This window comes from Labeo rohita, chromosome 25 (assembly GCF_022985175.1).
Source record: "Labeo rohita strain BAU-BD-2019 chromosome 25, IGBB_LRoh.1.0, whole genome shotgun sequence".
NCBI classification, from domain to species: domain Eukaryota; kingdom Metazoa; phylum Chordata; class Actinopteri; order Cypriniformes; family Cyprinidae; genus Labeo; species Labeo rohita.
Window position 1 is genome coordinate 5,993,051 of NC_066893.1, and position 124,432 is coordinate 6,117,482.

Here is a 124,432-nt window from a genome sequence, read left to right on the forward strand (position 1 = left end):
ATGAAGTTTCAAGGCCTCTGTGAGCGTATATAAAGCACACACCCCTAGAGGGCGCTGTTCCTTATTTGTGTTGGCTGATTTTAAGTCAGTGTGTGGTGTGGAGGCCATGAGGGACTTTGGGATTCTCCAATTGCAGGCAGGCAGACTGGCTGGCACCCCAAATGTAGCTTCTTCATCCTGGAGACAGCTGTTGTCTCTGTGACGACACTAGCGGCCAATGAGGTTTTGGTCCGATCTGGGGGTGGTGGGCCGGAGAGGAGGCTTATGGGTTTGAACACGATCAACTGCTGCAGAATCGGAGGGGGCAGTTGGCCGTGGACAGTAAACACCATTCCAAACCCTGCCGCACACTGGAGCACAGCTTCGCCCGCCGCAAATATACATCTTGACACTTCCTCCTTTGAGAATACACTCTATATTTTATCTATTCTCATCTTGTCAACGGGTGGTCTGGGAAGTTCCTGTCAACTCCTTACACTCAAATGGCATACTTCTGCTATATTTGTCATATACTTTGATGGAACTTCACATTGACTGACTAATAATACCAGTGAGGGGTGATATTAATACAGATGGATATTTTCCATGTGAAAATCTATACATCTTCAGAAGCTACTTTTTTATAAATAAGTTTGAAATGATGCACACATGAGATCATATACACATCTACATTAAGCCCTTTCATGGTGGGAGCCATTTTGAGATCACATGACCAGACATACCTTAGACATAAGGAATAGTTCACCCATTTTTTTTTTTTTTCCAGAAATCTACTCCCTCTCAGACCATCCGAGATGTAGATGAGTTTGTTTCTACTGGAATAGATTTAGAAAAATGTAGCATGACATTGCTTGCTCACCAATGGATCCTCTGAAGTGAATGGGTGCCGTTAGAATGAGAGTCCAAACAGCTGATAAAGACATCACAAAAATCCACAAGTAATCCACACCACTCCAGTCCATCAGTTAACATCTTGTGAAGAGAAAAGTTGCATGTTTGTAAGAAAGAAATACATCATTAAGATGTTTTAACTTTAAACCCTGCTGAAAAAAAAAAAAAAAAAAAAAAAACAGCTAAAACCAGCCTAGTCTGGTCAGGCTAGTTTTAGCTGGTCGTTCCAGATGGTCTCCCAGCCTGATCAGCCTGGAAGTGGCCAAAACCCCTCTAAAACCAGCCTGTTGACCAGATATGACCAGCTAAGACCAGCTTGGATGACCAGCTAAAACCAGCCAACTGGCCTAGGCTGGTTTTAGCTGTTTTATTTATTTATTTATTTATTTCAGCAGGGAACCATTGTTTCCATCCAAAACTACAAGTCCATAATGATTGAAACACGCTAAAAATTGCTATCAATGCTAAAAACTTGCTAACAACATGCTAATCATGCTAAAAGCATGGTACCAACATGTTATTTCACTCTAAAATATGGTAGCAACATGCTAGCAGCATGGTCATGCTAAGAACATGCTAGCAACATGGAAATCATGCTAGAAACACAGTAGCAGCACGGTAACCATGCTAAAAACATGCTAACAACATGTTAATCATGCTAAAATGCAACATTCCAACAGCATTTAACATGCTAACAACATACTAATCAAGCTAAAAACTTGCTAACAAAATGGTGATCTTGTTAAAAATGGTGTGTTCAAGTCATGTTGGATACACTGTATTTACAAGCTGAATGCACATGAACGCAGCCACAAAGTCGTTATCACGAGTGGGAAACTGGACATTTTCTTTAAGCCCTGAGTTTCAGGGTTGAGCGCTTGTCAGTGAAAAAACATGTCAGATGCAATGGACGCAGCCAAAGACTAAACATGAAGCATCTGTATTGACTGTCAATTTGTTGAAATGAATAAAATTTTTAATTTTTTTGTAATGTACAATAAAACTATATAAGTTACGTATACCTATATGTATGCATATATTTAACAATATTATATTATTGTATAATTACCATAGAATATATAATGATCACCTTCATAAACTGAATACAAACGGGGAAAAAAAACACAATGATACACATTCTTTGTTCATCATTTTGTAGATGTAGAGTTAAAAAAAAAAATATAGTTCACCATCTTGTTCCGACCAAAGTGACTTGAATGCACCTCAAGTTCTCAACTCGTCAGTATGAACATCCCAGGAGGACTTGAATGCAGCAAAATATGTTAGAAGCATACTACCGTTAGCAATCGTTCTAGAAATGTTAACAGGATGCTAATCATGTTAAAAACATGGAAACAACATGCTTACAGCATGCTAGCAATATTCTAATCATGCTAGAAACATAGAGATCATGCTAAAACATGCTAGCAAAATGGTAGCAACATGCTAACAGCATGATAATCGTGCTAAAAAATATGTTAGCAACATGTTAATAATGTTAGCAACATACTAAAAAAAATGCTAATCATGTTACTAACATGTTAATAATATACTAGTAATATGCAAGCAACATTCTAATCATGCTAAAACATTGAACATGTTAATCATGTTAAAAATATGTTAGCAACATACTACTGTTAGCAATCACACTAGAAACATGCTAACAGCAAGTTAATCATGGTAACAACATGCTAATCATGTTAAAACATGGTAGCAACATGCTAATCACCTAAAAAAAGTAACAGCTTGATTAGAATGTTGCTCCCTGTTGAAAAACCCAGCACATGCTGGTTTGGTAGGTTTTGATGCTGGGATGCTGGTTTTAGCTGGTTTATGCTGGCTCTTTGCTGGTCCATAGCTGGTTTAAGCTGGTCCTGGGCCAGCACATGACCAGCAAAGGACCAGCATAAACCAGCTAAAACCAGCATCCCAGCATCAAAACCTACCAAACCAGCATGTGCTGTGTTTTTCAACAGGGAGCAACATTCTAATCATGTTAAAACATGCTATCGACATGTTAATAACTTACTAATCATGTTAACAACATGCTAACAACATGATAACAACATGCCAATCACGTTAAAAACATGTTAGCAACATGCTAAGCATGCTATTAACATGGTAACAACTTGTTAGAAATATATTAAAGGGGTGATATTATGCTTTTTCACTTTTTGAATTTTAGTCAGTGTGTGGTGTGTATTTTTGGGCATAAAAAAAATCTACGAAGTTTCAAATCTCAAAGTCTACTCCAAAAGGATATACTTTGTTTTTAAAAAAATCCCTTTTCAAGAACTACAACGAACGGCTCCTTTGGACTACAGCGTTTGTTTTCCACATGCAATGATGTCACAAGACGGCCTGTTGGAATATCATTAAAATAAAAAACACCCACGGAATTTCAAATTGTTGGAGGGAGGGTAGGGACGAGGTGGGGGATTAGCCTAACTTTAGCAATGCAGCAGAGAGAGCCGCTTCAACAAGCCGCAGTGCGGCGGGTATAAACACAAGCATTGACTAGAGTAACACGCAGATGTGTGCAGTGTGTGGTAAGAGATTTATTCATCATACAGTGTAGATAACTTCACTTATAACGCGAGTGTTTTTTAAAATGCATAAACTTGCACTAGAATAGACTAGGCTAATCAGTGATGATGTTCTTTGATAATGTTAGGCTGCTTTTAGTCTTATGCTGGAGCTGGCTTGGGGCAATGAAACTAGGTATGTAAATCATTAAATACATTAGCACGATAATATCATGTATTGGCGATCTTGCAGGCTGAGGAGAGGACCCAACACTACTGTAGCATATTATTTACTCACCCTCCATGCGGTGTATATGACTTCCTTCCTTCAGACAATATTATTAAAATTTATCCTGGCACTCCCAAGCTCAATAAAGGCCTCCTGTAGTGAATCAATGTGTTTTTGTAAGAAAATATATCCATAAATCACTTTAATCCAGCTTGCGCTAACAGTTGTACACAGAACTTGCTTCTTGGCCAAGGGGCGTGGCAGTACTGAAACACCGTCTAAGCTGTTCACCAATCGCAACACATTTTGTTTTTCGGAAGGCTGACCTTCATTAAACCCGGAACTAATCGAGCCTTATGTACCATGCTGGGGGAGATGTATTGTAATATTGTAAATTATGTTTAAAATAATGCGTTTTTTGAACCACCAAGCATGAAAGCATGTTCTAGTACACCTCCAAAACAAAATCAAGACTTTGTAAAAGAGCATAATAGAATTCCTTTAATCATGCGAACAACATGATTAACATGTAAAAAAAAACCATACTAATCATGGTAGCAACATGCTAGCAATTAAGGATGTCCCCGAATCCAAATACCGTAACCCCTAAAGGGATTAAATACGAGATGGGAGGGGGAAACATATTTCAATGCTTTCTCTCACAATTAAATTGTTGGGTAATGATACTGTATATATTGCGGACATCAGGGAGCAGCTATTAATACTCAGGGTGCTGAAAATGTGCTCGCTTTTTACTTTCACTTTTGAGATTCACAATCATGTGTACTCTGTTTACAAGGGAGCGGTGATACTTTACCACACATTTTACAAGATTAGATGTTTGTCAGTAGTGCTCAGGATCTGCAAATCATTTGCTGTCATCCTATCAGTCATCTCTCCTTACTCTGTTTATGTGGTAAGTGACATTTTATGTACTGTAACAGGCTACCGCTAGGAAGCTGCTAATCATGTCCTTTTAGTGGCTCCCTAGAACACATTATTCGTTTTCCGTGCTTTTCCGAGTACGGATTCACTATTTATCAAATCTATCTGAACTTTAAAACTTATAACTGCTTCAAACTAGCTTTCGCAAGCCAACTTCAAAGTTTGTTCTCAAACTTTACTCATCTTCACTGTAAAATTTAATGTTGAGTGTGTTCAAACCTTTGAATAGCAAAATGTCAAAAATCCTGTGATAATTAAATATATACAGTATATACAGTAACTGAAAGTAACTGAAACAATGAAAATTAATCAACTGGCTGTAGTGAGTGAACTGTGTAAATATGCGTGCATGTTTATGTGTTAATGAGGACACAAATGTGTATAATCTGACATGGGTATTACACTGGTATAACAACATAATGTGTTTAATAATGACGTTTCCACATTTGGGGATCCATGGCTATAAAACGTTTAAACCCCATTAACATAAACCATTAATTATAAACAATCCAACAGCAGTTCCAACAACGTTCTGAGAAATCCAGAGCTTGATCCAGAGAGCAGATCGAATGTGTGATCACCCAAGCAGCAGGTCCTGAGCTGCACCTGCCTAAACGACGAGGGCAGCGCTCTCCCGCACTCACGGCCTGATGCAGTCCACAGACGCCACTGGCTCACGCTGGCTCTCACTGCGCTCATTGTGTCATGGTCAGGAGTCCACACTGTTCTCTCTGATTCCCGTGACTATAAGAGCAGCTGCTCGAGGATTACTGCCTCAAAAACTTCATAAATCTCATCACTGCAGACTTCACTGCAGTTGATCCACACACAAAAAAAGAACGATATTTGTAATGATCATCCTCTGATATGTTCAATACCAATGCAGCATTCAACAGTTTACTGGGAAGTGATCTTTACATTTCATATAGACTGGTTATATAGTAGATAATGATTTATTAGCCATCTGTCATGATTAATGTTGAAAAAATAAAAAAATATATTTATTTAATAATTTTCATATAAATTAAGCACATAAAGTTGACAAATGGCACCTTAAGAAATTATGCAATTAAAGATATATACACTGTATATTTTGTATATAGTCTGTATATTATATTATATTATATTATATTATATAATTATTATTACTAATGTAATTATTATACCACCAACATTAACAAACAGAATTAAATTATTAATAATAAATATAAAATTAATTAAAATATATACAATTAAATTAAATAATTAAGTAAGGACACACTCCAGCTCAAAGCTAGTAAAAAAAATATGCAATTTAAGAAACAAGAAGTAAATTGAATCTGAATTAAAGTTCTGTATGTGAATGGTTTATTGGTTATAGTTGTAATTTATTAAACCACCTCAATAATATATATTTTGTACATATGTTTTATCATTTTGTTTTCTGTATATTATTATTATTATTATTATTATTATTATTATTATTATTATCATTATTATTATTATTATTATTATTATTTTATCACCAGCATTAACAAACAGAATAAATAATATATATTTTGTAAAAAAAAAAAAAAAAAAAATATATATATATATATATATATATATATATATATATATATATATATATATATTAATTTTGTCATTCATGTAATTGAATATAATTTCAATGTAAATGTTTAATATATATAAACTTATTATGGACATATTAACATGAGATTTAATTAACAATAATAACATAATAATAAAATAATTTTTGACAATGATTTTCTTTTCTTTTTTTATACTGTTCTCTTACAGTAAAACAGTAAAATTGAAAAAAATATTATTAGAATTACTACAAATATTATTATTAAGAACTGTTTTCTATTTGGATATATTTTTGTCTGCTCAATATATTATTAAATATTATGTAAAATTAGTATTGCATTATTATATTATAAATTATTACTAGCAATTGTCCTACTTTATATTTTTGTGGAAACAAGTATACTTTTTACGTCCCTTTATATATTACGATTAATTAATTATTAACAGCATTAATTACTTATTTATTTATAATTTCTTTATGATTTATGAACATAATTAAATATAATTTCAATCTAAATGTTTAATATATATATTATTTAACATTATGTAAAATAATATGTTTAACAATAATAACAAAAATAATTTGTGAAAATATTTTTTTACTGCTCTCTTACAGTAAAAACAGTAAAACTGAGAAATATTACTACAATTTAACAACAGCTATTTATTTGAATACAAATTTTGCTGCTCAATAAATTATGATATTTTTTAGATTATTATTACATTATTATAAATATTATTATTATCAATGTTGAAAACAGTTGTGCTGCTTTTTTATTTATTTATTTTAGGAGTCTTAAAATCTGTTTATTTTTTATTTTTACCTTTTAAATGTCTTTACTGTCATTATTTTGTCATTAATCTATTAATTTCTCTAAAAAACAGTATAATGTGTTTACATATATAACAGAATTATATGTACAGTATATAATTCAGTCATATCTGTTGATATATGTCTATATGAATAATAGGGAGGAAAAAATGTAACTGAATTTTGTATTGTATTTTTGCCACTTTCAATTGAAATAATCATGTAAATATCTAAACAGCATAAATATAAACCACAGCACATGTATAAATGTTTATGAAGTTTAATTTGTTATCCTTGTAAAGACAACAAGTGAAAAATCCCCTCATTGACGAGTCACTTATCAGAGGCTTCTTTCACAGACCCTAAAAGAGCATGATTGGGGTCGTTTGCGGGCAGGGGGAGGAGGGCTCAAGCGTGGGAACACATGCTAATGTTAGAATCAGGTGTAGCGCTGCTTTAATGAGCTGAGCATGGACAGGCCTGCTGCTGTCAGGACAGAGAAATGGACTGAGCATGTGACAGGAAAGAGAGAGCATGACATCTGTCCCCCGTACACCTCTGAGGAAGTGACCTGCCACCTCTCACACACCCGCAGGACAAGCTCCTTTTTGTGGAGGTCGTCTTTAACACACTATTTTGACAGCAGGAGAGGCAATGATGATCTGTGAGGACGACCGAGGGCTTTTGATCTCCGCTAGCTTTGTTTAAAGGCTGAGGAAGGCAAGTGGAAATGTGAAGGCTGCTGATCTGCTAGCGGCTCTGCCAAAGTAGCTGTATGACATAAAAAGTGTGCAGATCTGTGAACAATGTTTTGTGCTTTTACAGAAAAAGACTGCAACAGTAAAAACTTGATAATTGCTCAACTGTAAGTTACTTTACCATATACAGTCAAGCATGTCAGTGGTCTAACATGTAGGTATAATAAAGTACTGTCAAATGTACATTTTTTGTAAGCAAAAACTATAAATTACCGTATAATTTTGGTAAACACATTCCCATAAGTCGCTACCTGACACACATAGTAACATTTCAAAAATTACATCAATTATAATTATTTTATTATCTTTTTGTATTTGTGTTTTGTTTTGTTTGTTGCAATTTCTTACACCAAATGTATTAGTAGTAGTAGTAGTATGATTATTATTTTGTTTACTTACTTACAACAAATGTAATAATAATAATAATAATAATTTGGTTGGGTTTGATTGTGTGTTGCCACTTCTTACAATGTACAATGTATATTATATTATATTATATTATATTATATTATATTATATTATATTATATTATATTATATTAATAATCATTATTAATTTTTTGTTTTGTTTTGTTTGTTGCCGTTTCGTACACATATGTATTTTATTAATATTATTATTATTTTTGTTGTTGTTGTTGTTTTGTTTGTTTCAGTTTATTACACCAAATGTAATAATAATAATAACAATAATAATAGTAATAATTTTGCTTTGTTTGTTTGTTTCAGTTTATTACACACTAATGTATTATTATTATTATTATTATTATTATTATTATTATTATTATTATTATTATTGTTGTTGTTGTTGTTGTTTGTTTCAGTTTATTACACCACTAATGTATTATTATTATTATTTTTACTAACAATTTTGTTTCTATTTTTGTTTGTTGCAGATTTAATAATAATATAATAATAATAATAATAATTTTTAATAATAATAATTTTGTTTTGTTTTGATTGTTTGTTGATGTTTCTTACACAACTACTACTACTTATTATTATTATTATTATTATTATTATTATTATTATTAACAACAATGATTTTGTTTAGTTTGTCTTTCACTGTTTCTTTCACCACTAATGTATTATTATGTAAAATATTATTATTATTATTATTATTATTATTATTATTATTGTTGTTGTTGTTGTTGTTGTTCTTCTTTTTTTAACAAATAATCAATAGCAATAGCAAAAATGATGAATTGCTTCATATGAAAAACGTTCATGCATTTAAAATTGTTTTTGTTTTTTTGTTTTTTTCTGATATCAGGACAATTTCTATTTGTTTTGTTTTTGTTCTTCTCATATTAGGACAAAAATTATCTAAATAATTGTAATTTTCGCTATATGATTTGCAGGTCAAAGTTCAATTGACAAACTTTTTGTACGGAGCAAAAGACTACCTTTATTTATTAATATTAATATCCACTTCATTCGCACTTGTTTTAAATTCTGCATTCCTGCCTTATTTACAGTGATAATTAGTACTAATAAATGTAACTGTTTATTGAAGATGAGTTTAATCTATTATCTAATTGTAGTTTTACTGTATGAAAACAAGGCTATTGAAGCTCGCTTTACTGTGGTAAAAATAATGTAACACACAACCTCGTACCAAATTGCTTTAGTAAACAAAAATAATCAAGTATAGACCTAAACAGTGTACTTTCTCACCGAGGTAAAATTTTCCCTCTGATAAAGTTGGATTTGGGATTTGAGAAACCCACCCGGCCTAAACTGCTACACTTGTATCCTTTCATCTTGTAGAAACATATTTGTTGATATTCCTGAGGGCAAATCCCAGATCCATTTGCAGGAGGTCACGGCGTCCTGCTGTATGTGTTTCTGATGATTTGTGCAATTAGCTCACTGTCAGTGTTGACAGGCCTATGACAGACTCTGTCACTATACGGCCCGTACGGAGCTTTTCAAGAGCACTGCGCTACAGGAGCACTTTAGCCGCCCCATCTGGTCCGTCTCCAACATCACAGAGAGTGTTTGCCTAAATTGTTAGTCCATTAAGGGAGCAGAAGAGAGAAATTTGAAACTAACGATGCAGGATGAACTGGACTATGAAACACTGGAGCCCACCAGGCAATATTTACAGATGATAAACAGAAAATTATGTATTTGATTAGCTGTATTAGCCATACAGAGCATTAAATTTGCTCTGCCCCAGACCATGGAATCTGTGGATAAGAGTGAATAAATGTCCTTGATTAGGAAAAAAATAAAACAGTTTTTAAAAATCTAGTTGAATCTCGTTCTTCGAAATGTAATCTTTGTATTTAAGTCATTTCATTTATTGACTCTAATAATATAGAAAATGTCATGTGGTGTAACCGCATGTTACAAATAGGATTTATATAATTAATTAATTATTTTTTTTTAATTATTGTTACTTTTTTTATTAATTTGTTATTTTTATTAGTTTTAATGCATTATTAATTATTATAATATAATATAGTAAAGTTAAAATAATTTTTTTATTTTTAATTTATTTCTATAATTTTAGCAGAGTCACACCACATGACATTTGAAATATTACAACATAAATTATAATTAAATCTTGAAGCCTTTTACCTAAGAAATAATATAAAAATAATGTATTTCTATCATTTTAGCAGAGTCACACCACATGGCATTTGAAATATAAAAACATAAATTATAATTATACACCATCGTTTGATTATAATTTATGTTACCTAAGAAATAATATAAAAATAATTTATTTCTATAATTTTAGGTGAGTCGCACCGCATGACATTTGAAATATTAATCAAATAATTTCAATCTTGTAATAACTTTGTTGTTGTTGTTGTTGTTGTTTTCATATAATAAGACATAATTGTTTAATCTGTGGATGAAAACTTAGGATGAAAATATTAAAATTATATACATGTCCAGTGTTATTTTAGTTATTTAGTTATTTATATACAATAAAAGTATGTATTAATATTTCAAAGTAGCTTTTCAATTTTCTTAAATTTTCAGTTTTTAGTTTTAGTATTTTTTTTTTGTTTGTTTTTGCATTTGTTATTTTTTTGTAAATAGTAATTAATATATATATATATATATATATTGTTCTATTTAAATATAATAATATAAATAATAAAATATAAAAATATAAAATGTATATAATAATATATCTAATTTTATTTCAGTAATTTGTATATTCAAATTCAACTTGTTTGTCACATGAACTTTTACAATTTTATTTCAGTTTCATCAAAGTAGGATGGAAAATATAGAAATGATGAACATGTTCAGTGTCATTTTCAAATATTTATATACTATAACGGTAACTATAAAAATTTTAAAGTAGCCTTTATTCTTCTTTTTTTATTTTTTTGTCTTTTTTAGTACAATTTAAATAATATAATAGAATTTAACTATAATAATATAACAATAAACAATATAAAATTTGTATATTTAAATTCAGCTTTTTTGTAAAATAAACTTCTTTTTATTATATTTTTATATGATATTTATATTTCATTTCATTTCAGTTAAATTTCAATTACAATTTTGGTTTAAATAACATTATAATAATTTTTTTTTTTTTTTTTTTTTTTTTTTTTTTTTTTTCCTTTAAAAGCACTGAATTTGTACAGTCAATAATGAAATGTTCTTTCTAAACTCATAACCCTCTGTACTCACAGCCAAACTGATCTCGGGTCAGTGTAAAGGTTTAAGTCACAGATCAAGTAAATCTTTGATGCTCAGCACATTTAAGCATGTAATGCATGTATCATGCAGAGATGCTAAACAGACTGTAGTGTTGGCTTTGGACCATCTACACCAGTCTGGAGTCTCCAGTCTCACCTTAACCAGCATGACCAGATCTGAAGCCCTAAACCAGAACAAAACGGCAGCTTTCATGTATTTCACAGCAGTTTTAAAACTGGCTTTACAGTTATGCACTTCACAATGCTATTCCTAAACATCAAAGAAAATATCGGAGGGTGCAAACAGAGCCTTAATTCATCTGTACAAAATCTATATGTGATGCAATACCTTAATATACTAGCTATTAAAGACTTTAATTGGAGTTTTAATTTTAGGCAGCGAAAACTCTTTAAGAAATTCATGACAGCTGAAATAATACAGTCTGGATTCAGATCTAACAGGGTCATTAACACATTCACATTACTAATAAACAGGATTAAACCATAATGAATTTCAGCTTGTTTCTAAGCGGACCATGGTCTTAAAGGGACAGGCACCCACATATTACAATTTGTCATCATTTACACACCCTCGGGTCATTTCAAACCTCTGTGGAGCACAAAAGGAGATGTTTTGCAGAATGTCAACACAGCTCTTTTCCTGTGTTGTGAATGGGGACTGGCTGTCAAGCCCCAAAAATAACAAAAAAGCACCATAGTATATTTTGGATATGTAAACTGTATGTGAGTTTGCACTTGTGTGTCAAGACATGTATTGCCAGGTTTGTTATAAATAACAAGACACAAAAGAACTATTATATTTGATTTTACTGACGTCAAACCTGGCCAAATGAGTCTAAATGCGCCATGTTTGAATAATTGCCAATGTGAATGAGCTTTTTTTGTAAATAATGAGTGATATTTCAGACAAATTTGGAATATAAAAACTGAATGAAGTACTTTCAAGATACTTTTTGTCTTATTTGTTCCCATTAACTTCCACTGTATGAAACAGAGCAGCCAAGACATTCTGCTAAACATCTCCATTACATATGATTGTTTGAACTGCTCCTTCAACTTCTTTTCATGTGTTTAGGAAATAAGTTTTTTTGCTTGTTTATTTGTTTTGTTTTGTTTTGTTTTGTTTTTTTGTTTTTTTGCCCCGAAATTAGAATTTTTAGAATTTAGAACTTACCTCTCTAAAATAATTTCTTGCTAAAAAAAAAAAAAAAAAAAAGATATGTAAAATTGTTTAAAGAGACCAGTCTTTTGATTTTTTTGGTCAAAGCAAAAATAATCAATTTTTCACATTTCCTGCCCAGTAAGTTTCACAGTGCCAAAACTGTGCATGTACCCTCAGATTATGTTTGTGACTAGACCAATTCTAATCTAAATACACTAAAGCAGTGGTTCTCAACTCCAGTCTTCAGGGCATACTGCTCTGTAAATTTTGAATGTCTCCCTCATTTAACACACCTGATTCAGATTATCAGTTGGGAGAAGGATCCATAAACTGAACTGTGTGTGTCAGATTCAGCAACATACAAAATGTGCAGAGCAGTGGGCCCCGAGGACTGGAGTTGAGCACCACCGTACTAAAGCATTGTGGAGATTTACCCTTATACAGTAATGGCTGTATTTTGCTGTGTTTTTTGTCAAATTTGTTTATGAGTTATTCAAAAATGGTTTGACTAATCAACTTGAATTTCATAACCTTCCATCAGCATGGTCTGAAGATGATCCGTACCAGTTTTGGTGAAAACCAGATAAACAGTGTTTAAAAAGTATTGTTTTGGAAAATTCAAAATACAGTATGTATTTTGGTGTGTGAGTTTGCACTTGTGTGTCAAGACATGTATTGCCAGGTTTGTTATAAATAACAAGACACAAAAGTACATCATGCGCAGTATGTTTGAATAATTGCCAATGTGAATGAGCTTTTTTTGTAAATGAGTGATATTTCAGACAAAGTTGGAATACAAAAACTTGTTGAATGAAGTACTTTCAAGACTTTTTGTCTTATTTGTTCCCATTAACTGTTCCCATTATTTATTCCCATTATGAGCAACATACAAAATGTGCAGAGCAGTGGGCCCCGAGGACTGGAGTTGAGAACCACTGTACTAAAGCGTTGTGGAGATTTACCCTTATACAGTAATGGCTGTATTTTGGTGTGTTTTTCGTCAAATTTGTTTATGAGTTATTCAAAAATGGTTTGACTAATCAACTTGAAATTCATAACCTTTTGTCAGCATGGTCTGAAGATGATCCGTACCAATTTTGGTGAAAACCGGATAAACAATGTAGAAGAAATTCAAAAAAGTATTTTTTTTTTCTTGGAAAATTGTAAATATAGTATGTATTCTGATGTGTTTTTGTTTTTGCGTTGTTCGAAAATGGTTTGATTAATCAACTTGAATTCCATAACCTTTTGTCAGCATGGTTTTAAGAAGCTCTGTGCCAATTTTGGTGAAAACTGAACAAACAGTATAGAAGGAATTTGAAAAAGTTGTTTTTACTTATTTATTTATTTATTTATTTTAGAAAATTCAAAATACAACATGTATTTTGTGCAAATTGTGCATAATTAAAAAATGGTTTGAATACTCAACTTGAATTTCAGAACCTCTTGTTAGCATGGTATGATGATGATCTGTGCCAATTTTGGTGAAAATTGGACAAACCACTTAGAGAAAATTCGAAAAAGTTTTTTCTTGGAAAATTCAAAATACAGTACGTATTTTGGTGTGTTTTTGGTCAAATGTGTTTGTGCATCATTCGAAAATGGTTTGACTAATCAATTTGAAATCCATAACTTTTTGTCAGCATGGTATGAAAATGATCTGTGCCAATTTTGGTGAAAATTGGACAAACCACAAAAAAAGTATTTTCTTGGAAAATTCAAAATACAGTATGTATTTTGTTGTGTTTTTTTTTTGCTAACTTTGTGCATTATTCAAAAATGGTTTGACTACTCGACTTGAAATCCATAACTTTTTGTCAGCATGGTCTTAAGACAATCTGTGCCAATTTTGGTGAAAATTGGACTGACAATTTAGAAGGTGTTTACTTTTTTATTTTTCCTTGGAAAATTCAAAATACAGTACATATTTTGGTGTGTTTTTGGTCAAATTTGTTTGACTAATCAACTTGAATTTCATAACCTTTTTTCAGCATGGTCTGAAGATGATCTGAGCCAAATTTGGTAAACAGTGTAGAAGGAATTCAAAAAAGTATTTATTTTTTTTCCTTGGAAAATTCAAAATACAGTTTTAAACAGTTTAAAAGGAGTTCGGAAATGCTGTTTTTTTCTTGGAAAATTCAAAATGCAAAAAAACTACAACAAAAAATGACACAAATAAATGATATATATATATATATATATATATATATATATATATGTGTGTGTGCGTGTGTGTGTATATATATATATATATATATATATCAGTGGCGGCTACTGGTCTGTCAAATAGGGGAAGCTCATTTTCGGCCTACATCGTAAAATTGTCTATTTATTTATTCACAAGAATGTGCCTTATTGTCATAAGTCACAATGCAAACAATCGTAAAAAAAAAAGCTTTAGTTTTATTATGCAAAATATGATGTATTTTTTCTTTTAGTCAGATGCTACTATATAGTATAAATATTTTGCAATTTAAATAAGGTTATTATGGAGATTTATTTATTTATTTATTTCTAAAGTATTTTAATAGAAATATAAGGTTTCATTATGTTATGTTAAAATTTTTCAAGATTACTATATATATATATATATATATATATATATATATATATATATTTATATTAATTTATAGTCATCCTCCATGTTAATATTTAATGTAGTAATCTATATATATATATTGATTACTACATTAAATATTAACATGAATGAACGATCTAAAAAAAATATTAAACTCTGTAAAAGTGAAACAAGGAATGTGGTGTATAATTGTGTGAAATGTATGATGAAAATCAAGCAATTTCGCCAAGCAAATATAAAGAAATAGGTTGCAGCAGTTTTATTTCGACTGAACTTGAGAAATCCGCGATGGGACTGAGCGCGAATAGCTTCAGCGATTCCTTATAGTACAAAATCGCTGTCAGTCAAAAGGAGATGCAATCTTTCGACAGACCCTCCAATCATCACGCAGAAGCTCGGAGTCCAGGCCAGCCCACTCCTCATTTGCTCCTCATTCACCCCCAGAGACGCTGAGCGTCCGTGGGCGGGACATAATCGCAGCGTTTATCCAATGACCGTCTAGTTTCAAAGCACTGAAAAAAAACGTTCAAAGCAGCCGCATTGAAGTCAATGGACGCTGGGCTTCAACGGGGAAATGCACTGTGACGCTACGGGAATGTACGAGAAGAAAGTCAAGTCAGCCGACCTGCTATATCTAACTGATTCTGAACGAACTCGTCTTTGAGATGAACGTGTTCTAACGCATTTTTAGTCAATAAAATGTTAATACAATAGTACATAATTTGACCATTAATTTTGTGACATTATAGGGGAAGCTGAGCTTCCCTTGCAGTCTTAAAGAAATCGCCACTGATATATATTATGTTGACATTGCATTTAAGGCACCATGCTGACAAACTTTGATATGGATGAGATCATTTTTCCATACTTTTCAAAACAAATGACTTGATAACTCATTGTTTTTATGTGTTCTTGCAAGTTTAATATCTGGAGAAATCACCTCCAGTTCAGCATTTCTTCAACTTCCTTGTCTGAGGGTCATTTGTCAGCATTAACATGGATCATGTCAAGAATCAGACATTAGGGTTAGGACACAGCAGTTGAGTAAATAGTGTCTGGAATCATCACGGCGTATCCATTTCCACACCTAAATCACGGAACGACTAGGTTTACCCAAAGGTAAACAGAAAAGCCAAAGAGGAAGGAGAATATGTGTGCTCACAATTCAATAAACAATCAACATTTTGAGAATTAAAAGCTCTACCAATAGTAAGAGTTTGGGGCGGGACTATCTGTTTGGTTGACCAATGGCAGACAAAGGGAATGTTCATGAAATCTGTTTGGTCAAATATTGTTTTTTGCCATTAAAATAATAATCGTCATGACTCGAATTAACATAAAATGAAACATTTGTATCAGCAAGTCTTTTTAGGTTCTCAAAACACAAATCTCTAATCAAAATACACAATTTTTCTTGATACAGGTGTTTGTTTTCTGACCTTGGACTTGGAGCTTGTTGATACCAGTGTATTTACTAGCAGAAGATTAGACTGATTATGAAGTGTCTGGTTCCCGTCCGGGCGTCTGACCCTCCAGCCCTGATTCCACCCTCACCGGCTTTCTCAGCTGCTGATATGTGTGTTATGTGAGTATGACTTGACCGTTCTTATTTTGGTACATCACTATCAATCAAACTTCTGGATGGAAAGACCGACTTGACCCCAATGCCCTGAGAAACCTGAGGCGAGGTGAACAGGAATCTCCCCGTTTTTTAAAGCCAACTGAGAGTCTTGAAATAAACCGGAATGGACTGGTTAGGAAAGGTTCTAAAGAAACTGAACGTTTTAGTAAAAGTGTACTGGGGTGATTTCTACAACTACAGGCGCATTTGTCCTTGCAGACTTCTACAAAATAAAAAACACAATTGTCGTACTCTCACTAAATGTAGGTTCTGTATTGGCATTGATGGTTCCACGAAGAACCTTTAACCAGGGTTGCCAGATGTTCAGAACAAAACATTCAGGGGGTAAAATATACAGTGTTTGGCAGGGTTCCCCTGGTAAAATTAATATTTCAAGGGCTAAATATCACAATATTGGGGTTGCCTCAACCCGCGGACATGAAAAACAACCCATGTCAACAGTGTTAAAGTAGCCCAATTCCGCTGGAAAACCACAGACTTGGCAACATTGCTTTTAACATTTTATGAAGAGTTTTAAATAGACAAAAGGTGGATACATGTTAAAATGTCCATCACACAAAGTTAAAATTGTTCATCTAAGAACTGTTTACTTTAATGTTTTTTTTTTTGTTTTGTTTTTTTCACATTTCCGCATTTCCACAACGTCTAAAATTATTTGTTGTATTTAATATCATTCTCTGGTTGAAACGACAGTGATGGAAATAATTTTGGAAGTCTATTTTCTTTTTTTTTGTGTGTGTAATTTTAGATGACAGCTTGACTGTAAATGATGCACAATAAACACGTTGCGCATATGGATAGTGATATCAATTTTCACTTCCTTTTTTTCTCATATCATGTCTCACATTTCATATAAAACATCTTTATTAACAATGTCATCTTCGTCTTCGAAGTTGTCGTTGAGGGGAAAAAAGGTTTATTTAAACAATTGTTCACTGTGGTGGAAATGACACCAGAATTTTTTAATTTAATTTAATTTAATTTAATTCAACTTAATATTTTTTGCTTAATATATATTCAAATTGTTTAGGATTATTTTAGATTTTAAAGGTATAAATATTAAATAATATTAAATAAATATTAAATAAAGATAACATAATAAAATAAAGAAATTGCATGACATAAAATGAAATAATAAATAAAATAAAATAATTGCATGACATAAAATGAAATAAAAAATAAAAAAAAAATAAAATTAAAAATAAATTATATTAAATTAAATCAAAAATAAGAAATTAAATTAAAATATTGAAAGCATGACAGCAAAAAGTTTCCAATTCTATAATTAAATTAAATTAAATTATTATTTTTTTACTTAATATATATTAAAATTGTTTATGATTATTTTAGATTATCATAGTTTTAAACATATTATAATTACATTTTTTAGTATGGAATCTGTGCATATATTGATTTTGAAGCTATAGATATTGAAAGCATGACAGCAGAAAGCTTCCAATTCTATAATTAAATTAAATAATTAAATTAAATAATTAAATTAAATTAAATTAAATTAAATTAAATTAAATTACTTTTTAAATAACATTTTTTTTTATAACATACATTATAATTATTTTGTTTTTAATATGGAATTTGTGTATATATTGATTTTAAAGGTATAAATATTAAAAAGCATGACAGCAAAAAGTTTCCAATTCTATAATTAAATAATTAAATTAAATTAAATTAAATTAAATTAAATTAAATTAAATTAAATTAAATTAAATTAAATTTTTTAATATTTTTTTTTTATAGCATGCATTATAATTATTTTTTTTTTAGTATGGAATTCGTGCATATATTAATTTTGAAGCTATAGATATTGAAAGCATGACAGCAGAAAGCTTCCAATTCTATAATTAAATTAAATAATTAAATTAAATAAAATAAAATTAAATTAAATTAAATTACTTTTTAAATAACATTTTTTTTATAACATACATTATAATTATTTTGTTTTTAGTATGGAATTTGTGTATATATTAATTTTAAAGGTATAGATTTTGAAAGCATGACAGCAAAAAGTTTTGAATTCTATAATTAAATTAAATTAAATTAAATTTTAATCTTTTTAATTAAAATAAACATGAAAGTGCCCACTTTTTGGTGGATTCATCACTTGCATATTCAATTTCATAGACAATTGCAATCGAGTTTGCGGAAATATTCACAGATGCTTGGGTTTCTGTCTCACTCTGAGCAAAAGCTGAATCATGTTGCTCACACATTGGTCCAGATTATCACCATACCAGAATCTCAAGCACAAGCAATAAGGGTTTGGGCTTCATCACAGCATAACACACTCCTGGGACTATTTATAATGTGTCTTGTGCCACAGAAGGTAGCATTTTTTTCACACTTTCCTTGCAAGTGATGAAAATGTCCTGCTTAAAATGGAGTAGCCAGACGGAGCGTTTAAATGGTGTTTTCATCAGGTTCCACTGCGTTTTCACCTCTCGGGTCCTCGCTGTTGATAGCTAAGAGGATCTTTAGCTTTCTTGTTTGGAGCTAGACTGACTCAGATTGATGTCTTGGAGAAAGTCACTGGTTAATTAGAGAGAAAGCTGTGTAATGTCACGGTTCACGCTGTCCCGAGGGAACGCAGTGAGCGAAGGGGTTTAAAGTTGAAGGAGGGACGGAGCATGAATATGATCATGACATTGTCCCGTTCATACTTTATAATCCTTTTAGACTTCAACTGCTCAACAAAGTTTCAGTGAACGTTTGTGTAATGCCCAGACTGAATAGCCTTTGTAAACACTTCAATCGATGCGACTGAGCTTCATCCAAGTTAAATTTTGATCCGAATGAAAGAGGTGGTGTAGATCTGGAATAATCACATCCATTTTTTCTCAATCGAATTTTACAATACCTTGCACGTGTAACATTAATATACGTTTTACGTATTACGCCAGTGTGTTTATATGCAGACTTGTGAGTGGAGACTGAATACTTACTTAAAAATCTATAGGTAAATCATATTTTACAGTAGATATAGCAAAAACAAAAACTGTGGCTTTCTCAGGTTCTGTTTGTAATTCACATATAAATGAATATAAGAACTGAAGTGCAAAGTTTGGGGTTTATATAAACCCTATTGGATTTATTTAGATTTATAAGTTAGTACATGTATTGTGAAGTGGATTTTTGACTTAAATGTTAGATATATTAATTTATGAGGTTTTACAGATGGAAATAAAAAAAGCAGCCAAAATAAAAAAAAAGGTGTTTGTTTACAATGTTGTGGCATTAATTCCATATTTGCATATTTAACTTTCATCAGTTTGGTTGATATGCACAGATTATTTGCTTTACAACAAAAATTATGTATTCATTTCCCAACTCTGATGTCAGAATCATTATATGAAAAAAAAAAAAAAAATAATAATAATAATAAATAAAAAAAAAAAAATAATGAAAAATGCACGTAAAATAGAATGAAATAAAATTTAATTCAGTTATATGAAATAAAACATGAATAAAATAAATAAATATAAAATTTAATTAAATTATTACATTAAATATAAAATAAAATACAAAATATTTAATTAAAAAATAAATTAAATGAAATAAAAAAATAGCATGAAATACAACAAACTGAAATTACATAAAATATAAAAAAAAACATAAAGTAAAAAAAAAAAAAACATAAAATAAAAAAATAAAGAAATATGAAATAAAATTCCATAAAGAATGGAATAAAATAAAATAAAATGAAATTAATTACATTGAAATAATAAATAAAATAAAAAATGAAATTAAATAAAAAGTAAAAATAAAATAAAATAAAATAATTAAATGAAAAATAAAGAAAATAACAAAATATAATGAGGTAAAATAAAATGAAATAAAATGTAATTAAGTTATATGATTAAAAAGGAATAAAATAAATAAATACAAAATGAAATTAAATATAAAATAAAATACAAAATATTTAATAACAAATAAATGAAATAAAATAAAATAAAAAATAGAATGAAATACAATAAAATGAAATTACAGAAAATAAAGCATGAAGTAAAAAATCCATAAAAAAAATAAAATAAAAAAAAAAAAAAATGAAATGAAATAAAATAAAATGAAAATACATGAAATAATATATTAAATAAAAATAAATAATATCAAATAAAATTTAAATGATGTGAAATGAAATGAAACAAATTAAATTAAATTAAATAAGAATGAAATAGAATAAAATGAAATGAAGTTACATGAAATAAAAAATGAAATAAAAAAGAAATAACATAAATACAAATTTAAATGAAATTAAAAAATAAAATAAAAAAAATAAAATAAAATACAAAATAGAATGAAATAAAAAATAAAATAAATTTAAATTACATTAAATAAAAAACAATGAAATAAAAACAAATAAAAATGAAATAATTAAATAAAAAAGGTTCCAAAAGAGTTTTTGCAGCAATGCCACAGAAGAATCATTTTTGGTTCCCCAAAGAACATTTTAGTAATCAACTCTTGCTTCAAATAATTTTTTTTATTATGAAACTTTTGTCCAATGGAAAGGTTCCATTGATGTAAAATATTCTTCATGGAATCATCAACACCAATAAAGAAACATTTTTTAACTTTTTTTAAAAAACTATTTTTAAGAATCTAAGGTGTTCTGGGTGGTTGCCAGTTTGTTTCCACACTCACCAAAAAATTAACTAATTAATTAATTTAAAAAAAAACAAAAAGATCATTTAACTTAATTAAATAAAAGCAAACTTTTCCACGCAATTAGTTCAGGTTCATACAACAAGACTAATACAAGTTCAGTTAAACAATTAATGTTTAGTTGGCTTGGTTAATTAAATTAAGTAAATACTTTTCCATGCAGTTAGTTCAGATCCATACAACAACACTAAATCAACCTCTTGTTGTATGGAACTGAAATAATTGTGTGGAAAAGTATGTACTTTATTAAATTAAGTTCACTGGACAAGCTATTTCTTGAATATTTAACAAAAACACATGTTGGCATGTTAACAATAATTAGAAGACTGATCTCAGAACTGCCATTAGCACAGTTACCGCTCACTGCATGAATCATAAAGTCAACGAATACATGAAAGTAAAGTAAAGGATGATATGCCTTTAAATACACTAACATTTAATGATGATTTGAAGGAGCACAACAAATGCCCAGTGCTGAAGCCCACCTTAAAGCTCTCATCCCCAGTCGGGGGCCACGATTGAGGCCCAGCTCCTGTCTGCAGACTCCTGGTAACTGAAACTACAGCCCAGTTGGACAACACAGCATGATAATTGGAGAATTACAGCTGTTAGTCACACGAAATACATTGCAGTTGTAGGTCGGGGACCTGGAGGTCGAGGCACAGGAAGCTGAAGTGTAATTTAGAGGCAGCCAGTGCCAATTTCATACCCACAACCCCCTCCGTGAAGTCCACCTGTTAACTAGAGCCTTGTCAGGGCAAAGACTAAACATAATCAATGAATAATTAATAACAATTCATTTTTGCTATGGTGGCATGTCTCTCGTCATTTCTATTAAGATGAATGAGTAAGGCTTGTCTGATGTCTGCTATGAAACCGACGTTTAATGTGCCATAAAAGCTGAGCACTTTAGCCACCGAGAATCTGATCTTAGTCGACGTCTGTTTAGAAGATGTTTAGTTGCTGTTGGCCAGACACGCTCGAAGAATCAAAGTATATTACAGTGTTATGGATTATATTCTAGCCATTTTATGCAATAATGATTTTTTTTTCCGCCATCAAAGCTCAGAGAATCTGAGAACGACAGAAACACAATGCAAGGCTTTCAAAGGATCTTTTTATACAGAAAACGTATTGTTCCTGCATCTTAAAAATACATATGTGTTTTATATGTGTAGTATTTATTTATTTATTTATTCATTCATTCATTCATTTGTTTAATTGTTTTTATTATTTTGCTATTATTTTAGTTTGTTTTATTGATAATACTAGGATAATATTTGTAAACAAAAAAAATTATTGTGAAAAAAATGTTTAATATTAACACACTGAAGTGTGTTAGATATGTAATAGATATGTGAGTTGTAAAAAATATTATTGTGATAATATGATTTGGTTAAATATAAATCCATTGTTTATTAAAATAATAAATAATAGCAATTGTTGAGTTGCATTTTATTATTTTTAATTTTATTTTATTCTACCATTTTTTTTTTCTTATTTATTTTAGCATTGTGAAACTATTTTAATCCATTAATCAATCAATAAAACTACAACAAAATCCACAAAATATAGCAGCTGTTAAATACCATTTTATTACTTTTTTTATTATTTTATTCTACCATTTTTTCTTAATTATTTTAGCATTATGAAACAATTTTAATCCATTAGTCAATCAATAAACTACAGCAAAATCCACAAAATATAGAAGTTGTTGAACTGCATTTTATTATTTTTAATTTTATTTTATTCTACCATTTTTTTCTTATTTTAGCATTGTGAAACAATTTTAATCCATTAATCAATCAATAAAACTACAACAAAATCCACAAAATATAGCAGCTGTTAAATTGCATTTTATTACTTTTTATTATTATTTTATTCTACCATTTTTTCTTATTTATTTTAGCATTATGAAACTATTTTAATTTTAACAATTTTTAATTTTATTTTATTCTACCAATTTTTCTTAATTATTTTAGCATTATGAAACAATTTTAATCCATTAATCAATCAATAAACTACAGCAAAATCCACAAAATATAGAAGTTGTTGAATTGCATTTTATTATTATTAATTTATCTATTTTTTTTTATCTTATTTTATTCTAACATTTTGTTTTATTTATTGTAGCATTATGAGACAATTTCAAAGAATCAATGACTCAATAAAATTTCACCAAAATGCGTAAAACATAGCAGTTGTTAAATTGCATTTTATTATTTTTAATTTTATTTTATTCTACCATTTTATCTTATTTATTTTATCATTATGAAGCAATTTTAATCAATTAATGAATCAATAGAATTACAACAGAATGCATAACATATAGCAGTTGTTGAATTGTATTTTATTATTTTTATTTTAATTTATTCAACCATTTATATTATTTATTTTATCATTATTTAACAATTTCAATCAATCAATAAAAACACAACAAAATGCATAAAATACAGCAGCTGTTAAATTGCATTTTTTATTCTATAATTTTATCTTATTTATTTTAGCATTATGAAACTATTTTAGTCAATCAATCAATAAAATTTAAACAAAATGCATAAAATATAGCAGTTTCTAATTGCATTTTATTATTTGTAATTTTATTTTATTCTTTCATTTTTATTTATTTTATCATTACGAAACCATTTCGATCAATCAATAAATTAATAAATAAATGCAGAATCAAATTAACAGTAGTTTAACTTGATAACGTGATAATATTTTTCAACATCTTTAAAGACGTGATTAATTGCACTAAATGAACACATTAAACTGACAGGCCTAGTTGTGCAGTACTTCTTTTGTGTATTTCTGGTTTGTATATGTTTTGCAGATGGCCAGTCAGAGTTCAGGCCACCTGTTTGGCTTTCCTGTTTCAGAGTAACCTGTCCAGGAAGGTCATTGTGCTTTCCAGTGAACAACAAAGCACAATAGTGCTCAGGTCAAGGGTGAGGAGAAGATCTTTAGACATACAGCTCGATGACATCAATACAGTTCAGTTTCAGAAGATCATCAATACATAAATCATAAATAACAGGGTCATCTGTGTATTATAACAGTAAAGACAAACAAAACAGCAAAAACTAACATAAACAAATCAGTGCTCGGGGAAAATCCCAGTGCTCATATGGAAAGTTCATCTGAAGGCACTTCAGTAAAGTCCCCTCATTCATCCTCCCCTCTAAAGACCCCCTGCAGGGGCAGGGCAGGGTGGGGACAGTCCAGCGTGATTAACACCCAGGCGGGAACAGCATGTTGGAACATGTCTCTTCCTGGGACCCCTCCCTTTGACTGAAACGCTGATCCAGGATCAGATTCTTGTCTACTTGCTAAATCATGTGACTCAGAACACTGAGCTGAGATCAGGGAGGAAGGGAGAGTTGTGACAAGCGCTTCTCAAGTCAGTGCTGCAGCGATTGGGAAGAGGCTGGAAGTGTTGGTCCCACAGAACCGAACCTGTCGAAGCTACTGAGGGCGCCCTAATTAGGGTCAAAGATTTGTTTGCAGAGGAACGCAATGTGGTGGACTAATTCAGGGCAAACTCATGAGAAAGCAATGAATCGGAAGCTGTGAGAGTTGAAGTGGGACAAAACCAGTATATCTGGAGAACTGCAAAGCTGATGCAACAGCAAAACATATCATGGATGATCAGATTTTGCTCAAATGTGTGGAGATCATGTTTGAAGATCTAATGTAGATTTATTTTAAGCATCTCAGATTTTTTTATTCAAACCCTGCATCATCAAAACTTATAGATGATGAATTTAACTTAAAATGCATGAACCATATGTGACCCTGGATCACAAAACCAGTCTTAAGTAGCACAAGTATATTTATAGCAATAGTCAACAATACATTGTATGGGTCAAAATGATTGATTTTTCTTTTATGCCAAAAATCATTAGGATATTAAGTAAAGATTATGTTCCATGAAGATATTTTGGAAATTTCCTATCGTAAATATATCAAAACTTTATGTTTGATTAGTAATATGCATTGTTAAGGACTTCATTTGGACAACTTTAAAGGTAATTTTCTCAGTATTTTGATTTTTTGCACCCACAGATTTCAGATTTTCAAATAGTTGTAACTCAGCCACATATTGTCCTGTCCTAACAAACCATACATCAATTGAAAGCTTATTTATTCAACTTTCTTGTGATGTATAAATCTCAGTTTAAAAAACTTGACCCTTATGACTAGTTTTGTGGTCCAGGGTCACATATTTAATTTGAAGCTTGGAAAAGTGTAAATAGTCCTTAAGCTTGATTTTTGCTTGATTTAAGTTTGATCATTTAAATCCTGCACTCTTAGAAATAAAGTTTAAATGGACAGAATGTTTAACATCTGAAGAACCTTTGTGTTTCACAAAAGGTTCTTTGTGGCAAAAGAAGGTTCTTCAGATTATAAAAAGGTAAGAAAGAGATGGTTCTTTACAGCAGTGGTTCTCAACTCCAGTCCTCGAGACCCACTGCTCTGCACATTTTGTATGTCTCCCTCATTTACCACACCTGATTCAGATCATCAGCTCGTTAGGAGAAAAATCCATGAACTGAACTGAGTGTGTCAGATTCAGAAACATACAAAATGTGCAGAGCAGTGGGCCCCGAGGACTGGAGTTGAGAACCACTGTTTTAAAGAACCTTTGACTAAATGATTCTTTGTGGAACCAAAAATGGTTCTTCTATGGCATCGCTGTGAAGAACCTTTTAAAGCACTTATATTTTTAAGAGTGTATATGATTTCTTTTTGAAAGTGGTTTTGACTGATTTCGTCGGGCATTAAAGGATAAGTTCATTTCCAATATAAAAATTTCCTGTTAATTTATTCACCCCCATGTCATCCAAGATGTTCATGTCTTTCTTTCTTAAGTTGAAAAGAGGTTTTTGAGGAAAATATTCCAGGATTTTTCTCCATATAGTGAACTTTAATGGGGACCATTGGGTTGAAGGTCCAAATTGCAGTTTCAGTGCAGCTTCAAAGGGCTCTAAACAATCCCAGCTGAGCAATAAGGGTCTTATCTAGTGAAACGATCTGTTATTTTCTAAAAATAAATAAAAATGTCTATATTTTTTAACCAAAAATGCCCGTCTTCCACTAGCTCAACTTCATGCATTATGTAATCAGGTTGGAAAGGTCATACACGGTTAGTTCTTCGTCTGTGTACTTCGGTTCAAAAAGGTAGGGTAGGTTGAAAAACTCATTTTCATTTTCACATTCATTTTCTCCTCCAACTTCAAAATCGTACAAAATCATTGTTTTACATTTTTTTGTAAATGGTGTTTGACTTTCTTTGCGCGTGACCTTACAAACGTGATTATGCGATGCGTGAAGTCGAGCTAGTGCGAGATGAACATTTGTGGCTAAAAAGTATATACATTTCATTACTGTTTTTTTTTTTTCTTTTTTTTCTTTTTTTTTTAGATAACTACTGATTGTTTCACTAGATAAGACCTTTATTCCTCAAGTGGGATCGTGTGTAGAGCCCTTTGAAGCTGCATTGAAACTGCAATTTAGACCTTTAACCCATTGGCCACCACTGATGTCCACTATATGGAGAAAAATCTTGGAATGTTTTCCTCAAAAAACTCAAAGAAAGAAAGACATGAACATCTTGGATGGCATCATTTTGTGAGAAATAAACCCAAATCAAGCCTCAGTCAAATTTTACCCTCCCCCATTGCACTCAAAACTCATTTGCACTCATTCAGATATTCAAAACTTGTCAGCTCAGGGTGTTTTGAGCCTGGTTTTACTTCAGTGATGTTAAATATGAATTTAATTCAGTTCAACAAACATGTTATTAGAGTTTGGGTGATTACAATATAATAAAGAACAATATTTGAACTCTTTGTAATTTGGTCCAGAGTTGGGGCTTTCTGAAGTCTTCACAAGTGTTGGCGGTATTTAAAATCAAAATGCCATTGCCTCTTATATTGTGACAAAGATTGAATATATCTTTAGCATCACATCACTTGCTCACCAATGGATCCTCTGCAGTGAATGGGTGCTGTCAGAATGAGAGTCCAAAAAGCTGATAAAAACATCACAATAATCCACAAGCATTCCACACCACTCCAGTCCATCAATCAACATTTTGTGAAGCAAAAAGCTGCATGTTTATAAGAAAGAAATCTACCATTAAGATATTTTTTAGCTTCAAACCATTGCTTCCAGCTAAAACACAAGTTCCTCATTCATAATCTTGCTTACTTCAGTGAAAAGGTAATCTCAGCTGAATCAGAAGAGAAATATGCACAGATCAAGCACCTTTTTCAACACCAGAAAACAGTCCAAAACAGTTCTAAACAAATATGTTGGTGGATTTTGATGTTAGAGAACAACAGGAGATGGACTTTTCACTAGAGGAAGCGTTATTATGGATAATATTTTGACCAGAAGAGACGTTTAAAGTTAAAATATATATATATGGATAAAACACAAAAATATATATATGGATAAAACACAAGGTATCTACTAATGGACTGGAGTGTTGTGGATTATTGTGATGTTTTTATCAGCTGTTTGGACTCTATTTCTGACGGCACCCATTCACTGCTGAGGATTCATTGGTGAACAAGTGATATAATGCTACATTTCTCTAAATCTGATAAAGAAACAAACTCATCCACATCTTGGATGGCCTAAGGGTGAGTACATATTCACCTAATTTTCATTTTCATATTTCTTACAGTTTTTCTCAGTCGCTTTGGTGCATTTCTCACAACACTATTTACATTTGCACAACAGTTAATGCATTTCTCAAAACAATTAGTACAAACTGCAAAACCTAGTTGATAACCTGCAAAAGCGTGTCACTTGCTCAAAATGGATAGCTCATTCCTCAAAAGCAAGTATTCATGTCAGTGAAAGTGTCAGTGTCATCAAGATGAAAAGTCCTGACACCATTGTTTATGAACAAGATAGTCAAATGGCTTTGTTATGTTTTTTATTATGACAGTTTACTCTGTAAATTTTTTCCTATGCAAAAAGTCAGATTTTGGTGACACTTCCTGAAAATGCTCAAGACAGCACTATATACTATTTGCACAGCCATTTGAAAACTACAGTAAAGCTAGACATTACTGTATTTAGTGAGGTATCTGAGTACAAGACACTGAATATGTATGTTTCACATTTTTACTTCATATGCTCTTTGCAATTCTAATTTATTCAAAGCATTGTGCAAACGAATAAATACACCCTTATTTACAACAAACATAAACTCCCTTTGGGTAGAGCTGTGCACAATTGTAAACAATATTGCAGTACATATTGGAACTGAACCTACAACATACATAGGTCTGTAAATCATTCATGCACATTTGCAGAAATTGTTCAATTTAGAAGACATTTTCAGGAAAAAAAAAATTAAAATTTTTTATAAAATTTGCTTGACAGATTTTGACAACTAGTTCAACATTTTTGTATGTAATGACTCAAGCAATGAAATGAGGACTATTAGTTTTATATGGAATGACTATTCAGCATTCACAAGTTTAGTTAATTTTGACTGACATGACATAAGCAAATGATAATGTTATAAAACAGCAGAGAGTTGTATGAAAGCAATTGATGCATGTCCAAAAGCATTTGCAATTTGTTGGAAGGAATGAGAAACTGCTACTATGATGTGCACAAATGACTAAATGTTGTGGAGGTTAAAGTAAATGTTGTGCAAATGTAAATAGTGTTGTGAGAAATGCACCAAAGCGACTGAGAAAAACTGTAAAAACATCACTATAATAGTGTAATCTAGTTATATTTTAATATAAACGTAATAAAACACATTGCATTCAAAGTCACTTTTGTATTTTACGTCATTCAAAGATGTAATATTGAGCTTTAAAAGAATCCCCTAAAACCTGGAAAATCCAAACTGATGAGATGAGAGCAATTCTGAATTTGTATACAATCAAAAGAGGAAAAAAAATCTCCACTAATGACAGTTTTTCCCACAGACCTTGAATGTCAAAACATGTCACATCTGGATATTTGGTTGTGATTTTCAAATGGATTACAGCAACACAACTGTATCCCAAAGTCCAGACCAACCAATTTACAACCCCGTCTGCCACCCAGACTAAATACACCTGGATGTGGCGCGATTATTCACACTCGCTCACATTCCAGCGTACATGGGGCACAAGCGCTTTACCACGCTCTTTAGGAGCACCAAGCATACAGATATACAGGTTGATATTAAATCTGATACCCACTGCTGTTTATCCTGCCAGACAGGGCAATCCAAAGCTGTAAAACACATTGAGGTTTAACTACACGCCATTGTTATCCGGTATGAGACTGTGAGAAAGGCAAGGTTCAGCCTGTTTAGTCCTGAGCTCGAGAACGGGTCATGTTTCAACTTAATTAACTCTCTGTAATGGCAACGATCACAGTAAATCTGTGATATAATGAAGCTGACAATTTGAGCGTAATACGTATTTTAACAAATTCAGGAAATAATTAATGTAACATTTAGAATAAGAGCCTCTTTTCTTAAACAGAAAAAAAATGTACATAACTTATTTTTCTTAAATTTCTTTTTACAGTATTGCATATATTAATAGCACAGCATTATATTTTAGACATTTTAACATCATTATATTTTTTAATGTTGTATACAACATATGTAAAGATAACTTACTGTATACTTACGATAGAACAATAGATAGATAGATAGAATGATAGAACGATAGATAGATAGATAGATAGATAGATAGATAGATAGATAGATAGATAAACAGATAGATAGAATAGAAAGACAGACAGATAGATAGATAGATAGATAAATAGATAGATAGACAGACAGACAGATAGATAGATAGATAGATAGATAGATAGATAGATAGATAGATAGACAGACAGATAGATAGATAGATAGATAGATAGATAGACAGACAGACAGATAGAACAATAGATAGATAGGTAGACAGAATGACAGAATGAATGATAGATAGATAGATAGATAGATAGATAGATAGATAGATAGATAGATAGATAGATAGATAGACAGACAGACAGACAGACAGACAGATAGAACAATAGATAGATAGGTAGACAGAATGACAGAATGAATGATAGATAGATAGATAGATAGATAGATAGATAGATAGATAGATAGATAGATAGACAGACAGACAGAGATAGATAGATAGATAGATAGATAGATAGATAGATAGATAGACAGACAGACAGACAGACAGACAGACAGATAGAACAATAGATAGATAGGTAGACAGAATGACAGAATGAATGATAGATAGATAGATAGATAGATAGATAGATAGATAGACAGACAGACAGACAGACAGACAGATAGAACAATAGATAGATAGGTAGACAGAATGACAGAATGAATGATAGATAGATAGATAGATAGATAGATAGATAGATAGATAGATAGATAGATAGATAGACAGACAGACAGACAGACAGATAGAACAATAGATAGATAGGTAGACAGAATGACAGAATGAATGATAGATAGATAGATAGATAGATAGATAGATAGATAGATAGATAGACAGACAGACAGACAGACAGACAGATAGAACAATAGATAGATAGGTAGACAGAATGACAGAATGAATGATAGATAGATAGATAGATAGATAGATAGATAGATAGATAGATAGATAGATAGATAGATAGATAGATAGACAGACAGACAGACAGATAGATAGATAGATAGATAGATAGATAGATAGATAGATAGAATAGAAAGACAGACAGATAGATAGACAGATAGATAGATAGATACTGAAAACATTTCAATATTTTAATTTACAAATTTTAAAATTATGTATTTTAAGCAAAAATTATAAATGTAAAAAATGTATATATATATATATATATATATATATATATATATATATATATAATCAAACAAAAATGGACCACAAGACATTCTACACAAGCATCAGACCATAGGAATTTTCCCAAGACATGCATGTGAATTTACTGCTGTGAGAGATAATGTAAATTCAGATAGTATGCCACTGATCTTTCTGCCTTCAAGAGCTGACTGTAGGAGCGGCCGGGCAGGAGGTGATCGCATGTTAATGGGCCGTGTGAATGCAGCGTGGAAGATGGGATTGGGCATGGCAAGAACCCTTGCAGAACGTCCACTGTCAACACCTCCCAAAGCCTTTCCATGCCACCCCACAAGAGCGGTTAACTCTTTAAGCCATCGAGACTCATTGTGCCAAGCATTGTCAACTAGATCAGAGGACTCATGCTGTTTTCATTCCCGCATTCACACATTGGATTTTACACTTTTAAATTTAGCTGAAGTGTCAAAGACAAAAGCTTGTTAATGAAACAAAAAATGAATAAAGAATTCAAATTAATTTGTTTTATACACACCCTCATGTTGTTCCAAAACTATATGCAGAATTTATTTTTTTTCTTTCTTTTTCTTTTTTAAATGTAACTTTTTAATAAACTAAAAGAACCATATAAGTACTCATTTTATAAAATAATAATTAATTAACAAACAAATAATGAAAATAAAATTGTACTTGTGTTCCACAGAAACAGCAATGATCAAATCATTCTCATTTACAAATGAACTATTTCATTAAACTAGATCAAACTTTGGGTCTCTGTCTAAACAAATATGAGCACAGCCGTATCTCTTCCGCGGCATCAAAGCTTTTCTCTTTGTGTCCGGCCCTACTGGGACAGGGGTTGGTGGAGGGCCATGACCACAGCCCCTCGACATCTCTCATCGTTTGGACCCGATCGCCACTTCGTTGACATTCCTCCCTCTCCAGGCAGAACGCGTTCCCATTTTCCAAGCTCAATGCCAGCGGCGCGGACCCCCCACCCTGAGGCTGGCATTGTGCCCGCATTAAGTGCAGAACAGGCTGGACGGCGCCACTGGCGCTTAAAGAAACATTTAATGTTTCACAAGGCTGTAGGAGTCAGGATTACACTCCGCAGTACTTTAAAGCCTGCGGTGCGGGAAACAATCAGCACGCTGCTTTTTTGCCTCGGTACATGAGGGCACGGTTTGTTACGAGACCCGGCACTGGGGAACGGATCCAGATCTGGAGGGCTACACCTGCACCTGGCATGGGAATGAAATGACCAATAAAAAAACAAGAACTTAAAAATGTTCCCAGTGCCGCCAGACATTTGATCTAACCGAATGCGGCCCATTGCGTTTACATTTTCAAACCGCTTCAAAAATGATAATAAAACCTTGTTTGGGAAGGAGAGAGGCTTTGAAAGTCTGGACTGGGTCGGAGAATCCCTCTGAGACACCCAGCTTGGCATTCAATGATAAATGACAGGAGTGCTACGGATTCTTTGGTTAAGTTTTGAGTTTTCCTTTAGGCTTTATAGGATTTTGGTCAATTTGGACAGGCCCCCTTTCTAAACGACCCTGTTATAGCTTCCCAAAGGGTACATTTCAACATTTTTTGATAATTATTGACCTAGAGATTCCAGAGAATTGTACTGTCGCATTTTTCCAGATTGAGGGAAAAACCTAAGACTAGTTTGCAAAAGTAGGTTCATTTAACAAACGATTTGATTGACAGCAGTGGTTCTAGAGGCAAAGTTGCACAGAATGAAGAGTTCTATCATATGATATGAATATCATGGGTGTGCGCAAAAAAAGGTGCAATATACAATTGTTTACGCCCTTGAAAATGCAAAATTGCACCCCAGTGACCAATTTGTTTAAAATTTCTCATAGACCTTTAAGGCCATGAGTCAAACAGGCCCACCAAGTTTCAAAATTCACTGGCCAATGGTGGCCATGTTTTACTGAGATACGCAAATGTCCTTATAGACACTTGTGGAACTTTGGACCACGATTGTGCACAGCGATTTTCATGTTGATAGAACAAATGGTTGAGTAGTTATAGCCATTTTATAAGAATTTTCCCTTTTATACCGCCACCAAGTGGCCAAGCTCCGCAATTTTTTTCTGTGACTTTGGGTTGAGCTCTTACATAGGTGTTCTGAGTTTGGTGAAGATATCTCATTCCGTTCAGGAGTTATAGGCATTTTAAGTGGTTTCGTCCCTTTCAAACGTTTCGGCATTCCTTAGCGAAGGTGAGTCGAGAGTTTAACTTTTTTTGATAATTATTGATATTCACTCTCCAGAGAATCTCTCTGCACTGGTTTGGTTCAGATCACCAAAATTGTTTATACCCGAAAATTTTGACATAAGATACTTGAGCTTACAGCTGATGTTTTTTAAGTTATGAGTGGTTTTGTACTTTTGATAGCTGTAGCGCCCCCATCAGACCGATTAGGGCGAGCCTTGGTGACGCTGTAGGTTTGGTCTGCACAATCACGTTTGCTTTGAGATTGCTGATCCTTGGCCATTCTAACAATTACAACAGGGCTTCAGCGCTACATGCTTGAACCCCTAAAAATGCTCCTGGTGCCACCAGGCATTTGATCTAACCCATGGGTAGGCAAGTTTGTTACTAGAGAGCTGCTGTCCCGCAGAGTTTAGCTCCAACCCTGAAAAAACCTCACCTGCCTATAGCCTTAGTAGTCCTAAAGACAACAATTACCTTGTTCAGAGCTAAGCTCTGCAGGACAGACGCTCTCTAGGACCAAATTTGCCTTCCCCTGATCTAATCCAATGTGGTCCATTGTGTTTACATGTTCAAACTGCTTCAGAAATGACAATAAAACTTATTTGGAAAGGAGGGGGGCTTAGAAAGTCTGGATTGGGTCAGGAAGCCCCTTAGATGAGACACCCAGCATGGCATTCAATGAGAAATGATGGGAGCGTTACAGAATCCAAATGGCGCTGTCAGAAATGCACAGTAGTTTTGCTAAAGCACTCAAAATCCCCTAAAACTTCGTCCACCCATTGCATGTCCTACTCACGACATTAATCACCTCATTCCCATTCTCGTTTTGTCTGTACACTTTTGTTTTGAAAAAAGAAAAGCTCCTATTTCACCTCTTGGAACCTCAGGGGTGCCTCCAGAGTTCAGCTCCGCGTTTTAATGTGCAACTTGGTTTCAGACACTTCTGCTCCGTTTGACCGAGGCCAGTTGGGGAGATTTGGCAGACAGCACAAGTGCTGATAGGACAAGGTCCATAATGTTGCACACGCACGCCAACGTTTTTAGTAATGGCAGCACTGACAAAAAGAGAATTATGAGGGGATGGCGTAGCTGAGAGGTTGCCAGAGGGGAACTAGCATTTTGGACATGGGGGATATTAGATGTCAGCATACCAAATGGACTGAATTCAAGCTACAGTGTAATATATGACCTATACATTTAAAGGGACACTTTATTCAAGAATGACTATTCTGTCATTGTTTACTCACATTCATGCCATTCCAAACCCAAGATTTATTTAAAAATGTCCTGGCTCTTTCCAGCTTTATAATGGCAATGAATGGGCACAGCTCCAGGAGGTTAATAAAAGCCTCCTGAATTGAAACAATGTGTTTATTTTTCATGAAGTCACAACATTTCTAGAGTAATTGCATACCAACTTTGAATTAGATGAGTAAAGTTTGAGAACAAATTTTAAGTTGGCTTGAGAAAGCCTAGCCTGAAAGTTTGAAGCAGTTGTAAAACTATGAAAGTTGCTGTTGCTGTCATGATTTCACACATTGCTTACATGATTTAACATGTTGTTAGCATGTTTTAGCATGATTACCTTGTTGCTTGCATTTTTATAGGCTGATTACAATGTTGTTATCATGATTAGCATGTTGTTAACATGTTACTAGCTTGTTATTAGCATGATTAACAAGTTAATAGCATGATTCCAGTATGATTAGCAAGTTACTAACATGTTGTTAGCATAATTAGCAAGTTACTAGCATGTTTATAGCCTGATTACAATGTTGCTAGCATGTTTCTAGCATGATTAATATGTTACTAGCATGTTGATAGCATGTTTACAACCTGGTTAGCATGTTACTAGCATGTCGCTAGCATGATTAGCATGTTGCTAGCATGTTTTCAACATGATTAGCATGTTACTAGGTTGTTGCTAGCATGCTTAACATGTTGTTAGCATGATTGGCAAGTTATTAGCATGTCGCTAGCATGATTAGCCAGTTACTACAATGATTAGCAAGTTACTAGCTTGATAAGCATGTTACCAGCATGTTGTTAACATGATCAGCATGTTACTATAATGTTGCTAGCATGCCTGATTAGCATGTCACTAGCATGTTTCTAGCATGATTAGCATATTACTAGCATGTTGTTAGCCTGATTAGCAAGTTACCAGCATGTTTGTAACATGGTTAGCAAGTTACTAGCATGTCGCTAGCATGATTACCATGTTGCTAGCATGTTTTTGGCATGATTAACATGTTACTAGCATGTTTTCAACATGATTAGCATGCTACTAGCTTGTTGCTAGCATGTTGCTAGCATGCTTAACATGTTGCTAGCATGATTGGCAAGTTACTAGCATGTCGTTAGCATGATTAGCCAGTTACTACCATGATTAGTAAGTTACTAGCTTTATAAGAATGTTACCAGCATGTTATTAACATGATCAGCACGTTACTATAATGTTGCTAGCATGATTAACAGTTACTAGGATGTTGCTAGAATGATTATCAAGTTGCAAGCATGTTGTTAGCCTGATTAGCATGTCACTAGCATGTTTCTAGCATGATTAGCATATTACTAGCATGTTGTTAGCCTTATTAGCAAGTTACCAACATGTTTCTAACATGGTTAGCAAGTTACTAGCATGTCGCTAGCATGATTAGCATGTTACTAGCATGTTTTCAACATGATTAGCATGCTACTAGCTTGTTGCTAGGTTGTTGCTAGCATGCTTAACATTTTGCTAGCATGATTGGCAAGTTATTAGCATGTCGCTAGCATGATTAGCCAGTTACTACCATGATTAGCAAGTTACTAGCTTGATAAGCATGTTACCAGCATGTTGTTAACATGATCAGCACGTTACTATAATGTTGCTAGCATGATTAACAAGTTACTAGGATGTTGCTAGAATGATTATCGAGTTGCAAGCATGTTGTTAGCCTGATTAGCATGTCACTAGCATGTTTCTAGCATGATTAGCATATTACTAGCATGTTGTTAGCCTGATTAGCAAGTTACCAGCATGTTTCTAACATGATTAGCAAGTTAGTAACATGTTTCTAGCATGATTAGCATGTTAATAGCATGTTGCTAACATGATTAGCAAGTTACTAGCATGTTGCCAGCATGATTAACATGTTTCTAGCATGATTAACATGTTTAAACTAGCTAAAACCAGTTGATTCAATAAAAAAAACAGCTAAAAAAAAACAACAACTAAAACCAGCCTAGGTTGTTTGTCTAGTTTTAGCTGGTTTAGGCTGAAAATAGCTGGTTTAACCTCAGCCGAACCAGCTAAAAAGTGGCCAAAACCACTAGCCTGGGAGAGCAGCCAAAGCTGTTTTTTTTAAGCAGGGAGATGTTAAGCTTTGCTATAGCAATAAAGCTTAGATGCACCATAGGTCTCTTTGTGTAAAAGTTTTCACCCCCTCAATAAAAGTCTATGGGATTTAGGTGGTTTTGATAGTCTGGTTTTCAAAAACTGTAAGCTGGATCAGTTAGAAAAGATATAGCAACTAACTTCAGACCAGGTTTGGTAGTTGTAGCTTTAAAGCTCTAGGAGGAGATACTGACTAAGTTTTGGCTCAGAAGAATAAGAAGAACAAGAAGAAGAAGAAAAAGAAGAAGAAAAAGAAGCTTATATAGCAGATTAGTAACTTGGCTTTCTCAAGCCAACTTAATTAGACTTCAATCAAAATATAATTGTGATAATGAGCAATGTCAAACACTTTGTGAAGATTTTTAGGCTTTAGGCCCCAAAACCTAAAGGCACCCACTGGCTATTGTGAAGTTCACCCTCACGCTCATGTAACCTAAGATAGCAGTATTACAGGGGTCCCGACACCTCGCATTAGGAGGGGAACTGCATCTCTCTGGCTATAAACACCAAGGTGGACTCATAACTGTCCACACCAAGCACATTCCAGAGCTTTTGTCACAGCCACGCTTCAGATTAGCATTAAATTATTTGAGCAGTAACTAAGTCACATGAACGCTGAGAGAGTAATAGCAGGAACTCAGGGAATTAAGACGTAAAAAGTTTATGATTTAGGTGATTATCATTGGGGAGAGAATTAGGCTTGCCATCTTTACGTATTGCTAATTAAAAATGTCAATGTCAAATTTTGTTATATTTGTATATAATATTATTTACTAAAACAACATCTGCTCAATTTTAAGTTTTTTACTGTCATTTTTAAATTTGCTATATAATTTCAAGAAGATGCCTTGGTGCAAAATCGAATGCAACTAAACAAAAGAACAGAAAAGTTGACTATAAAATATGCAATAAATGCAAAATGTCATTATTTTAAAAAATTTGAATACCTGAATGCAACTTGTATTTAATTTTTTTTTTTTTTTTAGTTAGATTTAACTAACAATCTGATGTCCTTTAAGAACAAAAGCCCCCAAAATTATTTATGTAAAGTTCAAATACTAAAGTGACTGTCTCTTTAAGGACACTCCCAATGTTAACAGGTTGTACCAAATGTTATCAAAGACCTTGATCTCAGGTCTCTCAAACAGTAGGTGACGGGTTTAAGATATTCTCTTCCTTCCATGTGATTAGTGTCAGTCAGTAAACAAGACAGGGGGAGGAGAGATATCCCCACCTCACTAATTACTGTAAATTAGTGTAATTAGCAAAAAGCACCTTCTGTTTCACACAATCCTTTCTCAATATGCATGTGGCATCTATTTAGCATCAGTCTGTAAATGAGCCTTTTAAGGTTAAAGGAGCCAACCATCTTTGAAAAGGACTCTGCACATCTTCAAATAACTATATTTTTCAGGTTTAGTTGACTGGACAATCATTTCTTAGAATTCTATTTTTTTTTTTTAAAAAAAGACCAAGCAAAAATTCTGTCATTTCAAAATACAGTAAATTACTCATTTGGCACCATTCATTGCATTCCATTCCACTGACAAACAATTAAGACACTCCAAGGTGTGAAGTTGCCACTGGTAGCAGTACACATTCCTTACATCACCTAGAGCCTGCATTTGGGCCACCATGCATCTCAAACCCTTCCACCATTTGCATGTGACAAAAAATGTTGCAAAATGGACCACCAAGACAAAAGCAACAAAGCCGTGGAGGTGACGGCAGCTAACTACAACAGAGACATCACTCTGGGCCATCACCTCCTCATTCTTGGCCTCCAGTAGCTAAATTTGGCAGAAGTCGGTGTGTCTTCAGGCTGGTTTTCACACCTGTCATCCCGTCACCATCCAGGTCCCAAACTCTGAGCTTAAGTTGTAATGTCCTGTTGTCGCAGGGCAGAGTCTATGTGTGTGTTCCCCAGGACTCTCACCATGGGACGCAAGCTAACACAGGGAGATCAAAGAAAGGACACTATGAAAATATTGAAGTTCTGTGATCTTGGTCGTGCCGTTGAAGGATAGACAGTGGCCCCAGCAGAGGGCCACTACTGCTAGAAACATCTTACTAGACATTAGAAAGATGGAAAGCTTGAACTGTTCTTTTTCTACTTTTCTCTTAATGGAGATTCTCATTACAACTGTGTATTACAGTTCATTTTATATTGTTTATTACCCAATCTTGTCATTGACATTAATATATGTAGATGCGATGACTTGTATGTAATAGGACTGGTGGGTTTTTACACAACTGCCACTATCCCGCCACCCAGAATATTTATGCTGAAATGCAAGTAATTCCGAACAGAATTTTCCGTAATAATGGATATTCTGAAAATGGTTGCCTCAACATGGTCAAAAATCCTAATTTTGCCATTGCCATTTTTTTTATTCTGATTAATAACAAGAATTTTGTTTTAATTTGGAGTTTGGCGGAATAATGAATTAACATGATGCTTACATAATCAGAATATGACCATATTCTGATTAATATCAGAATATTTATGCACATTTTTGTACTTTACAATAGCACTTCTAACATGCAAACATGGATATCTAAACACCAGTGATTCTTGGTTATTAAATTTAACTCTTCCATGTGTTGGTCTAATGAGGCATTACCCTCAAGATGAACTTTTGAGTTTATCGTCCCAGTTGGTACAGTGAGGGATGCAAAATATGACTATTCAAAAACTGTCATTTGAATGTTATTTTTAGTAGTGGGTCTTGCTAAGGCAAGCATTGGTATTGGAACTGATAAGGGTTTGGGGATTTAAGCTAATCCTTAACACTAGATATTAAACTCTGGACCCCAACTTGTTCTGTACTGTATGTGCTACAGACGTAGGAGGAGAGATATGCTATTACTTTTCGAGGTGATTAGGTGTTCAGTTTTCACCTGATGGGAAATATAATGGACAAAAAATCCAGTAGATTTAAATTGAAGGAGAGCTCCAACAGTTTTATCTGGAGTGCAGAATATCAGAATTGGATCTTGGATCAGAGATGGGATCTTTCAACTTCGTACAAAAAGTAAACACCTACAACACCCTAAACCAAGTGTCAGGTAAGGGGGGAGGATTAGGACGATTCCAAGGGCCATTATCAGAGAAGAGCCCTGATGCAAACACCCACCCAGCCTCATTAACCACCCCCCATCCTCTGAGAATGCGATTCTGGATATTCTAAAAGGCGATTCTGAAAATGATTGCCACAACATGACCAAAAATCCTAATTTGCCATGGCCAGTTGTATTATTCTGATTTCTAATAATAATAACATGATGATAACATAATCAGAGTATGACCATATTCTGATTAATATCAGAATATTTATGTGCATATGCATAGAGTGAGGAATGCAAAATTTGACTATTCGAAAACTGTGAGGGGCCAATGGAGACACCCAGAACATGCAGAACAGGATTCTGGATATTCCGAAAGGATATTCTGAAAATGGTTACTTCGACATCGTCAAAAATCCTAATTTGGCCATTGGCAGTTGTCTTATTCTGAATTGTAGTAACCAGAATCTTATCTTAATTTGAGGTTTGGCAGAATAATACATTAACATGATGATCACATAATCAAAATACTTATTCATATGCATATAGTGAGGGACGCATTTGACTATTCGAAAGCTGTGAGGGGCCCAATACAGGCACCCACCCTGAACATGATACTGGATATTCTGAAAAGATATTCTGAAAACGGTTGCCTCAGCATGGTCAAAAATCCTAATTTGGCCATTGTCAGTTGTCTTATTCTGAATTCTAGTAACCAGAATCTTGTCTTAATGTGGGTTTGGAAAAACAATGCATTAACACAATGATGACATAATCAGAATATGAACATATTCTTATTCATATCAGAATATTTATGCATATGCATAGAGTGAGGGATGCAAAATTTGACTATTTGAAAACTCTGAGGGGCAAACACAGACACCCACCCTGAACCTGATTCTGGATATTCTGAAAGGATATTCTGAAAATGGTGAGAAATCCCAATTTGGCTAATGTCAGTTGTTTTATTCTGAATTCTAGAATCTTGTCTTAATGAAAACCAGAATTTTGTCTTAATTTAGGGTTTGGCAGAATAATGCATTAACATGATGATTACATAATCAGAATATTACCATATTCTGATTAATATCAGAATATTCTTGTTTATGTAAATGCTGTTACTGGCTCACTTTTAAACCACATTGTCAATACATTATGAAGAATATATGAAGGTTAATATATAAAACCAATAAACGTAAAAGCAAGAAAAGTCCTCCTGCTTTGTAATCGATATATCCAAAATGTACTAATATTGCAGGTATAATCAAGAAGATGTGCCTCATTTGGGTTTGTATGTCTATGTCTAAGAGTTTTAGACTTTGGCAACATTGAGAAGTGAAAGACCACACAGAAAGCCCCCTCTCTCTTTCACACTTACCACACTTTGGAATAACCCCATGCCTGAACTATAATGTAACATAGATCTCATTAAAATATTCTGGATTATTTGGAAAGATCACGAGGGTGTATATGAAACAAAGTCCCTCTATCGTTTGTTCAGTCCAGTGGTAAAGATTGGCATGAGTAACATACCTCATTATAGACGACACCATAAAGTTATTCTCTCTGGCCAGATAAGTGAACCCGAGATAGACCACTACATAACTGATGCACACTGACAAACAACTCATGCACATGATGTTTGTGTCAACAACTTTGACTCATTTATCTAAACTCGATGAACAGGAACACAGCAACAAAAGTAACCCATGACAGTTCCCAACAGAACTTGCCTCTGGGTGGGCCAAACTGAAGGTATACCTTGATGACCACTAGTGTTGTTTTTATAGGTCTCCTCTTCAAAGCATATGTTTACAGGGGTGCCAAAGATTGGGCACAGAACACCAGGGATTCTGACACACAGGGACACACACACAGAGACTTAAGTAGGGCAGCTATGGACCCCATTCCCAATCTACATTTCTAGCTATTCACATCCCCAACTCTCAAAGTATTCAGTTTCATTCCTGTATCTCATAGAGTTGAGTTTCCATTTAAAGTCCTACTGAATTCCCCTTCCCCCACCTAGTCAAGACAAGTCCCCAGCCATCTGAAAAACAAACATCCACGCCATGACACTTCATACACCTTTAATCCATTCATTATCATGTGTCATCTCTGTTGCCCAACTACTTTTGAAGCTAATGAAAACAAAAAAGAATTGGGCACTTCCAAATTCTTGTTTCCAGATGGAAAACGTTTGTTGAAGTATGTTGTACTCTTGTTCAACTAACTGGATTAACTGAATGCAAAATCAGTGAGTAAAATACATTTTAAGCTAGTGCAGACATGATCACTAACAGACAAGGTATAGTGAAACTCATGAGTAGGAAGTGGGCAGCTTAAAGCTCTACAATACACGTCAAAGGAACAGCTATGAGGCCAAGATGACTTTCATATGGTACAGGCGTCATCATCACTATTCACAGAATCTCTCCTGAAACATGAGCCTGAGATCAGGGCAGCAGTGCCAGAGCTCTACCTTCCCAAACATTCCCCCCAGCCCAGGCCAACTCTTGCCTCCACACCATTCAGCATGACTCACATTCTACTCAACGTCAGAGAGCTGGAGCCTTCAAGCAACTTTGCAGCCAAATAGCACCGCTGTAGTACTTTTAATATGTGAACATAGATGTGTAACACCAGTGATTCTTATTTATTGAATGAGGCTTGAGGTTAATGCCTCAAGGTGTACTTTTGAGTCCCAGTTGGTACAATAAGGGGTGCAAAATTTGACTATTTGAAAACTGTGTCATTTGAATGTTATTTTTAGTAGTGGGATTTGCTAAGGCAAGCACTGGTATTAGAGATAGTTAGGGTTAGGGATTTGAAGAAATCCTTAATACTAGACATTAAACTCTGGACTGCAAATTGTTGTGTACTGTATGTGCTCCTCCAATCACGTGGCATGTTGAGAAGAGATATTCTATTACTTTTCGAAGTGATTAGGGTTCAGTTTGTTACTGGATGGGCAATAAACAGGACCAAAAAAAAAACAGCAGACTTAAATCGAAAGAGAGATCCAAGAGTTTTATCTAGAGTCCAGAACAACATAGAGGCTTGGATCTACAACAAGAAGGGGTCTTTCAACTTGGTCCAAAAAGTAAACACCTACAACACCATAAACCAAGTTCGCCATAACAGGGGAAAGGGTAGGACGATTCCAAGGACCCAATGCAGACAACCACCTCATCACCCTGGAACACGATTCTACCAGGGGGATCTGAGTCAATATGCTGTTCAGGGGGCCCAGAAATGATAACGGCACCACTGCCCTAAATTGCAAGAAAAGGTCTTAAAATTGTACCTATAGGGGTACAACAGTCTGTCACCAGGGCAGTACAATCTACCACTAAAGAGTGCATGTTGTTACCTTGCGGCTTTTGTATGTAATTTTCAGTTGAAGGGTATCAAGATAAGTCTGCACTGCTTTCCTAGTGATAAGAAGAAGAGGAAAGAATGGGAAGATGCCTGTGGATGAATAAAACTTCCTAAAGACCCACGTCTTTGCTCTCTCCACTTTAGCCCTGAAGCTTTTGAGGCTTTGCTTACAAGAATCGGTAGATGCCATCCTTGCAGGATGTAAACATGCCGACATTTTACATTGACGCCGCAGCCACTGAAGGAGTTTCTCAGTGTGGATTCACTCAGGTGTTCAAACTCCCTGTGGGGAAAAATTGATGGTACGGCATTTGATTTAAGCCTATGTTTATATCCATCACCACTTGTAAGCTCTTTCAGTAGCTTTGGTCATCGTATCAGTATTTTATTTTCAGAGTTGTGTTGTGGTAAAAATAGCAACAGGTAGCACCAGTAACTCACGTCATCAAAATATCCCCCCCCTCCGTAGTCCAAAATATGTATAAAACGATGTGGATTTTTTAAAGTAATGTAAATCTTTCATGGGTTTTCACATCATTTACGTTATATTAAGCCATACAAGTCTTAATACCCAGAGTTCCCTTTAAGAATAGATAAGAGGTGGACAAGATACAAGGCTATGCCTCAATAACATGCAAAAGGTACACTTTTCACTAAATTTTATGACAGTGTAGCATACGACAGAGAGTCTTATATAAAGTGTTAGCTTAGTCGTAACTGATAAAGCTGAAAACAACCAGGCATGTGATGACCTGAGCTCTCCTGCGATTCTAACGTCACCATTTATCATTTCTTAATTCATGGCACATAACGTGGAGGATTTCATTACATGCACTGAAATGTGCTACTCTATATTTGTCTCTTTAATGAGGGTCCAGCATTCCACTGAGCTTTCGGCCTAATCATTGTGTCTAGAACGACTATGCTCGGACACCCCCTCACTCGCACCCATATCATATCCCCATAACGCAAGCTGGTCGTCAACAATACGGCATGCATCTGACTCACAGTGCTTTTAAGTACACCTTAACTAGCGCTACAAACTCCAGCCACGAGTTGGAGACGCACACTCCGAAACCCCCTTACACAACCGTAAAGGATCCCATAACAGAGTCTTTCCAACAGGGATGACTTTAGGGACGGTGTCGAATGCCAGCTATGAAAGAGCGTGCCGACCCAAGGATTAGCTTTCGAGTGTTATGATCCACCATTGTATTTTTCTTTGCCCTTCTTTCCACCCTGTTTAGATGGCAATTAGTGAGCTGCCAGGTTGGGCCGAGTTGTGCGGGTGACGTTACTGAGTATTGTTTATAGACAGCTGCTGGCCCCGATAAAAGCTAAGGCCCATTGATGTATTCACCAGCTGTGCTTGTAAGCTACAGGCTGCCTCGACTACTCTGTCAAGAGCTGTCCAACCTGAAGAGTGACCCCTCGTATAGCTCGCACTGACACTTCGTCTGTTTGGTTTGAATACGAAATGGACACAGCATGTATCGGGATGAACTTAGGGTGATCAAAAAGCAGTCACAGGGTGGTACCTTTTCAAATGGTACACCTCGGTACTTTATTTATCATGATAGGGTGCATATTAGCCGCTTAAAGGGACAAACTAGTTACTAAATAGTACATATTAGTAGTAGAGTAAAGCTCCACTGACAGTTCTTGTACATTTTTTTCTGAGAGTGTATTAGTTGTGCATTGGTGTGCAAAACTAGTAGGCACAATGTTTAGATGTTATGGGTGGTTTCCAAGGAATGCTAGCCAGTCGCTAGCAGTGATAATTTTGACGACGACATTTCTAATAACGCAAGATCCTAAATGTCTAACAATATTTTATTTTTTTCTAAATAAAAATTTGTTGAAATAATTCAGTCAATATTATTAATAATTGCATCATTTTAATATTGATATGATTAAATATTATTATTATTTAATAATATAATTGACTAAATATTGACCAGATTTAAAGCTTATTTAAGGTAAAAATGAAATGTATGATTACAAATAAATAAATAAATGTCCACAAAAATGGAATGTATATAAATAGTAAGCAATTTTAGAAAGGACATTTTAAAAGATGAAAAAAATAATAATAATTATAGTGAATAATTAAATTATGAATAATGTATTGCTATTTTGTTAATAATATGTTATCATGTAATCCATAAAAAAGTAACTGTAATCTGATTACAAGTATATTAAAATGCAGTATAATCAGATTACAAGTGCTTAATTTTTGGAATCTGATTACATAATCCAGATTACATGTAATCAGTTGCTACTAATAATAATTTTAATATTAATATTAATTAATTATTATTATTCATTAATATAACCGACAAAATACTGACAAACTTCAAAGCCTTTTTAAGTAAAAATAAAACTATGACTAAAATAAATAAATAAATAAATGTAATCGAATTACAAGTGCTTCATTTTTGGAATCTGATTACTTAATCCAGATTACATGTAATCAGTTGCTACTAATAAGATCAATTTTAATATTAATAATAATTTATTATTATTATTATTATTCATTAATATAAGTAACAAAATATTGACCAACTTTAAAGCCTTTTCAAGTAAAAAAAAAAAAATGACTAAAATAAATACATAAATAAATGTAATCAAATTACAAGTGCTTAATTTCTGAAATCTGATTACATAAACCAGATTACATGTAATCAGTTGCTACTACTAATAAGAATTTTGATATTAATATTAATTAATCATTATTATTCGTTAAAATAACCGACAAAATATTGACCAAATTTAAAGCCTTTTTAAGATTAAAAAATAAAAACTATGACTAAAATAAATTAAAAAATTAAAAACATATAATCGTATTACAAGTGCTTAATTTTTGGAATCTGATTACATAATCTAGATTAAATGTAATCAGTTGCTACTACTAATAATTTTGATATTAATATTAATTAATTATTATTATTCATTAATATAACCGACAAAATATTGACCAACTTTAAAGCCTTTTTTAAGTAAAAACTATGACTAAAAAAATAAATAAATAAATAAATAAATAAATAAATAAATGTTATTGAATTACAAGTGCTTAATTTTTGGAATCTGATTACTTAATCCAGATTAGATGTAATCAGTTGCTACTAATAATATTGATTTTAATATTATTACTAATTAATTATTATTATTCATTAATATAACTAACAAAATACTGACCAATTTTAAAGCCTTTATAAGTTAAAAATACAAACAACGACTAAAATAAATAAATAAATGTAACCAAATTACAAGTGCTTAATTTTTGGAATCTGATTACATAATCCAGATTACATCAGTTGGTCTTATTGATATTTTGGTTGCTGGGTATAGCATTTTTATGATTTTTTTTTCTCACTATATGATGAGTTTAAGAAAATGGGACTCACTTTATATGAAGTGTCCTTAACTACTGTTTACTTACATTTTAATTAATATTTGCCATGTTTTTCCATTTATATTTAAAAATGACATTATGTAATTACATCTGTAATTCATTTCTGTAGTTACGTCTATAATTACAATGCTAACCCTGCCCGTATCCTACTTCAATAGCAGCAGAAGTGTTTTGCAATTCAATGTGAACACAAAAGGTACATTGTACCTAACAATTAATTTAAACACCTAATTTAAAGCAGGTCCAGAGAATGTTTATATAAAGCCTATAATGTAACAACAAAACTGCTTTTCACACTCGTATCCATTTTGAATTTAGTCCGTAACAAAATAAACCTACAAAGAAACGTCACGTCCGAAGTGTTAATGTGTCTTCTCTGTTAAAAACAAGTGCCAAGGCACTGTGACAAATTCCTGAGTCTCAGATGAGTGGGAGTTACTTCTTATATTTTGAGTTGTGCGATGAGAGACGGGCATTAAAAGCAAAAGGCCACATTCCGATGCTGATGTGGTATGAATTTACACACACACTCCCTGATGCCCCGGATCAACAATCACAAAAATAGCTCCACAAATGAGATGGTAAACTATAAAGGAGCAGACACCCTCATTAGTCTGAAATCAAACACTTGGGTGATTTTTCAAGAATGTATTAGAAATATGAGACAATATCCTTTAACAATTTAGACTGTAATTGATAAATGGGGTCGGATTTACATAGCTGGTGTAATGACCCAACTGGGCAGCCCTTTCAGACATCTAAAGAGGAATACTTCGGAAAGGACATCCCGTAATTACCCTGGGAGGATTAAAGATGGTACAGCAAAACTAGTTGGATTTTTCAGGCTGCAATACTATAGTGTGGCTTGGTGCATAATAAAATACAGTAGTATGTTTAGAGTATGCATTATTCAAATGTATATATATTTAATAATAATAATAATAATAACAATAATAATAATAATTATATATATATATATATATATATATATATATATATTTTTTTTTTTTTTTTTTTTTTTTTTACATTTTACAATACTTTTTACAATACTTCAAGATTATATTTTACAGGTAATTTTTTGTATTTAAGTGTTTTATTCTGAGATTTAGTTTACTTTTACATTTTTATGCTTTAATTAATTATTAGCTTTTCGTGAACTCCAGTTTGGGAAACTTTGATATAATATGATTAATGTGCTTCATGTTATTATTAACAATAAATATATTTTATATATATATTTATTGTTTATTGAATATATTTTCTTTCTCTTTGCATATACATATTATACATATTTTATCAACAACAGTTATTACAATAATGTTTTTCTACTTATATATATTTTTAAAAAGCAACTTATGTAATAAAAAAACAGTAATACTGTAAAAATGTTATTACATTTTAAAATAACTGTATTCTATGTATATATATATATAGTATATAATTTATTTGATTCAAAAACAGTAATACTGTGAAATATTATTACAACTTAAAATAACTGTTTTCTATTTGAATATAATTTAAAAGGCAATTTATTTCATCAAAACAGTAATACTGTGAAATATTATTACAATTCGAAATAACTTTTCTATTTAAATATATTTTTTAAAATATAATTTATTCGATTAAAAAACAGTAATACTGTGAAATATTATTACAACTTAAGATAACTTTTCCATTTAAATATATATTTTAAAATATAATTTATTTGATCAAAAACAGTATTACTGTGAAATATTATTGCAATTTCAAATAATTGTTTTCCATTTAAATATATATTTTAAAATATTATTTATTTGATCAAAAATCAGTAATACTGTGAAATATAATTACGATTTAAAATAACTATTTTCTGTTTAAACAAATATTTTATAACTGAATTTATTTGATTTAAAAAACAGTAATACTGTGAAATATTACAATTTAAAATAACAGTTTTCTATTTGAATATATTTTAAAAGGCAATTTATTTGATAAAAAACAGTAATACTGTGAAATATTCTTACAACTTAAAATAACTTTTCTATTTAAATATATTTTTAAATATAATTTATTTGATCAAAAACAATATATTATATTGTAATATATATTATATATTATACTAATATTATTGCAATTTCAAATAATTGTTTTCCATTTAAATATATATTTAAAATATATATTTTTGATCAAAAAACAGTAATACTGCGAAATATTATTACAATTTAAAATAACTTTTCTATTCAAATACATATTTTAAAATATTGTTTATTTGATTAAAAATCAGTAATACTGTGAAATATTATTGCAATTTAAAATACCTGTTTTCTATTTGAATATATTTTAAAATGCAATTAATTTGATTAAAAAACAGTAATAATGTGAAATATTATTACAATTTAAAATAACTGATTTCTATTTACATATATTTTAAAAGGCAGTTTATTTGATCAAAAAAAAAAACAAATATTGTGAAATATTATTACAACTTTTAAATAGAACATCCTTTCTATTTCAATATATATTTTAAAATATTATTTATTTGATCAAAAATCAGTAATACTGTTAAATATAATTACAATAATTACAAAATAACTGTTTTCTATTTAAACATATATTTTTAAAATGTATTTGATTTAACAGTAATACTGTGAAATATTATTGCAATTTAAAATAACTGTTTTCTATTTGAATATATTTTAAAATGCAATTTATTTGATAAAAAACAGTAATAATGTGAAATATTATTACAATTTAAATTAACTGCTTACTATTTGAATATATTTTAAAATGTAATTTATGTCTGTGATGCAAAGCATCTAATATACTAAATTGCCGCTAAATTATTAAAAATTCTTATAATTATCATAGTGTGACATTTATTCAGGGTTCCTTGATGAATAGAAAGTTCAGTAAAAATGTACTTTTTAACTTTTGTAACATTATAAATGCCTTTATTGTTACTTCATGTTGTTTTTAATAAGAGTGTATTACTGTTTTCACAAATCTACAAAAAATAATAAAGAAAAATGTTTTCAACATTTCCAGTAATAATGCTAAAAATATGTACACTACCGTTCAAAAGTTTGGGGTCAGTACATTTTTATTGTTTTTTTTTTTTTTAAGAAATTAATACTTTTATTCACCAAGGATGTATTAAGTTAATAATTAAAAGTTTATTAAAAGTTAATAATAAATAATTTACATTGTTATAAAATATTTATATTTTGAATAAACACTGTACTTTTTAAACTTGTTATTCATGAAAGAATCCTGAAAAAAAAAAAAAAAATCACAGATTCCAAAAAATATTTGGCAGCACAACTGTTGATATTATCCAACATTGATCATTCTAATAATAAATCCGCATATTAGAATGATTTCTGAAGGATCATGTGACACTTAAGACTGGAGTAACAGCTGATAAAAATTCAGCTTTTCATCACAGGAATGAATTCTATTTTAAAGTACGTTAAAATAAAAAAACATTATTTTATATTGTAAAAACATTTTGCAATATTACTGTTTTTTTTCTATATTTTTAATCAAATAAATGCAGCCTTGATGAGCATAAGAGACTTCTTTAAAGACTATTACAAGTCTTACTGACCCCAAACTTTTGAACGGTAGTGTATATCTGATTGTAATATGTCATCCTAATCAAGAATAAGAAGCTTTAAAATACTTTAGCTCCATCACAGAATCCTTCAATAAAGGATGCGGGAATCCTTTCCTCTGACAGAAAATGATATCCCTTTGGGTTAAACAGTTAAGCCTCTGCTGCGTTTGGGTAACATGAAGGGGGAGACGTCTAGCCAGTATGAGCCACCCTGGACTATCAATAAGTAAAGACAATACTGCTGGTCTTTAACAAGACCAGACACTGCAGCTCGAGGCCTCGTCCCTTTAAGCCTAGCTGAAGTTAGGCAAGACAAACTCTGACTCTGACTGACTCCTGGATGACATATTCATAAATCTGTTTTTGGGGCTATAATCCCTGTAATGCTGCAACACGGTCGAGACCACATGTCCAGCAGAACCCTCTGTCCACTCATTGTCCATTGTGTAATCCATTGGTAATGTAATCTAGCGCTGGGCCTGTCCAAACACAGAGTCGGGGTTGTTGTAAAAACGTCTCGTCAGGGCAGTTCACCATCTTTACAGCTCAAAGCAGGTGTGGGAAGCACTCGTCCTATCACCAACAAGCATCAGAACAGCATTTGTAAGACTATGCATGTAAATATGTGTGTTTCTTGTTGAATTGGTTGTTGAAAGTTAATATTCTATGTGGTAATACTGAGTGGGTAATTGCATAAAATTTGTATAATTAGGGTTAGGGTTAGGGTTAAACATAAGCAAAACTTAATTTTAGGATAAATGCATATACATATATAAAGAACAGGTCATGTTTCACTTCAAATGCATAAAAACGAAATTTAAAACACTTAAAAATGTTATATATGCATATAGCAAGTAAGTGAAGCCACAATTCTTCAATGTGACATGCATAAGGTAGTATTTGATAAAGGTAAATGAAGAAATAAATAAATATGAACTGTCATACAAATAAAGTCATACTGCAAAAGTTAATGGTCCTAGAAATAAAATTTAATTCTAACAAAATTATTTCTTTATTATTTATTATTTTGTCTTAGTAAGCATTAAATTGATCAAATGAGACAATAAAGTCATTTTTAAAATGATAAAGATTCTATTTCTATTCTAATTCTATTCTAACATTCTAATTCTATTTCATTTCTATTCTAATTCTGTTTCAAATAAATTATGTTATTTAGAACTTTCTACTGATCAAAATGTCGTGGAAAGAAGGTACTATTGATAAATGTAAATAAATAAGTATTGAAAATAATAAATTAATTAATTCTAGGAGACATTCTAATTCTATTTCACTTCTGTTCTAATTCTATTGCAAGTAAAATTGTTATTTTGCACTTTCTATTCAATTAAATGCCCTGGATTAAAGGTTGTATTTGATAAAGGTAAGTAAACAAATAAATAAATATTATTGAAATTAGAAAATTTGAATGAACTGTCATAAAAGTAATGTCATGCTGCAAAAGTTAATCATCCTAGAAATACAATTTAATTCAAACTAAATTATTATTTTGACTTAGTAAGGAAGCATTAAATTAATTAGGAGACAGTAAAGACATTTTTAAACTTATATAAGATTCTATTTCTATTCTAATTCTATTTCAATTCTATTCTAATTTTATTTCAAATTAATTATTTTATTTTGAACTTTCTATTCATTCAAATATTCTGGAAAAGAAGGTAGTAAATAAATATTGAAAATAAACAAATACGAATTAACTGTCATATAAATAATCTCATGCTGCAAAAGTTAATGGTCCTAAAAATAAAATTTAATTCTAAAAAAATTATTATTTTTAAGAAAGCATTAAATTGATCAAAGGGGGCAGTAAAGACATTTTTAAACTTATATAAGATTCTATTTCTAATCTAATTATATTCTAACATTCTAATTCCATTATATTTCTATTGTAATTTTATTTTAAATCAATTATAATATTTTGAACCTTTTATTCATCAAAATACCCTGGATAAAAGGTCACACTTGCTAAAGGTGAATAAATTAATATTATTGAAATTAGAAAATATGAATGAATAATGTCATGCTGCAAAAGTTATTGGTCCTAGTAATAAAATGTAATTCTAAAAAATCTAAAAAATTATTATTTTGACTTAGTAAGGAAGCATTAAATTGATCAAAGGAGATGGTAAATACATTTTCAAACATATAAGAATCTATTTCTATTAAAAAAAATTCTAACATTGTAATTCAATTCCATTTCTATTCTAATTCTATTTCAAATAAATTCTGTTATTTTGAACTTTATATTCATCAAAATATCCTTGAAAAGAAGGTAGTATCTGATAAGGGTAAATAAATAGGTATTGAAAATAAACAATATGAATAAATACTTAATGAACTTAATGGTCTTAGAAAAAAAACTCTAAAAACTATTATTTTGACTTTGGAAGCATTAAATTGGTCAAAGGAGATAGTAAAGACATTTTTAAACATATATAAGACTCTATTTCTATTATAATTCTATTTCACTTCTGTTCTAATTCTATTTCAAATGAACTGTTATTTTGAACTTTCTATTCATCAAAATATCCTGGAAAAGAAGGTAATAAATAAATATTGATAACAAACAGTGGGATGCTGCAAATGTTAATGATCCTAAAAATACAATTTAATTCTAACAAAATTATTATTTTGACTTAGTAAGGAAGCATTAAATTGATCAAAGACAGTAAAGACATTTTCAAACTTATATAAGATTATATTTCTAATCTAATTCTATTCTAACATTCTAATTCTATTTCATGTCTATTCTAATTCTATTTCAAATTAATTATGCTATTTTGAACTTTCTATTCATCAAAATATCCTGGAAAAAAAGGTAGTGTTTGATGAAGGTAAATAAATAAATATTGAAAATATAAAATATGAATGAACTGTTATACAAATAATGCCATACTGCAAAGGTTAATGGTGCCTAAAATATAATTTAATTCTAATAAAATTATTATTTTGACTTAGTAAGGAAGCATTAAATTGATCAAAGGAAACAGTAAAGGCATTTTTAAACTTATATAAGATTCTATTTCTATTCTAATTATATTCTAACTTTCGAATTCCATTTCATTTCTATTCCAGTTCTATGCAACAAAATTTCCTGGAAAGAATTTTGCTTTGCCATCACAGGAATCAATTACATTTTAAAATAGAAAATAATAAGCTAAACTGTAATAATATTTTACAGTATTACAGTTTGTTTTTACAAAAATAAATGCAGAAAAGAGAAAGAAGTCATAAGAGACTTAGATTTGGGGTGAAATATTTTTTTTTCTTCTTTTTTAATCAATAAACAGGGCTAAAACCTAAAACAGATGATCAAAAGGACAAAGCATGATTCATGTTTTTTTAATATATATATCAAGTCAGAAATTGTTGCCACTGGATTTATACAAGTGTATTAATAGTAGTCAAAACAAACAGCATTTGAAGAATGTTTGGAGGATATTTCAGGTGAGACGAGAAACAAAACCAGGAACAAGACCGAAAGTCTTGAGTGTTTTTGGACAGCTGCACTAAGAAACCCACAGACAAAGACAAAACATGGACAAAAGGCAGGTGGTATCCTTGAAGGAGGTCTACAGCAAGCTGCCCAAATGTATGACAGCTCTGTTGCATCGTTATCTCAGGGCACACAACACATACCCGCCACCACGTACAAGAACCACAGGCTGTGACCTATAATGACTCAGAAATGTGGGTCAGCTCGCAAACTTAATTCTGAATTTGAACTGAAATTTATCCTGATCCGGGTCTGTTTCCCCAGAGTGAGTGTGTGTGTAATTTGTTACACTTAAGTTCAGCCCAGGTCATTGTATATGTGTCTGAGAGGTGCAGAGGTCAAGTCAAGAGTGCAAGTCCTGCTGACCCAATGCTGGACGTACGCTGAGTGTTCCCCTTTCTTCCATCCAGACCCAACAGGCCCCCGGGGATCTCCCAGTCCCTCGTGTCAGTCATCCGCACTGAGGAGGGCGCAATGACACAGGCCACTGATGAAACAAGAGACGGGTCCACCAGGGAAGAGGGCAGGGGGGACACAGCAAACATCCCAAAGGACAACCGAATCACTTGGTTTGAGTGGAAAAGGATGCCTCTTTTTAGTGTCTTCTATGCTGGAATTTAGACAGAGTTTTAAAGAAAAACTCACATCTGACGCTAGCAAAATAATAAGAAGATAGATAAAGTGGCAGTTAATTGATGATAAAAATACTGACAGCCAATCAGAATCCATCCTGATTTAAAATGCTTGAGCATTTAAAGTGACAGATGACATAAAAGCAGTATATAATAAACAGAATGTTATTGTGCGTTGATGTGGTCGATAACATAGTTAGTTATAGTTAGTGCTCTTGGTGTAAACAGGCTTAAACCTGATGTAAACTTCTGAGATGAAATGTCCTTGGAGAATAACAGTGTCTTTAAAAAATGCAAAGATGTGATGTTTTTTTCAAACTTTGAAGTAACTGATTACTTAACTTGTGACCCTGGATCACAAAACCTGTCATAAGGGTCATTTTTTCACAAATGAGATTTATACATCCGCTTTCCGTTGATCTATGGTTTGTTAGGATAGGACAATATTTGGCCGAGATACAACTATTTAAGAATCAGGAATCTGAGGGTGCAAAAAAAATCAAAATAATGAGAAAATCACCTTTAAAGTTCTTTAAATAATGTTCTTAACAATGTATATGACTAATCAAAATATAAGTTTTCATACATTTACAGTAGGAATTTTACAAAATATCTTCATGGAACATGATCTTTACTTAATTTCCTAATGATTTTTGCCATAAAAGAAAAATCAATAATTTTGACCAATACAATGTATTTTTTGCTATTGCTACAAATAAAACCCAGTGACTTAAGACTGGTTTTGTGGTCCAGGGTCACATTTTTGCTAAAATATTAAAGTGTTTTCATCCTTTTTTTTTTTTTTTTTTTTTTTGTGGAAACACTTTAATATTCCTTATAATATTTATAATCAAATATAAATTAATTAATTAATTAACTAATTAACAAATGCATATATGTATACACTTGATTTAAGTATATATATATATATATATATATATATATATATATATATATATATATATATATACTTAAAATATATACTTAAGCGCAAACTGAATGCAATATTTTTATTGCATGCCATTTACATTTAAATTAATGTATTAAAATGTATTTATTATATAATTAAAATGTTTAATGCATGTAATTACTTGAGGAATGCTTTTTTGGATCCGCTTTACATAAGTTGATATAGTCTTTAAAATATATTTATAGTGGAAAACTAACATATACTTTAATGTAATGTTTATTTCTATGTATCTACATATATTTGTAATTACACATTTATAAAGATGATGTTGCAGTTTAGTACATTTGAAATATATTCACTTAAAATAACACAACACAGTGTATAATCAAGTACTTTACATGCCAGTAAGTGTACTTTAAAGCATTACTGAAACATTATAATTTTTTATTTACTTTAAAGTAAAACTTTTAGGTGTGTAAGGTGTGAATTGTCATAAAACCACACGTAAATAGTCTTTTATAATTAATATGATATCATCTGCAAGTACAGCACTTAAGATCTTAAGTACATTAATTCTTTACAAGGGCAGTTTATATCAGCAAACCCGTTTAGGCTGTTTAGCAGGGAAATTGTCATAAAATAATCATATAATAAGTAGATCAAGTCATTCTAGATCATTTAATATCATTATTGTATTAACATAACAACAAACTACAGTAAAACCATAGTACATGTTCGTAGAGCAGGTTACCCACTCATGCATCCACCCACATTATACCGGATGAACTTGACAGAATGAACGGGAAACGTTTTGTTCCGTCCCCCCGCATCTGCGTTTATCCAGCAGCCGTCGACTTTAAAGATTACTTCATAACTATTTCATCATAAGTGCATTTATTTCTTCACAATACGGAAATGCGACGAACTTAGTCATAGGAGGACGCTTGAAATCACCGAGGACAGTGTTCAGTATTGATGTCCGTTACAGCGTGAACATGTCGGAACCGAGAGTAAAGCGAATAAAAACTTGCCTTCCCCTCTGTAAAACACATGTAACTTCTGATGCGAGTCTGGCGAGGCAAAACTTCCCGATTGTTGTGGAGGAAAGTCTGTGTGGAGTTTCCACTCTGCTTATGGAGGTCTCTTACAGACTGGAAGCGCTGGTAAGAACTTTACTGTAAACATGATGCAAAGTTAGGCAATACAGCACCACAAATCATAAGTGTAGCAGCGTTTTTAGAATTATATGTTTAGTCTTGTCAAACTGCGTTGTATGGGAAAGTTTAGTACATCATGGGTTGTTGTCAGCCTAACTGTATAGCCCAATAACCCCCACCTAGCCCGAGCCAACCAATGACGCCCTATATAAAAACACTGGTTTTTATCACTGCACTGATGTTTTATTAGGTATAAATATCATAATATATAAATATATAAATACCTAAAAAATAAATAAACAAGGATGACTAAGATAAGCATGTGACGTTTTTAAAAATGACTTTAAACTCCTGACTTTAAATTTAAACTCCTTAAAAATGTTATCTTTTCATTGTTGGTTTATAGAGTCTTGAAAGACGTTTTTACCATTTTAAACAAAATACTGATTTCATGACACAATGGAATATCCAAAGTTGGCCAACTAAACGCTTTGCTTGCATCATACTGGAATGTACAAAGCTGAATTGTTGTTTGTTTGTTAAAAAAATGAATGTGAATATGAATGAATATCATTAACGTACTGATCTCGAAACATCCATGGGGGTCTAAAGTGGTCCTCATTGTTAGTTTTTGTCACGTGACAACAAAATGGCTTCTTATCACGTGACATGAGACTTTTTAAAAAATGTTATTAACAATAATAAAGTATTTTGCTACTTCTTTTGCCAAATTTCATTGTAATTGTAACAGATTTGTATAAATATCCAAGACTGAACACTATAAGAATAGTGTACAATACTGTACAATATAACAATATATAGTAGCCTAAAAGTAATAATACTGACAAAAAAAATCACAGATCACAATGATTAAGAAATTTTAAAGGCCAGAAAGAATAAATATGTCAGTAACACTTTACAGTAAGGTTCATTGGTTAACATTAGTTAATATTAGTTAACATTAACTAAGTATGAAAAATACTACAGCATTTGCTCATCTTAGTTAATGTTAGTTTCAGCATTTACTAATGCATTAATAAAAAGTTGTGTTTGTTAAAATTAGTTAATGCACTGTGAACTAACGTGAGCAAACAGTGAACGACTGTATTTTTATTAACTAACATTAACAAAGATTAATAAATACTGTAATAAATGTATTGTTCATTCATGTTAGTTAATAGATTAATGTTAACACCTGATTGTGAAGTATTACCAATATGTCTTTAGAGCAGACTTTTTTAAAGGTTTGCAGGAAATAGAAAGAAATTTTATTTATTAAAAAAAAAAAAAAAAAAAAAAAATCATTCTGACCCCTTTTCTTCACTTACAGGAAACCATACAGGAAACTTTGGTTAGCAAAATCATTTTCCGGTTTGTTTTTACTAAATCAGATCTGTCTTCCGTTCTGTGTTTCAGGCCAAAATCTTTGAGCAGAGTGATCTGGCTTTACCCAGAGTATCTGCGTATTTTCATCAGGAATCAGAGAAGGAGCTAAAGCAGGCAGAGGCAATGCTGCAGTATCTGTCTCAGCGTGGAGGAAAATACTGCAATAAGAACATCCAGGTAACTCACTCATCTAACCAGTTAACCAGAGCGCTGCCACAAGACTTGGCAAAAGTGGCCCATATTTGCACCCAGTTATGGCACAAGAAAGGCATCATTCATTTAAACTCTATTTAAATGCCAATTTTTCCAAAAAAATTACATTTTCCCTTTGATTCCTGTCTGCTCTAAGGCAGCAGCTCTAAAGGGGGATGGAGGGCAGAGAGAAAGAGAGCGATGGGGGTAAACCAGCGGGGGGTTTTGCAGAGATCTCCCCTTTAATGCCTGTTAGGGTATACGTTTCCCCTGAGTTCCGGAAAATTGGCGAGATTAATGTGAAGGCGGAAGGACAGTGCATTAATTGTAGTTCCAGATGGATTCCATGGCACTCGCACTGCTGTCACTTTACACTGCGTCCTCTCTTCTCTCCTTTCTATTTTTTTACTTTCCACCCTTCCCTGATTTTATGACTCGTGTAAAATTGATCCGGACTGGGACTGGTGAGGGTCCATCAGCAGCGATTTTGAACACCTTGTTATCCGCACATCCGTGCTGGGCAGTGGTCGGACACACTCGGAAACAACTGTGTGCAGCCTTAGTTAATTGTAGCTCAGTTAAAAGTTGACTTATATGTGGGTTGATCCATTTTTAGATGGTTTTTGAGTTGTTTAGTAAAGCTTTTGAAGCATTTTAAAGTTACTTACATTATTTCAATGATAATTTATTCAAAAATGCATTAAAAAGATTTTTGGCTGCATTTAGTTGATTAAAAAAAAACAGTAATACTGTTAAATATTACAATGTACAATAAATGTTTTCTATGTAAATATATTGTGAAATATAATTTATTCCTGTGTTGCAAAGCTGAATTTTCAGCATCATTACTCCAGTCTTCAGTGTCACATTATCCTTTAGAAATTATTCTAATATGCTGAAATATTTATTAATATCAATGTTGAAAACAGTTTAGCTGCTTTGATGAATTGAAAGTTCAAAAGAGAAGCTTTTAATTTTAAATAGAAATCTTCTGTGCCATTATAAATGTCTTTACTGTAATTTTTGATCAATTTATGCAGCCTTACAGAATAAAAACATTAATTTATTAAATTCTTACTGAACCAACTACAGCTGTCCTGCTATATTATGAAGAAAATGACATAATTAAAATAATAAAATTCTTGGAATAAACCACTTCTCATGTAGTTTAGCATAATGTTTTATTAGGAAAAAATATTTAAACTTTTTTATTTATTTATTATTCTTATTACTATTTTTATTTAAAATAAAATCTTTATAAAATATCAGGTAATTAGATTTTTATTAAGATTAATAAGGCTTGTTCAGGTTTGTAAAATGTAAAATGTCAAGTAGTGCAACTCCCAAAAACATAATGATATTTGGAATAAATAATTAGTGATATTTGTAAAAACTTTTTACCTTACCAAAATGTGTTCAAAAATGTCAAATAATGATTAAGCACACTCACATGTATTCAAGATGTAAGGAAAATGTGGCTTTTTATTTGATGGTAACACCACATGACATTTTTAAAGTGATTCAAATGAAACTTTTCAACAGCACTTTACAATAAGGTGTCAAAAATGTTGTCAAATAATGGTTAAGCACACAAACATATATTTAAGATGTAAGGAAAATGTTGATTTTTTGTTGGTAACACCACATGACATTTTTATAGTGATTCAAATGAAACTTTTTGGCAGCACTTTACAATAAGGTTTCAAAAATATAGTCAAATAATGATTAAGCACACTCACATGTATTCAAGATGTAAGTAAAAATGTTGCTTTTTATTAGATGGTAACACCACATGACATTTTTATAGTGATTCAAATGAAACTTTTCAACAGCAGTTTACAATAAGGTGTCAAAAATGTTGTCAAATAATGGTTAAGCACACTCACATGTATTCAAGATGTAAGGAAAATGTTGCTTTTCATTTGATGGTAACACCACATGACATTTTAATAGTGATTCAGATGAAACTTTTCAGCAGCACAGTAAGGTGTCATTTGTTAACATTAGTTAATGTATTAACTAACATGAACAAACAATGAACAGTAGATTTATTACACTATTTATTAATCTTAGTTAGTGGTAGTTAATAAAAATACAGTCGTTCAGTCGAACATTGTTTGTTCATGTTAGCTCACAGTGCATTAACTACTGTTAACAAACACAATGCTAAAACAGTAAGATTACTAAATGCTTTGTTCATTTTTAGTTCATTAACTAATGTAGTTCCTTAAAAAGTAAAAAAAAAATAATAATAATAACCATATAAAACTAACATAAATAGAAAAGGCCCATTTTAAAATAGTTGGCGTGTGTGTAAAAGTTTAAAAAGTTTTCTTTATCTTGTTATTTGTTTGTCATTAGCTCAAATGTGACTTGCCTATGAATACCAAACCAATTAGACACAAAATTTAAATTAAAAAATCACATGTACCTTCAACGGCACTCAAGGCCATGCCAAATCAGCCCTGTCCCAAATGGCACACTTGACACAGACTTCCACACATGCGGGGGACTCACGGGCTTCCCTCACATGCGTCTGTGAAGTCCAAGCACCTGTAGGGGGCTATTACATTTCAGAATGGTGCTGGAACCCTGCACTGACCAATCAGCATCCAGAAGCGATTAATTCTGTATTTAACATACAATATGTAACATTTCCAGAGGCCAGGCACTGAAGAGGTGTGTGCCATTCTTCCCGCTGTGGAGATGATGCTTAACCAGTGGAAGGAAGAGATGAGTGTCATGCTGGAGCTGATTCAGCTGGCACACGAGTACGGGGATCCACACACCGCCAGCGTAATCAAAAGTCAGTTCATTCAGCCCCTCGTCCCAAAGGTCAAGCTCATCGGTGACCTCTTGACCAGCGCTCGCAGAGCGGGCTGCACCAATGACAGCACGGGTGGCTTTGGCGAGTATCTCATCGACCGGCTGCAGGAGACATTGACGAATGCTTAGATTTCCTGTTTGTGATCATTTAAGAACCATGATCGCAGTTCAAAAAGTGATTTTTACTATATAATATACTATTTCAGTTTTATGTTTAATTCAGTGTTACTTGTCATTTCTTTGTAATTATTTGTGAAATGCACTAGCCTAAAAATGTTTAAAAGTAAATGCTACACCTAATTTTTTTTCAGTATATGTCTTTGGCCTAATATCTTGTACAGATAAATGGAGGATAGACTGAGAGAGATTACATATTGGTCCAAAAAGGAAAATAAAGTGCAGACATGCACTGTCAGTAGTACCAGTTTTGTATGTAACAACTCACTCCAGTTGTAGCTAGTATTTTAATATCATTCCAGTTAAATCAAGATATTTTTCAGTGACAGCTTTTTAAATTAGCGTATCGCATTTGTACAGTATATGGAACATTGCATTGGCCTGTTTATCTTGTTTGTGAGAATTTTATTTTTATTTCTTTTACAAAACCTACTTTTGCCTACTTGTGTTAGCAAAAAGTAAATATACTTTACATGTACATGTCTTTGTTTGGTGAGCACTGCTTCAAATGAAAATTACATATTTGTCTATATATATATATATATATTTTTATTATATTTTACCTTTGACTTTTGAATATTATCCTGCACTGACTTTAATAAACACTGTCCACATTTTATGTACTGTTGTCTATTTTTTCGGTAACACTTTACAATAAGGTTCATTAGTTAACCTTCGTTAACATTAATTAACATGAACTAAGAATAAACAATACTTCTACAGCATTTATTAATCTTGATGTTAATTTCAGCATTTACTAATGCATTGTTCAAATCATAAGTTGTTTGTTAACATTAGTTAATGTACTGTGAACTAACATGAACTAACAAATAACTGTATTTTTAAATAATGTTATCAAAGATGAATAAATATTGCACTAAATGTATTGTTCCTTTTGTTCATGTTAATACATTAATGTTAACACATGACACCTTATTGTATAGTAAAAAAAAAAATACCTGTAAAAGAAATGCTGTAAAATGTGATTGTGTCATGTTATGTGACAAATTACTTTTTTAGACTTTTAACATAAAATTTTAGAATATATGTTAAAGTTTACAATATTAACTCCAGCAGCCTGTATTGAAGCAAAACAGTAGGAGACTCTCTCTCTCTCTCTCTCTCTCTCTCTCTCTCTCTCTCACTCACACAAACACACATTTGGGGCTTTTCACACAGAAAAGAAGTTTTTAACTCTCACTGGCTCTTTAACGCCCCCTATTGTTGGACTATTGTGCCTCTAGCAGCTATTGTAAGAAACGCTAAATAAAATGAGCCACATCATGAATAGATCATCAACTTTAGATCATGAAATAAATTTCCTCTACCTAATAGATTTTTCTGTAATAAATAAATAAAGTGCACCTTGGGGGAAACAAAAATAAATTTATAATCTGTCCATGCTGTGTAAGTGTGTGCGTTTTATTATTATTTAAAGCAGATGAACAGTATGTTTTATATGTGAGTGTAGCAGCACTCCAAAGTTTCATTAAAAACTGATCCAAGTCAAAAATTATTTAGAGTACGTTTTCCCCCAGTTTTGAACAACATATATTAATAATCATCCATAAGATTTAATATATTTAAGCCTGAACTGCTACAAACATGTGTATGTATTTCAATGTATTTTAACGATATTTTGAGTTATCACTCGTGCTCGTTTGAGATTTTCGATTGAACACTATAGGAAAAACATTTTTTATCCATAGAGCACTAGAAACCAAAACAAAATGTTAACAACACATTTTTGTTACCTTTAGACTAATACTAAACCGTTGTTTGTAGTCTTATCAAATACAGTAGTACAAAGTTATAGCTATACTTATTAATCAACAAATTATAGCTGAAAGATTCATTTAGAAAACAAACAAACAAAAAATACTTCCACAAATGTTTGAAAGAAAATTGTAATTAATTCTAAGCCAAAATCGTTTACTTGATGACAAATAAACACATAAAGTTATTTCAAACCAATATGCATACGAAACAAAGCGGTACGAGCAACTTTACCATTATTTATAAATGAATTCATCATTTTAACATTTTTATGGCCCCGTCATTAGCTGAAGTGCCAGGCCGTCAGACCACGCCCTCTTTCTCAACACTCGTTCATTGGTCAAACTGTCTTCTGTAAGACCCTCCCCTGACCGGCTGGCCAGAATATAACCAGGCCATGATCTCTCACCAGCAACAAGTACCTGAAGGGTACAAGCAAAGAAACCTTTCCAGGATCTGCGATTTTTAAAGATTGCCTTGAGCAATACGTTGTTTCAGGATCGGAAGGAATTTGTCTTAATATTCCTAAATCCTTAAAAACTTTTCTACTTGGGAAACATTCAAGTATAAGCCTATCCATTTGTTTTTTACCTTAAAACACATAAAGATGGAGTTGTCGGATATTCCCTTCCCCATCCCATCAGCTGATGATTTCTACGACGACCCTTGCTTCAACACCAACGACATGCACTTCTTTGAAGACCTGGACCCTAGGCTCGTCCACGTGAGCCTGCTCAAGCCCGACGAGCATCACCACATCGAGGACGAGCACGTTAGGGCGCCCAGCGGGCATCATCAGGCCGGCAGGTGCTTGCTGTGGGCATGCAAAGCCTGCAAGAGGAAAACCACCAACGCCGACCGCCGCAAAGCCGCCACCATGAGGGAGAGGAGAAGACTCAGCAAAGTCAACGATGCTTTCGAGACCCTCAAGAGATGCACGTCCACCAACCCCAACCAGAGGCTGCCCAAAGTGGAGATTCTGAGAAACGCCATTAGTTACATTGAGTCTCTCCAAGCGCTGCTAAGAAGTCAAGAGGAAAACTACTACCCTGTTCTGGAACATTATAGCGGAGACTCCGATGCCTCCAGTCCGAGATCCAACTGCTCTGATGGCATGGTGAGAAGTGCATTTTTATATTCTGTAGTATCGTAATTATACTGTTTAATATCTTTTACATATTTACTTAGTCGTTCATTCATTCAGAAGTAGTTTACTTGGTTCAAAATGGTTCTAAACTTGGTTTGCATGGGCAAAAAATAATTATACCAAATTATAAATTGGTAGCATGCTAACTTTCTCGAATGATAATGTCGTGTTTATACTTTAATTGCTTTTCTTCAAAGTAACTAATTTTCTTATTATTTTTCTAGATGGATTTTATGGGTCCTACATGTCAGTCTAGAAGACGGAACAGTTATGACAGCTCTTACTTCAACGACACGTCAAATGGTAAGTCATGCGTCGAAAACTCATTGTAGCTACTAAATAAATAAACACTTAAACATTAACTCAGTTATTTTTTAAATAGAAGTCATAAAATTATTATTATTAAGTTAATCTAGTTTGAGTTCAAATTAAAACGTGTTATTTATTTCTTTACAGCTGATGCGCGGAATACTAAAAACTCTGTGGTTTCGAGTTTGGATTGTCTGTCCAGCATCGTGGAGCGAATTTCGACAGAGACCCCCGCGTGTCCCGTGCTGTCAGTACCGGAGGGTCACGAAGGGAGCCCGTGTTCTCCGCAGGAGGGGTCTGTCCTGAGTGAGACCGGGGCCCCCGCACCGTCCCCGACCAACTGCCCTCAACAGCCGGCTCAGGATCCCATCTATCAAGTGCTTTAAAAATCCGCAACATTGCAAAACAATTTGAAAAGGACAATCTGAATTGAAAAGAAAAATGGCAGATCCGATCTTAACGACAAAAGAAAGACTGTTTCGATCCACTGCTGGAAACTATAGGAACGAATGATCTTTCTTTCTTTCTTTCTTTCTTTCTTTCTTTCTTTCTTTCTTTCTTTCTTTTTATGCTGTGGAAAATGAATTCCATTATGAGAATGGCTCGGCAGATCAGCAGAAGTGAGTTTCTTAACTACGCTTATTTATATTATTGTATCCACGTGAAAATGTGACCATATTTTTCTTTCCCTTTGTGAATATATTTTCTGTCACCATCACCTTTTATTTCCTAATTATTTGCGAGAGAATCGTAATCCAGATACGAAAAGTAGGACCACTTTTGTATATGTGTAAATAAGATCTGTTTTGTTAAAGCGACGAAAACGAACAAACATATTATTGTATTTAATGATGCCTGTTTGAAACACTAGCTTGTTGTGTCTTGTGTTAAACTTTATATTTATACTTCTTAAACGAGTGAATGTCGGATTAATAAAAATATAACTATTTATACTCAAATATTTGGCTGGAATGTTTTGGTTTATTCTATGCATTAAATATTGACACTGTGGAATATTATTTTTAAACAAAACTGATTTAGCGGGACTGAAAACTGACGAAAGTGAAGGTTGTTCTGAACTTCATCATGGTAGAATTTATTCAATACAAAACAGTTTTCATAACAGACAAATTACACACTTAGGCTATATAAAATAATATTTTAAATGTTTACATGTTGTCCTTTTCTAACGAACTTTGGCAACTTAGAGTTGATGGAACAATTCAGTGTTTTTCTCGAAGCTTCCCCAAGTTATTTGGTTCTAGTCTACTGGACCATCTCAGTTAAAACAGCTAAATGCAAATAGCCTTTTATTAAATGGGGTAAAAAGTTGGCTTCACATTAATCACGATTAGATAACGTTTGAAAAGTAGTATAGGCCTATAATCTGTAAACTTTGATTAATTTAGGCTACATTCAATTATGAATGCATGCAAATATAAAATTATTTAGCCTACATGGCTATAAGCTTCCACTACAGGAAAATGTTTGATGTTGTTAATTAAAACTAACGTGATACTTTTTTTTTTTTTCTTTTTTTTAATAACAGATGTATTATTTAACATCGAATATTAATCATCATCTTATGTTTTTTCCCGTATTAAAAAAAAGAAAATTATAATGGAAAACAGACACGATACAGCAACAGCACCATCTTGTGTACTGAACTTCATACATCATAAATACACCGTAGAACAACGGTCAACATATATTTGACTAATGTTCACATATTTTATAGCTAACTGATCATCAAATTGTGCATTATTATTATATGTAGCATGTGCTGATGTGCATGTTGTAACCCACGCTCGCACGATTGCATGCTTAATGTGCAGTTTGTAAAGATATTTTATAAATGTATGCATTCAGACGAAGACATTTATGTGAGCTAGGAACTTTATATCACATTTATTAAACAAAAGTTAAGCTTTTTGACAGGATCCGTTAACACAAAATATTTTTCCGTTCCTCAGGGTGTAAAAACGAATTAAATTAGTCTTTAGGCTACACTCATAAGTCGGATTAATGATATATGTGAAGCTCAATATTGTGTTAAACGCTTATATTAAATCTTGTTTACAAAGATATTGTTATTTGAGCTGGAAAATGGAAATTGTTGGGACTATTGTAGAAGGCGGATGAACTTCTGGATACCCGCGACAGGTTACAGATGACGGTTGAGATTTCACTTAAGTCACTTGGTGTCCTTCCGGCTGTCACTCGAAAGTTCCAGTTTACTGGAGTGACAGGAGTTTAAAATGGGAGTAAAATTTGCAAAGATAAGGTAAGAATGATGTTATCTCACGAGTTTCATCACTTATGCTGTTTAAATCTTGTGGTTATACAAAACAGTGTTACAACATTTCGGAACAGCGTATTTTAACGTTTATCCTGATGAAACCCGCCAAATCAAAACATCTTTTCAGATGCAGTATTAATACAGCTTGATTTATCTTGAATCTGAAACATGATTATCCACTGGGTAAACTTAAAAAAGTTGCGTGACAGTATCTAAAAACAACGATTTTATTGACGTTTCAATAGGAATAAGTACTGACAGAGGCTTGAAGTCACACTTTATTTACATGACATAAAAAGGAACTAAATAACAGTCCAAGACGAGAAAGAGTGGGTTGATCAACAACTACGGAGACCTGTGTGGTCAGCACAGATCGAGGGGTGTATCTTGTCCATCATCATTTGTAGTGGTCTTGGCCTGCAGGACGACGCATTTACTTTCTGCGACGAGTGGCGGCGCCCTTCTTGCTGCTGCAATGTCGGAGTTACAGTGAAAAAAAACAACAGGTTAGCAATGTTTAAAAAGTTATTAAATCTATCTTTATCTATCTATCTATCTGTCTGTCTTTCTGTGTTTATATATATATATATATATATATATATATACATTTTTCACCACAGCACGCACACACCAGATTGTTCAAATCAGGCTTTACTTATGTCACAGTATCATAGTGATATGTGTTTCTTTTTTTTTTTTTTCTAAAAAGATTTTCTAATCAAAGATGAATCCAAAATAACTCAAATGAACCAAAACTAGTTTATTTCTCTGCCAGGCAGACAACTGCTCAAATACTATTAATATAGAAAAAACATACCACCTCACTTTGTCAGTGCACTACAGCAGCCACATACAAGCCATGCACAGCAGGGGGCGCCATAACATTCATGAAACCTGCAACTTACAATTTGCTGAGCTCCTCCACTCTCTTGCGCAGTGTAGTAACCTGGAGAAGATCAGAGATTTATCAGTGATTTTTAAATTAACCTCAGAGAATCAAATTCTGGTATGTCCTCTTGTCTATTTAACTATTCGTTCTCTCACCTCATACTTCTGTCTCTTCAGCCTCTCCATATGCTCAAATTTCTCAGCCTCCAGGGTTTTAATCCAATCAAACAGCTCCTGTGCTTTGTCCCTAAAGTCCACGAGACATGAGTAAGCAAGACTGTCCTGACAGTTTACATGGCCACTTCAACATTGTGGAGTATAACTCACCTCAGTTTGTCCTCACTGAGATGGTCGACGTTGAGTGGTTTACGTCTCTCAGCCAGGATCTTTTTCTTCTTCTCTCTCTCTGTTTGTTTCTTGCCACCTTTCTTGGCGTCGGCCTGAAGGACAACAGAACATAAGGTTTCAGTCACAGTTGTTTCAATTCATACTCTTCAGTTAATTTTAAGTGTTTGAAGTAGAGCTGACCCTCTGCAGATGGCTGCTGTAGTTGGAGCCCATACCAGACAGAGCTGACTTCTTCTTGGCATCTTCTTCTGCTTTCTTCTTGGCATCTTCCTCCTCTTTCCTTCTTCTCTCCTCCTGTAGAAGTAAGTCAGTGTTTTTATAGAAGATGGACACTTTCTAGACTCTAGTGGTTTTGTCAGCTGATTAATCACGATTAATTGCATCCAAAATAAAAGTTTTTGTTTACATAATATATGTGTGTGTAATGTGTATATTTATTATGTATACATAAATACACACACATACAGTATATATTTTGAAAATATTTACTTGTATATATTTTATTCATATAATTAATATTATACATACATATATTTCATATATAAGGATAATATTTTTCTTAAATATATCTATGCATGTGTGTATTTATATATACATAATATATATACATAGTACACACATGTATAACGTTAATAAAAACTTTTATTTTGGATGCGATTAATCGTTTGATTCGTTTAAAACTATCCTATTTTTTTTGTTTTGTCAAATTTTGGTTGACAAATAATTTGGACATTTTAGTCATATACTTGAAAACTGGTAAATTTACTTTTTTTGGTTAATAACTTTTTTCATGTGCTCATGGTTGCCAGGTTGCTAAAATTAAAAAAAAAAAAAGAGAGAGAGAGAGAGAGACATGCTCTAACTGTTGACATCTGGCAACCCCAAACATGAAAACTTGTGGTGGCTTTAAAAAAAAAAAAAAAAAAAAAAAAAATATATATATATATATATATATATATATACATATATATGTATATATATACATATATATGTATAGTTACATTTTTTATTTTTGTGTTTAATGATGTTGTCTTGTATTCATTATGAGGAAAAAATTGTCAGTTAACTATTTTTTTTTACACTTTTTTTAAAAAGCCATGTTGCTAAGATAAAGTTTATAAAAAATCTTTTTCCATGTGCTCATGGTTGCCAGGTTGTCAAGATAAAAAGCTTTTTCATGTATTCATGGTTGCCAGGTGCTAAGATTAAAAAAAAAAAAAAAATTCCATGTGTTCATGGTTGCCAGGTTGCTAAGATAAAGTAAAACACAAAGCAGAAATGTGTCTTTTTAAGAGACATGCTCTAACTGTTGATATCTGGCAACCCCAAACATAAAAACTTGAGGATGTTAAAAAAAAAAAAAAACATAAATAAAATAATATTATATATATATATAGTTGAAGAGAATATAGATTTTGTTACATTTTTTTTATTTTAGTGTTTAATGATGTTGCTAAGATAAAGTTTATAAAAATCTTTTTCCATGTGCTCATGGTTGCCAGGTTGCTAAGATAAAGAAAAACATAAGGCAGAAATGTGTCTTTTTAAGTGACATGCTCTAACTGTTGACATCTGGCAACCCCAAACATGAAAACTTGTGAAGGTTTTTTAAAAATATTTTTCTACTCTTTTTTTTTTTTTCTTCATTGAAGAGAATATAGATTTTGGGTTTTCTTGTTTTTTTTTTATTATTGTTTAATGATTAATAACCATTACGGGGGGAAAATTGTCAGTTAACCTTTTTTTTTTATTTTTTATTTTTACACACACAAAAAAAAGCCACGATGATAAGATAAAAATATAACTTTTCATGTGCTCATAATTTCCAGGTTGCTAAGATTAAAATATATATATATTTTCATGTGTTCATGGTTGCCAGGTTGCTAAGATAAAGTAAAACACAGGGCAGAAATGTGTCCTTTTAAGAGGCAAGATCTAATTGTTGACATCTGGTAACCCCAAACATGAAAACTTGAGGAGGCTTTTTAAAAATGCTTTTTCTCCTCTTTTCTGTTGAGAATAAAGAACTTCATCTTAGTTTTGCATGTTAAAATAGTCACGGATAGTGTTTAATGATGTTGTGTCATCTTGTATTCATTATGGTAAAAACATTTTGCCAATTAACTTTTTGTTTTTTCCACTTTTCTTTTTAAATTAGCACTACTAGACACGCAGGGTCAACAATACACACCTCACGTCTAGCCTGGCGCTCCTTATCCTTCTCAGCTCGGATCCTCTGCTGCTCTGCCCTCTCAGCTCTACGCTTCTCCTGTTCGGAGACAGAAAACACATTTTCATTCACTTCTTATTCTGAAGAAGATCAGGTTAGGCTAACTTTTTATATCTCGGGTGACATTCTCTTACCATTCTCTCCTTGAGGGCGATCAGTTCCTGCTCCTCCTTCTTCCTTTGCTCAAAGTGAGCATCGATGAGGCCCTGCAGCTCAAGAGTATCCTTGTTCTGACGTTTCTTCTGAATGTCCTGAATTCAGACAAGCAAAAAACAATGTTGTCATCTTACTGACAAATACACAGCTGTGTGTATTTTAAAGACTTACAAACATACGTGAACACTTACATCAAAGTCCACTTTATCACCATCTGGGATCTTGGGTGCTGATGGCCTATAGTGAAAGAATTAAAATGAGCCTAATATATTTTAAAATAAAATCTATTTTATTCGCTGTAATATGCAATACGGATACTTACTTGAACTTTGGCTTCTCTTCTGTATTAGGAGTAAATAGGAGACAAGTATGTTATTGGGTTATAGGTAAATCTACACAGGGCAATGCGGTTAATGCTACACGGCAATGTTTTCACAAAATTAGTATTTTGTGTTAACAATATTATAGAGAAAGTAAATTCCATTAATTAATAGATTAATAACAGAATTAAAAAAAACTCAAAAAACGTGTTGCTGCACAGTAGGTGTTATTCAAAACTCTTTCACCCATTTCATTACAAAGCCTAATCTGTGAATAGATTATTGTTCATATTTATACAGACTATGATTAGTTTGTATATATTTTTGGATTATAGTCAATAATGCTTTCCCTTCTAGTTAAGGGTGACATATTGATGTTGTCCACTAGGTGGAGACTGCAGACAACTGAAACAAGGGATACAGCTGTCCCTTCAAACACATTGGAGTACAGCTGTAATCAACATACCTTCATCTTTAATGACAGCAAGCATTAAACAAGAACAGAAGGCAGAAAGACAATGAATATTATTAGCAACTGTAATACTAAAGGACTGAATCTGGCAACGAAAACATTAAAAAAAAACTCCCTTATTTTTATTTCATTGTATTTTTTATATTTATTTCACATGGATCTATTGCCATATTTATTTATTTATACATTTTTATTGTGTAAAAAAAAAATCAAATAGAATGTAAAAAATTTTGTTGGTGTTTTACATATATGTAGGCATATACAGCAGAAGTTGTTACTAACAGGTAAACAGTGCTGGGTTGTAACTGATTACATGTAATCTGAATTACGTAATCAGATTACAAAAAGTAGTTGCAATTGGAGTATATAAAATTTTCATTAAATTCTTGTAATAAGATTACAGTTACTTTTTTTATGGATTACATGATTACATGTTATTCACATAATGTCAGTAAATAATTCATAATTTATTGATTCTTGAAATCTGGAAAAAAATGGTTTAACCCTTCAGCTGTCACTCCCAGTTTTGAACACAGACATAAAAATCCAGACTTCAATTTTTATAATTCATGAATGACATTTTGTAATATGATTTTGATGTACATTTTCCGTGGTAATGCAATGTCTGATTTTAAAATGCCTTTCAGGCAGATTTTAAGTTTTGAACTGATATATAATTTCTTATGATTTCTATTGCGTGATAGGGAAAAAGGCAACAAAGAAAGTCTTTTGTGACAAAGGTCAGAACTCATGTTATGGTGTAGATTTTTTAAGTTGCACTCTTGACGTATATTAATCTATGACTTTTCCAACATATATTCTATCACAGAAATATGGAAAAATATCTGTCTTAGACCTTTCCAACGATGTATAGTTTGTCATGATTAGGTTAGGATTTATTTGTTTTATGGTGAAGTAAACTTGGGCATCCCTGGGGAACGGTGACAGTTAAAGGGTTAAACCTGGAAGACTTTGGGCATGTCGTTTATGTTTATTAATGTGTGTTTAATGTAGGGATTCCCAAATGTTTTGTCACCCCTATAAATAAAGTAGTTACTTGAAATATCATTGAGGAAGTTAATATTTTAATAATTTAACAACTCATTTATATGTTTTCAGTTCTCTGATGTTGGGTTAATGGTCACACTGAGTTGCAGTGTGTTTAAATTGCTTTTATTTTACATTTTTATGATTGAATTAACTCACAAATCAGTCTCAATCAACTCACTAATGTAACGTTTAATGCATTTTATGATGTGGACATCAAAAAGTAGAATTTTTTAATGGTAAGTTTAAAACAAGTTCGATAAAGTAATCTAAAAAGTACTTTTAAAAGTAGTCAGATTACATTACCTAATATGAGTAATCTATATTACGCTACTAACTACAGTTTTCATCATGTAATCTGTAATCAGTAACAGATTACAATTTGTAAGTAATCTATCCAGCTCTGCAGGTGAAAGCTGCATTCATGCAATAATAATTTTAGAAATTATTTTATCACCAGTGCAAGCAGTATTATGGATTGCAGGGTTATTAAATTTAAGTCGACCCCAGTGAAAAATAAATATGCTAAAATGTATTGCTAAGTATACTACAAATACATTTACTGTACATATTACATACTTAATAATAAAATACCCTGCAATTGTACTTTTAGTATACTAAATAGTATTTTTAAAGTTGAAATAGTATTTTTAAAGATTGCTAAATTGTGCTTAATGCAGTTTAATTGTGCGGAAGTAATGCTGAAATCCAACTAAAGAAGATATACTTAAGTATATTTGATTGTGCTGAAGTGGAACTATTGCAAGTATACTTTAGGTACACTTTAAATATTTTGTATTTAAAGACCGATATTATTTAAGAACATACAATCCTCATCAATAGTGACATTAAAACATATTTTAGGCTTAATATTAAAAAATGTACATTGTGCACAAGTAACACTCCAAATAAAGTTTAATTGCAGTTTTTATATCAGTAAAGTCTCGAGCGATATGTCAGTATATATGTTATTAGACTTGAACTGTAGTTATAAAATTTCAAATGTATTACTTTTTTACTAGGGTACACAATGTCCCATTGTGATTGTCTACTTCCATCATGTTCTTACAAGAACAATGACTATGGGGAGAAATTATGAACTCATATAGCGCAAATATTTACATTGTTTAGAATTTAAAAACAAATAACATTTTACAAGAAAACATTTAAAAATTCTACTCACCCTCGAAATGCTCGCTGTAAAAAACAAATAAGAAACAGAAGCCTGATTATGCCCTGTTAGTGAACAGTTCAATTTTTTTTAATGTTCGGTTTAACTACAAAATGAGAAACCTTATGGTACTTACACTTCCTCTGTGTCAGACATGGTGATAGTGGACTTTGAGACTAAAAGAGAATGAAATATAATGATTTGCACATCAAAACCTCAACCCAAGACTGCAAAGAGGCTAATGAATGAGTACATACATATAGCAATTCATAAAACTGTCATGAAACTATCTCTTCCATTTCCCCTGTTGACCCCTTAATGCTGAACTAATGGGGCTTTTGCCAAATGTAATAATCAAGACTGTCAGTGAGGACTAGGAATGTGGGGTGCAAATGCTTATGTTGTTGGTAAACCAGAATATGTTTTACATTTTAAGGTAACAATTGAAATTCTACTGAAATTTTCAGTTTTTCACAAGATGTGTGAAGTCATTTTAGCTAAGCTTAGACGAAATTGTATTATTAGCTGACCTGTGAACTGGCTGCCACATGATAAATGAGAAGCGTCCTTGCTCAAACTAAGATTTATGTGGAAGTTTGTTTTCAGCTTCGCCTGGTAGATTCAGGATTGAAAAGATCTAAAGACTGGCACTTTTCTTTTGAAACATCTTCATAATTGGACAAAATGTCTTTGTATATTGCAGAACTCAGATACATTTTATCAGAACCAATACAAACTACTAGAAAATCTGAAATAATTAAAGAGTTTGATTAATTAAAATATTAAATTCAATTGTTAACTTCTAAATAATAATCAGGAAATTAATGTGAGCCATCCCTATAAACATCTCAGATCAAAAAGAATTTGACTTTGACAGGACAGCTGCACATAAGAGGCCCAAACATTGTTCAGGATCCAGTTTCCAAGTTCCAGCTCAAGTTTTTTCTATATTTGGACATAGACATTTTAGATAATATAGATTGAATAGATTCTGTCATTCAGACAACTTAAAATAAGTTAAATGTAGATGTAACTTTAAAGGTATCTGGCTTTATTTTATATATAAAATTTAAGGAGACAATTAATGACCATCACAAGTTTTCTTGTGATGCAACTAAATGCATTACGCAATATGAATTCCACAAGTTTGTGTAAAAAGTTTTAAGGTTCACACATTCATTTTCACAAATCGTCTTAGTCTGAACTCACAGTTTCAACAACCCACTGCACTCGTGCCCTCTTTAACTCTTACCTCAGAAAAGCTGAAAGAAGTGAGCTCCCTGCTGGCGGAGACTGGCTGTAAAGTTCAGCAAACATGCAGGCATGAAAAAGTCTTTCTGTTATAGTGACACTTGATCTGCGGAAATCTCCCATTGGTGGAGATTCCATAGTGGGAAGGGTTAAGACGGGAAGGGGTCCAGATCTTGGCCCAGGCTCTGAATAAGGAGATGGATGAGGGTTTGAGAAAATGTAACAGAGGCGTATGTTTGGAGGAGCGGGTTGAGACACTGTTGCTATATTTGCTGCGGTACTACGTAAGCACAATTAACATGTTTTCCGAAAGGGATGAATGTGAGTGTGATCAGCTTGCCTTTTGGTGTTATTTTTGATATAATGGATAGATGCTTCAGGCGAAGATTAAGGGTGTTCCCCAGGGCTCACTCCCAAGTCCACTTATGTTGTGTTAGGAACTCCTTCAAATTGTGAAATGATATGAGTTGTACTCCAACCTACTCCAGCTTGTGGAAGTGTTTTATGGTGATACAGCTTCCTTTTCTTATTATAAATGTCTAGAAGTTGTTAATACAGCAATACATTTCTATAACTGAATTTAAATGCCATTCAATAATTAGATGTGACTTAGTAACTTAACTTTATTCTTTATTGTGTTGTTGATGCACTTTCATTGATGCACAAATTGTAGCTATTCCAGCCTGTCAATAACAATGCATAAATAATCACCAGTCATAAAGGTCAATTTTTTTTTTATAATTAAGAAGCTGAATAAATAAGCTAGTCATTGATGTATGGTTTGCTAGGATAGGACAATACTTGTTCAAGATACAACTATTTGAAAATCTGGAATCTGAGGATGCAAAAAAAAGAAAATATTGAAAAAATTGTCTTTAAAGTTGTCCAAATGAATATCTTAGCAATGCATATTACTAATCATATTCATAGTAGGAAATTTACAAAATATCTTCATGGGACATGATCTTTACTTAATATCCTAATGATTTTGGCATAAAAGGAAAAAATGAATAATTTTGACCCATACAATGTATGTTTGGCTATTGCTACAAATATACCCATGCTACTTAAAACTGTAAATAATACTGGTGGGCTGGTGAAACTTCCTACACCACTTTACATATGTGACCCTGGACCACAAAACCAGTCTTAAGTCGCTGGGGTATATTGTAGCAATAGGCAAAAATACATTGTATGGGTCATAATTATTGATTTTTCTTTTATGCCAAAAATCATTAGGAAATTAAGTAAAGATCATGTTCCATGACGATATTTTGTACAATTCCTACTGTAAGTATACCAAAACTTAATTTTTATTTTTTTTTAACTTGACTTTATTTGGACAGCTTTAACGGCGATTTTCTCAATATTTAGATTTTTTTGCACCCTCAGATTCCATATATTGAAATAATAAATATTGTTCTATTCTAACAAACCATATATCAATGGAAAGCTTATTTATTCAGCTTTCAGATGATGTGTAAATCTCAATTTTGAAAAATTGACCCTTATGACTGGTTTTGTGGTCCAGGGTCACATATAGTGGATTGGTGTATTTCACCAGTTACATTACACACATTACGTACCATTAATTTGAGTTTCATGCTTTTCTTCTTTATGAACGTATAAATGACAGCTTCATCATGTATGCCCAAAAGTTTGACGTTTGTAACACAACACATGAGCTCTTTGGTGTAATCAAATCTGATGGCTTTTTATACTAACCGTTATTCCTCGTCAGAGGCTTCCATAAATATTTAGTTAGTTCACAGGATTAAGTTTCAACTAAGTTTAATCACAATTTACACTGCAACTATTCTAGTTCAGATGCAATGCTGGCAATCAACATGAAATGTTTTTTAATATCCTGTTTGGAATATTTGAAGAAAGTGTCTTGCAAATGACAATTTACAGTGGACTATTTTAAAGAGTTGGACCATAAGACACAACAGCTTCTTCTTGACTGTAGGGGGCGCTGTGCTTATAGATTGTGTAAATGAGGGTGTGTATCTGGTGTCATGGGGGAGGGGGGACACTTGGTGATATCTAAGGTGACCTGGATCCCCCCTGCTTCGCTGACGGTTCCCTCTACACCGTCACCACTCGCCATGCATTCTGAGTAACGGACTCAGGGTTTTATTTTTGGACTGCTATGGAGCCTGTGCCTTCCATTTGAAGGAAGGGGGAATAGTTGAACTCAACATGAGTCTCCCGTTCTGACAGTCCAAGCTGGGACAAGCAGGCAGCCGCCGGACACCCCTGAACAGCAGACAAACAGGTATAAACCCAGAAAAATTTGCTTGGAATTTGATATTTTTGTCTTCTGGTTATTATTATATAAAAGCCTAGTGTGGAAGTGCATGCCATGGCTGTCCTTTGGGAAAAGGCTTTAGCAGTTTGTTGCAGGCTAGCTTGACAGGTTTGTGCAACAGGGATTGTAATATAAAATTAATAAAACTGATACATTTAAGTCTTTTGTTATTAAAATGCAGTTGCTTATTTTAATTGACATGTAGAATAAATCATGCATGTTTATATTTACAGGGGACCTTGTCTGAAGTGTCTTCAACTGTCTTCTGTTACAGTCATCTCTTGGTAAGTTGTGTTTTTTCAAGCACATGCGTATAATATATGTACATGTGTACATATCACCCAAGAGCATGTATCTTTTACGTGTACAATGACTTTTCTCACCAGGTGGTTGCTAAGAAGCAATTATGCAGTGCATGATTTTACTGCTTTGCTATTCTTGCCCTTTCCTCTTTTGAACTTGCATCCTGGAAATTTTCCAAACTGCCCAGCCTACCCGGGCCTTAAAAGGACGACCTCCTCTCATATGGTTTTTCGTGTCACTGAGGGCTGGAGGCTTCTTTTACAAGCATTTACAGGTGGCCCACATTTGAATTTGCTTATACTAGAAATTGCTTATACTAAAACTTGTTTTGGGAGAATATATACTGAACCCAGTTTTTCTTAAGCACAAATGTAGCTAAATCTAGTGAGATTTATTCTTATATTTATGCTTTTCCAAAAATGCTTATAAACCCACTGATCCCTAACCTTTGTTTATAATTATGATCTACATTATTGCATAAATGAGACAGGAAATGTCCTAGGGTCCAGTCATAGAGATACTTATTATCTTAATCTTTAATACATTATGCATCAATACAGTATGAAAAACTTAGAAGCTGTGATATGATCTTAGGTTGTGCGTCATCAGAAACCACTGAATCTGATTGGTAGTAAATTTTCAGTGATTTATTATGTAATTTAATGTAGCAGCCCCACCTATGGCTAAAGCAGTGACGGCCTCAAGATCTCTTTGGCATTGGTTTACAGTGAGGGTGGAAAGTGGCACCACACTCTGTGACATGGAGCAGATGACTTGCTCATTTGCTTTCACCCTAAAATTAGGCCAAGGAGCTATCCTAGATGTGTTGTGGAAGTTTACTGCATGCGAACATGTCATTAAGTGAGACATTGTATCAGGTGAAAACTATTCTGATATTTCCATTTTACATTGAGAACAAGCAGTCGAGATCCAAATTAAGAATCATACAAAATATCAAATTTATTGAAAATAAAAGCTGTAATGGCCTATGAATGACATTCTTGTTTTAACCATTCTCAATACCATTGGGTAGCAAAATGCTCATAACTAAACAAACATGTTTATATTAATATTATAAATACGATAAATGGAGTAATTCCAGTGTTTTCTTGAAAACCAAAAAGTGTAGTCAATTATGCATTATGCAAGAACAAGAGCAGAGAGGTAAGAAAATCAAAAAAGTCATATTTGTAATAAAATATAACAGTAAAAAGATTGCTTGTGGCTTAAAATGCATATTAATCAACTGCAGGGATTTTGGAATATGTTTTTGGACTATTCTACCGTTTATCTACTATTCAAGTCTATATGAAGTTAACAATGTGTCGTAGTATAAAAATAGCATAGATAATCAATATAAAAACAGTTGACAAATAATCATAACTTTGATTTGACATTCACATTCAGTTCATACTCATACATTGTTAGAAGTGGGCATAATATCAGCACAAATACTGCAGAAAATACTGAGGAAAGACAAAAGAAACTAGGACTTTGTATTCTGCTAGATTTTTGAGAATAAGTCTGTTTTTTACATTGTATATAAGACAAATAGGAAGACGTCCCAAAGCCATGCTATTAGAACAGTCAAAATGGAACATAAATCATAAAAAAGAATAAAAACACAAAAGCACATACAATGTAGTGTAATTGTTTCTTCCTTGTGTTTTGAAAAGTTGATTGAAATATTGTACTACATATATGTTAATGTATATGTGTTCTTGGTGAATCAGGAAAGACGTTACTGTTGAGCTCCTCACAAGTGATCAGTGGAAAAATCACCTGAAAAAGAGAAAAAACATTATTAGTGAATGAGGCGTTTTTGATCATTTAATTTACAATTCCCCTTTTTTTTTGGAATGGTTTGCACCATTACTAGCAAGAACAATCATCGTTGTTCAAAGTACACAATATCTGTTATTTATTTGTTTCAGGGGGCTGAAGATTTAATGGATGTCAATATTGGCAATGCTGCCCAGGCAGGCCTGCTTTCCCAGCAGTATCCCCCACCTTTGCTTCCCAAACCTGGGAAAGAAAATGTCCGGCTCCAGAAACTCCTCAAGAAAACGGCGAAGAAAAAAGCTGCAGCCCAGGCCTCGCAACCATCGGTCCCTTTCCGCTCAAGCCTCTCTCCAGTAAATGAAGCAAGTCCTGACCTGGAGCATAGTGATCACTCAACTCCTCCTAAGACTCCAGAGACACCTTTCTACGTAGGCACGGTACACCAACGCTTCAGCGTCCGACCACTGTATCAGCATGTGTCGTCTCCTTATCCTCATCACAGAGGATTCACCTACGGCAAGACGGCAAGGTTTTCACCACAACCGTATACAGCTTCCCAAAACCTGTCTACAGCATTTCCATACACAGCCTCACCAGTACCAGGACTTGCTACGGCTCCGGTCACTATTCTACAAACTTCACAAAGAGTGGAAGTCAGCTCAAATCTTACCACTCATGTAACCTCTAAATCTCTAAGCCCTCAGCCAATCGTTTTGCATGTTTCTAGAACAGCAAAACCGTTGTTTGAAGTTCCTCAAATCACCAATTACACAGCAAAGACAGTAGGTGTGAGAACACCTCATGCATCACCAACGAGGAGTAAAACACCTACTGCAGAGTTATTGAGAGGCCCAACGCCAACATTTGAGGTTAGAAGGATAGTGACACCAACGTCTGAAATAAGACGAGACAGAACACCAACCAGAGAGATCAGAAGGGTTACAACTCCAACATTTGAAGTCAAGAGGATCACCCCAACTTCAGAAATTAAGAAAAGCCTAACTCCAACTTCTGAAGTCAAGAAAGAGACAATTCCATCTCCTGAAATGAAAAGTGTCAGTACTCCTACTTCAGAGACTAAGCAAAATGTAACACCGACACCTGAGACAAAACGGGGTACAACTCCAACACTCGAGGCAAAGGAGGCTACAACACCAACAAGAGTAAAGACACCAACATATGACTTTACCTCAACAAAAACACCTACAGGGCGACCCAAGACACCCTCAGATCGTGTGTCACGTGTTAAAGTACATGTGATTGAGATTTCAAGACCAAATCCACTTTTATTTGCTGTATCGCCTGTGCACATGGAGGGCAGAAGATCCAAAACGCCAACTTCAATTTTGACTGGTCCACAAGATGAAATGCATAAAATTTCAAACCAAGTGAATACCACTCATTCAGAAATTTTACAAAATGGGGAGATAGATGTCAAATCAACTGAAGCCTTAGAAGAAAAGCTGGATAAGGCTACAGAAAACCTGTCGAAACTTGAGTCATCAAAGCCAGAGACCCAAACACAGGAAATCCTGAAACCTAAAGCCAATGAGCAGCCAAAGGCTGAAACCCCAACAACACCCAAGATTGAACCTGCACAGCCTGGTTTATCTTCAGCTGGGTATCAGAAACCATTATCTAAAGTCCCTCCATTTGCAGGTCAAAGACCCAAAACGCCAACAGGACCTAAATCCAAACCAACATATTATGGATTGACTCCTGCTGAATATGTTGCCCATGGAGGAATAAAGAGTTACACACCCAGTTTTAGCATTTCTACAACAACTGCACAGCCAAGTGGCGAGGCAACTCATCTACCAAAACAGGAACCAGTAGTACCTCAACCTGATGAAACTGTGACCATGACAAATGACAAGTCGGAGGTAAAGCCTAAAGAGCAAGTTGAAGTCCAGCCACCTCAGGCTAGTGTTGTTAAAGTGGAAACTGCTGTGGTGGCTCCACCTCCAGAGGTTCCAAAGGCAGCATCTGAGCCAGAAGCAAACTCTGTAAGGGACATTCCCAAGCCAACTGTGACAGAATTAAAAGCAAAAATTCCTGATGTTAAAATTCCAACTATTGTGGTATCTGTAGCTGATACACCACCATCAGAAGCAAAAGCAGAGCCAATAAGTACTGTGACACCAAGAGTCAGAACTCCAACTTATGGATCTCCCAGACTTTCCCAAATGACACCAACCCCTCCAGCTGTGAAAGTAACTCCGAAACCTGAAAGTAAGGCTGTGCCATTATCTGACCAAGATGTGGGAAAGCCTACGCTTCCAAAGGTGTCAAAAGGTAAAGATAATGCTGAAACAACCAAAGTACCAAAGAAGCCAACAGAGGCAAAAATGTCTTTGTTAGAGAGAATAAAGAAGCAGAAGCTTGAAGCTGCTTCTTCTGAAAAACCTCCTGAAAAAGGAGAGGTTAAGGATGTGGTTAAGCCACTGGCTAAACCAAAAGAAGACCAAAAGGACCTTGAAACAAAGGTCGCTGAACCTGAAAAGGTTGACAGAGTGGAGACAAAAGCTAGTCCCCAACAGGAGATCAAGCCTGTAGTGGAAAAGAAGGAGGAGGGTGAGGAAGGCTCCTCCCTAACTGCAGAGCCTCTCTTGAAGATGATGCAGAAACCAAAAGGCATGAAGTCGAAACTCAGTGGCTGGTCTCGCCTTAAGAAACACATGGTGGTTGAAGCAGAGGAGCCCAAGTTTCCAGAGGAAGAGCCTGCGTCAAACAAAGACGTCCCTGTCAGCACTGATCAAAATGAAGGTGAAATGCAAAATAAGTCTGAAGCCGAAGCTAAGCCTAGTGAGAGCCAGGACAGTAGAGACTCCCCAAGGGCAGCAAAAATGTGGGATGCTGTCCTCTTCCAAATGTTCTCCACCAAAGAGAATATAATGCAACAAATTGAAGCCAATAAAACCGAGGAGCAAAAGAAGATGGAGGCAGAACAGAAGACGCCAAAAGAGATTCCCACATTTGCGCATCGTTTGCCAGTTCTACTGTACAGCCCGCGGTTTGACGCCAGACGACTAAAAGAGGCAGCTTCGCGACCAGCGACAAAGATTGCAACCGTTTTTGAAATGGGACTCATAGGCCGCAAAAAAAAAGAAGAAGAAACAAAAGACTTTAATAGAACAGCCAGAGGCTTCACTGTTCCTTAAACCACTGACGTCTAACTGGATAACATATAAATAATGGGCAAGGATGTTGTTAGCTTTGCTACATTGTTAACATTGCGATTGTAGAGTTCTATTTATTATCCAGTCCAATTCTTTACATATGCTTTTATAACTTTATAACAGGTCAATTGGCAAGTAAACTAAAAATGACTATCTGTCAAATGCACATTAACTTATTTGCAGTAGGTAATTGCCCACTTGTCAACTGGCATGAGCCATTTAAGCTAATTAGAATATTGAATAAAGAAAAATCGTATCATTTTGGAGCTTTTAAATTAAAGAGTTTATTGTTTAAGACTTTCAAAGCTCATCTCGGCATTTTTTATAAGCATGTTAAACATGGTAATATTTTGATAATACATATATCCCAAAACATCTTCGTCCAAAAAAAATAAAACAATAATAACTTCAGCTTGCCACAAGACACACAATCTAAGCAAAATCAAGAGATTGTTTTTGGGTATGAAAATGCAAAATACAGGTTATATGACAGTTTTAGGTGTATCTGACTTTCTTCTTTCAGACAAAGACAGAGTTATATTAAAAAATGCCCTGGCTCTTCCAAGCTTTATAATGGCAGATAAAGTTTTAAATATGGATATTTTTCTTACACAAACACATTGACTCACTTCAGAAGTCCTTTATTAACCCCATGAAGCTGTGTGGAGCACTTTTTATGATGGATGGATGCACTTTATTGGGATTCAAAATCTCAATACTGACATTATAAAGCTTGGAAGAGCCAGGAAATTGTTTAATATAACTTCAATTATTCGTCTGAAAGAAGAAAGTTGTGTACATCTCTGATGGCTCGAGGGTACATAAATCATGGGGTAAGATTTTTTAATTTTTGGGTGAAATGTTGCGTTAGGTTACCTTAGGGTTTTTTTTTTTAACACCACACCACACCTGTTTCTCATCAATATGTTATTCTATGGTGCTTAATGGGGCTTAAAAAGTCTTTGTGAGGAAAAGATATACAAATAAGATGGTGTTGAGGGACAAATTGCTATTGTATGTTTTTGAAGGTGCAGGAACAGCTGAGTGTGAGTTTTAGGTAGGTGGGCAAGTGGAACCGGTTAACTGCGAAAGATATAGTATAAGAAAGAGATGTGTACAGTAAGTATGCTAAGTTTTGGAAATTTGTGCTAAGCCTTATTAGTACTGAAAGCAAGGCATGGCGCACTCTGCTCCGCTGCTCTACTTGGTGCTTAGTGTTGACAAAGAGCTTTCACTGATGGAGCCTCAAAAAGGGCTTTCCAAACCTTAAATATAAATGTGTGATTAAATGAATAACAGTGAATACTGATTGTCAACTCCAACTCATGCATGTTCTCATTTCAGGCTTAGGTAATGTTAAGTTTGTAGGCTTGGCCTTTTTTGCATGTTGGTCTTTTGTTGCAGAAACCGAGAACATGTTCTCTTTACTGATGCTGATGTGTATAATGCTTTGCATTTGAAGGTGCACTGTACTAGGTTTAATGTTATTTTATATATATTTTGTAATAAAATACCTGTTTTGACAGAGAATGTTTTGTATGACTTTTATGACACTAGCCACTGGATGAAAACATTTGCATTGTGTTAGCAGCTTGCTGTGATTTGTTTGAGACACAAATTGTCACAAATGATCAAATTGTAAGATTTAAAAAGATGAAATAATTTCCGGGTGTTTTCAGATACAGCCTATTTAAAAATCATTTATATTAGCTCTCTAAATTTACTTGACATATCATCTTAACTTTGTATGTGAAATTCATATTTCAAGAACATTTATATTAGAAAAATTAGATGAGAGAGAAAATCATTACGTTTTTTCAAAAGCGTATTTTATGCTTTAATGCTACAACAGTCAATATTTGAAAACTAATCTTAGCTAGCTTGCTACGTAGCTAGTTTGGTACTAGCCTGGTAGCTAGTTAATATTAAAAAAGCATATAGCACACCTCCGCTGCTCTGCAAAAAGGCATCCAAACTCAGCTCATGTTCCCATGGTGTTTTTTTTTGGCTTTGTATTTAAAGAAACATATTTTTAAGCTCATTTAACATGCTAATGTACATGTGAACTGTTTTGTTAGCTTTAAATTTTGTAAAATAGAAGAAAGCGTCTCACTTGATTTTCCATTCGGGTAGACACTGTAATGATCACCATCAGAGGAAATCTTCTCGTATTTTCCATGGCCTGTCACAACAAACTTGTACCGTTTACCCGAGGAGGAACCCTAAAATATAAAAGGTGAGTGGAGGCATTAAAGGAGAAGTCCACTTCCAGAACAAAAATTTACAGATAATGTACTCACCCCCTTGTCATCCAAGCTGTTCATGTCTTTCTTTCTTCAGTCGTAAAGAAATTGTTTTTTGAGGAAAACATTTCAGCATTTTTCTCTATATAATGGACTGCTATGGTGCCCCGAGTTTGAACTTCCAAAATGCAGTTTAGATGCGGCTTCAAGCGATCCCAAATGTGGTTGTAAACAATCCCAGCCAAGGAAGAAGGGTCTTATCTAGCAAAACAATTGGTTATTTTCATAAAAATAATACAATTTATATACTTTTTAATATCAAATGCTCATCTTGTCTTGCTCTGCCTGAACTCTGAAAAACTCCCATCTAATGTTCTCCCTCAACTTCAAAATCGTCCTATGTCGCTGTTTTACTTTTTTTGTTAAGGGTGTTTGATCTTTTTTGCATGTTCACTTTGCAAAGACTTGGTCGGTACTTCTGTAGCGATGTAGGATTTTGAAATGATTTTTGAAGTTGAGGGAGAAAATACGAGTTTTTCGACATACCCTAACTGTCTTGAACCAGAATACACAGAGTTCAGGCAGAGCAAGACAAGACGAGCATTTGAGATTAAAAAGTATTTAAATTGTATTTTTTTAAATGAAAATAACAGATCGTTTCACTAGATAAGACGGCTGGGATCATTTACAACCGCATTTGGGATCGTTTGAAGCTGCATTTTGGAAGTTTGAACTCGGGGCACCATATCAGTTCATTATATGGAGAAAAATGTGAAATGTTTTCCTCAAAAAAACATAATTTCTTTACGTCTGAAGAAAGAAAGACATGAACTTCTTGGATGACAAGGAAGTGGACTTCTCCTTTAAGCAAGAGATTCATTCTCAACTAATCATTTTGAGGTTTTTATGTGAATATTTACCTTTCCTCCCAGTCCTGACCGTTCGGCTGCAGAGCCTTCTCCAATAATTTCCCACATGTTCTTCTTCTGAAGAACATCTCCTGGTTTAACATCCTGTAAATGAACATTTGCAAGCATTGATGAGAATGACTTTATTCCCCTAAATCTGCCAATATCCGTTTATGGAATAGCTGACCTCATTATTCATTGGTGGCCTAACTAGATCATGGAGTCATTTAGCTGAACTCAAGAACCAGATCATTGATTATTTGAGTCATTAAGTCAGATTTTGTGAACCAGATCAGACTCATTGAAATTTGGGCATGGCTACCTCTCATAAACTTTAATTAATGAGACAAGCATGGGTGATTTTTCCATGAATAATGGCTAAAATTGCTGTTTCTCACAGAAGACTTGGAATATAATGGAAAAGTTGTTTCATGGTGCTTTTTTGTCCTTTTAGAAACTTGAAAGCATCAGTCCCCATTCATTTCAGATGCATAGAAAAGTGAAACCATTACAGTGTTCAGAATTACTCCTTTTGTTTTCCACAGAAGAAAGTAATTGAATGACATGAGGGTAAGTAAATAACTTTGGGTGAACTATTTGTTTGACATAAACCAGGTGCCACAAAACAACATCCCTTAATTAACGCTTCAAAGTTAAAATGCAATCATGTAGCCTTGTTTTGTTTTCAAAAGCTCTTACGTTTGATAGAAACAATGTTCATTACATCTGGATGTAATGATCTTAAGGTTTTTTTCTGCAAGCCTTAACCACTAACATTAGAAACCACACACCAGCATCAAAGAACATTGCAGTTAACTGGACATGATGATTGATTAACTGGATTTGGTGAAAATAAGGGAAAATATGTAAGTTGCAGTAGCTCATTTTGCCACAAGGGGGCAACATAAATGTTGTTATTTTACTGTATATATTATTCATTTCTCAACTATATTTAAATTAACATGCCACTCTATTGCACATAGAAACAGCTTAGTCTTTCAGAAAATATCTCAAATCATCTAAATTTTTCCAAGGTTCATTAATAGACTTACAGATGGTGTGGAAGGGGAGTTTCTGTTCCCACCTTCTGGACTTCCTTTTACCCAATGGTTGATCAGGTTTGCTACACCCACTTTCACACAGTCTGTATCCTAAAAATATAAAACCGTTTCTACATGAGAACACTTACAGAATCACATACAGTTGAAGTCAAAAGCTTACATACACCCTGCAGAATCTACAAAATGTTAATTATTTTACCAAAATAAGAGGGATCATAAAAAATGCATGTAACTTTTTTATTTAGTACTGATCTGAATAACAAATGTAAGATGTTTACATTTAGTCCACAATAGAAAATAATAGACCCTGTTCAAAAGTTTACATATACTTGATTCGTAACACTGTGTTGTTACCTGAATGATCCACAGCTGTGTGTTTTTGTTTAGTAATAGTTGTTCATGAGTCCCTTGTTTGTCCTGAACAGTTAAACTGTCTGCTGTTCTTCAGAAAAATCCTTCAGGTCCCACAAATGCTTTGGTTTTTCAGCATTTTTGTGTATTTGAACCCTTTCCAATGACTGTGATTTTGAAATCCATCTTTTTATACTGAGGACAACTGAAAGATTCATATGCAATGCTATTACAGATGGTTTAAATGCTCACTGATACTCCGAAAGGAAACATGATGCATTAAGAGCCGGGGGGTGAAAACTTTTTGAATTTGAAGATCAGAGTTTAACTTATTTTGTCTTCTGGAAAACATGTAAGTGTCTTCTGTAGCTTCTGAAGGGCAGTACTAAATGACAAAAATCTGATATTTAGCAAAATAAGAAAAATATTTCTTCATTCTGATCAAAAGTTTACACCCCCGGCTCTTAATGCATTGTTTTTCCTTCTGGAACATCAGTGAGCATTTGAACCTTCTGTAATAGTTGCATATGAGTCTCTCAGTTGTCCTCAGTGTGAAAAGATTAATCTCAAAATCATACAGTCTTTGCTGGAAATGGTTCAAATACACAAAAATGCTGGAAAACCAAACAGTTTGTGGGACCTGAAGGATTTTTCTGAAGAACAGGCAGTTTAACTGTTCAGGACAAACAAGGGACTCATGAACAACTATCACTAAACAAAAACACACAGCTGTGGATTATTCAGTTAACAACACAGTATTAAGAATAAAGTGTATGTAAACTTTTGAACAGGGTCATTTTTATAAATTCAACTATTATTTTTTTCTTGTGGATTATATGTAAACATCTTCTAAAAAAATAACATGCATTTTGTATGATCCTTTTTATTTTGGTAAAATAATTAGCGTTTTGCATATTCTGCAAGGTTTTGAATTTAACTATATATACCAAAACTGAATTACAAAGAAACTGAATAATTTTTTTGTATGTTTTAGTTTTGGCTTCATATGTTGGTGAAGTGGCAAAGCAGAATGATTTGGTGAACATTTCCCAAGAATTACTACACAACGGCTTCCCATTGAAGGCTGTTCATGTGCGTCAGACTCTGGCAAACCAATAGTGTGGGTGTATTTGAATGTGAAAGTGTAAAGAGCAGATGTTGTTCCACGCTACATGAATACATGACCTATCTCACGCTGCCGCCGCTGCAACGCTGGGGCCGCCTCATGACCTCCATACTTGCTCAATCTGAGACTCATTCAAAGCAATAATAGAAGTGCCCTGACATCACTGTTTTCCCTCATAATATTTAAAGGGCTGATATGAAACAGCTGATTTCTTATTAGTCTGACATTCTCCTGCATGCTTCCTCCACTAATACTCCCATACAGAGTTGAAGTACAGAACATGGACCATTTCTATGATTTTATCATGCTTGAAAGCTTCATTAAACTGTGAGAATGACCAGTACGATATTCAAAATGTCTAATTTTTTTGAGTGACTCGTGACAGAGTTTTCTTTTTGGGTGTGACTCAATGAATCAAACATTTCTGATTTCAGACCTTCAAAGGCGTTCCTTTTGGGCTGCTCTGACTCCAGGCTTCTCCTGCTTCAAACAGGCTTTTTTTGGAGGCCACCGGAGCAGAGACGCTGGGCATGTCTACTGCTGCTGCTTTAGTCATCTTTGCGTCTTTAGAGGAGATCTGTAACAAATTACGACAGGCTCAGTGAGTCAGAATGATAAATTGTTTCTTAAGAAATATTGCAAATGTAACAATAGAGTGTCTCAGTAGGCGGTATGAAAAGAGATCCCATTTAATTACTCTAAATATAAACCATCTGATCCATCTGTTTGAATGCTGTCAGAGACAGGCCTCCTGTCTCGAAATAATGGGTTGACTAAAAATAACTAAGAGTTCTTAAACCAAGCATTAGGTACTAAAATAAGGATTTACTGTACACATTTTGACTACAAATTCACATATAGCAATACATAAAAGCATAAGATATAAGACTGTAAATTGAACCTCGATTGCATGAGTGTATTGTTCCAGTTTGTCATCAATCTTGGGTAGGAGTACAGGTCTCTGGGTCTTCTTGAAACTGTTACTGTTAAAAAAAAGATTATTACTTCAATCCACCACAATATCACAAGAAAAAGCACACACTCCACATCTGGTTAAAGTTAGCCAACCCATAAATCATTACTGACAAGGCGATGGACTAACAAAGTATTAAAGTGACCTATGCCACCTATGTCAATATTTACTTTCAGACAACAGTCATTTTGCCAACATACTTGTAGGTTTTTGTCAAGAATCTGCCATTTATAGCAAACTCACTGAGGCCAGGAATGTCAAGTAGATGTCAAGTAGAAAAAGTCTTATTACTAGTTATATGTTGATGAATGAACTCACCTCTTCTTTAATGATCGATTCAAGGATTCTGTTCTCTCTGTAATCTGAAATGTAAAAAGGTTCAGCAGTTCAGCAGCGATGTCATATTTAATTAAAGGTTGCGCTTTTAGCAACAAACCATAATAGTTTTTTCCTCCAGTGAGCTGTTACTTCGAAAACTGCTATGACTGGATCACTGAGTCAGTGAGTTCAACTAAAGAATCAGACTAGTAAATGAATAGTTCTTTTGAACTTATTCTTTTTTGGGAATTGATTTATCTGGTTGAACTGGACTGATTCACTGCAACTCACTGTGTGAACCAGTCACAGCAGATCTCATTTTAATTCAAACGTGGGAAAAAAAAAATATCAATGTCATGATATGGCTTCAGAACACAGAAGAAATATATATTAAAAAAAAAAAAAAAAGTAAAAAAATAAAATACAACAGTTATTTCTGGTCCTCAAATCTGATTGGCTGAGAGGAGTGTGATATTCTAGTAATATCATAACTCCAAACTTTTCACCATTTATATCACTTGCGGTATTTCTCACAGCGAGTGTGAAGTCAAATCCTCTATAATTTTATAAATAATACTGTTCTTGTGTCACGGAATGTAGTTGTTAAAGTTTTTAGGCAAGAATGTACTTATTTATACTTCAAATATGCGATTTGTTAATAAAGATAACGTCTGTTTGAAAATTTGCTTTGATGTTTTCAGAGATGTGAGCTCCAGAACCCGCCAAAAACAGCCTCACCTCGGCCAGATGTTCTGGAATTTGCCGCTAGCTCTGATGTCTCTATAGTGGTTAAACATGAGATGTAATTCATTTTAGGTAAATCTTACGGGCAGTCTTGGGTCTCATTAATCTATTATTTGTTCCAGAGCAAATAAATTTGGCTGAGGGCAAAATCTCTTATGTAAGTTTAATGCTGTGTGTCAGACTCTGCCTTTGTAATTTTTGAAACTTTTATGATGGCTGTTGTTGTTTATTAAATACTATTATTTAATAAATACTATTTTATATTGTATACTGTTATTATAATTATATTATCACCCTTACAGATGAAAGGATAGTACGACAAAGATATCGCCTTAGCGGATATTAAATCTAATGTTTTATTGTGAATATGAGATTGATCTGAAGAATGAATGCTGTATCAGATGCAGGTAATCACACTTGCTCAGTCCATCTCTTTCTCGTAATACTCTACATAATACAGTGAGCTTTTAATACAGTAATACAATACGTTTTCAATTAAGCAACTCAACGTTTCTTCGTTAGTAGTTCTAAAGTGACGTTTTCAAGGCTTGGGCTCACCTGTTAAACTGTCAACTTTAGATTTGAATCTGTGGCGGAAGGAAGTAGTTCTGTACAATTTAAGTTTTTTAAAGACATTCTGTTGTTGTTTCTTATGTATTTACGCACTAATGCTGTCAAAATCACACTCGGCCTGTGTCTCACATGCAATATACAGCCATATTACTCAACTATGAGTGTAAAATCGCTTTTTTTTTTTTTTTTTTTTTTTTTTTTTAATTATGGGATGGACCACTTTTATGATATATTTTGGTTGTTTTTTGTCATTTTAGGAGGAGGGTGGTCATTATGAACTGTCATTATATCAAGACCTGAGTAAAAATTCTTAAAAATGTCTATTGTTTTGCATCAGGACAAAAAAGAATTTGTTTTTAACAAGAGGGAGAGTAAACAGGATTTTCATTTTTGCAAAAACTAAAAACTTTAAAACTATCTCTAGATTCTCCAGAAGGTCCTATGGGGTCAACATGTAATTTTGATCAATTTGCTGAATGAAGAATGACAAAATAATAAGTGCAAGTGTAAATATGAATTCCTTGAGGATTTGTAAAAACGAGAGAAATCCATACTGTAGAACCGTCCAGTATTTTCTCACTTCCTGAGACTAACAGAGTACATGTTAACAGGCTCCTGTTTCAGTCTCACAAAAGGATCCCTTGTGTTGCTGTTGGGCCCACTGGCTTTTTAACCTCTGCTCACTGAGAATGTACTTTCAACTGTCAATCACTGCTGTTTCTTGCATAAATACACAGACAAGCACTGGAAAACTCAGGATCCCCAAAACACAGACTGCAAATCCCCACCTAATACTGTATATAGCATTTTAATTGTTACTTTTGTTGTTTGGTGTAATTTTCTGGGCAATATATAATAATTTAAATAGGAATCTATGTGATTGAGAGCCTTTTTTAGGGCAAAAAAGTTTCCAGTGTTGCTATTTTGACCACACCTGATTAGCCACATAATCAGCTATTTCAGACTTATGAGAATCTTTATGAGAAATGATGTGTCTGATACCATTAATACATGCATTGCTAATGCATGAGAGTTTTCCTAACATGTTGTATCAAGCCACTATCAGAGTTAATTTTATATTTTGGGTGGATAAAATACTATATCATAGCTGTGGAAACCCACGAAGAATGGATACAATAACAGAAACAGCTCACCTTATACTAGTATAATAAACTTAATAGCAGTGCCTTTATTTGCACCCTACACTTTTGAGAGGAATTGCACAACTCAAAACAAAATACCTCTTGGTATTTGTGAGTTTATAATGTGTACATCTGCTTTGTCCTCAAGACGTTTCCATAAAGCTTCAAGATGTTCCGATATGGTCACTTCAGATCTTGTGATGCAGGAAGATGATGTTTTATTACTTGTTTTTTCTTTGCTCGGGGGTCCAGGTTTTGTGCTCCTCACACTATGTTCTGAATCTTTGTGGGTTGATCTTGGATAACAGTGAATAAAAGCCAGCCTAGCTATAAATTCCAGCTTTGCTCATGACCTACAGTTTGTGTTTAGGCTGAGTCACTGATGGCCTGAGTAGTTTTACTTTATTTATGTTGGTAAGATGTGACTAGAGACAAATCCCCTTTGAGTCTGCAGAAGTTTTGCTCGTGCAAACCTCAGTGCATTAATACTGTATAATTGCCAGGGCATCGCTAAGCAGTTGTTAAGATGTTTTGATTGATTTCTGGTGGTTGCCTATTCCGCAAGTCTCTCCAATATTCTAGTCTCTTGTTACGATTACGGGTTTGTTTGTTGTTGTTCCTTAAGCACCATTGGTTATTAATCTAACTAAACCATTATGGTGTTCCCGTTTTTGTCCAACTTCTGTATATATGTTTTTAGGAAATTTAGGCCTGTTCATTAATGAATCCATCTATGAAAATGCTCAATAATTGTATAATGTTGTATAAAACATAGCCTCTGAACATGTGTTTTCCATTAATTGAAAAGTTTAACTTTTTGTGTCTAAACTGAAGAAATCACTCAAATAAGTGGTGAAATGTTGAAAAATGGAAAAATGAGTCACAGTTAATTTTCAAAAGATAATATTTGCTTATGTAAAACCACAGCTGTTGAACACACTGTAAAGCAAGTGCAGGAATTAAACAAATTACACTCATCAAGCAGTTTTGGCAGTTAAACTAAACAAACAAAAACATGCCCTAAAATTAAATTAAATCAATTTAAAAGAATATTCCAAGTTGCAAAATGAGGTTGTAATGATTGAAATTTAATTACCCATCATTATTTATTTATCTTTTATTAGTTTGTTTTTACAAAATTATGAGTCATGATTTGTCTTTGAACCTGGAATATTCCTGTAATCTGGAGAGCAACATATGAGTATGCATGCATGTTAAATGACTCAAAAAATGTGTTCAACCACTTACACACTTCAAACGTGGATATGTTCATAACACAACAAGCACAAGCAACTTACAAAATAAAACTGAGCTTGTATGCTGGAAAAAAAGAACAGGATTATTTATTATCTTAATTCTTCTTCATTTCTGAGAAATGCTCTTTTGTTGCAAGCAATGGCACTAACAACATTTCTAGGTTGTACAACCTTAAAAAAAGTCCCCTTTAAAAAATAAAGGTTTCCAGATGTTTCATAGTGATGCAATACAAGAACCATTTTTGGTTGCCCAAATAAGCTTCCTGTTAACAGTTCTTAGAGGAACATTTTCCTTGCGCTCTTAAAAACAAAGATTCTTAATTGGAATTGAAGGTTCCATAAAGAAAGTTTAACATCTATTAAAATCTCTCAACTGCACAAATGTTGTTTATAGTGAAAATGGTTCTTTAGATTATTAATATGTTCTGTACACTAAGAAAATAAGAACTGTTCATTGAAAGGTTCTTTGAGGAACCAAAAATGGTTCTTCTATAGCATCACTGTTAAAGGAGAAGTCCACTTCCAGAATAAATAATGTACTCACCCCCTTGTCATCCAAGATGTTCATGTCTTTTTTTCTTCAGCTGTAAAGAAATTATGTTTTTTGAGTTAAACATTTAAGGATTTTTCTCCATATAATGGACTGCTATGGTGCCCCAATTCTGAACTTTCAAAATGCAGTTTAGATGCAGCTTCAAATGATCCAAAATGCAAATTTTGAAGTTGAGGGAGAACATGAGATGGGAATTTTTCAACATAACCTAACTGTCATGAACCGGAAAAAAACAGTTCAAGCAGCAGGAGACAAGATGAGCGTTTGACATTAAAAAGTACATAAACTGTATTATTTTTATGAAAATAACCGATCGTTTCACTAGATAAGACCCTTCTTCCTCAAAAGTTCAAAATCTGGGCACCATACCAGTCCATTATATGGAGAAAAATCCTGAAATCTTTCCCTCAAAAAACATAATTTCCCCTTCAGTCGTTTCACTACAACGTTACATATGGGAACTCGCTTGAGAGTCCAATCATCTCCAAGCCTTATTCAAAAGGCCAATGAACATTCATGAACATTGGCGAGTGGTATTTGCATGCCGAGCCACTCCCCCGTACATACGGGTATATAAGATGGCGGCGTGCAACCACTCATTCAGACTTTTTGCTTTAGAGCCTTCGTTTCTGAGCTAAAGAAAAACAAAGAAAAAGAAGAAAAAGAGTTCCTGAGTTCTCACTCTCTCTGCTGGCGTGCTGCCGAGCTACTAAAAGAGCTTCATCTAAAAGAGCTTCATCTAAAAGAGCGTTCGGCAGCCGCCAGCCTAATCCTGCGGGCTGCCGTTTTCACGGCATTCAAGCCTCCCGCACTCCAGCGAGCCCCGCCCGTTTGAGAGCACAGTTGTGCCGCGGTTCCTCCCTGGGCAGACTGGGATTTCAAAAGAGTGAATTTCTTACGGCTGTCGAGGACATCTTCCCGGTATGTCTCTCCGGCCGTGTGCTTCCGGGTGCGGTAGTTTCCTCGCCTCTTTGGATGGACATGATCGCTGTCTCACGTGCCTGGGCCGAGAGCACACTGAGGCAGCGTTCACGGATGGTACATGCGTTCATTGCGAACGTATGTCCGTGGCTGCGTTAAAGTCCCGCCGCTCATTCATGAGTAGGCACCCCTTGTTGTCTTCCCACGGTAAGTCGTTGAGCCGTCAAGGTTTTTCGGCTGCCGCGGCGAGGCACTTGGGGGACATTCAGGTGACTGTGCAGAATGTTCCGTCGGCCCCCAAAGCCCCGCGGACTTCTGCGTCACCGCGCAGTCCCGTTGAGCTGCCAGAGCAGTATACCTCTCCGTACAGCGGGCTGGGTATCTCCTTTGGCGCTCCCCAGGAGATCGAGATGTCTGCTGCAGCATCAGAGGGAGAGTCTGACGATGAGGCTGACGACTCGGCGGGTCGGTACCCCTCTGCGGTTGCCGCCCCGTCCCCTTCCCTTTCCCCTCCCCTTCCCCCCCCCAGGTTGCCCCACTGCGGTCACGTCGGTCAACGTCCCTTTGATACCCCTGGCGACCAGGCTGGGAGCCTGGCTTCAGCTTCCCTGCCCCTCGCGGTGGTTGATTCGGACGGTACGTCTCGGCTATGCGATTCAGTTCGCCAGGCGTCCGCCCAGGTACAGAGGCGTCCTTTCCACTTCTGTCCATTCGGACACACATGCCGCTGTGCTTCGTGCGGAGGTTGCAGTCCTACTGGCGAAGGATGCAATCGAGCCTGTCCCTCCAGCCGAGATGAAGTCAGGGTTTTACAGTCCTTACTTCATCGTGCCCAAAAAGAGCGGTGGGTTAAGACCCATCCTGGATCTTTCGAGCCCTGAATCGGTCCCTTCTCAGGCTGCCGTTCAAGATGCTCACGACGAAGCGCATGTTAACATGCATTCGTCCCCAGGATTGGTTCGCAGCCATCGACCTGAAGGACGCGTACTTTCACGTCTCGATCCTGCCTCGACACAGACCCTTCCTACGGTTTGCTTTCGAGGGTCGAGCGTATCGGTACAAAGTGCTTCCATTTGGCCTCTCCCTCTCTCCCCGCGTCTTTACGAAAGTCGCAGAGGCTGCCCTGTCCCCTCTTTGGCAGACGGGCATTCACATCCTCAACTATCTCGACGACTGGCTTCTCATAGCTCACCCGCGAGATCTGTTGTGCAAACAGAGGGACTTGGTGCTCCGGCACCTCAGCCATCTGGGCCTTCAGGTCAACCGAGAGAAGAGCAAACTCTCCCCAGTGCAGAGGATCTCTTTTCTCGGTGTGGAGCTGGACTCCGGAGTCCCCCTGGGACAAGTCTCCAGGCATCTTGTGGTATACACGGATGCCTCTTCCACGGGTTGGGGTGCTGTATGCAACGGGCAAGCAGCATCGGGCTCCTGGACAGGACCTCGACTGCAATGGCATATCAATTGCCTAGAGTTGTTGGCTGTGCTTCTGGCCCTTCGTCGCTTCCGACCAACGTTGCATCACAAGCACATGCTTGTTCGCACCGACAGCACGGCGACTGTAGCCTACATCAACCATCAGGGTGGTCTACGCTCCCGTCGCATGTCACAACTCGCCCGCCATCTGCTCCTATTGAGTCTAACGTGACTGAAATCGCTACGTGCCGTTCACATTCCAGGAGAACTCAACCATGCAGCCGACCAGCTCTCACGGCAGTCCACCCATCCTGGAGAATGGCGACTCCACCCCGAGACAGTCCAGCTGATTTGGAGCCATTTCGGGGGAGGCCCAGATAGATCTGTTTGCTTCCCCCGAATCCTCCCACTGCCAGCGGTTTTACTCCCTCAACGAGGCTCCCAACAGCCTCGGCAGGGACGCACTGGCACACAGCTGGCCTCCGGGGCCCAAGTACGCCTTTCCCCCAGTGAGCCTCCTTGCACAGACACTGTGCAAGATCAGGGAGGACGAGGAGCAGGTTCTGCTGGTTGCGCCATACTGGCCCACCCGGACCTGGTTTCCAGAACTCATTTCCCTCACGGCAGCCCTTCCCTGGAAAATCCCCTTGAGGAGAGACCTTCTTTCTCAGGGGATGGGCACAATTTGGCACCCGCGCCCCCGACCTGTGGAACCTGCATGTCTGGCTCCTGGACGGGACGCGTCAGACCTCTCCGGCCTTCCACAGGCCGTGATAGAAACTATCACTCAGTCCAGAGCCCCCTCTACAAGGCAGGCTTATGCGCTGAGATGGGGTCTGTTCGTCGACTGGTGTTCCTCTCACGGGGAGGACCCACAGAGATGTACGATTGCAGTAGTGCTTTCCTTCCTGCAAGAAAAGTTGGAGCGCAGGCTGTCCCCTTCAACTCTCAAAGTGTACGTTGCTGCCATTGCAGCGTACCACGATGCAGTGGATGGAACATCCCTAGGTAAGCACCAACTCATCGTGAGGTTCCTGAGGGGTTCCCCCCAGGCCGCACCCCATACCCTCTTGGGACCTCTCCGTCGCCCTCCAGGGCCTGCGGGAGGCCCCATTTGAGCCACTTGCGTCGGTTGAGCTAAAATATCTGTCATTTAAGACAGCGCTCCTGACCGCACTGGCCTCCATCAAGAGGGTAGGGGACCTACAAGCCTTCTCTGTCGACGAAGCGTGCCTGGAATTCGGGCCCGGCGATTCTCACGTCATCCTGAGACCCCGGCCCGGTTATGTGCCCAAGGTTCCCACCACGCCTTTCCGCGATCAGGTGGTGAACCTGCAAGCTCTGCCCCTGGAGGAGGCAGACCCAGCCTCTGCACGGCTGTGTCCAGTTCGCGCTCTGCGTATATACGTGGACCGCACTCGGCACTTCAGACACACCGAGCAGCTCTTTGTCTGCTTTGGAGGTCAGCAGAAAGGGAATGCTGTCTCCAAACAGAGATTGGCCCATTGAGTGGTAGATGCCATCTCCCTGTCGTACCAAAACCAGGGAGAGCCATGCCCCTTAGGTGTTCGTGCCCACTCCACACGGAGTGTTACCTCATCCTATGCGTTGGCTCATGGCGCCTCACTAGCAGATATCTGTAGAGCTGCGGGTTGGGCGACACCTAATACCTTCGCCAGGTTCTACAATCTTCGCGTAGAGGCCGTATCCTCCCGTGTCTTAACATAGACATCACAGGCGAGTGGGAGTCCGGCTGGTGTCGGCTTGCTGCGCCATTCCTAATGGATCCGTGCGCTATTTCCCTCAGTTGTTCCCTCCGGCGAACCTGGGTCCTCCATGCCCCGCAGTCAGGCCTAGTGCGGAGTAGTGCTTGTCTGTGCTCTGGTTGGGTCTCCTTCGCCCAGCAGGTTGTGGCAACATGTTTCAGTATTTTTCCACGGTCAGCCAGAAGGCCGATGTTTCCCTCATATATCCCTAAAATCTATGGATATATTGAATTTCTTGTGTTCCACATGTAGAGATTTCATGTGCTCCGCCCCCCCAACTCCTGCTTCAGTACAACTGGCATCCCTGTGGGGCCCCCAGGGCGTTGGGAAGGTTACGCTCATATCCGTCTGCTGACACGTCCGCCTGTCGGCACGCGGTGTGTTGCATAACGCGACGTCTGGTTCGTGGCCTGTTCCATGGGTCTGTTCCCATATGTAACGTCGTAGTGAAACGACTGAAGGGGAACGTCTAGGTTACGTACGTAACCCTCGTTCCCTGAAGGAGGGAACGGAGACGTTACATATGGGAACTCGCTTGAGAGTCCAATCATCTCCAAGCCTTATTCAAAAGGCCAATGAACATTCATGAACATTGGCGAGTGGTATTTGCATGCCGAGCCACTCCCCCGTACATACGGGTATATAAGATGGCGGCGTGCAACCACTCATTCAGGCTTTTGCTGAGGAGCTGAGCAGCAGCCCGGCGTCAGCGCGACGTAAGGTCGTGGCAGGGGATGTAACGTCTCTGTTCCCTCCTTCAGGGAACGAGGGTTACGTACGTAACCTAGACGTTCTTTATGGCTGAAGAAAGAAAGACATGAACATCTTGACATGATGACAAAGAGTGAGTACATTATCAGTCAATTTTTGTTCTGGAAGTGGACTTCTCCTTCAAAACCCACGTTTGGAACCTTCATTATTAAGAGTATAGTGTGAAGAACATTTAAAAAATTTGAATCTTTTGTGGAATGGAAAGGTTCCATGGATGTTAGATTCCAAAGGTTCCATAGATGCCAAAAAAGAACCGTTATTTTTAAGATCACTATATTGTGAGATTATCATTTAGAATGTTTATGCAGATAAATATAGTTACCTTGAAAGTTGGACTTATGGGGTTTAGGGGGGTTAAATGGATCATCACCATCTGTGGAAGTGATGTTGATATTCTTCATTCTCTTCTCAGCTGCTTCCATCCTTCTCCTTTCAATATCCTCCTTCATCTGCCTTTTGTCCTCCTGTAGTTATTAATACAATTTACCTCAAACAGTGTTCTACTACTGGAAGATACCTAGACAGTTTAACACCACCAAAACAGAACAGAAATCAGCCACCTCTTTTCTGACCAGTTTCTGCTGTTCCTCTTCCTCTCTCCTCCGGTCATCCTCTTCACGAGCCTTGCGTCGTTCTTCTCTCTTCTTCTTCAGTTCTTCCAGCTCCAGCTCAGCCTCGGCCTGACGCTGCCGTAGCTGCTCCATCTCCTGGTTCTCTTTCTCCTGGTGGCTGCGTCTGATCTTCTCCAGCTTCAGTTCGGTCTCTAGACCAGCGTGCATGTCTTTCTTCGTCTCAAAGGTCTGGTCTACATCTACAGTCCTGCTGGAGAAGAGTGGAGAATAGGAAAATGAGATTAGTCTCAGGTGGCATGTCCATTATTTCCGTGAAACAATCAGTAATTATTAGTTTTGGACATTCTGATCAGATCGGTCATACATTTCTGGTCTTTTTTATTATTTTTCCACACAGTCTATCTCAGATCAACTTAAACAGCACATAAAAATAAAATTTGTGGTTGGTCAGTTTACATGTTAGTCAGACTTTCTGTCGAGGTGGAAAGTTCTTGGCCAGAATAAGCAGTGAAATGGGACAGATCTTACAGTATTAGTTGAAGGTCTGGCTATACGAGACTAGATATTCATTAACTCCCTTAACAGCCATTTTAGAAACTTCCTGGCACAACTTTTTTTTGGCAGCAACAATATTAGGTCATGTCTATAACACATATGACATAAGCCTCTAAATTTAACAAGACCAAATTGTACATTTATTTTTTCCCCTAAAGTCAGCTTAAAATGTTAGTCAAGCTAAATCATTCCTAATCAAGAGCATCATAACTGTCAACAAAACAATTATTTTGTCAGTACATAATTTTCCCTTTCATTGATTATTAAAGAGGCTGTATTTTAAAAATGGTGAATAATAATATATAAAAATATTATTTATTTTTTTACACTTTATGAATTTAACCTTTATTCAGCAATGATACATTATATTGATGATACATACTTATTGGTTCGTATTTTGCATCTCGCAAAAAATTCCCAAAAGTATGTTTTTGCATGAGACCAGGCAAATCCCCACCTAATATAACATTATAACTACAGTTACAGAAAAACTACCATGCACTTTTGATTTTTGTTGAAATTTTGTGGGCGATATACAGTCATTTTAATGAAACAGTTTTTTCTGAGAATTGTGTGATATAAATTTGCAATTGCGAGGTATAAAGTCAGAATTGACCCTTCACAAAGACCCGCCCTCCTTAGTGTTGCTATGTCCGACAAATGCTGCTCTCACACTACACAACATATTCATGCAGAAACTGACAACACGCCGACAGACAAGACAGAGCAGGTTACTTCGTGGTATAAAACAAGGTCTGATTAAGTCAGAATTACATGATACAAACTCGCAATTGCGAGTTATAAAGTCGAATTTTGAAAGGAAAAACAAACGTAATTCTCAGAATTGCGATTTTATACAGTATCTCACAATTCTGACTTAATAACTCACAATTGCAAGTTTAAATCTTACAATTCTGAGAAAAAAAAGTCAGAATTGCATGAAAAACAATTGTGAGATATACACCTGCAATTGAGAGTTTAAAAAATCAGAATTGTGAGATACAAACTCGCATATTCAGACTTTTTTCTCAGAATTGTGTGATAGAAATTCGCAATTGCAAATAATAAAGTCAGAATTGACCCTTCGCAAAAACCCGCTCACACTACACATCATTGTAACGTGGAGTTGTTAGGGTTTTGTTCTCGTTCTTGTTTTCATGTCTTTTATTTTGTAGTTTGATTCATGCTGTTTGTGTTTTGCTTCCCTTGCGCTCTTTTATTCCCGCCATTGGTTCCTTAATTCTATGTGTCATGTTCTCATTGGTTGTTCTAGTCTGTTTGCTCATTGGTTTGTTCTTGTCATGTGACTGTTACTGTTTGGTATATATAGCCCTCATGTTGCCATTGTATCTTGTCAAGATGTTAAGGTAGTTATGATTTATTATTTTTTTTTTAATATATTAAAAAATATGAAACTGGCTTAAGTAGAAGAATATAAAATAAGATCAATGAAGCCATGATTTTACACACTCCAATATAGTAGGTGGCGGTATCCACCTTTTACGTTGGTCTGTAACTCGCCAAAAAAACTAAAAGAAGAAGTAGAAGAATTGTCTCTTGTCGTGTATTAATGTTGCAACCTGCTGTTGATGAGTCTGTGTTTGCGTTTATGCTAAGTCTATTCATAGTCAAGTCTGGTTCATGTTAAGTTTGTTCATGTCAAGTCAAGTCATCAAGTCATCAGGTCATTGTTTGGATCATTGTTTGTTTGGATATCACGTTTGGATTAATAAAGCTGCACTTGGGTTCATCAACTTCAACTCGCCTCCAGTGGATCATTAATCATTACAATCATGTTCACGCAGTAAAAAAACATCGATGAACAAATAAGAAACTGACAACACGCTGACAGACAAGACAGAGCAGGTTACTTCTTCGTATAAAACAAGGTCTCAGTTTTAAAATTTTTCCTTTTTTTTTTTTTTTAAGAAATTCAAACAATAAATACAGTTTTGTGGTTATTTAATGTGTTGTGACAGATTGCTGTATTGCCTCAGTTCAAGCAGCACATGTGAACCGATCATATTTTTATTTTTACATGACGTATTTTATTTCAACTGCGAAAAGACATCAATACACTACATTTTTCAATTTTAAGTCCACCAAAGTTGATCTACTCTCCTATCTGATTTGTTTGTCAGACAGAATGCCGGATTCTGCGTTATGACTGGTCAGATCGCCTGTCAATCAAGATCTTTGCAAACGTTCAACTGCGGGATATAAACTCACTCTTATTACATCAGAATTGTGAGATATAAACTTGCAATTCTGAGAACATATCAGTTTGCTTTTCATTTCAAAATTGGACTTTATAATTCACAATTGTGAGTTTAAATCTCACAAAACTGAGAAAGTCAGAATTATGTGAAAGTCTAAATTGTGGCAATTGCGAGTAAAAAATCAGAACTTTTTTCTCAGAATTGCATGATATAAATTGTTATAAAGTCAGAATTGCAAAACATAAACTTGCAGTTTTAAGAAATGTACTCAGAATTACATTATATAAACTTGCAATTGTGAGTTATTAAGTAAGAAAGATATAAATTCGCAATTCTGAGAACGTAAGTTTTTTTTACCTTTCAAAATTGGACTTTATAACTCGCAAATTGCAATTATAAATCTCACAATTCTGAGAAAAAAGTCAGAATTGCGTGAAAAAAAGTCTGAACTGCACGTTTATATCATTCTGACTTGATAACTCACAATTGTGAGTATATATCTAACAATTCTGTGAAAAACAGAGTTGTGAGATAAAAAGTCGCAAAAACCTTTGTTGGCAAAAACCTTTGTTGGCAAAAACGAGTTTCCATAGTAAAGACATTTATGATGTTACAAAAGACTTTTATTTAAGATTAAAATTATTAAGATTATTATCTTTTTTAAACTTTTTCAGGAATAGAATGCATAAAAAAAAAAAAATAAATAAATAAAAAATTATAATCTTAATAATCTTGAGCAGCAAATCAGCATGAGAGAATGATTTCTGAAGGATCATGTGATACAGAAAACTGGAGTAATGATGCTGAAAATTCAGCTTTGCATCACAAGAATAAATTACATTTTAAAATATATTCAGACAGAAAACTTTTTATTGTAATAATTTTTTTATAGTGTTATTGTTTTTACTGCATGTTCGATCAAATAAATAATAAATGCAGCCTTGGTGAGCAAAATACAACGGTATATACACACATATACACTGATATTTACGTTAATAAGAATTACAGGAAAAACTGTCCTTATTTGTCATGAAATTCATGTCACAATAAAAAAAAAATGCAATGGTCCTTCACTTTTCTAAATGCAAAATGCTTTTTTTTTTTTTCTTTGACTGATTGATTGATTGATTTGGGGGACACATGTAACCTGAGCACAACTTCATAAGATTTACCCAAAAACCTCTGTGTGACGAAGTGCATGGAAACATCTTACCTGGGTGATCTTTTGGTTTTGACCAGATGTGATGTCATTTCCTCTGCAACTGCCACTCCATTGCCATTAGGCGTTCTGTCTTGCTGTAGGAAGACTTTAGACGTGTATGACACCTTCACCTCCTTCTTCTCCTCTTTTGTCTGTGAGTGATGGCATTGATTTAGACATAGCAACACACATGATATTTTATACTGTACTTCTAATATTGTAACAATCGTCCTGGCACCTTGTTCTCCATTGGTGGCTTTGTTTCCTGTTGTCTTCTTTTGCTCTCTCTAATGTCGTCATGCCATTCCTCTGGTTTTGGACTGCTCACCCTCTCGCTGATCTCCACTCGTCTCTCAGCGCTCCTCCTCGTCACTGGTCTTTTCTCTTCTTCCTCCCTGTCCTGTATTTGCTGATACTGTATGGAGGTGGTGAAGCTGCTTTTCTCACTTTGTCTAGATCTTGCATTCACATCTTTCTCCTCCTGCTGTAACTCTTCTCCACTGCCGTTCTCATCCATTCTGGACCGTGTTCTCCGTTCCAGCTTCTGGGACCAGTCGCTGAAACCTTCATCCTCATCCACAGCAATATGACTGCTGGGTTTGAATTCACTTTCATAACTAGAAAAACAACAACAACACACTTATAGGTAAATACAATCTTACATGAGCCATAGCTTAGCAGTTAAAAAATGGCAGAACTTCATTGCATAAGAACATTTGCATTGCCTTTATAAATTCTGATTTGTTCGTCACTTTCAACATAGGTTGAAATCCATGGAATTCAGGATCAAATGAGGCTCCTGACTTTTCTTTAAATATGATTTAGACTCCATTACTATGGAGTGAGACATTAGATGTTTTTAGAGGAATGAAAGGCAGACCTATATAATCACATTCATGGGGAATCTGGGCAAGTTAACAGTCAGGCATGAATGGCTCCAGTCAGTGAAAGCAGCACGTAGTCCCACACACCTGGGATGGTGATACTTTGACGAGAGAAACTATGCGCTGAAGTCACTGTGCCAGCTTATTAACACGAGACACCGACTTCAAACGCGCTCCTCGCAAAACAGATGTGAGCAGAGGTGCGTGTGATGATCTGACAGGTGTTAGTTTGTTGTTGTTTTCGATCATTTGCCAGGGGCAACCAGAGGATTTTGATGAAATGCCACTGTTGTTGCATAATGATAACTATTTCACATAATATTTTTTTTAACTTAGGCAGTGTGCTGTGTAGAACCAACCACCGGTGATCACCGCAAGATGCATGCTGGTTAGAAATGTGTCTGAGTTACAAACGCCTTGCTCTGATGTCATGCTGATGTGTGCCAAAAAACTCAGTCGGATTGAACAGTCAGGCACAGTGGTTCTCCACCGACTGCGCACACCAAAAGCACGATAGGAAACAACTGGCTGACGATACAGCTTAATGCTCCTTGGTTCAAACAACCGTGATGTTGCCTTTCTCCAAAATGTTTTATTTTTTAATCTAATATCATGTGGTTATGTGTTTAAATTTTGCATGCATATTCCCAAACACTATGACAGTGGGATCTCTGTGTGAGATATATGTGATTGTTGTTATATTACTATAAAAATGTAAAATACATGTTTCTATTGGATGTAAAATGGATGATAAATACACCTTTCTTATGGAATTAAACAGCAAGCACTTTGAGTGTCTTGTTCATTGTATTTATTTTCATATAAAAGCAACAGAACTGAAATTAAATCTGTGTGTGTATGTGAAAATATTCATATGTAACCCCCTTTGGAATCTGTAACCTTTTCAGAAGTAACTGTAATTTAATTACATTTAATTTTTTTCTCAGTAACTGTAACGGATTACAGTTACGTTTATTTTGTAATTAAACTACATAATTTCATTACAGTGTTTCCCCTGCCATTATATTAGGGGGGGTGGCCCGCGTTATGCTTGCAGTGATTTTCAGCCTTTGGGTCTCATTATATGACGACATAAATACATGACCTTAATCTCCAGAGCTGCTGTGAGAGTCACTTCATGTGAATTTTACCATTTCATTTGAGAAAATTAGCATCATATCATAGTGTATACACACAAAAACTAACTGGCAACCTGTCAAAATAAAAGTACAGTTTAACATGTAAAAGAAATGTATTAGTCTTGTATTACTTTAGTACAGTATAATGTAGGTGTTTATATATTCCTATTTCTGGCAAATTAAAAAAAAATTAAAAATTAAAAAATTAAATGCTAAACAAATAAATATTACAACAAGATTAACCACCTAATTGTAGAAAAAAATCTACGATTATTATTACATTAAACAGAATATTCACACGATTTTTCTTCCATGTATTAGTTTTTAAAGATAAACCGTTGGCAACAAATTAAAAGGGTGTAATTTTTATTTTAACTAAAAATAAATGTGTTTAATGCCTTCATTTAATTATCAGAAAAATTAAAACAACAGAATTTCTGAAAAAAAGAAAAGAAAATGATTGTAGGGCCCCATTGTTCAAAATGTTGAAATTGAGATTTTGGACTTTTTGGACAGTTGTAAAACAGGGGACCCTCTTTATGACATAATTTCCTGTTTTTTTCTGCATTTTGGTAGGTTCCACTTCACTGATTGGTTGGTTAATCATATTTGATTTGGCAGACGAAAATTTTGAATGTTCAAATATATTGTTTAAATATATTTCGACATATTATCATTGTATGTGGGCCAAAGACAAAAAAGGGTTTAAGCATAATAACAATAAATGTAATACTGCTTTAAATTGTTGTTTTTCCAAAAGAAATAATTAAAAGTTTTCTGTTTAGTGTAACTGCGTTTTTGTTTTTCGGAGCAAAAAATAAATATTAAACATTTTACCCTAATTTACAGAAGATACCTACACTGTAAAAAACAATTTGTTGAGACAACTTAAAATAATTTGTAACCTGGCTGCCTTAAAATTTTAAGTTCAGTCAACTCAAAAAAAGTTTATTCAACTTGAAATGTTAAATTATACTAAGTGACAACTTAGACATTTGAGTTGAATCAACTTAAAATTTTAAGGCAGCTGGGTTACTTACCCATCTGTTAAGTTTAGCAAACACAAATATCTAAGTTGTTACTTAGTACAACTTCACATTTCAAGTTGACTAAACTTATTTTAGTTGACTGAACTTAAAATTTTAAGGCAGCAGGGTAACTAATTATTTTAAGCTGACTCAACAAATTGTGTCTTTTATTTTTTACAGTGTACTAAAATGTCATTCAGTGTAACAATCTTGGCAGGCATATTTACAACAAAAATCAATTTATGACATAAAAGATGAATTACTTTCACCCCAAATACTAATTAATTGTAATTCTACGTTTTTAAAATTTGCCCCTATCCTAGGTTTTACCCATTATGCCAGTAAGAATTTCTTACTCATTAAAAACACAATAAAATTTATGACTAATTTCACTAATTTCAATCAAATTTTGACTTTTTATTCTCCATAAACGTAAACCTTAAAAGTAGACACTTACATTTAATTTTCTTTTTTTTTATGGACATAAAATTTTTTTCTTTTTCTTTTGTAAATTTCTTTTGAGGTGGACATCTTAACATCTTTGACCCATGTATGAATTGAAATTTAAATGTATTTTTGTTTAAATTAGACGAGCATCACTTCACCAACCCATACAAACTACTTTAATTGAAACTAACTATTGTTGCAAAAGTAAATTTATGTAAGGGATTGTTCAAAGAGTTCACGAAAGGTTTAAACACACACACCTGGACTCAAGCTCAGAACACTGATAAAAGAAACAGTTTTTACTGACACCCTCATTGAGAAGCCTTGAATTAGGAGCTGCCGTAAAGGAATGCAAAGCAAATTCCACAAGATTATTAAGCAGATTTTCAGCAAAGCATAACGACTGGACATCAACAATCAGTCGATACAATTCAACAGCCCGTTTCTCAATGCTCAGTGCTTATTTACTACACCCAAGCTTATTGTATGAGCCTAGTTTGAAAACTCCTGCACATACAGGCATTTCTAAAAACCTCCTTCTGTGTTAAACCGATCTAAAAAGTCTTGAAAATGATTCATGTGTTTCTAAGCCAAGAGTGAGCCTTTAAATCTTCTCTGATCGAGGATAATTACAAAGTGGCCTTAGATGACCTATTTCTGCTTCAAACAGTTTGACTCAGAGAGCTGTGTTTAACTTCACACATATAAAATATGTGGGATGTGATGTTTCTTTGATTAAAAGCAAAGCGCTGTGGTGCGGGATATGACATAAACCCATCTCCAGAGGCATGCTCGCAAAAAATTCTTCAGAGATTAGGTCATGATGAGAGAACAGCTGTGCCACTGTACATATGCACGTGTATGTTTAGCTGAGAGAGAAGGAGAGAGAAAGAAAACTAAACTGACCTTTTGCTAAGCCTTACCTTAAAACCATAATCCTGACACTAAACATGTAATAGGGTCAATGACATTACATTAATCTTTTTTTTTTTCATTTAGAGATCCGCATCTCTAAATGTGTTCATTACAAATGCAATTCATACATACAGTTACCTGTGTATTTATATATTTTACCATGTTTTTCATTTATGATTTATTGTTCATTTCAAAAAAGTAAAAACTGTCAGGATTATACAATCTCCTGACATCATTAATCGAGAAAAAACATCTGATCCTTAGTTTGGCGCAATATTTTATTAGGGGTTCAAGCGCATAGCACTAAAACTCTATTGTAATAGTTAGAATGGCCAAGGATCAGCATGTAAAACGTAAAACTGATCATGCAGATCAAACCGTAAGTCATAGAGACTTGAAACTTTGTGGAGTACTAGTATCAAACCATGTACAACATCACCAAGCCTCACCCCAATCGGCCTGACGGGGGCATTGCAGTGATCAAAAGTTCGAAATCACTCATAACTCCTAAACCGCAGGCTCAAGTGTCTTATGTCGGATTAATCCATCAATTTTCAGGTATTATGCATTTTTTTGAAAAGCCTACTTTTGTGAACTAGTTTTTCACCTGATCAGAACCAAACTAGTGCATGAAGATTCTCCGGAGAGTGACCATCAGTAATTATCAAAAAAAGTTTAAGTTTCGACTCTCCGTCGCAGAAGGATGCCAAAACGTTTTGAAAGGGGCGGGGCCGCCTTTACTAAAACAGCTATAACTTTTGAACAGAATGAGATATCTTTGCCAAACTCACAACGCGTATGTAAGAGCTGAGGTCACATGAAAAAAGCTGCTGAGCTTGGCCACTTGGTGGTGCTACAAGAGGGTGGAAAATGTTTAAATTGGCTATAACTACTAGGGATGGGACAATACATCGATTCGTGTATCGATTCTGAGATCTTCCAAATGCATCGCCATTCTCTTTGTAATCGATTCTGAGTTATGTAATTTCACCTCGGCTCAGAATGCTTTTATGACGCGGGATTATTGTAAACACAGCCCACTGTAAACACCCTTGTAATTCCCTTTAATCTTTTCAAATTGTATAAATTATTATTTACGGTTCAAGTGCGTGTAAGGATTTGGAAACATGCAGTGCACGGCTGTTTCTAAAGCAAGCAGTGCCATCTGCTGTTCAAAACTAAGCTCAGAATCGATTTGAGAAAGAATCGCGATGTGTTTGGAAAATCTCGAATCAATGCTGAATCACTTCTCGATTCACGTTGCAATGATTTATCGTCCCATCCCTAATAACTACGCAGCCATTTGTCCCATTAACATGAAAACTGGGACGCATGCTCTTGGTCCAAAGTGCTCAAAAAAACATGGCCTCCATAGGCCGATGAACTTTGAGCACCTATTAGACAAGGTTAACAGAGGCTGATCAGAACGAAACTTGGTGGGCCTGTCTGACTCACGACCCTAAAAGTCTGTGAGAAATTTGAAAGAAATTGTCCACTGGAGGGGCGATATTGCATTTTTAAAGGGTGTAAACAATTGTATATTGCACGTTTTTTCAAACATATGCACAATATTCTTGTCATATGATAGACCTCCTTGTTCTGAACGACTTTGCCTCTAGAACCACTGCTGTTAATCAAACCGTTAGTTAAATGATTGAGAAGATGTGAAAAACCTAGTTTTGCAAATTAGTCCTAAGTTTTTCACTCAATCTTGAAAAAAAAACACTGAAGTGCAATTGTCTGGACTTTCTAGATCAATAATTATCAAATAAAATGTTGAAATCTAGCTTTTGGGAGGCTATTATGGGGCCGTTTAGAAAAGGGGGCTGTCCAAATATACCCCAAATCCTATAAAGCCTAAACTAAAACACAAAACCTGGTGAGCGCATCCGACAGGTGATTCTAAATAAGCATGCAAATTTTGTAGGGAGATCGGACCACAGCTGCTGCTATAACAGTCATAAACATTAAAAAAACAGCATATTTCTATGGCATATTACCTGTATTTGCCAAAAAAATGCTTTTTTTTCTATAATATATATAGAGGGCCTAAAACTAACTTTTTGCCACACCTGCCAATGGCCGGTGACGTGATAAAATTTACGATCATTTAAGACTTTATAACTCATTTAAAATATGGTTACGAGGTAAGTCGCCAAAACTGCGCATTTTTACATAATTGTCTGTGTTTTCATCCGTTGAAACACTACTGGTGCGCTGTCCGAATCGGTTCAGTGTTTGCGTACAGTCAAACACGCAGCCTTTCCAAATTTACTTTACTACACTGTTTAGGCGACGTAACCCCGGGTATGTGTCGCCACATTCTCGGGTTATGAAGAATAAAGAAGAGAAAAGTTATTTTTCTGAAATGAAGCAGCAATATCTTCTCAGGTAAAAGTTATTAGAACTATGTCTAAGAACAAGCTAGCCATCACACTGCTCTGACCTTATCAGCCGTTTGTATACCATTATTTGATTCGATCTTGTCACTTATGACAGTGAAACACGATGATCTTGTGTTCGGAAAAGATTATTTTATGTGCTTACGTCAAAAACAGTGAATCTCTTTAAAAACTGGCTGTTTTCACTAGATTGCATTATTATATTTCATAAAAGTTTTACCCACCAACTGGCGACTGACACTGTTACATATACTCACCAACACCGATTTTTACTCACATTTGGCGCTTAGCAAATGTTAATTTTAGGCCCTGTATATATATAAGTAGAAATGATGGTAACTGATGGCAAGAACTTGGTGGATTTGTTTTTAACTAGATTTATCCTTTTCTTTATCATGGACACTCTTATTGGCCCCAACACTAAACTAACCATGGTTAGTTGTTTTACATATCGGTCAGACGGTCTTCTTCTGTCGCTGTGAAAAAGCTGCAATGAGAACCAGACATGCTGCAAGCCCATATTTCCATATTTCAGATGGAAATCTGCCAGGCAACAAAACAAGCATAACAAAAACCAGGTGAAGTGCTATAAGAACACTATGGCGTTCACACTTACAGGCCGGTCTCAGGAGGGTTCACACTGTCCTGAGGGGAACCAGCAGATCCAGACAGGCTTTGTTGACTGCGGAAGGCCTCCCGGGCCCGACGTCGCCTTTCTCTCTCGATCTCCTCAGCATCTTCGATACTTCGCTGAGCTGTCACTCTGCAGGAAGAGAAATGAGAACAAGTCCCTTGTTACATTAGAAGATAATCATTTTTCTTTCTTGACCCATGTGGTCGAATGATGAATGACTCCAAGTCCAGAAGAGTCCCGTTGACTATGATACACAGACCTCTTAGAGAAACCTAACAACAGTTTGTTTACTCCCTTGGTTGAGATTCAGAGCCAGTGGAACATCTGGTCTGGCATTCGACACCACCTCAGGGTGACAGAGACTGCAGGGTCTTACACTCAAGAAGCTGAAGCACCTCTGTGTTTATCTAGCTTATCTAGGCCACAGAAGAAGATATTTTGAAAACACTCAGTGTTTTTTGGTCCATACGATGGAAAACAATGGGCTTCATTGTTGGTTGGACCTCAGTGTTCTCCAAAATATCTTCTTTTGTGCTCTGTAGAAACAAGACCTTCACACAGGTTTGGAAGTACATAAAGGTGAGTAAATGGAATTTTGGGTCCTTTAGGGATTCAGGGTCAATTAAAGGAGAACACAGGTCACCAATGACCCTCAGAAGAATTTCAGGACACGTCAGATGTTTCTACAATGACTTTACAGCTAGCCATAAACGCTGGCATGTTGATAGATCAATACTCATTTATCAATATTAAAAGAAAAAAAGTGTTTTAGAAAGAAAGAGAATGCCATAAGGATGCCATAAGTGAACCTTTTTGGGTTCCACAACTAATTTTTGAGTTTTTTAATAAATGACAATGGTAAAACCAACTTGTTAAGAGGAAAGAACCTATAATGTAACACCTAAAACTTTTTTTTTAATTGCTAAAGATGCAGATAGCAATTCAAGAACCCTACAAACCCTTCAAAGAACTTATTGGCCAAAGAGCCATCTTTAAAAGTGAAATTCAGCATTACAAATATTCATATCACAAATGGATCCTCTGCAATGAATGGGTGCCGTCAGAATGAGAGTCCAAACAGCTGATAAAAACATCACAATAATCCACAAGTAAGTTAACATTTTGTTAGAACAAAATAAATTATTAAGACATTTTTAACTTCAAACCATTGCTTCAGGCTAAAATACAACAGTCCTCTAATCATAATATTGCTTTGTCCAGAAAAAAAAAATGCCTTTTTTGAATCAGGAGAGAAATCTGCACAGATCAAGCACCATTCACAAGTGAAAACAGTCTAAAACAGTGTGATGGTGGGTTTTGATTTGAGTGGTGTGGATTACTTGTGTATTACTGTGATGTTTTTATCAGCTGTTTGGACTCTCATTCTGACGGCACCCATTCACTGCAGAGTATCCATTGGTGAGCAAGTGATGTAATGCTACATTTCTCCAACTTATTTGCATCTTGCATCTCCTGAAGGTGAAAACATTTTTATGGAATTTTGCTTTTTGGCATGAACTAAACATTTGTGTTGTCACCGAGTAGGTTCATTGAGGAACCTTTAGTAAAGTTCTCAGAAGGTTCTGCTCATTTGTAGATCAGATTTGTTGCAGCAAATTACTCTAACTTGGGTATTTTGGGATTATTTTCACTAGGAAAGAAAAATATACAATCTAACTGGCTAGTCTGAAATAGTGCTGTCAAACGATTATTCGATTAATCCAAAATAAAAGTTTTTGTTTACATATCATGTAAGCAAAAACTTTATTTTTGATGCGATTAATCACAATTAATCGTTTGACAGCACTTGCCTGAAACAAGTTATTAAGGTTAACAATTTCCTATTAGCTGAACCACTGAAAATCGCAGTCTAGATGTTCTGAATATTAGCATGGCTGCAGTTACCTGTGGCACTCGGCCTGCAGCAAATGTACAAACCAGTTTCTACTCATAACCCAACTACAGTATAAAGACCAAACCAACCATACAGTTTCACAAAGGGCTTATGGCAAGATCTGATGTGTCACACACAGTTCCCGTGCCTCTGATTATTATAGGCTGTTAATCACCCAGACAGGATTACTTCATTTTCTTTGGCAGAAGCCACATGAATGATGTCAATCCTGCCAGTGATGTCATTTAATATCTGATTTATTTACCACTATCAGTCTGATTATGTGGCCTGCTTTTCTTTTTCCTTCATGTCTGGAAATACCTTCCTCCAAGAGTTATGGAAGTGAAAACAGATTTTCAGTCATGGTGAGCGTATTGACTGACAAAATGTTTCACAGACCCATTTCTGAATTAAATGGAAACAATAAAGCGAGAGAGAGAGAGGAAAAGGGAAAAGAAAACACGAGCCTGGCTTACATTCAGCATGTATCACCTCCCTTGACAATGTGTTGACTAAACTTCCACAGCCTGGTGCCCTGAGGCTGAAAGGATTTGGAGGGCTTGACGGATTGGGAAATGTTTTTCCCATTGTTGCCTGCCCTAATTTACCACAGCCAAGTCTGGTCTTGCAGGGCACTGGCTGAGCTAGATTGGTCAGCCTCAAATGGGTCACATGGAAGTTGACCTCCGACCTGAGTTTCCCTTTCCAGCTCTTAACCTTAATTATTAAAGTGAAACTGCTCAGTAAATGTCAATTGTCGGATATATGACCTTGAGACAGGGTGTTGTTATTACTGGTGGAAGGCTGAAAGTGATTACTCCCCCAAAAAAGAAAATTATCTCATTATTTACTCACTAGGTGCATTCGTTTCCATTATGGATTTGCACAAAACTTTTGCAATGTTTTATAAATGCCGGTAAAAAACTGTTGCGAAATGACAGCATTTTCCATTAACCGATGTTATGCTTCTAAACATAATTTTTTCCTCTCACAGTAAGTCATGGCGATGGATGTTGGTAGGTTTAAGTATATCGCAGTCACCGCACTAGCCATTAATTTTAATCGCAATAGACGTAGGCATCTGTTTTTACGGAACCAGCGTGGAGAGCTATTTCTGGGACATTTCTGAAACTGCCTGGTATAAACACAAGCATTGGCTAAAGACTAAGGGGTTATCCAAGCTTTAATGGCAAGGCAAGCCCCTTATTCAAGCATTGTGTAGTCAATGTTTGTGTAAGGGGCCACATATGATGTGTTTTTTTGAGGCTATAGTATGTTAAAATGATGATCATGTGACTTTTATGTACACAAGATGACCTGTAAATGTGAAAAATTGCAGTTTTGTGAAATATTCCTTTTTCCAATTGCCTGAAAAACCACCCCATGTGAACATAAAACCTTTTATGCGATATATGGGAGTTTTTGCGAAACTGAGCTTTTTCAAGTTTTTAGCATCTCTTTTATGCTAAAAACTTGTAGCATGTCAAGTAAATTTTCCACATTGAAAGTAAAATGAGTTTAAGTGTCAAAGCAAATTTATCCAGGTAAAAAAAAATATTATTATATTAAAAATATATTGTACATGTTGGTGAACTGATAAACTTTAATTTTACCTCATTTCTCACTGCCTACAGAGAATACGTCAGTGGCACATCTTACCCCGACCCCCCCTATATACTCATCTAAAGGCTCTTGTAATGCTTAACTAAACATAACACAGTGTTTATTCTACTTTGCTGCCTAAAACCTTCGAAACCTTCGGAAAAACACGCTGCCACAGGGATGGTAAAGTTTATTCCCATTTTCAGTCAAACGGCTAAACCCCCTGCATATGATATTTTTCCATTATGCGTTTTTTCAATTCACAGTTTTAATTCGTGCAATTTGAAGGGTGTTGGTGAATTATGTTAGTTACTTTTTACAGAAAGTAATGCATTACGTTACTTTTGCGTTACTTTTTAAATCTGGGCAGGGCATGCTTGTTTGTTTTAATATAAAAAGTTATATTTTTGGCAAATGTAAAAGCCTGTTCACACAAAAAGCCTCAGGCTGAAGGAAAAGTAAACTCAACAAGTAAGTTAAACACGAAAGTTAAATACTTTTCAGCAATAAAAAAAGAAGAACAATGTTAGCTTATCCTGAGTAATTTTTGCTTTTTAATATGGTTGAATTGGATCATCGAAGGTCAGCAGCAAAGACGTTGATTAGTAAATCAGGATTGAATATATAAATTATATTTATTATTATTTAACATTTAATTATTGCAAATTAGTGTCATATTCTGAGAGTTGCATGTAGCTGTTTTTATTAATTTTGAGGAAAACTCAAACTTTTTTTGTGTGTGTGTAAGTGAGGTGCATGTTCACATTTATTCTAGCACTAAAGTAACATCTTCTTACTTTCTCTCAATATGGGGACAGGAGAGCTTTCAGTCAATAAATGGGAAAAAAAAGAAGTAACTGTCGTTACTTATTTGAAAAAGTAACTCAGATATTTTCTTGTAAATTAAAAAGTAATGTGTTACTTTTACTAGTTACTTCAAAAAAAAGTAATCTGATTACGTAACTTGCGTTACTAGTAATGCGTTACCCCCAACACTGATGGAAACACAGCGGAACACAAAAGAAGATATTTTGAATAAATATTTGTAATATATGTAAATATTTTTAGATTCCACAGTAGAAAGAAATGCATACAGGTTTAAAAACAACATGAAGGTGAGTAAATGACGAACTACCCTTTTAAGCCCTGTTTACACCAGCAACAGCAATGCACCACATTCCCCATGTTGTCATTGTAATGTGACCTACCAATTTCAGTTGCGGCGCTTCACTACCAACACCTCTTCGGTGGCCTCATGGGATAGTAAAGTGTGCTTTTTAACACACCAGTTTTCTATACTACTATATATTGCATATGATACTTGGATGCATTTTAATTCATTTTTGGTGAACTGTCCCTTTAAGCCATATTTGCACAGACACCTACAAAGCAAGTCCTTCATTCAAAAGATGAGACATTCAATAGAACAGCACATATCCGGTCGTGTGAGATACCAAGTATCCAGCGAACAGGTAAATGTTACTGTAAGGAATGTCTATATGTCAATGTAAAAACAACGCGTGGACGGCTTTAAGCATTGTGGAGGAAATTTCTACTACAGCATCCAGAGATTGAAAAACACCTAGTTTATGCAACTAGTGCAAGCTGCAATTGCAAAAACACTCAAATCCATTTTAATGTGTTCAGTTTTTCCATTTCAGACTAAAATGTGAAGGGTAAAAAAAGTTCCTGTTGTGCCACACTAACTTTACTCTTTTCCGATCCTCGTTGTATGAAAGAACAAATTATTGTTCTTAATTGAAACCATCTAAATATCTTGTGCGTCCTTGTTTTGAGTTTATTTACAAGGAAGCATATGCTGCTCTTTGATATTTAACTGATGGATGCTGTTTTTCGCTCCTCTCTCTTTTTGTAGCTGCACTGAAGGGCAGCTGTGAGTTTTATTGACTCTGCGAGTCAGATGATGTCATCCTAACGACAGATTTAAAGAGCAAAGGAGAGTTATTTTCCCAGGCATGTTAGTATCTTCCTCTTGTCAGTGTGTGGTCACATCGCTGCAAACCTCTTGAACGGCTGATGACATTTCAAAGCACTGATCTAAGCTGTGGAAAGTGCGGCATTATGAATCATGAGAACTGAAATATCTGTAATTATGTCATTTTTATGGGAGTGCTCTAAAATGGTTTATTTCTGAGCACACTTCAAAAAAACTTTCCTGTTAAAAAGGTACAAAACGTTAATGTATTTACATTATGGGGGAGTGTGGGGTAAGATGTGCCACCTCTTAAATCTAGCAAGCAATGCACAATTTTTGTTACATGACCATGTTAGCCCATCATATAGAGCTTTCTGTTTTAGCATCTCTTTTATGCTAAAAACATGTAGCACAGCAAGTAAATTTTCCACAATGTAAGTAAAATGAGTTTCAGTGTCAAGGCAAATTTATCCAGGTCAAAAAATATATTATACATGTTGGTGAACTGATAAACTTCAATTTTACCTCATTTCTCATTGCCTAAAGAGAATACCATCAGTGGCACATCTTACCCCGACCCCCCCATATACTCATCTAAAGGCTCTTGTAATGCTTAACTAAACATAACGCGGTGCCCTCAGTGTTTATTCTACTGTTCTGCCTAAAACCTTCGAAACCTTCGGAAAAGCATGTTGCCACTGGGATGGTAAAGTTTATTCCCCCTTTCAGTCAAACAGCTAAACCCCCTGCATTCCAGCAGCTCTTATCAGAGTATCGTAAATAGAAGAGCAGCTCGCGTAAAGTCCACGGATCAGGGGGTCATGGCTTCAGCCACAATGAGAATGAAACATTTTGAGCAAGTTAAGAACAATGGTGTAAAATTTTTACATCACAGAATCAACACCATAAAACTAAAAATGGACTGCTTGCCAAGTCTACGCTGGAAAACAAAAATGGCATAGAAGCAGTTTTCACTCAGAAATTGCTAGTGTGACAGCTTGTTTCCACCTTGGGATTATATCTGACAATTTCAACTTTTCAGAATTATAAGAAAAAAGTTATAATTTACATCTCGCAATTTTGTTTTTGTTGGTGTTTCCAACACAGAATAAAGCTAACAGCAATTTTTTCACAATTGTGAGATATAAACTTATGATTTATATTCTGATTTTATTATTTTTTAGAATTTTTCTAGTTTGTATCTCACAATTTCGACTTTTCAGAATTGCAAGATGTCATAATTATGGATTTTTTCTTCAATTCTGAATTTACCTCTTACGATTCTGTTTTTTTTTTTCTCCGATTTCCAAGTTTAGTTTTCACAATTCTGGTTTTTGTTTTTTGTTTGTTTCATTTTTGTTGTTGTTTCCACTACAGAATAAAGGTAATAGCTAATTTTTTATCTCATGATTCAAACTTATATTTCGCAGTTGCAAATTTACGATCACACAAATCAGACAAATCAGACAATTATGGGGGGAGGGGGGTGTCAGATTTTTCTAGTTTCTATTTTGTAATTTTGACTTTTCTTCTCAGAATTGTGAAAATGTAAACTCAGAATTATGAATTTTTTTCTTAAATTTCTCAGAATTCTGAGTATGCTTTTCACAGTTCCGGTGTTTGTTTTTTGTTTGTTTGTTTTGTTTTTGTTGTTTGTACCACTATTTTTATAGTTTCTATTTCGTAATTTTGACTTTTATTTTCAGAATTGTGAGATGTAAAATCAGAATTATGATTTTGTTCTTGAAATTCAGAATTCCCGTCTCTCAATTCTGGCTTTTTTTTTTCTCAGAATTCCAAGTTTTACATTTAACAATTTGGTGTTTGGTCGTTGTTTCCACAATGGAATTCCACAATTTTTTCTAACATTAGCAAATTTACATCTCACAAATCAGACTTTTCTTCTCAGAAGAAATGCGATTGCGAGATATAAACTTGCAATTATGATTTTACAGTTTTTCTTATTTTGTCTCGATTTAACATCTTACAATTTTGACTTTATGTCTTTATATAAATATATATATAGTATATATATATATATATACATATATCATAGTTTATAGTTTATCATGCAATTCTGACTTTCTAAAATGTAAGCTAAAAAGTTGCAATTACCTTTTTATGTATATTTATTTATTTATTTTTTTATCCTGTGTTGGAAACAAGATTCCATATGCAAATAACTACAAACAATGAACTTTTTAATTAGAAAGACTGATATAGTACATACCCCAATGATCTTAGTATTATGTACAACTTCTGAAAAAAATTTACAGTGTAAAATAGTCGGTAGAATAATTTTCATCTGCTGGTTTTGCGATAAGTGTCAGTTTAACATACTGTGTATACTGTAGAGTCTGCAGACATTGTAATGGTTTTCAAAATACTGCGACAAGTGTATACAAAATGTTATATACACAGCACTGTAATAGATGTATCCGGTATATGTCTCAGCAAACCACACAATGGTTCTGATGAATGTAGGCTGTTAATAGAGAAAGCAGCTTGCTGAGTGTGAGAAAACACTGTTTTTGGCAGCTCTGAAAAGCCTTGGGAAAATAAATCCTCTCTGCTAGAAATGCGACCTGTTCGTTTTTGACAAAGCACACCTGATCCATCTCAAATCCCATCCGTACAGAAATGAATACTGTATACACTTCCGCAGAGGTTATGCTATTTGTTTAGTCCTTTGCTATATGCACAGTTGTTGATATGCTGGTTTATATGCATATTGAAAAAATGAAATCTGTCATCATTTACTCATTAAACCACTCCTTTTATGCTCCACGGGAGAAAGACAGTCATAGGGGTTTGACATGATGTGTAAACAGTGACTGAAGTTGAAGTTTTAGTTGAACTTACCTGTTTCTGGATAATTTTTGGTCGAAATTCTGAACAGACACGTTTGTGTTTGTGGAAAAACACAGTTGGTTAGTTTTGGGTATTTGAATTGGTACATTGCTTCGTTGTTTACTATAAACAAACTCTACTGTTTTCTACCTAAATTATAGTTGGTGTACAGCACCTTTACATATAACCGCTCATATCAATGTGTGTCACAACAGGTCACATGTTTAATTAGGGGGCCTGAGCGCCCTCAACCCTAACTTCTGCTGTCTCGTCATCCATCCACAATCCCGCAGCACCTCGGGAAAAAGAAACAATAAACTCGCGTCTGGAACCCTGACAACATTCCAGCTTATAAAAGTCACAGTAAACTACACATCACGCATTTCTCTATAAAGACAACAGCGCGTGAAGATGCAATAAATTCCTAAGAGTATTAAGACTTAATTATTGTATTTAAGAAGATATATTTAATTGATCTGATTAATTGATTTTTCAGTTTTCGGTCTCATTCTTTGGGTCATTTTTTAGGTCATTTTGTTAGGTATTTGCCTATTTGTTTAACACAACAACCACGAAGTTGCCATTTTCAAGTTATCTTGGTAAAAAAAATGTCAGGAATGTTTTAGTCTTTCTGCTTCAAAATGATCGCATTTTATTTTTTATAGTTATTATTGATTTCTCAGTTTTTCTGACTTTTTTCCTCAGAATTTTGACTAATAAGTCTATAGCTGACGATTTCCTCAGAATTGCAAAAAAAAAAACAAAAAATCTGAATTGTGAGAAATATTTGTAATTATTTTTCTTTTTCATCCTGTGGTGGTAATATGCTTCCATATTCAATGTGTTACTTGCCATTTCCTTTTCTTATTGTAGAGTTTACTAGCAATTTTAGAAGCAAAATAGAAAATAAAGTTTCATGCACTCATGAGAGACATTTGTGATTTGTGATTAGTTAATATTCATACTGTTTAATTTATATATTCATATTGTTGCACCACTAAAAAACTATTAAAGACAAAAATTTAAATGTGATTTATTTATTTATTTTTACACATTTTTTGATTAACAATGATCAAAAAGTACAAATAATCGTAATATAAAATTATTTCCCCTCAGATTTTGATGTATTATTAATGTGTCTATATCTGACTTTTTCCCCAGAATGAAAAAACAATTACTTTTTTTTATTTTCCATCTTGTGGCAGAAATTAGCTTCCATATTCTGTTATTTTCCATTTCTTTTCTTTCTTTTTTTCTTTTTATTTATTGTAGAGTTTACTAGCAATTTTTTATGCAAAATAGAAAATTAACGTTTTCATGAGCTGGTGCAATATACTATTTCATTTATAAATTTATATTGTTGTAGCACAAAAAATATATTAAAATATTAAAGACATTTTTTTCTTCTTCTTCTTAATTTTATGATTAAAAATGATGAACAAAAAATTATAATAAAAATGTATAAAAATATAAGTAAGTTTTTCTAACTTATATCTTCAGTTAAAAGTTTTGACTTTTTTCCCCTGAGACTTTTGACTTTTTGACTGTTAATGAGTCTTTTATTTTTCTCCAAAATAAAAAAAAAAGTCTAAATTGTGAGATAAATAGTCAAAATGACTTTTTTGAATTTTTCATTTTTTGGCAGAAATAACCATCCATATTCAATGTGTTTGCTATTTTTCTATTTTTTTATCTTTTGTTTTATTTATTGTAACATTTACTAGCAATTTGACTTTCTCTCTCTCTCTTTTTTTTAGCAAAATAGAAATGTAACTGTTTTATGAGCTCATGAGAGACATTTGTGAATTGGGATAATATTCATACTTTATCATTTATATGTTCATATTGTTGCTCCACAAAAATATATTAAACTATTAAAGACAAAAATGTGATTTATTTTTATACACATTTCATGAATACAATGATTACAAAATAAAAATAATTACAATTAAAAAGAAATGATTACCAGTTAAAGGACCCAAGATAAAGTTTCTTTCACGCATATGTAAAGTTTAACTTATAATCTTAACGTTTAGAGACATATTCATCACCCAGATGCGAAAAGTTCACGTCTTCTCATAACAAAGGATGACAGGTTCTTAAAGAACACACAGCATGGCATTGAAATATAAGCTGTTACATCATATAGTGCATTAAATATTATCATGACTCCCCTTCATTTCCAACAAGAATAACCCATGTTGTGCCATATCATAAAACTGACATTAGCAAACAAAATCACACCTGAGATCCCATTTGTAAACCCCAAATGATTTGAGGTGAAAGTTTGTCAAAAGTCCTCACCTCAGGAGGTTCTGCAAGCCTTGCTTGCTGGAGCTTCGCCTCATGATTGCACTTGACATTGTTCTTTTTTCTCCAAGCTTCTTTTCTTGGAATTCTTGGAAGTTTTGTATCCCGTGGAATCTGATTCACAAAGACTCCCTCACAAACGCTGACGCTCTTTCCTCGGACGCTCAGCTCTTTTGAGGAGAGATCCACGCGGCACTCGGTCTGGTTTCAGAGACTGGCTTTAGTCACACTCTCTGTCCCCTCCTCCTCTTCTCCTCTCCTCCCTCTGTTTTTTTTTGCTCCGCTTTCCTGCATGTGGTTCTCATTGAGAGAGCTCAGAGCATAACCTAACATCTTTTCCCCCTCCTTTTCCCTCTTTTCCAGGGTCATGTGGCCGTCCCTGGGGAAAATGTAAGTTGATACCCCCACCCCACGCTATGAATCCAGCCCCCCACAAGACCCAAAACCCAGAACTCAGTCTTTCTTTACTGTGTTTACATTGGAAACAAACAAACTTCAGCAAGCATTTTGATACTTTCCATTGTTTGTCTCACTCACCTGCACTATTAATCATACTTGATGATGACAATTACACTACTGTTCCAGCCGTTTTTTTTTTCTTTTTTTTTTTAGAAAGAAATTAATACTTTTATTCAGCAAGGATGCATTTAGTTGATCAAGAGTGACAGTAAAGACATTGTATATCAATTAAACACTGTTCGTTTTCATTAAACCTAATGAAAAAAATATGATAATTTACATAAAAATATTAAATGGTTTGTTTTCAACATTGATGATAATAGGAAATGTTTTTTGAGCAATAAATCAGCATATTAGAATGATTTCTGAAGGACCATGTGGCGCTGAAGACTGGAGTAATGATGCTGAAAATTCAGGTTCGCATCACAGGAATAAATTACATTTTAAAATACATTCAAATAGAAAACACTTATTTTAAATATTAATGTTTCACAATATTGCTGTTTTTACTGTATTTTGTATCAAATAAATGCAGACTTGGTGAACATAAGAGATATTACAAAACCTTACCAATCCCAAAATCTTATGTGTTTCTAGAAATTTGGATAATTCTTACATTTACCTTACATTTATGATTTATGCTTTGTTTTTGTTTTTGTTTTTCCCAAAGTGACTTAAAATAGACAACCACAATGCCTTTAATGACTTGCCTTGAATGATTTTCAAACTAAGATTTTTTTGAATTGTTTCATTACAAATCAAGCTGCAGGTTTGTGAAATTATGCAAACATTTATGATAATATTTATTTGTGTATTTTTAAGATTAATAGTAGATAATTGAAAGAAAATTGCAGCCATTTTATTCCAAAATGTTTAAAATGTCATTTCCATCACTCCTGTCACAATATTACCACATATGACATTGTGGTAGTCAATAAATTTTAAAAAATAAAATAAGAAAAATGGAACTATATATATATATATATATATTTTTTTTTTTTTTTTTTTTTTTTTTTTGAGATTTATAAATCATCTGAATGCTAGCAATTTTTTGCAATGCATATTAGTAAATAAAGGTAAGTTTTGATATATTTACGGTAGGAAATTTAAAAAGTATCTTCATGGAACATGATCTTTAATTAATATCGTAATGATTTTTGGCATCATCGAAATCGATCATTATTCGATCATCTATCTATCTATCTATCTATCTGTCTGTCTGTCTGTCTGTCTGTCTATCTATCTATCTATCTATCATCTGTCTATCTATCTATCTATCTATCTATCTATCTATCTATCTATCTGTCTGTCTGTCTGTCTGTCTGTCTATCTATCTATCTATCTATCTGTCTGTCTATCTATCTATCTATATCTATCTATCTATCTATCTGTCTATCAGTCTGTCTGTCAGTCTATCTATCTATCTATCTATCTATCTATCTATCTATCTATCTATTTATCTAACGGTCTGTCTGTCTGTCTGTCTGTCTAAGGGGTAGTAATTAGGAATGTCAAACGATTGATCATGATTAATCGCATACAAAATAAAAGTTTGCCTAATACATGTCTGTGTATTGTGTGTAATTATTATGTATATTTCTAAAAGTGTTTGTATTTATATATACATAATAATTACACACAGTACACTCACAAACTTAGGCAAACTCAAACTTTTATTTTGTATGCGATTAATTGTTTGACACCCCTAGATTTTTTTTCACATGCTTGTAGAAAAAGGCTTACCAAAACAAAGTTACCAGGTTGTCCTTTTTCACATTTTCTGGATTGGTAGACTGATTATGCACTGAGGACTGGATTATACCTCTTAAACACATAAAAAGTCAGATTTTCATGATACATCACCTTTAATTAAAGGTGAAGTGTGTAATTTTCCATTGATTGAACAAGCATACTGTCTTTATCCAGTGTTATGTTGGGTCTCTTAAACAAACAGCAATGTTTTGTAACCACCAGAGACGCAGTGTTTACACATTTCAGGAAATCAGCCTACGAATGGCTTATTTATAGTTTTTTCTTCATATTAAACAGACATTATAACCGGAAAGAAATTACAGAATTCACTTTTAATTCTCAGGCTCTGCAGCTGAAGCTAATCAGCTTGTTTCTCATTTGCTCAAAGCAGATTTCCATATCAACATGTTTACACCATCTCTGGTCTCATTTTTCACCACACACAGGCACATTCACACACATAAACACACGGCTGTCTCGTTCTACTGAAGCAACAGCCTCGTTAACCCGGTTACTATGGTAAACTACACAGCATTCAGGCCTGTAGACTGTTTCAGTCTCTCAACAGACAATACCGGCACTCAGCACTGCGGTCCTCAGCTCTTTACTGAGCCTTGTTTAACAAGTCCGGCCCTCGCTTGAACACCAGCCCACCGGCCCACACAGAGAAAGACATCAGGAAGAACTGAAGTCCTTCAGATGAATTACAGCTGACGTTTTTGTTTGAGTTTCTGTTACAGATTTAGTTGCCTTGTTGATGTTTGTAAAGGAATAGTTTAAAATCCCCAAAGCAGGAACTATCTATCTATCTATCTATCTATCTGTCTGTCTGTCTTTCATTCTGTCTATCTATCTATCTATCTATCTATCTGTCTGTCTGTCTGTCTGTCTGTCTGTCTATCTATCTATCTTTCATTCTATCTATCTATCTATCTGTCTGTCTATCTATCTATCGATCTATCTGTCTGTCTGTCTGTCTATCTATCTATCTATCTTTCATTCTATCTATCTTTCTATCTATCCATCCATTTGTCTATCTGTCTGTCTGTCTATATGCCTGTCTGTCTGTTATCTATCTATCTATCTATCTATCTATCTATCTATCTATCTATCTATCTATCTATCTATCTATCTGTCTGTCTGTCTGTCTATCTATCTATCCATCCATCCATTTGTCTATCTGTCTGTCTGTCTATATGCCTGTCTGTCTGTTATCTATCTATCTATCTATCTATCTATCTATCTATCTATCTATCTATCTATCTATCTATCTGTCTGTCTGTCTGTCTATCTATCTATCTATCTATCTATCTATCTATCTATCTATCTATCTATCTATCTATCTATATATCTAT

General features: G+C 34.3%; 5 protein-coding genes across 6 annotated transcripts; 3 read left to right on the plus strand and 2 right to left on the minus strand.

Annotated features, from left to right (window-relative positions):
- The first annotated feature begins 56,210 nt into the window (after positions 1-56,210).
- On the plus strand, positions 56,211-61,789 carry zgc:172145 (Ferritin light chain, oocyte isoform-like). The gene is made up of 3 exons (XM_051100179.1): positions 56,211-56,595; positions 58,006-58,152; positions 60,829-61,789. The coding sequence occupies exons 1-3, from the start codon at positions 56,428-56,430 to the stop codon at positions 61,120-61,122; spliced, it is 609 nt and encodes a 202-aa protein (XP_050956136.1). The 5' UTR covers positions 56,211-56,427; the 3' UTR covers positions 61,123-61,789.
- A 1,567-nt stretch (positions 61,790-63,356) lies between these two features.
- myod1 (myogenic differentiation 1) lies at positions 63,357-65,348 on the plus strand. Its single transcript, XM_051100176.1, has 3 exons — positions 63,357-64,063; positions 64,318-64,396; positions 64,550-65,348. The coding sequence occupies exons 1-3, from the start codon at positions 63,554-63,556 to the stop codon at positions 64,786-64,788; spliced, it is 828 nt and encodes a 275-aa protein (XP_050956133.1). The 5' UTR covers positions 63,357-63,553; the 3' UTR covers positions 64,789-65,348.
- A 1,618-nt stretch (positions 65,349-66,966) lies between these two features.
- Positions 66,967-74,737, minus strand: tnnt3a (troponin T type 3a (skeletal, fast)). 2 transcript variants are annotated; one of them, XM_051100178.1, is made up of 13 exons: positions 74,586-74,737; positions 73,646-73,647; positions 73,470-73,509; positions 73,346-73,359; positions 70,646-70,664; positions 70,515-70,560; positions 70,302-70,418; positions 70,129-70,206; positions 68,118-68,231; positions 67,917-68,029; positions 67,746-67,836; positions 67,607-67,647; positions 66,967-67,171 (listed from the first exon to the last, which is right to left on the minus strand). In XM_051100178.1, exons 1-13 carry the CDS (start codon positions 74,720-74,722, stop codon positions 67,135-67,137), a joined length of 849 nt encoding a protein of 282 aa, XP_050956135.1. In that variant the 5' UTR covers positions 74,723-74,737; the 3' UTR covers positions 66,967-67,134. The 2 variants fall into 2 exon arrangements, with proteins under 2 accessions (XP_050956135.1, XP_050956134.1); XM_051100177.1 differs by lacking the exon at positions 73,646-73,647 and having other exon boundaries at positions 74,586-74,696.
- A 1,917-nt stretch (positions 74,738-76,654) lies between these two features.
- Positions 76,655-83,689, plus strand: prr33 (proline rich 33). The gene is made up of 3 exons (XM_051100155.1): positions 76,655-76,862; positions 77,129-77,179; positions 79,133-83,689. Exon 3 carries the CDS (start codon positions 79,148-79,150, stop codon positions 82,139-82,141), a length of 2,994 nt encoding a protein of 997 aa, XP_050956112.1. The 5' UTR covers positions 76,655-76,862; positions 77,129-77,179; positions 79,133-79,147; the 3' UTR covers positions 82,142-83,689.
- lsp1a (lymphocyte specific protein 1 a) lies at positions 78,134-121,078 on the minus strand. The gene is given in 14 exon segments (XM_051100156.1): positions 78,134-78,980; positions 84,273-84,381; positions 85,323-85,415; positions 86,363-86,461; positions 88,285-88,425; positions 88,750-88,831; positions 89,140-89,183; positions 98,601-98,630; positions 98,632-98,742; positions 98,839-99,100; positions 102,838-102,977; positions 103,064-103,442; positions 110,257-110,403; positions 120,861-121,078. Coding segments are annotated over 14 exon segments (1,722 nt in total). The 5' UTR covers positions 120,920-121,078; the 3' UTR covers positions 78,134-78,954.
- Positions 121,079-124,432: the final 3,354 nt, after the last annotated feature.

What these genes read in the sequence shown, in the direction of transcription:
- zgc:172145 (XM_051100179.1), top strand. Translation starts at nt 56,428, where the DNA reads ATGTCGGAACCGAGAGTAAAGCGAATAAAAACTTGCCTTCCCCTCTGT. An exon ending in CTTACAGACTGGAAGCGCTG is followed by an intron (nt 56,596 to 58,005) that starts GTAAGAACTTTA and finishes TCTGTGTTTCAG; the next exon opens with GCCAAAATCTTTGAGCAGAG. An exon ending in ACTGCAATAAGAACATCCAG is followed by an intron (nt 58,153 to 60,828) that starts GTAACTCACTCA and finishes TAACATTTCCAG; the next exon opens with AGGCCAGGCACTGAAGAGGT.
- myod1 (XM_051100176.1), top strand. Translation starts at nt 63,554, where the DNA reads ATGGAGTTGTCGGATATTCCCTTCCCCATCCCATCAGCTGATGATTTC. An exon ending in CCAACTGCTCTGATGGCATG is followed by an intron (nt 64,064 to 64,317) that starts GTGAGAAGTGCA and finishes TTATTTTTCTAG; the next exon opens with ATGGATTTTATGGGTCCTAC. An exon ending in CTTCAACGACACGTCAAATG is followed by an intron (nt 64,397 to 64,549) that starts GTAAGTCATGCG and finishes ATTTCTTTACAG; the next exon opens with CTGATGCGCGGAATACTAAA.
- tnnt3a (XM_051100178.1), bottom strand. Translation starts at nt 74,722, where the DNA reads ATGGAATCTCCACCAATGGGAGATTTCCGCAGATCAAGTGTCACTATA. An exon ending in TCGCCCTCAAGGAGAGAATG is followed by an intron (nt 70,207 to 70,301) that starts GTAAGAGAATGT and finishes GTCTCCGAACAG; the next exon opens with GAGAAGCGTAGAGCTGAGAG. An exon ending in GTGGAGGAGCTCAGCAAATT is followed by an intron (nt 67,172 to 67,606) that starts GTAAGTTGCAGG and finishes CCGACATTGCAG; the next exon opens with CAGCAAGAAGGGCGCCGCCA.
- prr33 (XM_051100155.1), top strand. Translation starts at nt 79,148, where the DNA reads ATGGATGTCAATATTGGCAATGCTGCCCAGGCAGGCCTGCTTTCCCAG.